We start from the raw sequence: 144,179 nt of genomic DNA, 5'->3' as shown, positions 1-144,179 counted from the left end.
TGGCATTAATGCATGTGCATTGAAATGTAGATATAGACATAAATAATATAATTGACCAGTTTGCAAAAAAAAAAACGAAAAATAGATTTTATTGTATAACTGTATAACTTTATTCTTTATTATTATTAATATGTATAATATAATATTTCATTGTATAATTGTATTTATTTATATATTATTATTATTACTATTATTAATACGTATAATATATAGATTTTAAAAATAGGTTCCCCCCCCCCCCCCTTGAAAACGGTCTAGGGACGCCCCTGCATGAAATACGCACAGATAGTAGATACTGGATAGGTACATTTAGCTGCCTGATTATCTGTCTGATTATCAGTTTATAATTTGTTCAAGCAAAGCTTTGAAACGGATGATCTGATTTTGACGGTGTTTTTGCAGTTAATAATTATTTTATTACCTGGTAAATAAAATAGTTATTAATTATTATGATTGGATATCATTTTACACCTTTATTTTGCATTTGATAAAACAACCTAAATAAGTAACTGAGAAAACCCTTTCATTTAGCAGAGTTTAAAAGTAGTAAATCCTCAGGTATGTAATTATTTAATCGCGGGCAATGCCATGCCGTGCGGAATAGTTATTACTGTTATTTCAATAAAAGAATAAATGAAAACAAAAACGTAAAAGTGAAAATTATAACAGTTTACAATATAACAAAAATTATCATCGGGAAAAAAAAGTTATATTATGTTATTATAACTATAGTTATAAATTTATTACTTATTATAAACAAGTTTATCGGAACAAAATATTGCCTATACATATAATTTAGAAAATACCTATCAAAAATTTGTTTAAATAGACGCGGTCTGCGATAGTAACAAGTACCATGTAGTGGTCTATAATTTATTATACTACAATGGCCCCGTGCAAGACGCTGCCAAACCTGCTACGGCACTTTACCTATGGTGAACAAACGGCAGGACACTGTTTACCCTCCCGCTGTGCCAGATTACGGTGTAAGGAGTGGTCGAGGGAAGGATTCGCCTCGCCGCGTCGGTCGCAGGGTTGACGGTAAGGTTGGTCTCGCATTTACCTGTCTTGTCCTTTGTATCGCATTATGGCTGAACGCATATACGTAGGTACGTTCCCGTCAACATACGGATAACATTACACTACAGCGTTAAGAAAATGTCAGAGCACCATACCAAATTTATGTTTAGCTTTTAAAGACTGTTTCAATTTATAAACAATTTATAAGCATTTTTAATTTGGAATAATTTGCACGCATATTACTCACTTAAAAATTAAAATAGCATAAAATAGCCAACGTATTGGGACACAGGTAACGTTCTTAACTTAAAGTTAGATGAAAGGTGAATTCTCTCTAATAGTTTAAGGTCTAACATTAAAATTAATACTACTGGTTCATTTAAACGTGAATTTGCTATGTTGCGAGTGGTCGGACAGAGAAAACAAACAGTGCGCTCTTAAGTGGACGCTAATCCCGCATGTGTCGTCTGCGTTATACAAACGTACAACACCTCGAGAACTTTTTTGCGCAAAATAGAACCACTCAAGCTGTAGTCCAAGCTAAGCAACCAGATTTTTACACTATAAGCAAGAGAACATTTACTGTGCAACAACGTTTTTATTTTTTCGATATCACAAATATAAGAAAAATTATTCAAATTTGAAATAATAAATTTATAAGCAATAAGAACTTTTCTTGTATTTGTGCAGATATACTGATATCGAAAAAATAAAAACGTTGTTGCTCAGTAAATGTTCTCTTGTTTCTGTGTGAAAATGTGGTTGCTTAGCTTGGACTACAGCTTGAGTGGTTTTATTTCGTGCAAAACAGTTTTTGATATTTTTTACGTTTGTAAGACGAAGACAACACATGCGGGTGTAGCATTCTCTTAATTTGTTTACATAGTTTTTTACTCTTTTACTTTTATTATGTTTTAAAAGTATAACACTGTTTTATCGCATAATAATACTCAATGTCAATGCATAAAAATTATGTAGAGAAATTATTACAAAGAAGCCAAATAAGTTAAATTATATACCTAAGTATTGTGCTTTTTGAGTCACCTTAAAAATGACTTTTGACCGTCAACAAGCTTAATAACTGTAGACTGAGGCTACATACCGACGAATGAAGTTTTTGTTTATTATTATTCAATACATTCGATATTATAAATGTCTTTATAGGTACTGTATGCTTTCTTTTTTTAAAGGTAGTTATATATATAAAAAAATAACATTCTATGCAATTTAATTAATATATATATCAGGTTGTATATTTTACTATTTGAGCTAAGATTTCATTCCACACTTCATTTTTTATGGGAGGCGCAATGCGTATACAGCAACAAATTTTCCAAAAATAAAATGCAGGCAACTACCTGTATATAGTAGGTATGCTTAGGCAGATGGGCAATGAACCTTTAGACAATTTGGATAAAAAAGACAAAATCCAATACGTTTGGTACAAATAGAATGTTGTATTTACTTTTGGTGTCTTAAAAACGTGTGTGCCAAATAATTCCAATTCCTGGTAAAAATATTATTATGATCCCTGGCGATCCACAGCCAAACAACAATGAACAAGTAAACTTGGCTAGATATTTTAGCAGGTAACAAAAAGGGGTCGATTTAGTATTGTATGGGATTATCATACTGCATTCCTTACGTACCTATCCAATACCTATATACCTTATTGAATTTCACTTTTGTTAACACAGGTATGTATATAATGTTTGAATTGAACTCAATCCGATCTATGACGTTTTAACTTATAACATGATATAACGGAGTTAGAAATAAAGCTAAATTTATATTTGTATTATTTTATTTTGAAATAGTAACTAGCATAGGTATTTGTTTGTAAATAATTAATTCATTTTGAAAAAGGTAATAATTTTTAAATTATTTTTTATTCATGTTTGAAAACAAACATATTGTTATATTACTATACCGTTATTTTTAAACTGCAGCTTTATGTAATTATGATATTAAAAACAATATAAGAACACTTTAGATGATATAAATATAAATTATTCTTCAGACCGTCAACTGACATTTGTTAATAAATAAGTTTTACATAATGATCGGACTAAGTGCATTTCAAACATTAACTTTTTTAAGCACGAGTTTAATTTTAACATTTTTAACAATTTTTTGTGTCTCAAGTACAGTTTGATAAAAATAAGTATTGATAGCGACAGATATAAATATGTGAAGGAAGTCAAATCGCTGGACGTATATGAAACACAAATATGTACGTATAATACGTCATTATTTCGTTGCAATACCAGCTATCACTATATGTTATTTATTATAATTTTATACTTACTCGGTATATTAATAATTGAATTCAAATTTATTTGATCATATATTCATATGTTTGAATTATTTAATTTTATAAGTCCCTACAAATTACAATTTAAATCGATCAAATAATAACGTGTTGCCCAACCTAATTTAATATGCAGGTATAATTATAATACATAATATAACACATAGATAAAGGTTAGGATATAGGTTTTTACGACCGTTTGAAGTTAGATATTGGATATTCACCCATAATTTAACAAATTATCACACGAAAACTTTCTTATTTTTTAGTCATTCGAAAAAAAATAACCGTATGTAGGTACTTGACATTTTAATCAAATGCTTAATTTTTCATTTTCTTTACATGATTACATTTAGAAAATATTTGTACTCATTTTAAGTTATTTTATACAATTGAAATTTGAAATTTGTTTAGTTTTTTATTCGTTGGCGTATAAATGTCTGAAACTTTTAGTGTATTATAAATAAATATTATAAAATTCTATACACGCAATGGCATTTCAAATTTTTTTTTTTGTGATACTAAATACTTAAATAAATTACTTTAATCACAAAAATATCATAAAATATACCTGCTTAGTGGCTAGTAATATTATAGGTACACTGACAGACCTTTTTCGCTCAAATTATGAAAAACGAATAAATGCAATGTTTTCGATTTCAACAAAAATTAAATCAATTTAGTCCCAACCGTAATATTCTAGTAGTAAACTAAATTAATTAAGCAATATCAAAAAAGTAAAACATTTCATTCAATAATATATTCTCAGTTAGGCTTTAAGCGTTAAGATCTATATTCTATAATATAGGAAGACAGACCGTCTTGCTCAGAATCTTTTTTCATAAGCAATGATATACATATTACTCAATGGTGAAGACACCTGCTGTACAGGTTATCTACTTTCCCTCTTTTCAACATTTGAAAATTAAATGCTTTTAAAAAAAAAAAATCGTGATTTTGTATTTTTAATATTTTTCAACTGATAATGAAACAATAGGTATACGGGAGCCTTGTATTTAATTTCCATTCCTTTTGACCCATCAAATAAAATTTTATTGAAACATAAAATATAAATATAAAAAAAAACTAAAAAAATTGAAAATTACCGTCAATAGCCGAAAACAAGCTTATTCGTTTTTGAATTACAACAAAATGAGGAAATCGTTTCATGAGAAATCGAGTGAATATCCAATGTTGTCAAAATTTCAACTTCAAAAGCTCAAAAAAAATAATTTGACCTTCCTGTAGATATATCATTCTGAGCGGAGACGGTATGTCAGTTTATGATATTTTGTATTGTTATTCCTTATTATTAATACGGTAGCCGAAAAGTTGAATTAATATTCTTCTGAAATTATCAATGATGCTAGAAATATATTAAATTGACAATGTCAAATTGTGTTGTTTTTAAACCGAATTACAACAAAATGGCAAAAATCGTTATTCTTTGTGTTAATTTATTATAATGTCTGTAAAAAATAACTGTATTAAAATATTTTTAAAATATTTATTTTTTATAAAAAACGGATTAAGGGAAAATTGTCTTCAATATTTAATACTTGGATATAAAAATTGAACATTTTATAAATTTTTTTTAATTTGATAAATGTTGTCGAAATTTGAACTTTAAATACTTATAAAAAAAATCATGAGTATATATTTTTCAATTGCTATTTTCATGCTTTTTTAGAAATTTTTTTTGATAAAGATAGACAAACTTATAAGAAATCTTGTATTCCATTTTTAAATCTTAGATGTAAAAAGAAACATTTTTATGCATTTGTAACTCAAAATAATTTGCTAATTTTCGTGATTTATACGAATTTTGTTAAAACGCTAAATTCAAACCCTCATAAAAATATTATGAATTTACTTTCAACTTTTTTTTTAAATTTCCACTTATAACTATACTTACATGGAATGTCGTATTACATTTTCTAGTTTTTTGACATAGTGTAAACATTTTTATTGAATTTAGTATAAAAAAAAACAAACAATAATCAAAAATTGCATATGCCTATAAATAGTTCAATACGAGTCATACTATTTTTAAAAATTGTATTGTGTATTGAAAATAGTAACACAAACAGTCCATGAAAATTTTATTCATCTACGGTGATTTTTTTTTTTAGATTTATACTAAAAACCAAAATTGATATGGCCGGTTTTGCGTATAAATTCCCGTTTTTCCTTAATTTTTCATTTGTTTTTCCTGTCGCTTTTTAAAACTATTGGTAAATTTAAATTTTGACCTACTGAATGCACCAACTAGATTCACTTTCCTATCAGAAAAGTTGCTGATGAAGAAAATAGAAGAACTGTTAGTACTCCAAACCGACACATAAAATAAAACTAAATAAAAAAACACTCATTATTGTAAAATCAATATCGCACCGCTCAGAATCTAAAATAATGAGTCGTTCTGCGTTTCTCATAACAGCATCTTTTGTATAATTACAGAGTTACACCATAAACATAAAATCTTAAATCAATTTCGTCTAACTATTGTTTAGTGAAACCACCCTCAAATTCGATTACCGAAGATTTTTTTCTACTTATTATCAGTTATAGTATACACAGACATACACACAAAAAAAATATACACCTACCCACATTATTTAAAAATCAATATACCTAGGTAAATTTATCCCTTCGTTCAAAATCTGAAAAAGCAGTGTATTTTTTTTTTAAATATTAAAATTGAAAAACATAATAAGTTAAACTATTAAATACTATACAAACATCTTTAGCTATAAAATTGTTTTATCTTCAGTTATACAATGTTTGTTCCATATTGTAATTAATTTGGTTAAATGTCTAATTTTGACAATTACGTGTTTTTCAATTTTAAAGATAATAAACATTTGACTTGTTTAATTTGTATTAGATTTATCTATCTATTTTGTATACATATGTATTGGCTAATATCTATTCCTTTTTTCATTTATTTTTTTTACTGTAACTATTTTCAATTGCCTTCTTTTTTCCTAGATCCATTGATCTTAATGAAACCACTGTATAATTATCTATTATAACTTATAAAGTATATAAATAGTACACATAGGCGGAAATCCATTCAAATTTTATGGGGACTAACATTTTTATTATCGATGTGAGGAGGGCTCTTCGAGCCCACAGAACTCAAAAACTGTTGATTTAGGAGGGAGCTTATTCGAAATTTAGCGGCTAAGCCCGCTTACGCCCCCCCCTCCTGTGATTTTCGGGCATGATACTACATGTATAGTAAATAAAATCACCTACACTAGTATAACAGTGCTATCCCGGATATTTTGATTTTGGGCACGCCTCTGGTGGTCCCTCTCTTTATTTGTTTGCTACAAAATTCATGATAGTGCGGTAGGTACTGCGGCGTGCGCATCCCGCTGAGGCGCCAACGGACCACGTCCTTGTGAACCGCAAACCGCAGTTATTCCAGCCACCACCACCGCGCGACCGGGTAGTGGGTTTCTACCTGTCTCATAAACGGCAACGAATTTTTTGCTTAGAATTTTTGAACTTTTTATTTTTTTTTCAGTGTGGTTTTTCAATTTTTCGGTTTTTGTGACACACAACAGTATAACGTACAGTATAATATAATGTGTGTGAATTAGTTGGAAGTGTTGTTTCGCGATTGTCGTTATTGTTAAAAATTGGTTAAAAATTCGCCTTTATTTTTGTTTGATAAAAAAAATATAACTGTCTATTCACGACTGATTGTCCCGTCCATGCTATCACGGCTGTAACATCGTTGCCGAGAGCTGCTGCCATCATTAAACTCGTGTTTTGTGTATTGTCACCACAGCGGCTCAACGTATCCAACTGCAGTTGCAACACATAATCATACATTAAGCGGACTTGGTTCCTACATATGTAGTTTGAAATGGTGAGTACCCAACTTCTAATTTTTTATTTACTTTATATTTTTTGTACTAAATTATCAGTAACTATTATGTAACATGACTTATGACATTATTTTGTTTACTTTTGCTTTTGCTTTTAAATTAAAATATTATTGATAAATATGGAATTAATCAGCAAAGGTACATTGTCTGATTTTAAATTTGAGTAGCCAGTACAATTTATAGATAGTGAAGTTGTAGCTAGAAACTAGGCTTACGATGTATTGTTTGCATTTTAACGAGTGACAGAGATATGTATTTAAAAAAATTTGATTGTGTCCAAATTGACTCCAACAACGTAATTTTTATTCTCAATATACTAACGGGTTATTCATTGCCGGACTCTCGTATAAAATATTAATCATTAGTAATATTCAACAATGGAATTCTTTCCAACCTTTTTTTTATGAATTAAAAATTTGAAAAGTTATGGAAAGAAAAAAAAACTAAAAATATTTCCCGCCAAAAATACGTTATTTTTCGGGCAAAGCATATACATATATTGCATATGTAAGTTGTGTTCATATAAAACGTTTTTAAATGGAAACTTTTTCTGCTGAGGAATTTATATTCATTTATTACATTAATATTATTTTGGTTCGTATACAGTAGTCTTTTTTTTATCGGTCTAACCATCCTTAATCGTTAGGTATGTGTTTAATCTGATGACAAAAAGATTGTTGTAAGGGACATTCTTAGAGGCTCGCATATAATAGTAGGTAGCGACAGTCAACAAAATGCGCACGCTGCGCGCCGTACGTGATGTATGCCCACTGAGCAGGTCATTTCAAAGTATGTGTGATTGTAAAATCTCCCAGAATACCGGTTAGATAAAAAGGTACAAATGAAAAGGTCTAATGTAAACTCCACCAGTTTTATTTTCTTACCTGTAATGGACACATGGAAACTCCACCAGTGTTAAGGCCTTGCTTATATAAAATCCAATAATATATCACAATGAAATAAACTTGAGAATTCAAAATGAAAAAAAAAGATAGTGTCGGAGAATGCTATGAATAGTTTTATAAAAATGGATTTATATTAAACTTAGAAGTTAGAATATCTACAATCGATCTTAAATTGTATCACATAATTTTAGTTCACAGTTCAAAATATTAAACATAAAGTACAATTGTACTTACATACATATTGTACCTAGGTACATATTTTATGAATTTATGGTTATTGCAATTATTTATTTTTTTTATGATTTATGATTTCTTGACATAATGCGTGTACAATTTGTATGATATGTTAGGAAAATTATTATTTTAATTTTATAGTTTCATATATTTTTTGATATAACTAACAATTATTTTATGCCGATGATTTGTATTTAAAAAAAATTATAATTTTGTTCTAATATATTACATTAATAATGTACTGTCCCTTGATTGTTTTTCACTGACGAAGTTTACATGAACTCAATTTTACCTTATTTTTTTGTGTCGGATTTTTCACTTAAAAAGGTACTTGTAGTTTACTTGTGGGAGTTTACATGTACTCCCGAGTCCCGAAATATATGGACCAAAAGGTTATCATATGTACCTATAGGATATAATGACATGTTTTCCTTCGCTTTCAAGTTTTCAACACTCGTGTACAAGTAAACCGTTTTCATTGAGTTATGGATTTACCATTTCCACATGAATAAGGCACTGTATAATGGTTGACATGGTATAATATTATTTATTGTCTATTATATTTTGGTAGGATGTTAATTTTTTTTTTTGTCATCTGCTTACTACCATCACTATACGACACTAGTTTATATTATATACTATTGAATAAGTATAGCCACAAGTAGAATCAGTAAATGGCCGTGAAGTCGATCGACTATAACAATACATTCTATAGAGATCTTCCCGTACATAACACAAGATAATAGCACTACAAAAACCCACCCGATATTTACTTGTTCACTGCAAAGGTCAACCTAACCTATCATATATATGTAGCACTTGTAGCAGGTACGTAGGTACCACCTATATATATTTCGACATATTTTCTTTTTATACTCTACACTCCTAAATGTACGGTATATACGAAACTGTTAAATTCAAAATACAAAATCTGTTCATTCGGCCGGTGATCCGGTGATTTATATATTTCGATATCGGACGTGAACCATCTACCTACAACATAATATATGTGTAGTATGTGCATTGTATGGTTTTTTCAGTATCGTGCAGAGTCCATATATTGGACGAGGGTTCGATATTTGACAATAAACAAGTGAGCCTCGAGCGCCCGCCTGAACTCACGCACTACATTTTTAATGTAGAACCTATGAATATTTGTATTTTCAAACTTTAACGTAGGTACATGAATTGTACCATAAAATAACATATATACAGTGGTCGCCGCTTATTGGACTCACGGTTAATTGACTCATTTGCATATTAGACTCAAAACGGTTGGTCCCGATTCGCACGGTTAGGTTAGGTTAGGTTTTTGAGTCATTCGCCTTATTGACTCATTCGGTTAATTGACTCAAATTGTCGGGTCCCAAAGTGAGTCCAATAAGCGGCGACTACTGTATAATTAAAACTCTAAACACCTGACATTCTCGGCTGCTGAAATCTTGTTCGTGTTATTATTCAAGAGATCAATTTTTAGTGGAGTAAATGAAGTGTATTTCGTAGGTAAATTAATAACTACATAATTAATATGTAATGTAATAATGTTTATTTATGTTTAATATTAATATTTTATTGTATACGTAATTATTTATCAAAATGTATTTATTATTTAATTATAATTGGTAAAAAGATCAATTTCATAAACTAGCCGGGAGTCCCTCATTATTTCAATTGTCCAACAGTGGTAAACATTTTTTTATGTGAGGCCCAGAAATTTGCTATACCTACCACCTAACCTTTGAATTATGATCAAATCAGTAATTATTTTAGTTTTTCTTCTTATTCCTTCTAAAATTATCATTCAATTATATTAAACAATTAATCTCATATTTTTGAATAGTTTGATTCCCGTTTTTTAAATTTTTTGTTTTTCACGAAGCTTGAAAATGACTGGGCATTTTTAATTTTGACCTCTCAAAAGTATTACCAACTAGATCTAATTTTCCACCAGAAACTACTCCCAAAATTAAAAATCAAAGCACTAGTTTCCTGTAAATACACATTACACATCATTGTAAAATTAATACATTAAATTATGTAAAATAATGCCACCTGCCGAAGCGATAGCCCCGAACCACCCCTTCAATACTTAAATATGTCTCTGCTTTAGTGGCGAAATTTTGTCATGTTTTTTTTTTGTAGGGGGGAGGGGATACAAACATTTATACTTACAAAAAAAAAATGTATTTTATACATAAGCACTCCTCGGTACAATCATCAACCATTGTGATCTGTATAGTGTAAGTACTTGTATAAATGCATCAAACATAATTACGTTATTTTAATTAAGTTATGTCGTAGATTCGTAAAATAATCCGTAGGTGTAAAACTTCAAAAAGTTATAAATTTGAAACTATAAGTCCGACTGACAAATTCTGATTACATCATTATTCTCTGTGAAATACATAGGCTTCCAAAAAAAACAATTCTAATATTCACTTGGGAGCTAAACTGCATTGTTATGCACTTATGCCGTATTTCAATATATTTGTGCAATGGTAATTTACTAATAAATTAATGTTTATTATGAAGTAGCAAACTAGCATAGGGGACTCTAGTTCGTGGTTTCTCTATCTATCGACGATTGAAAATTGCGCTGTGTCGCCTCGCAATATAGGTAGATACGCAGATGGATATCGGCCTTATTAGTTGATCCTATGCCCGGGCTGGTGTTGCACTCATCCGTTAGCCTGTGTTCGCGTTCTGCCGTTTGCCCGGGAGTGCTGAGTCGTTTGGGAGGGGGGGGGGCTACCCATAGATTTCCCCTTGTTTCAACCTCGGCTAGCTTCTCATCAAGCTCCTTATTGCAGATAAGTATATAATCAACCATATCGTAGAAGAACTGAGTGAGGCTCCGATATAATCATAATGTGTATTAATTTAATAATATAGAGTCAATATTTACTATTTTGTATTTTGTTTTACTCTTTTCAAAATTTTAAATAAATATTCAGGATAGGTTATATTTTGTTAGGTTTTGGTTAACTGATAAACCACTAAGGAGTAAGGGAAAATTAAGAACCGTTATATACTTATATATAGATAAACGATAAACTAAATAGTTAGGTACATATTCTATGATAATTTTGTAATTATCTATAAGTTGTATCTGTATACTATAATACTGTATATTTACCAAAAGTCTAAGACACATAAATTATTTTTTTTTTTACACAAAATGCACAACACATACATACTTTATGAGTAGTCATAATATACTTAATTAAAAATAATAATATCAATACAATTCTTCGTGATGCCCTAGATAATATTCTTACCTTTAATTTTGATTAGAGGTAAATTCACTGTAATTTTATAAATTACAGAGTAAAATGTAATACCTATTGTGAAAGTAAAATTTCCCATGTTGTAAATTTGTAAGACAGAGATGCTAAATTGCTAAATGCCAATTTGGCTTCCACTTAAAAATTCAATACCTATTACTAAATTAATATTCCCAGATTTAATAGTGTAGTTGACACAAACGTATAATAATAAAAACCTCCATAAAACAGCTAGTGTGAAGAAAAAATAAATAATAGAATTTCATTTTTAACATATGTTTAGACTAATAAAGTAATTTGAACTATTTTTGGTCGAAAATATTGCATACCTAGTATATTGACATATTGTAAGTCAATTCTAACATCTCGTGTCAATAAATTCGTCGTTAGCTCATTCGTGGTATAAATAGCTTACAATTAGACTAAATATTTTGAAAATTGTATTGATGAGTACCTATAGAAAAAGATTATAAAAGTAACAGAATATTGGAATGTTTCAAGTATCTACGATTAATATTTTCTGAAACGAGGAAAAATAACTAATTTTTTCATATTATTATTACGGTTGTCGCCGTTGTTCCGATTCAGTTACCTACAGTCTTTTGTCAATATTTTAGTCACTAACCTGGGCATCAATTGTTACACCATTCTTAAATTTTTGGGAACATCCTTTCGTTCGATTTTGATCAACAATGTAAATATCAAAATGACCCCAAAATCGACACACGATTTTTATGATTATCTGTCGCAACTCGCAATGTTGCCATTTATTATTTTCATTAACACTTATATAGACATTTTATGTTAAAAAATCGGTTTGTCTAACCTTTGTGTAATATAATATTGTCATTGATAATTAATCGTCCAAACACAGCATAATGCTGCACCATCGAGAAATTTCACCCTCGTCATAGGCTATGCAAATTGGTTTAATATTTATATATTTATATATTTACCCACACAATAACGAATATAATATGTAAAGTAAGATAAACCATAAGCACATACACAGATAAGTGTTGTATGGAGTGGTTATAGAGATTAAGTAATACCAGTGGTTTTTCATTTTCTGAAGTAGGTAATAAATTTCACTTCGTTAAATATTGACTATTTCAAAATTTGATTTCTATAATGCGCCGCCATAATTTATGCACAAAATAACGGTGGGCGACCTGCAGGCGACTAGGTAAAATTACTACGTAGGTACCAAAAATGGCAATAATTAAGCTATGATATTTTAATTTATCATAAAGAATTTAGATATCGTATCTTATGAGTTATGACACAACAAAAACGTATATCATATAAGTAGAACGATTGTATCGCTGTTGTAGTGTTGTACGCAGGGCCCCCCGTTAGCCCTGGAATACATTGGCCCAGCTATTTTAGGGACCCACGTTTGAAATGAATTTGCAATGTTTGAAATTTTGAAACTTTGATAGGAATACTTGTTTTGTATTAAATAATATTTTATGCTGCCCTCAAAAACATTTAGTACAGCGGCCCTAAATTTGATGTAGGGGCCCTGGTTTACGTTATATAAATGTTTCTAAAATATAGATATAGGTATTTGAAATGTTGGACAAGTAAATATAGTGCAAATAAAATACACTAAAAACAAAACTCAATACATTTTAATCATTTTGATATGGTCGCTGAACAAAAATCTAACGAAAAAAATCTCACGCAAATAAATCTCACTGAAAAAAAAACATTTAAATATAAATATGAACACAATGTGTACATAATAATGTATATATAATACCTATATTGTGTTATAACTTATAAATAAAATAATACAAAATTACTTAATGATTTTTTTAAATTATAAATTGTTTTATATTGAGTCATTAGGTTATTATAATGATATAAAATAGAACCTACAGTCAAAAAACCCCAATTTTGGGTATATACTACATTTGTACAAAAATTACATGGGTAAAATAATAATAATATAAGGCAATATAAAGCAGACGGTATAGTACCTTTAATATTAGTTCGTTGCTCAAGTTTAATACAAGGAGAATAGATACACATCAATGGATCTACTATTTTTTTTTTTATTATTCATCTTAGTAACATCGGCTACAGTACTAGGCCATTAGTTTTTATTATAATCTATGATTATTATCTGTTACCTACCGGCTATCTGTATTATGTGCTGTTAAGTATTATTGTATTATGCTTTTAATCAACGAAACATTTAAAATATATAAAATACTACGAACGTACGACACTCGCGTGGCCTTTTTTTCCGTTCGATTTTTTTTCTGTACTTTTCCCCTTCTACCGGTCGTGATATGTTTGGTAAAACAGTATATCTAAGTTTTGTCAACTTAGATATACTCAATAATGTATACCTACAATATATAATGATATAAGTATGTCAAATATCTAGGGATACTAGTTACGTACTTAACCTTATGGAATCTAGCAACTCTGCACTGACTGCACTAAAATCTTAGGTACAAAACGTACCTAACGTTAAAAGTGGCACAATCCGTTCTCTGATAAGGGCCGTACGAAATCGTGTTCTATCTTCTACCCTTATTCACTGGTGAAACTAGGATTTAATAGTTTGAGTCCTAAAAAACTAATGTTCAAAATAACTTTGGGGGCCCCAGACCCACACCACAGTAAGCATAACTGTCCTCTAAAATCAAAATTAAAAATAAACATTAAAATGAAAGTTTAAACTCACCATCAAAAACAAAATGTAAATAATAAAATAAGTACAATATATATTATATGGGTTTAAATACACATATAGAGGCGCTAAGCCCCTCTAGCCCCCCTAGTTACGCCGATGGCCTTATTATTTATTATTAGAATGCACTGGCTAGATGTATAGTCATATGTTAATCATTGAATGATTGTTATTATTATAATATATGGTAGATAACAGAAATTTACAAAATTACCATAACTCGTGCATTTTTCAATTCAATACTAGTATACTATCAACCATTTCTTTCATACTGTGTTTTCCTTATCCATTAGTTTAAAAAAAAACATTGATACAGTTCATTTAAGTCCAAAACAAATATCGATGCCTAGAGGAAAAAATTACTTTTATTTAAATTGGTAACAAATTTTGTCAACATTAAAATATGTTGTTTACATTTTTAACATAATTATAAAATAATTAATAATTGATACTAAATATTTTTTATATCATTTAGCTGCCATATTATATAGAATACAAATCCATGATTCCCTGAAACAAATATAAATTGAAAAATAACTAAGAAACCATCAGAAAATGTCAAGTATTGTCGGTTATTTCTTTACGAATATTAGGTGCAATAAAAAAGGGGTAAGTGGATGTCGCTCTGCTGTACAGTAGATCACAAGTGGGTCACTACTCACTGTAATGGAGCTAGGGTATTAAATTTGATATGAAATCCATTGTACCTATACGAAAAACGATTCTGAGCGGAAACGGTTTTTGACTCAAGAATATTTTATATGTTGATTGACGATTGTTATTACTTATATTAATACGGTAGCCAGTAAGTTGAAATTTGAATAAATAATACCCAAAAATTATTAGTGATACCGGAAATATTGAGTTTTGGAACCAGTGCGCACGGAGCCACTGGGCATGGTAAATTAGATTTTTTAGATTTTAGACAAAAATTAGATATTTAGACACCTACTAGACCTCCCATAATCATTAAAAAGCTAGTTAAGCCATTATACCTATGTTTATTTCATTAATTTATATACTAGATAACATTTTCAAAATATTTTGACTTGTTTTAAGCTGATGACGGACATTTTCAATTTCTTAAGTTTTTTTTTTATAAATGTCAATAAAATTGTATTTGTCGGGTCAAAAAGCAAAAAAATTTAATACAAGGCTCCTGTATATTGTTTCAAAATTAGTTGAAAAATATTTAAAAAACGTAGGCTCAATTTTTTTTATAAGAATTTAAAGTTTAAATTTTTACAACATTTATCATGTTTTAAATTGAAAAATGATTTTGTAGTTAAAAATGTATACAATTTTCAATTTGTACAGCTAAGGATTTAAAATTTAAAACAAGGTTCCAAGTAAGCAGTATTTTCGGTAACTTAAAAGACTAAAATTTATAAATACAGTTATTTCTTACAGATATTTTAAGTTCAAATTTGGACAAAATACACTCCTTAAAAAGTTACAAGTTGAAAGAGTTCCTGGGGGTGTCCTTATGCCGCTTATGTTACCACATATCAAAAATATCAACATTTTACTTCTCTAAAATAAACGTAGGTATATGGTGTAAATTGTAAGTGTTTATGTAGTTATTTGTTTTCGACAACGAAATAAGAAAATCGCTATATACGAAATCGAGTCAATATCCAATGTTGTAAAAATGTCCATCTTAAACGCTCGTAAAAATTTAATTTGACTTTCCGATAAAAAAATTTTTTTAATCAAGGTAAGCAAGCTTATAAGGAATCTTGTATTCTTGTGTTCAATTTTTAAATCTTACATATTAAAAGAAACATTTTTATGAATTTCTAACTCAAAATATTTTACTAATTTTTGTGATTTCTAGGAATTTTGTCATAATTCTAAGTTTAAACGTTCCAAAAAATGTATTGTGGATTTAAGCTCAACTTTTTTTTTTAATTTCCATTAACAACAACTTACAAAGAACTTTGTACTACATTTTTAAGTTTTTTGAAAGATAAAAAAATTTTTGACTTGAGTTTCAAAAACACAAATAATAATCGAAAATTACATACGACTATAAATAGTTTAACACAAATCAAAATATTTTGAATATTTTATTTGTATATGGAAAATGTTAACATAAACATCTATCTACTGTCATTTTTGTTAAAAGCACATTAAAGACCAAAATCGATTTTTTCGTAAACTTGTTTTGCGTAAAAATTCCCGTTTTTCCTGAATTTTTTGTTTGTTATTCCTGTTGCTTCTGGAAATTATTGGGAATTTTTAATTTTGACTTCCCGAATGCACCAACTAGATTCACTTTCCTACCAGAAAAGTTGTTATTGAAAAAAATCGAAGCACTTTTACTGCCCCAAACCATGATGACAGAGACAAAAATAACAAAATAAAAAACACACATCATTATAAAATCAATACATTCATCGCTCTGCTCAAAATCCAAAATAAAAATCGATTTGGTCGAAAACTAGTGATGTTTACCTATACTTTTGTGGGTAGGTACCTGGTTCCCCACAGTTACTATCAACAGAGTAGGTACTTCCTGTGAAATACTCCGCAGTTTACTACAGTTTTTTGTTATTTTATATCAATAATTAAGAAAATGAATGGCATTTTTATTCATAAGAGTTGAGTTATAGCCTTCCATAGTACAAATCTTAGACACTAGATCCATTTAGCTACAGAACCCTCGAATCTCAATATTTAATGATGTAATATATTAATTGTTTACCTTTTTTTTTATTAAAACATAAAATTCTGTAGCATAGTATGTACAATATGCAAATATAATAAATTATGGAGAATATTTACATAACACTATATTTATGAGGAGGTATACTGTCCAGCGACAGAACCCTCAAACGACATTATGATTATGGATTTAGTAAATATCCACACCAGCGTCTTTTTAGCAGCCGGGTAGGATTATTTGGTGGGTTGGCTTCTTCTTGAATAGCTATAAGGGGGTTGATGTGGGTAGCTTGTTTAGAGTGAAATTTTTTGTTATAGTTGGATGCAATTGCGGTAATAGTTTCAATTTTAAGGCAATTGTGGAGTGAATTGTTAGTTACATAGGGACCAGGGTGCCAACATTAAGTTAGTAAACGAAGAGTAATTGATTGGAATGCTTGAATTGTTTTTGTTTGAGATGGTTTGGCACAGTCCCATATCCTTATTCTGTAAACCCAAATGGGCTGAAGCATTGACTTATAAATAACTATTTTATTGTTGAAGGAATAAATTAATACTATAAAAATATTGGAAAATAATCACTCATCGCTCATCAGTCATCACACATAGCTCATCAGGCCCTATCAGTTTTCCAACATTTAACAAAAACGATGTTTACCAAAAAGTAAAATCAATTTTTCATGAACGTTTTAAGTTAGACATTGAATCTTCACCCTTAAATTAACAAATTCTCAGACAACGATTTTCTTACTTTGTTGTTATTCAAAAAAAAGTTGCTTGAAATTTTCATCAAATGTTTATTTTATGATTTTCTATACATGAATATTTGAAAGTTAAAATGTATTTGTTTTTTATTCTATAATTCTATAAATGTCAACATAAGTAGTTATAATAGCAGTTGGGAAATATTAAAGATCAATAAGCACAATTTTTTTTTTATAAGCACTTAAAGTTCAAATTTTGACAAAATATATTAAAATCTCAAAAATTTTCAAATCATTTTGTAGTCAAAAAATTATAAAATTTTCAACTATCAGCTAAGGATTGACAATTTAAAACAAGGTCCCAAATATGTAGTAAATTCTGTAACTAAAAAATCTAAATTATATATAAACAGTTATATTTTACAGACATTTTATTTAAGTTCGTATTTGGACAAAATTAAATATTAAAGCCAAGATAAAAAATAAATATAACTAAAAAATATTATTTGTGGGTATATTATTATATTTTATACTCACATTGACATTTTAAAATGCAATAATTTTTTCAGCAAAAATGAATTTACCTTACTGTAGTAATAGTAAAATAAATTACTTTAATCACAGTGATATCATAAAACATACCTACCTACATTCTGTTCAAAATAAGATGATTACCTGAAGGTGACCAGTTTTAGTTAGGCGGCGATCAGACACTTTGTAAGACATATCCCCTACCACGTTGCTGCGCCAGACCAGTGTTTTGGAGCAAAGCCACATGCGCACAACTTGGCCGCAGGGTAATATCTTATTTTGAACAGAGCATAGTGGCTAGTGGTTTTTTAAACACTGATAGACCCTCCTCGCTCAAAATCGTTTTACATATATACTGATTTTATATCATTGAATTCAAATTTAACACATCTTTTCAAGTGACTCCCTACACACCTAATGTACAGCAGGGTGTTATCCACATACCCGCTTTTTTAAAAATGAAATTTTATGTAAATAATATAATTATATAAATATAATATTTAAAAGGTGTAAATTGGTTTATGAAAATACAGGATACACAAGTGCCTCTTATACTAATAATATTATACATATTATTAAACTTTTATTCTCAATCAAATGTTACAAAAATTAACATATAAATAATATAGCCTATATATACAGTTAACCACGACATAAATATTATGGATGACAATCTTTCATTGTTGTTGTGGTGATGTTAAAAGTGATGTTCATTTTTTAAAGTTAAACGTAAAATAAAACAAAATTAATTTTAATTAATATACTAAAGAATGACAAATATAAATTAATGATAGTAATAATAATCATAATAATAATAATAATAATAATTATAGAAAAAAAAATATTGTATAATCATTTTTTGAGTTTCAATAAGAAAAGAATACAAATTATGGCATCATAACATATACATTTATACCTAACAAATAGTTTACTAAAATCATAATACATAAATATGATGTATACACATATAAATATGTATGTATGTGTATATATTTATATCAGTATATGTATATTTCAGCATGTTTATTATTACAAGTCTAATTAAAAAAAAAAAATCAATAATAATGTAATAACAATTATGGGAAATTTTAATATAGGTATAAATTATGTAGATTAAAATAATGATACAGAACAACTCCAGTCATTTTCCTTATAAATTAAAAGTTATTATAATCTACATTATAATACCAAACATTTTCGACTTCCAAAGTCTCAAAAATATTAATTCTATAAAAAAAACATTCAATTATTTTAGAAGGAAAAATGTCTGGTTTTATTAAAACTATATTAAAAAATAAGTTTATATATAGAATTAATAATATAATACAAGAATTAAAAATGAATACAAATTAAAACAAAAAATGAATTTCACAGTTAAAAATTATTTTAAATATATCCACGGCTGGAAAGTAATAATACATACTATATAACACTGCACTCGGTAAAAGTCTGTACAATTTGAATTAAAAGGTATTGGATGAAATCTCGTTGATAGTAAGTGAATAATTGAGATAAAATTGAATTTAAGAATATTGATAGACTTAGCAACAGATATGACTAATGTATTTAAAATTCCAAAATTCCATGAAAAATTGTCTGACTGCAAGCTTCTGTTAGGTATTATCTTTGATTTTAAAATATTGCACTAAATACTAAAGTATACTATATAGCTTTGTACCATGACTTATCTGTTTTAAAATCAATAATAATTCTTATGTAAATATTGGTTAAGTATGAATACACTTGTATATATTTTGACTAGTTGTTTTACTTTGAGTGCAGCATTATATTTTGTACAACATGTACTACTAAAACATGTCTTACATGAGCCTAATTTATGTGGGATTTATATAATACAATAATTAAAATATTTATTAAGTACACATATTTATATTTTACCACAGCAGTATACATGGGACAGGATTAGTTATAGTACATGATATACTAGTATGTAATTGATATTTAATAATTTTAAATATAATTATTTAAATGTCAATGTAAATACATTTTTTCATACATGTTGAAATTTATTATTATAAATAAACGTTCATACACATATAAAAATTGTATTTTCAACATAAATACACTATTTATTTTAAAACAATTATGAGGTATATGATTGATAGATACAGACAATAGGTATAGATGGTCTAAATTACATGTCACTTTGGTAGCTGACAGTAGTAGTGTGGAGAAGAAGGTAATTATTGAATTTTAAGGAGTGGGAGGTGGCCAAAGGTGACAATTTAGTAATAACTATGCCAAGTAGTTATAATTAATATGATAGTGGTGAGTCTTTACTGGGGTTATTTGTGCTGCTAAGTGGGTCATATATTGGACTAACCTCTGAAAAATATCAATTTCCTCATACAATGACTACTGAGAAACAATTGTTAAGAATGCAAAGTATAGAAACTTGGTAACTAAGAGTTTTTATGAAGATTAAATCTTTACCAATGTAAATAAGTTCATAAATTTCAAATAAATCAGGATCAACTTTTGAGGCATAGTTTGAAATTGTTGGAAAATAACTCGTTATAACTATAGTAGGCACCATATATTTAATTGTAAAGAAAACCATATTATAATTATCTTTTGTCTGTAACTAAAACCATGAAACATAAATTTTTAATAGTATAAAATAATTACAAGTGGTCAAAGTAGAGGGAAGCGAGAAGAACTTATTTTAAAACTTTTTATCTTTCTCAAATGCCATAATTTGTCTGCTTAAGACAATCTACCATTAATTGAATATTTATAGTCGCCTAATCTTGTTCGAATTCATATTATTAATTCTTCTTGCGAAAACATGTTTTGTTTTTGTATAACTGAGTGCTAGTACTAGGTATTAAAACTTTTCACTTAAATGGGTTTTATTCATGACAATTGAATAATTCATCTTGTTATTTCAATATTGTTTTAATCAACTTTGACCACTAATAATTGTTCATATCATATGTTTAATTACACTCATAATATGTTCAAAACTTGAATAATTAACTGTAAACTGAATTTGATTGATAATTGATATTTTAATATTTTCATAATATATATAGATACCATTATTGTTATATTCTGAACAAATGTTAAAATTGCAGCAAGTAACGAATGAATAATCTAAAGGTACATTTTAGCACTTAAAAAAAATAAAGTTAAGTTCTTTTAAATGTAAAAATTAAAATAACCTACAATTAAAATTAAAAATATTATTACTATGGAGATTTTTCTTATTAGGAAACGGTTTTTACAATAAATTTACAAAATATATTTGTAGAAATATGTTTCAAAATGTAATAATACTTTTGATTGTAAAATTAATACTGGCGCAAACGTAATGAAATTAATTGTTTTTCTCTAGGAAATGCAAATTGATATATATATATATATATATATATATATAGTTATATTTAAAAAAAAAATATTAATCTGTCAAGAAAAAAAATATATTTAATAAACAATGATCAGAAAAAAAAAAATTAAAGCTTCAGCACATACATTTTTCTTCTAAAAAGTATAATTTGGTATTTATCACATGAATAAAAATCATGAATATTAAAAAAAACTTTTCATTCAATACTTAATAAATGCATAAATCAACTTTCAATAAATCATACATAATCATACTATTAATGACAGTGAAAACGGAGTGGGTCTAAGAGAAGATGTTAATGTTATAAGATTAATGCTATCAACTTTTTAAGAATACATTTGTAACCCTCGAACTTAAGAAGTAACCGGTAACTTGAATATTATTTTATAAAAATCATTAGCACAACTTGATAGGGTGATTTTTTAATGTTCAACATTGTGTAATATTCACTACTTATGTAGCTCTTTAATATAATGGTCAACTAGCATAATATATTATACAAGCAATCTAATTTATTTTGGATAGTGAAGAATAAATATGTTTTTAATTTATCAAGTATTTATGTTCAATATGGGCCCCCTCCCATTACTATTTTTACCATGTATTTTTGATTTAAGCCAAACACACATGGTCAAAATATAATGTATTATATATTATTTACATAAACAAGTCATTTTTAAACAGATAAGAACAGTTAATTGTTTTAAAAATAATATACATATATGTATATAATTATTTGGTAAAGAATATTTAAGGAATGTAAAAAAGGCTTTAACCTAGAATAAGAGCTTATTATGTTAATTTTATTGAATAAGTTGCGCCAATGATAACGATTGTAAAAAACAATAGTAAAATGTAATTATACTACATACAGATAAGATGCAAAAGAAAATTGGGAACTTGTTTTGAGTTCAAATTTGTACTTACTGCAATTTTTTATTGGGTATGATTGTGATTTATTTACTGATTTTAAATTGACATATCTAATATCGGAAAGGGGCTTAGGAAATTTAAGACATTTCAGTGTATAAATTAAGTATGAATTTTAGACTGAATTCAGGATGAAAATGAAAATTTATGTACGATAATATATATATTTTTTTTTAACAAGAGCAAAAATATTTGAATATTGTACGTTTATACTCTGATAAATACTCTGAATTCAGTCTTACATTTAAAATATATAATCTAAATGTCTATTAAAACTTCGGGCTTAGCTTGTATTATTTACAAAGGGCAAAAAAATCGTTTATGTTGCAAGTATATAAAAAAAAACAATGTCATATGAATAAAAAATATCACTAATATAATATACTTGGCAATATTTCAACGGAGATTTAATGTAAAGGCAAACTAATGCCATCACCTCCAGCTTACTTAAGAGCATAACATTTGAGGTGAAGTTGTACTCCATCGCTACTGGGGTCCATTATGAGGCAAGCCTGCTTGATTATTTGGCTATAAATAAATGATTTTGGATTAAATTTGAAATTGCTATTTTTCATCAATAGAATCTTATTAGAAATAAACTTACCAAAGTCATGGGTGGAAAATGTGGTGCTTGGACAACCATGTGTTGTGCTACCGATAAATGATGTCCCAATTTTGGTCCAACATTGTCTTCGGCCTTTTCTTCTTCCCTCCTCTTTAGACAAGCAGCTTTAGGATTAAGATTTCTTTCTGGAAAAATTAGAAAAGTAACAGTATAAAACATGATTTCAAAATAATTACAATTATTATAAGAATCAATCATTTACCTCGAACTTGTTGTTCCAATGACATGATTACTTCAACAGCCATGTTGAGAATACCCAGTTTAGTTTGAGGTTTATCGGTTTTTAGGTGTGTCATACACATCCTGCCAAGTTCTTTTAATGCTTCATTAATGTCACGAATTCGAATTCTGAAAATATAAAATAAATTATCACTGTGATATAACATGAATTATTAAAAAAAATTTTTAGTTGCACAATATTTTAATAATTTTGATAATCATAATTTACCAATGACTAATTGTTTCAAATTAAAATTAAAATACAGTACATAACTAATTATAAAAATAATAACTATTTTTGTCAATATAAACACATAATGGAGGAATATAATATTATTTTTATAACGACTATTAAAAAATACATTTTGAACAAATTATTGATAAAAAAAAAAATAATTTTGCATTTGTTAGGTGATCATAGCTGTGTACAAGGGGTACGAACTGAGTTCAAATGAAGGATTGATTACTGATTTATGAGAAAAATATTTTATATTTATTTAATTTCACTATTCAATATAAATGTAAATAACCATAAATCGTTGTTAATACATTTTAAATTAAACCATGATATTAATATAATATAAAAAAAGGAGCCAAGAGCCGCACATAAGTTGCAGGCAAAAAAGCTCACCTTTCTCGAGCGTTATTTGCTTGGCGGCGCTCCTTTTCTCGTTGAACTTTTAATTCAGGATCTTCACTCTCGTCATCCACACTTGTACAACAGCAATACGAAACATCATATTTAACATTAGATTCAAACTTAAAGTTACTAATTCATTTTTTAATGTTCTAAGAATTGTAATTTAAAATAGTCTAATCTAAAAAAAAAATGTATGTATTCCAACATTATACAAACATAATTATAATACATTTCAAAATTAACAATAACAGTAGATATTGAATCAAAACATTTAAGCAAATGTGATGGGTTACATTCAATTTTACTTTATCAAAAACTATTTAATGATATTTTACAAAATTAAATTATTTAGGAACTTACCTTTCACGGACATTATTGGCTTGTCTGCGTTCTTTTTCTCTGTGTGCTTTAGTCGATGGATCTTCATTATCTTCATCAGCACTAGAACAACTAAAATAACAGTCAGAATTTAAGTCAATATCTTATTTAATAATCTTTATGAATGAAGCGTGTAGGTGAGGTCCAATAGAGGTATGTCAATATTTAATGTCAACTTAACACAAAAATTAGAACACACACATATATATATATGGTTTTATTTTCATTTGAATCAGTACACAAGTTATGTAACATTCATACTCGCAATTACACAAAATGTATTACCATAGTAAAATAAGTTAATGTGCCATATTGTAGAAGTGATACTTTTATTGATTAGGTAAAGCATTACAGTTTTTCTTTATCAGTACTAAATGTATTTATGAATATTAATGGTTTTATATTATTTTTAGTAACTAAGCCTAATGTTCTATGGAACAGTTTATTAATTATATTGTATTCACACAATACTAATTTACTGTTATACTAAATGATAATACCATGCAGATGACACAAAACTATACTTTGAAATTAAGGCTGTTGAAAGTGAACCATTTTTAAGGGCAATATAGATTTAGGCAATATCCTAGATCCATCGTGAGTGATGTGTCACTGTGTGTGTAGTGACTGATCATTAGTGAGAGTGAGTTCCCCAAAAACTTTATGTTATTAAAGATAAACTACGTCTAAGATTCTCGGAAATCCATAAATTACATATGTGCAGTCACACGTCGCTATATTTTGTTGTTTGTTACTTTACAAAAAAGTTTCAACGAAGTCTCAAAAAACGGAAAACAAATTCACCCAGTACCTACAGAAAGCTAGATTTTAATTTTGAAAACATATTTGAATTCCTCATTCTCTTTTCTAGGTTATGTAGTAAATGGATTTTTGATTTTTTATATTGATTAATAAGTATAATACCAAATATATTTTCTTTTTTATTGAAATTCACTTTTACTTAAGTGTTACTAAAAAAAAATTATTTCATACAAAACACAAACAATAATTTTTCAAAATAATAAAGGACTTCTGGAATTATATTTATTTGTCTTTCGTTTGATGGTCTAAATGCACGGAAAAACAACTTGCTTTCAACAGCCTGAAAAACTATTTATGATGCAAATATCTTACAATCTGGTATTAATAAGTTTTTTTAATGGTGTGAAGAAAATCTTCTTTCTCTAAATATTAATAAATTCTGAGTAATTTATTTTACACATAGCAAAAATCCAATAATGTATCAGTATCAAATTAATAACTATTCTTTCAATTGAGTTAAAGTCAAAGAAAGACTTGGATGTCTACTTTGAAAATTTTTATCTAATATTTTCTAATTATAGAATGATTAAAAACAAATCATATAATATGTTAGTTTTTATGAATAGAAATACAAGAGTTTAAAAGCACTATATATGTCATTAGTAAAATCTAACTTAGAATTTAGTTCACTCATTTAGTCTTGTGATAACACAAAATATATAAATGATCTTGATAATATCCAATATAAGTTTTTGAAAAGAATTGCTTATGTTTCTAAATTTGTCAATACATCATTCTAATGATTTGATTCACTAACTAGGCTGTAAGGATTACCAAATAAAACAGTCTTTACACAATTTAAATAGAAATGTTTGGTTTTCAGTATACAGACATGGTTGTGTCGTGTTGTTACATTTTTTTTTTACGTTGCTTTGTGACACTGTTGTGTCGCTAAATAATTTAAATTAAATTTACATTTTAGTTATAACGGAGAAATAGTAAAAGAGTCTTGTGCAAATTTACCTAAACTAACAAATTTATAAAAATTAACTCGCAAAATGTTAAATATTTAGTAGAGAATTTACATGTATTAGATTTATTTTAGATGGATATTTGTTCGTTTGAGGCTCTTATAATTACACGGCTAAGACACCTCAACGAAGCAAAATCTGAAGTTAAGTTAAGTTAATGTGTCTTTAAAAATAAAAGGGGCAAAAATTGCACATTAAACTTACTATTGACGGGGTCGTTTTGAATTTTTATTTATAGGCGAATTGTTTGGGGGTGAATTGGCATTAACGATGTTATTTACTAACAAGTGATCACTGCTAGTAGGCTTGGTATCTGAACTGTCTGGAGGTTCTTTCCGTTTTTCTACAATAAAAAGAAAACAACATTAAGATTAAAATTATGTTTGAAAAATTAAAAATATAGGAATTAGTTAAAAAAAATATTTTGATGAGTACATACTGATATTGCTTAGTCTTTCAATTTTGATTGGCCCATCACTGTCTTGACATGTTGAAAGTGTTTGGTAAGTATTTGGAACACCTCCAACTGTAGCAGTCGCTGAATGGGGACTTCCCTAAAAGCAAAACAATAAATTATAAATATAAAGTACTACGAGTAAAAGATTAAGAAAAAAAAAACTTAAAAACATTGTAACTTACTAAATGTTGATGATACAATGGTACAATGCCTGAAGCGGAATGTTGAACACCAGCTAAACTTAAAGCCTGACTTTCGGCATGATTTCGTAAAACATTTATGGCATCGTCCAGTCTTTCTTCCATACGACTACCCTATAATACAAACAAAAAATTTACTTGTAAAAACAAATTACAGAAACAGAAATAATACAAGAATTTACACCAACCCACATTCAAGCAATTTATGTTAGTACTAATTGTAGCTATTATACTTAAAAGTTAGAAATGTTAGAATATTACATACCAAATGAATAGTGCGATGGTCAGTAGGAAAATGAGGAGATCCAGGATGAGGTGGTACTACGCCAGGGGTCCAAGATCCGGCACTGTTTGCAGGCGCTAAAGGTGCCAAAGGTGGTGGTGAACTTACAGGTGTAGATGGATTTGAACTGTAACTGCTGACACTCTGGTCAGTGGGATATATCTACAACACATTGTTGTATTTTAAGAAATCGAATTTTTTTTTTATTTAACAAATTAATTTTGAAATAATTCTTAACCACTGACGTAGGTCCAGAATACTGTAATCGTACCGCTAGGGTTGTATAAAATGACAAGGATAGGATTCAGGTATTTTTCACAACAAAGAAAAACATACTTCTAAACCTAACAGTTATAAGAAATGTTTAGTGAATCGCTATGATTCTTGTTAGTGTTATTTGTTAATAAAAGCAACAAAAATCCTTCAATGGTAACTATTTAAGCATACCTTAATAATATCCCAGCGTATATATATTATATAAATGTAGGTTAATTATGTATATTCAAATAAAGCAAATAAATAAATAAATTTATCGTACTGATGCTAAAGTTTTGACAAGTGTATCCCCGGGAGTTTGAATAGTGGGACTGTTATGTCCTGGGTACATCATTGAGCTAGGGGTTACTGCAATTGGACTTGGAGCAGAAGGAGGAGCTCCACGCAAACTTGACATAGGTGGTAGAGGGGAAGTGCCTAGGCCATCTGTAGCAGGTGAAACACCACTAGGAGGTATACTAGCATTTGGACCAATAGTATTAAAGCCCTGTGAAAAATAAACATTTATTATCACCAAACTTATGACTCAGATGTATAAAAAAAATAAAAATAAAAATAGAAAATTTTAACAATTAAAGAAAAAATAAATATAGCTCATTTACATTATTTAATACAAAACAATTATTGAACTGTTATTATAATATTTATTTAAAAATTATAAGATATTGTGATAAATAGTAAAATTGAAATATAATTTATTCTCTTAAACTAATGAGGTCAAGTAAATTAAATATAACTATAAGTTATTAAAAATTATAAGTATATTCAAATAAAAGATGACAATTGTTTAAGATCAAATTTAATTTTAGCTTAAAAAAGTGTAAAAAAATTATAAGATAAAAAAAAGGTAATATATTTTTAATGAGTCCCATTAAAAATACCAATATCAAAGTTATTTTAAAAATAATTAAATTAAATTGTCTCTCAATTTTATGTAAAAGTACTGGAATAGAATAAAAATATCATGGTAATATAAAGTATTTTCTTAGATTATGTACCCATCCTTACAAATAAATACATACTTGTCATGTATTATATTATGTGACTATTAAAAATATTGTATTAAATTTAAGAATACATTTTGGAAAAACTGAGATTTTTTTAATAAATACAAAAATAATTATGTTTCATTTAAAATCTTAAATAATATTCTATATTCAAATCTAAGTAGTAAAATATTAATTTTTTTAAAATAAAATAGGAAGAGTGAGAGAGCTTTTGATGGATATGTGGAGAGGTTTATTTTTAATAAATATAAACTAGTATACAAAAATTGTTTACAACAAAATTGTATAATTTAATTTAGAATTGAGGATTTCACATAGATACTTTAATTGCCAGTTTGAAATTACAACAATTTCATTAGTTTTCAAAACCAACTATTTTAGTCATGCATTATTATAAACTAAATTGTCTTTTTTTTTGTTTCATAAAGCTACAGTTTAAAACCTTGTAATATTCTATGCTAATGCTAATTTAAAGTTGGTATTTAAACATTGAAATCTGCATAATATGCTTTTGTGTAGTATAAACACAAAAATAAATTATTATAGGTAACCTTAAGAACTAAAATATGAAGTTGATAAATAAATGTTAACATTTTAAAGTACAAATGAGAAAATATATTTTTATTATAAGAATATAGTTCAATAATTTATGTAATAAAAAAATGTTACCTATTTATGAATTATTAATGTTTTTGTCAGGCTATAATTATATTATATAATTATCTAAAATAATATTAAATTTAACATTTTAATAAAGTGTTCCCAGCTTTTTAATTATTAACAATATGATCAAAATAAAATTGTTCAAGTCAAATGCGAAAAAAAATACACAAATATAATAAATTATTATTATTATATTCCGTTAAATAATTAAGTTTTTATTTTGACCGTAAAATATTAAGAAATAACAAAATTGTTACGTCCCTATGAGTATTAGGTTTTTAAAATGTAAATTAATTTTAAATTAGAATACATTAAAGTGATTTAACTAAGAATATTTATCAGAAAATCTCTAAATTTAAAAATTAATAAACTATTAAAAAATAAACTAAAATAAACTATTATTCAATTTTTCTTTATTGAAGATAAATTTACTAAAAATTGGAATTTAGTTAAAAGAAAATTTTTAAAAACAAAAGTTAACAATTTGAATACGATTTTACCACATACAACATAATATTAAATAAGAAGGGCTACATATAACAAGATCTGAATATTGTACCTACATATTTTATGAATGTTGATTTTTTTATGTATTAACTCGATGTTACCATTGAAGGGGAATTTGTTTGTACAGTGTAGTTTGCCGCAATATACACATTAATAAAGCTCAAATGACCTCCCGTTAAATTAGAATTATTCCAAATTTAATTTAAAATGTTAGCTTCAGCCCTTATAAGTGACTAAAAATAAATTATATATTCTCACCAAATTTTCTGGTGTTAGCATAGTATTTGTTGGCGGAAAATTGTTTGGCGTCATGTTTGGAGACGTGGTCAGCAACGAATTGGGTGGGTTGGTATATGTTGTATACGTTGTAGGAGACTGAAGTTGAGCAGTAGCACTAGTTGTCCAAACATCGCTATTATTTCCTGTGCCGTCTAAAGATCATAGATGTTTGTACAAAAAAAAAATTATTAAACAATGAAATTAGAATTTTTAAAAAATATTTTTCATTTATTTAAATTACACTAATTACCCAAGTAATAAGAATCAGCATTGTACACAGATGAACCTGGTTTTTGAGCAGCAAATCTAGCTGGGTCTGGTGTAAATTCATCACCACCATACTGAAACATAAATATTCAAGTCGAGATTTAGTAAGAAATAATGATAAGTACAAAAAACTAATAACATTTTACTAGGAAAATTATTAATAAAGAAGAATAGTCTATTTTCACAAACAATATTTAGTGTGATTATAGTGTTAAGTATGGACTATAGATAACCTACACTTATTATTAAAAATATTACAGGGATGATTTTGAAACCAACCATAAACATAATATATTTGCAAAGGGTCAAGATGAATCGATATGGTAGTCGACAATAGCAAATAGAGATTGAAAAATTTACATTTTAATATTTTATGTACCATACACTAATACTGTAATACCAATAATGTGTAATATAAATTTATACCTAACACTATTATCAACAATTATATTGGTGTAGTTACACCGAGTGGACAATTATCCGCGGGTCTGTCTCTGACTTGGTCACTTACGGTTCGGACGGAGGCCAGAAACATATTATTCTATTTTCAAGGCTGTGGTTTTAAAGTTTCGATTATTACCTGCTCAATTATAATACATCGACTACTTATAGACTGATCGAGAAAAATATAGGCACAGCGAACGTTATATGGTATACACGGGAAAACGGAACGAATACCGCCGAACACAACCTTGAAAAATACACAAGGCTAAAATCCAAAAATGTCAGCAGCAAGTCACCATAAAACGTATGCGCAATTTCGGAAATAATTATTATTATGTTGATAAAAGTGCGGACGGCGGCGTAAGATCGAGCGATTCAATTAAACGACCGTATTAGCCGTGGGTAGTTATCGGTAAAAAGACCTGTATGGTTAGCATTCGCTTAATGTGTCGGATGGAAAATCAGCGAAGCGTTTTGGAAGAAAAAAAATTTATTACACTCAGTCAAATTTGAACTTTCCAATTGTAAAAATACGATTAAAAAACTGCGTTTTACGATTTAACCATTATCGAGGTGCCACGAAAAAAAATACATAATCCCCGGCAGTCCGATTTCCTGTACGCATACACAATAATAATAATACCTAAGGGGAAAAAATACTGCTTGCATAATACGAATACTATACGGCAGTATTTATACAATATGTATGTTGACGGTGATATACTGGTAAACTTTTAATGAGACTTGTCTCGCGAGTACACACCACTGCCCACACGACGAGGGGTACGTTTTCCTCGCCACCGCAGCACCAGTCCACCATCCAGCAGACATAAATTTGTTTTGTTGAAGTGAAATTGCAGTGCACTCGTAATAGGTACGAGACACGTAAGTACGTACCTATATACATACAGTCGAGACTCGAGAGCATTATCGTTATCGGCATTTTATCACATGACTATTTATAGGATTATTCTCCGTGGCCTCGAGAAAAACTACACTTATATAAAATATGATATTATACAAACGAAACAACTAAATAATTACATTAAAAGTTTTGTTTTTTAATTGCCTTTTAATAAGGATACGAAATCATTAATTCTATAAAAAATACCCAACAAAACCGCATGACAATACTTTTGAATCGTGACCAGGCGGACTCTGACTACGGTTATCTTTTTTGTTAAACCACCCAATCGTTCTATGCAGCACGGTAAAAACAGTGTATAGGTACACATAACATATTATTATACTTAGTATAAAGGTATTTAGTATACAGTGATATCGAAGTTGTTTCGTTCTGTCTTCTGTGCCGTTCTTGCTATAAGGGACTCAATACTCCATAGAGGGCTTAAAAATATTATAGTCGACACGAGCCAGAATGCTTTTAATTGCGGTTAGGTAGTTCATTCAAAAATTCAAAACTACCATGTTCTAATGTCATAGCTACGGGGAGAAGGCAATAAGGGCAAATCCTCCTCATATTAGATTGATTAGTATTGTATACAGAAATAAGTACCAAATATTATTGATTTAATAGGTATACAAAGTGAAGCTATGATAATTAATTTGAATTTATAAAAGGTTTATTTTGTGTATAAACCTAACCTTACAATTGACTGAAGATTATGATAATAGATAATATGTGAATTTATATTTATTCTTATATTATTTATGCTAGCACCGGTGTTAAATAAGAAAACCGTGTATTATAATTTTTAAATTTCGTATGGTGTTATACTAATATCGTGGGTAATTATATTGCAGAATCTACTATTATATACAACAGAATATTTTTACTGTGGATCACACGGCTATATGTTTAACATATAATCTCAGTGTTCTGTATGACTATAATAGCAAATAGCTGTATTACCAATAACCTTTTCATAAAAAAATCTAATATCCGATAAGTAATAAGCGTATTATGGCATATGCTAACATTTCTAAATGCAGTGCCCCCTTCCCCCAAAAAAATATTCTTGCTACAACACTGTCTTGTAATATAATTTGATAAACTTTGTTTTTACCATAGGAATTTCTATTTTCTATCGCCTAACTTACAAATTAAAATCATTAGAATTGGTTCTCGTGGGTGTGATTACCCGTCCCTATTTTTGTATGCGCTATGTATTTAAAGTGTGCGGTCATAAATGCGTTAAAATTGTTTGTAACTTCACTTCCCACGAGTTCGGCTGACACAAAAAAATAGAACTGCCGAACAGTTTTTATCTTTAAATTATAGGGGATAAACTCATGACTTAATCTAACTGGATTAAATCGCCCAGTTTGATTGCTTATAAGACTATGCAGTGCGCGACAACATTTTATTTTGAATTACTTTTATAAACACTTTAAATGTTACTTATTCGACGTTATAACAATGTTCTACTTTAAAATTTATAACACATGTCCACTGTCCATAATATTATGTCCTAATCAATTATAACTTAAGACTTGCACGTTACATTGAAAGTTTGTGAAAACCGATTTTGCCATACTACACTTGTTTAGGCCAATACAAATATACATTTATTGCATCTTCTTAAAACTAAATTCGAAACGTATGAGTAATGAGTATGTGTATAATATATTTAAACATGATTAATTTGAGGCCACTGTGTAACATACATTATAAATATTTGAATTTTGAAGACTCTTACGTAAATTGTACAGGATTAGGGATATCCTTTATTAAAGTTTTTACTATAATATCCCCACTGCAGAATTGTCACGCAGTTTATTCGAAATAAAAAGTGCGGAGCGTATAATATAGCTATAGCTAATATACGCGAAACAGATAAATGTAAATCATGTGACATATGAGCTTTGGCTTTATGGCTCTATCTATAATATTGTGTTTGTCTTCATTCCCTCTTGTCCGATCCCAGTATCTAATATTACGTGTTAAATATTGTATAAAAAAGTGTTGTAATGTTATAATTTCGTCACGATAGTGTTTAAATAGAGATCAGGAAGATTAAAAGTTTAACGCACCCATGGGAGGTCGTAAATCTTCCAGGTAAAAAAAACATTTCATTTTTATTTGTGAATGCACTTGCACACATATTAAGAATAGTATAACACTAATAAAACTTTAAATGATTTCAATGTACTGGCCTATCGCTATAAATTTAACAAACAAATGCTGACAACAGCATTGCAACTTAGATAATAACGATATAATTTATTTGTCTTGATGTATTCATATTTGGATAATAATTATTTGTATTAAATGAAACGAAACATATTATACTGACGTATTGTAAATAGTAATAATAAAATAGAATATCTCAGATATTAAAAAATATAGAATTTTATAAAAAAAAATAATTAAAAACATCTATTGTTAGGAAAAAACAAATAAAACCTTTTAATATTTTAATTATGGTACAGAAATTAAAATTAATGTTTATAGTCTATTTAATTTATTATTGCTATATGATAAAAACTATGATTATTAAATAATATTCATGTTTATATGACCGACAGAAATAAGTTCTAATATACCTATTGTTCATAATTAATCCACATAATCTAAGTAGAATAAAGTACCTAATAAAGTTTGTTATTAAATTTTAAATAGTAGGTACTAATTTGAGATAAAAAAATGTATAGCATTTTATGCCATGAAAAAAATTATACCCGACTTCCTCCTCTTCTTAAATCAACAATGGAACTTAAAAAAAAAAACGTTGAAACTAGATGTAAAAGCCTTCGCTTTCTTTTCATAATATTTATCAATATTTATCTAATTCACACCGAAATAAAACCATCACGGAACATTATACAATTTTTAGTTTATTTAAAAAAATTATATTTAAATATAGTAATGGTAGCAAGTAACACAAAATATTAGTTCGATTATTTAGGTATTGGTTATATGATACAATGAGGTTTCTAATTTTAACACCCATTAACTTTAAAACTAGTTACATATTAGTTCTAAGCATAAAAAAAACAAGAAGTTATTAAATAATTATCTAAAAAAGGAACAGCAGTGTTGTAGATTAGGAGGGTAGGGAAGTGCTTAAAACAAATTTGTATCTAGGAACAATTTATACGGGTTCCATCTGAATTAATTTTTGAATTAAAACATAAATGAATAAATGCAGTTAAACAGCGTGTTCAACTATTACTAAGATAAAATTTAAAAAGTTGATTGATAACTTTCTTGAAGTAATTAACCATTAGGCTGTAGAATTAAATTATATAGTATATACATTGAACGATAGCACAATATTATGTTAACGCAATTATAATGTCTAAAAAATAGTACCATCATAATTTAAGATACAATATTATTGTACATATGTATTTTTCAAACACCGAAAATAATATTAATTATTACACGATTTAAATTATCGACTATGGTAAGATAATCTATAATTTAAGACTCTGAATTGATATTTCATTTTTTGAAACACGCACACACAACATAAGATACTAATATGATAATAATTTTGCTAACGCCGCAAAAACATCTATACAATAAATAAGTAACAACACAATAAAATATACAAGGTTGATGGTGACGAGAAAAAATTTAAAAAATTTTCATTCGGACAATGGAAAATTATTTCGCAATGCAATTCTTTGCATTGATTGACCTTATAACATACTTAAGAGTATATATTATTATATACAATACACAGAAACGGAATCCCTGAATGCGTTAAAAATAACCACAATGGCAGATGCATCTTCAAGGAGACTTACGTGAATGGATTATTTCTTTTTCTAATGAATGATGAAAACAAGAACATAAAGAACTAGTATAATAAAGACATATTGAACGATATAATATATTATATTGTCGTACGTATGTACACACTACACAGCTCTTTTATGGAAACTTGTTTTCTACTCGTTTAATTCCTTCTTTTTTTCACTGTCACAATACCAAAATATTAACAGATTGCATTCAAATGGTAACAAACAATGAATATTGTGTCACGCAACAAATTAATGAACTTAATTACATTGAGTATTATATATATTTTGTTTAAACTTGTAAAAAAAAAAACTCTACGTTTCAATTTTTTTTCCAATAACAATGAAAGGCTTTTAGAAACGAACATAATACGTTATATACAACGTTTTGGTTCATTACCCTACGCGATTATATGTATATACGATTAAAAATGGTAAATAAGAATAACATTAGGAACAAATATAAACTTGTAAGAGTCATTATTTAAGGCTAACATAATATGTGATCTATATGGACTACGATAATCAAAACTTGTTCCGGTCAATTAAATGAACAAAATCGAAATAAAATTCGATGGTATAACGAAGTATTAATTAGTGTACATATTATTTTAATAAATAAAAAAATGGACGTGTTTTATGATTTAAAAACAACGATTCACATGTACGCTGCTTGCTAATGTGCCATAAACTGTTTTAGATATAAATGTTATTGATTTTTTAATTCCCGCAATTCGGAATACAATTTATTAAAATTGTCAACGGAATGCGATTTATTGATAAATAAGTAGCCAATTAATCTTAATTTGACATTCAGTTTTTAGTTAGGTACCTATTTAATAAAACAATTATAGAAAGGTATGTGGAAAAATAAAAATAATAGGTTCACTACAATAACGCAAAATTAAACCTAACTGAACTAATCAGGGCGATAGAGCATACTGCATACCTACGTATACTTCATTACCCAAGACCGGTACTTGGTCAACAGCAATTGCAGTTGTGTACAGATTTTAAGAAAATTAAATAAATAATACACTGTTTTAAAATAAAAAATATTATTTAGTTAATGGTAAATTATCGACCTACTATACTTTTAATTTTACAATACAATTTATTTCATATTTTTTTATAATATTCGATTATAATATTGTAAAACATTTTAATACCTAATCTTAATAAATATTAAATAGTTAAATTGTTTTTATATAATATTAAAATAGTATATAATAACATAAATCATATGCCGTATATGCATAGTGGAATCCACAAAGTTGATTCGGAATAGTTCTTATTATAGAAAGTGTTAAGGGGAAGATATGTAAGCCCATTCATTTTAAGTCTAAATAAAATTCTATATGGATTCAACTATATATGCTTATATTTTATTCTATTATTTCTTTACTATATTGTATATTCTGATCAAATTTTATATCTGTGTAAGTATTAAGTAGGTATATAAAATATATTTTTTAATATCATTTAAACTTTTTAAGATATTGCTAAATAATTAAATTATAATTATGAGTATTCAAATTTTAAGCTCCATATCAAAGCAATAGTACATAAGTACCATTTTGTTTGAACATGAAAAGTTCTTTTTTACAGAGGATTACCTTTAGTTTTACTAAACTATTTAAATTTATAGTTAAGGCATAACATGATATTATAGTGACTATAGTAGGGACTCAAATCGATCATTAGTCTATATGACCATACATAAGACCATATATACATAATACATTCAAATTTAATTTTCCAATTTATAAAATATTTAGTTATATTGTGTGATTAAGCTCGTATTTGTGTTGTACTCTTTAAAAATATAAATATAAATATTTAAAACCCTTCAAAATAATTTCAAAAATATTTAGATTAGTAAAAAATAAGGATATTCACAGAGTGATCCATTTAATATAATTTACTTCAAGTCATTGAGAGTATATAATTAATAAATTATGTTAATATACACAATATATTCCAGAGCCAAGAACCCTCCAACACCATTAGTCCATAAATATTTTTGCACAAAATTAATAGCTATGAATTTAATAATTTCGACATGTTCATTGCCAAAACAAAAAAAAACTAGATAGAATTGATTAAGATAGATTGTATATATATAGATTGTATATACGGCTATCGTGAATCGTGGTACAAGCATACAACTGCAAAAGAAAATATTTAATGTGACGTTGAGATGATATTATGATGAGTATTGCGAAATTGTTACAACACGTATTTATTGCAGTATGCATTTATTAATATAAAATAAGTATATTAATACTAAGTTAAAATTAAATAAACAAAATATATCATATCTGAAGTCGTTATTATAGATATATTTTTGAACTAAATACACATTTAAAAATACAACACATCAATATTATCTTTGTCTTTCACTTGCGAAACAGATAAGTGTTTTTTAATGTATTGGCTATATGATTCCCTTCACTGCTTTCAATACACAAACAAATTATTATACTACGGATTTACACTACAAACATTATTTCCATGAGCAATTATAGGGGTTCCGAAGACATTGACTTACAATAAGGGCTTCGACCGAAGGTTCGTGGCCTAGAGGCTGAAACCAAACACAGACACGCGACACTGTGCGAAACACGACAAAATTAAAAATAAAATCAATCATACTATCAATAACAACAACTTTTTGTAATTTCAAGGAATTAATTTTATTTAATTAAGTTTTAAAATTCAATTATTTTGGTTTAATGAAATTGAATTTATTAAATGCGCACATTAAAAGTAAATTCAATAATCCCGAAATACGTCAAAATTGATTTTATGTTTTTGTTATAATATATTGTTATTTTTTTTATGCATTTATTCGGAAATATCGATTATTTTGTTTTTAGTTATTAGGTACTATTAGGTACTATTAGGTATTATTATTTTTTACATCAAGATTTTCCTAGCCTGGTTCTACATCTACCTATAGATAAAAACAGAGTTTAAGTTTTAACTATTTTAATATGATGGTAATAATATTAAATGGCGGTGGTCAATTAATTGTTTTGGGTTAAATTACTTAAAAATTTAATAAAAGGTTCGTCGTAAATTGTTGTTACAACTTTTAAAAATATCAAAAATATAGCCAAATAGCTTTTTTTACAAGTATTTGCAATTTGAATTTTGATGATATTGCAGTAGGTACATCTACTTATTTATGCAAAACGTACAGGCAATAACGATTTACCTTCAAACGATTTTAGTTATTATGTTATTCCTTATTTTTCAAAATATATTAGTCGCAAGAACATTAAACATTCCTCTATATTTCTTAAATAATCAAATATTTAGACTAATTTTAACCTATTTATAAGCATTTTAAATGTTAGTATTTTTTAGGTTTTATTTTTCTATAAATGTTGAAAAATTATTCTACATATTCAAAATCCTAGAAAATTTATGACACGATTTCTCATAAGTTGTAATTACTAATTAAAAATATTAAAAATACACAGGTAGGCACAATTTTTTGGTATAAACATCTGAAGTTTTGATTTTGACAAAATTGGATATATTTTATCCGAACAATAACGATTAACAACACAACACATATTAAGCTTGGAGACTTAAAAATGTTCAGTATTACATATATTATTATTATTTTAAGCAACTTATACTACAAACCTAATCATATACCGTTCTACGCGTTCTGTATTGACTTATGTCTTATACATTATAATAACAATAATATATGATACCTACCTATAACAATATTATAATAATTGATAGTAAAATATATCCTTAGAAATAAGGACCACCCTCTACTCAGAATCGTTTTTTGTACCTATGTAATAATTTATTGTAGAATTAAAATTTATCACATTGTTTACAACAACTCACCCAATGATGAGGTACACTCAAAATCTACTATACAGCAAAGCAAATTCTCCAGTTTTTGTTAGTTGATTATGATCAATAATGATAGAGATAGTCAAAATTTAATCATGTCCGACATTAATAACTTCGTTTTGGCAATTTAACAAAGTGATCACTTTTATACGCAGACGTATAGATTCAGCATTTCAATTCGTTGGAAGGCATTCAGGAGTGCATATGACGTATATAATATATATAATAATATAATATAATTAACTAACATAGAAAAATAAACAGTGTCAAAATAATATAATTAATAATTATTATGGATTCAGAGGGGGGGTTATGCTCCCCATGCGTATACTCGCTCCTGATTATTCGAACAATAAATACATCGTGAGTATTAAAAGTAGAATTAAATTTTTACTATGAAATACAATCATTAGAACAGTGATTAATAGTCTAAAAATCAAATCGTCTATAGAATAACTGAATTTCAACTAGGTATATATTATTCAGATAGGTAACTATTCAAACAAGTTTTTAATTTAAGCTCGTAATACATTGAAAATTGCAATAGGTAATAATCTAATCAAATTTGTTTAACAAACTAATGGAATATATTGTGTACATACTACGTATTATACATAATAATCATGACATGAGCGTAAAACGAAAATGTGAAATTTATTAATTTTAAGTTGGCTTAGACAGACAAAACGGGAGAAAAAAAGAATCAAGCTATACTTTAGAGGTGCGGTGAGTAGGAGACCATTGTTGTGAGGATGCAGGCAGGTGTGTTTTATAACATCTGCCAACTGGTTTGGTTCACCTTACAAAATAATATAATCAACAATAAAGACCTACTTATAGCTACTTCATACAGTGTAACTGCTGCTGCCTAGTGTAAATTCGATAAAACGTTACAAAACTTTTCTAACCAGGCCAAGCATTTTTAATTTCATTCCATTTCAATAAATTATATTCTACATAGGTACAAAAAATATTTGAACGTAATCGAATAAACCTTTATTACGTGCATTTTCCGTATGTAAGGACTAAAAATGGTTGTTTTGTTCGAATTTACAAAATTTAGTTATTTTATTAACATAATATAGATATAGAATATCACGGACACCCAGTCATTCCAAGACGTTCCAAATCCTTTACCAGTTACATCGGATGATAGGGGTCATACACCTCAGTACATGGAAATTATAACATGCCATTATAATAAATTGGTGTTTATAATATTTAAATAAATGGCAAAACAAGTTCAAATCGCCATCAACATAATTTAAATTAAATATATACATAGTAGATATTTATAATATATACGTATGTATATATATATATATATGTATTATAGTGGAGCAGTGATAAAAAAGAATGATAGGTTAAGTTCACCCGGGCCTATAAAATTAGTGAAATAGAAAATTGATTAGAGCATACGTATTTTTTTAAAGTGTAATTTTATCTTAATGATTTGTAATTTAAACTAAATACAACGATGCAATGAACTTTATTTATATTTACATTGTATTATTCTGGAGATAATCTCTAAAGTGTACAACTTTAGCTAAATATACAAATATACAATAACCAAAGAACAATGTAAACTTATATTATTTTATTAAATCAAAAACATTTTAAAACGTCGAATAATAAAACATAATTCGAATCAAAGACTTTTATTCAGACGAAAACAACGCAAACGGCAGTCGACATATTATTATAAAGTCAAGATAATTATAGTCGTGATGTTATAAGCTCTATTTTTACAAACACGCTTAAAATTGTTCGAACTCGGCTATTATACCACAAAGGAATCATTATATAAGGAACCTCTATTGTTGTGTCTCGTGTGCAGTACGAAAATGCAAATGTAGTGAAATAATAGTGAAGCTTATTGAAATGAGTGGAATTTTCCAAGAACTGATTATAAAACTTCTCACATCCAGAAACTATAAGCTTGACTGTAGAAAAAGCTAAAAAGCTGCCGAGTATGCAGAAAAAGAGTGAGGTTCTCTTCTAAATAGGAGCTGATGTATTATATTATAAAGTTGATATTTTGAACCACAGATAATATGACATTCGAAAAGCATAATAAACTTATTACATATATACTATACAGGTACAATAAATTATGCGCAGAAAGCTCGAATATTATGATGCAGCTAGTGCATAAAGCAGACAGCGGTCGATACAAGAATATAATAATGTAATTGTTATAATATTATTCACGACGGCATCATTCCGTGTACCTCCTCCACATTATAAATATATAAATATAGAGAAGTGAAGATAATTTCGAATATACCTGATGTTTTATAATACTATCATCATCGGGCGATGAGTATATCAGTCGACCGTACGAATATTTGCAGTGCTCTTTGTCGACGTCGTCGTCGCCGACGCGGTCATGCTGCAGCTGCAAGTCGACCGCGCCGCCGTCGGCGTGACAGTACGACTTATTGTTGTAGCCGCCGTAACCGTCGAGCTGCGTGAGAGCCAGCAGACCGATTCCGGTTGCGCCCCCTTCGTCTTTGCAACGGACACCGATACCGCCGCCCACGATAACGCCGCCGCCACAATCACCGATGTCTGCCACGGCGGTGGCGTTACCGCAACCGCCGGCGGTATCCATCACCGTGGAACCTGAGTCAACCGGTGGGGAACCGTGTTGCAAGCAGTCCACGGGCGTCATGTGGGGTTCTGGTTTCACGTCCACTTCGAGTTTGATGGGGCTGTAGGGGGCCGCGCCGGCCGAAAGCCTGAGATAAAAATACGGGTCGCCCCCGCAGGGCGTCTCGTCTTCTCTGGTACGGTAGTGGTGCATGCCGGCGGCTGGCGATGATCTTCACTCCGGCGGTCGAGGTGGTGATCGTACTATATAATATTATAATATGGTACTACGAAAATCGTACACGACGGTCACCCTACTCCTCCTACGCCGCCTGCCTATTCAACACCACCCTCTTGGGCCGAATTTTTTTCTGTTCCCCCGTCACAAGCGAAATACGCTACACGACGATGATGTCGACGACGGGGCGCGCACAGATGGTCGCTGTGCGGTACACACGCGCACGCACACGTCAGATACACTCACACACACACACACACGCGCGCGCGCGCGCGAAACGACACACGGACACAGCGGCGGCACGACGACGACGGAAACAACGCACGCAGCACGTGACGACGACGTACGAGAGGTCTCCCCGTCTGCGTCTCTATTGAATGTCTCTCACTCGCTCTCACTCACCGCGCGAAGCCACGCACTGCTGGGCGGGGACTAGGAGGACGGCTCCGGCATCGTGTCCATTGTCACGGAAAGCCGCCGTTACACTGAAACGCGGGCCGCGCTGTTACGGCGAAGGAGCAACAGGCTCTACGTACGAACACACGATGCGATACGAGCGCGCGCGCAAACGTGTGCGTGTGCGTATGCTTCGTATATTATATATATATATATATGTATGTATACGCCACCACCTCTAAGCCGCCGCCGCCGCACTACCACCTGCCTATGCCATCGCCGCCGCATAAACTATACCACTATGTATGTATATATAAGTGTGTGTGTGTATATATATATATTATATACATCGGGCATATGGCGAGTGTATATAATATATATAAATATATATATTCCATGCGACGTGCGTTTATATAGTAATACGCAGAGGATATGCACTAAAGTAATACGACGATCGTGTGTACAGACCCCTCGCGCAACACTGCTGCCAACCATCTCCTCTTAGCTCTGCGCTTGCCGCCGCCGCCGCTGCTGCTGCTGCAGCAGAACTGCCGCGGGATAAAAAAAAATACACCATAGATATAATAATACTAATACATAATGTATTTTATGTAGTATGTACGCGCGGGTCTCATCGTAACAATATACACGACACGACACAATCATCGTCGTACCTAACTATTTTTTTTTCTCCCGAACAATAACGCGTTTAATGAATACGTTTTTTTTATATTTCAAACACCGTGTAAACGTTTCGATTAATATCACACACACACACACACACACACACACGCACGGCGCCGTAAGTCACAAGTAAAAACGAATACATACAGATAACCGTCGTCCTATCCTATGAATTATAAAAGACAATATTTCTGCGGCACCGTTCGTCGTTTTGCCGGACAGCGTTATACGAACACAATTTATTGTTTCATATATGAAATACTGAACGTCTATCTCGGAATTGAATTCATCTACTTTATGTCATTAGGATCTATTGTTAATCAACCGTTCAACCGTATTGAGATGAATTAATATTTGTTAAAATATTATAACTTAATTTCAACCAATACCACCATACTCGGCAGTAAATTATAAAATTGCAAGTTTAAAATACTAAACAGACCAAAGAATATTATAACTACTATAAAAGCTAGGTTCACTTAATACTATTAAATTTCGATCTTTTGTAATTACATAGTTATATAGTAACAAGTATACACTTGCGTCTTACATAAAATACATTTTTTTTTTCAATGGTATGACTTCAATTGTGTATTTCGATCTTACACTGACACGATGCTAATTTGCAATGAAAATTAAGCTAGGTATATACTTAAAATAACCTAATCAGCATGATGAACTATTTGAAGATGATACAAATCTGCATTACGCTATTCGTATATAAAATATGGTATGCATTTTAAAGCCGTATACGTATTTTCTAAGCAGACAACGGGGATGAAATTTAATAGCAGACATTGGCAACCAAGTATAGGCATTATAACACTATCCCCCTCGATGGTATGGTTAATGTAGAAATCAGATATTCAAGATCCTCATATCCTGCATCATAATATGAAGGTTCGTCTTACATAATTTTACAAGGGTTCCTTACCCTATTAAACAAAAACTAGATTTCAAAGATAAAAGCTTTTTACGTCTATTTTATGTAACGTTCAACTGAATAATATCATACTGTTAGTAAATTGTTTAAACATTTTTTAATAATTATAGACAAAACCAAACGCTTTTACAAATAAATAAATACCAAGTTACTACAAACTACAAATATATAACCCTTTCAATAGGTAATAGCCTAGAATCGACAAATTAATATTTATTGTGTTTAATGATAATTATTGTTATTTTATTCATATTCTATAATAAAAATATGTCAATATACATATATATAGTATATTAAACCTCACCTAGTATACCTATATATGTATGATTACGTACGTATACATGCGTAATGTCTGTTTTATCACAACGGATTCAATGTTTTTAAAAAACAATGATTTTTCTATTAAAACAGTATCTTTAATACAAATTACTTTTAATTCGTAAAACAAAAGACTCTTTTCATTAATTTCCTACTTATAGTAACCATACTTTTCTTCCAAGATTAACGAAATTATTATACAAAAACTTATTTCATCAAGTCATCGTGAAATGGGTGTGCCGTTAAAAATTAAGATTTCATTCATTAAAACTAAAGAGCCCTTGTCGTTCAAGGCATTGGTCATGGGCCAGCATGAGCAGGAGGAAAGTGGTAGACGCACCATGACGGCGGTGTTGTCTGAATAGTTACAACCGAACACTGTATGCTGCCACGGTGTATCCTACCTACATCGGATGCCACTTTGCCAGATGTTTCTAACTATTGAACTACTGGTCCTTTCTTGCTGCGCTACAAAAATTATATTACTGCTACACACGTATATAATAATAATATTGCACTACCCCATCGCCGCGGAGGCCGAAAAGCGAACATACGTGAGAGCACGCTTCAAAGACCGACAAAAAAATGGAACGTTTTGGTAAACCCGTGCACAAAAAGAATAAGGGGACCAAATTCTATACAATATTTATGAAAAAAAAGGTTACTAAATAACATTAAAAATCAACATTTGTTACGCAGCATCATACAAATTCCATAAATAATATTCAGTCCGGCGTTGGTTTTTATGAACCTGGATCTCACTCAACCAACGTACTTAAAAATCATCATATACGTACTATATGTACTAATAGTAACCAACGTATAATGCAAATAATTATTGGTTATAAATTAAATAATGTATACTGTATTAATTATAGAATTGTAAATAATTTTGCTATGGATATACTGGACATCTAAATACTTATTCAAAATAAATAATTACTAAGGTATCTTAAATCTGAACACATTCAAATTAAAGTTGAATTAATTTTCTATCTCAATGAAAATCTTATTCACAAGTAATAAATATCGAATAGAGCATTATTATTTATATAATATTATGTATAATAACTAGGCACTCCAAATTAATAACGTTTTATCAAATTTTAACAAAAAATTATTCACATACAACAAATAATATGTATAGGCTTCGTTTATAATTCTCGTATACCAAATCTTGCACCAATTTTAATCAATAAATTATATATTACGTTATTAGGTAATGATCATTGATAACATACAATTTTAATATTGAGTTTTAAATATATAGGGATTTAAATAGGTAATTAGATAAAGCAATAATGAATGTACAGAATACATTATAAATAAAAATATAATGGATAAATCCGAGATTCGGCCAAAATATTTTTCGATTCTCGAACTTAGTAAATATTATTTTGTATTCGTACAATTTATTTATAGCTATAGCTTATGATTTATAAACACATACATAAATGTAATTGTTTCTAATTCTAATTTAAGACTAATTTTACGTACATGTAATATCTTAGACAAATTGTAATGAAACATATTTTATTTAATGAGAGGTATAAAAAATTTACCAAAATTTTCTACAAAAATTAAAGAACGATTAAATTGTTTTTACCAAAAACGTTGGTATTGGAAGCTTTATTTTCTAAGTTGTACCTATTGAACCAATATACATTTAAATTACACATTATTGCGGATATTTAATTTATTGACATGTTAAAAACTAGAACAAAGGAATTGCTAAGAGTACGTGCTTGTTAAGCTGTATAAATAAAAACAAGTGTTTTTAGTTTTCTTTGTTGGAGTTAAATATGAAGAACCATACACGGTAAACATTACTTACCAATGGGCAATGGATCAAATAAGTATAACTTAAAGCAAAAAATATGTCTTTGTATATTTTTTATTTATTAGAAATGTATAATACTGTTCAATTTCTAAAATTAATTGTTAATAATTTCAAAAAATAAAATATAAGTTAATTTTTAATTTTTAATTTTTAAAAAATATTTTTTTTAATATTGAAAAATAAAAAATAAAATATAGCTTATAAATTAATTTCTAACTTCTACTAATTAAAAATATATATAAATGTATACCTACATAATATAAGTTATTACTATAATTATAATTAATAACTAATCCGATAACTTCGCAAGATTTAAAAGAATAACACTAGAAAAAACTGTGATCAATTCTACAATAACACACAATAGCACACTACATGCATGCGTGCATACATGTGCAGAGTATAATTCTTTAAGCCACTAAAAAATAATAATAAACCTCAAAAGTTATCTTAAATTAAAGTTGCAAGACCAGGTATATCAAAAATGTGTATTGAAAGTTGGGACTCTAAGAAACAAATTATATTATACTATATTATATAGATTATAGGTACCATATACCAAAAGTATTATCCTACATTTTCAATTTTTTTAGTTTTTGTATCAAAACACAGACTAAAAATAATAAAACAATGAACTAATAGTAAAATATTACCCAATGATGGGGGACTTCAACTTCTGATGGCTCTGCTGGTGGCGAGTCTATACTCTGTAAATAATAAAAGTATATATTAAACTGAGTGATACGAAACAATATTTTCAATTTTACACTTATTATCTATTTTTCTATAAGATTGTAGATCAATACCAAAATATTTTTGTAAGCCTATTAAATTAATTTAAAAGACGCCAAAAAAATAATATTGCCAAGTTTTTAGACATGGCGTATTTTCATATTGTATCCTATAGAACCCAATTTATAAGGGTAGATGGTCGATATTATCAGAGTAGCACTAGCTTTAGATATACGCAGATGGATGCGGTAAAATGATACTATTCAATGGTAAAGTTAATATTTTAAATTAGATTCTGAGCAAAACAACCGAGATGAATGTACTGGTCTTACAATGAAGTTTTATAATAGAAAAATTGCTGTGATCTTCAATATCGAGAGAGGTTTCTACCGTTTCTGGTAGAAAATTGAAGTTAATTTGGATCAAACGTAGAAAAGTCTCAGTATTGTTCAAAATAAACATGAAAAACAAAAAAAAATTTAAATGGAAATATTATGGCAAAATCTGTTTTTGTTGTAGTTCTAATAAAAAATAACAGTACACTTAAAGTGTTCAAAAAATGTTGTATATAGGTACCTATGCGCTTTCAAAATATTTTGTTTCGAATTAAACATTTATAGACAATTCAAATCTTAGACTTTTTTTAGTTTACATTCGACTTAGATATGATCAAATTTTTGTTAGTGAGTTAAAGTTCTTGAATATTTAAGACAAGGTTCCTTGTGCATTTTTTTACAGCAATTGATAATATGAAAAAAGTCACAATTTTTTTTTAAGAATTCGAATTTAAAATATCAAAATTCCGAATCATTTTGTAAACATAATTTTAGTCTAAATTACCGTTTCCAATCGAAATCGTTATTAATCATATACAATTATTTCATATTTGTCATTGAATTCACCCAATATTAATACATCCATTACAGTGATCTACTCAATGACAATGTATATACTCGACGCCTGCTATACAACAGATGAGTGACTCTGAGTTTTTAGAAAAATTGCAAACAATTTAATTGAAAAATTCAAGAAGAAATAGCATAATACAATTAGTCATAATCGTTTGGATATACCTTTATGTTATAAAATAAAGAGTTTAAGATTATGTCAGTACAACGTTTTCTCTCGCTGACCAACGCGCCATATAGCACGTTTACGTTTAGCTGAACTGAGCTTGTGTTAATGTAGCATTAGTATTAAAAGTGGATTTACCTATTATCAAACTTAAAGTTTAGAACATTAACTATGTTGAAAAGTTAGATTTTTTCTCTTTTTTACAAGTTAAATGAGTATGTAAAATATTACGATTTAAAAACCTCGCTTTAAATCGTAATATCATAAAAAAGCCAACATACACAGATAATGGTTTGAACTTGAAGTTTTATATTAAGACTCTAATACTTAATATAACAACAAGAATCTGGTTCTACTGAAGTCAAATTGTATATGGTGCGTATGACTCAAATAGAGGAAACAAATAGTGCGTTACCAATTCTTAAATTTGTACTCAGTGATGATCTGTACTTAATTTATGATTTTATCGACGTGTAATGACTGAAAAATACATCGGAAGTAGGTACACACATTTTTTAAATTATTATTCTTGGTACATCAATTACTAAGGTTATTAGTTTAAAAAAAATTACGAAATAAGATTATTATGTTTCTAAATTGAACAAACAATGTAAATGCGTAAATTCACTTTGGAACAGAGATTTGATTCTTTATACAATCAGGATTTAAATACTGACAATTCAAATTTTTAAGACATTTTATAGAGATTGTTAAGATTATTAAACTTTGATAATTTCGTTATGGAATAGAATTTTAATAATAATAATAATTTTTTTTTTTTTTGACACAAATTGAACTGTTGAATTAAATTTGAATTATATCTCAAAAAAGGTAAATCGACATTTATTTATACTAAGAACTTCAAATCTCAAATATTATAGTACTCCAGATTGCTTAAGAGCATGTGACACCCGCATTTGATGTTACCGTCTTGCAAACAAACAAACAATATACCAAATTTGCTTTCAGCAGAACCAATTTTGGATTAATAGCTTTAATATTAAGAGTAAATTGACCTATACTATCATACTTAAAATGAAAGATAAGAACATTATCTATGTTTTTTACGAGTGAACACTTCAATTTCAAGTTATAAACTATAATTATGTAATATATTGAAAATTTAAATGCTCATAAATCGCTTAAAAGTTTAAATATGGTAAAAAAATGTGTTAACACATTTAATCTTATCTTAAAGTTGGTTCAATTCGCTCTAATATTAAAACTAACAACAGAAAATGGAATCTGATTAGTAAAATCTCTACATAAATTTCCTGTTATAGGTAAGTTAGACAGAGACAACATATCCCCCAAATTTAAGAACCTACTCATATCGTTTTAATGAGAATACTGTTCAAAACCAATTTATTAATTCGATGAATAATTTATAAAGAATATAATATCATCCACTCGAATAAACTACCTAGTAAAAGTGCGATGAATGTTTTAATGCTTCAATTACATTTTATTAATACGATATTAATAGTTTCACAATTCCTATAACCAGTATAAGTATTTTAATTTTTAAGAAAACTCCATATTCCGTAAGTTATAATATGGTAAATTCAATTTAAACTTTATATTATCGCAAAGTGTATCAAAATGTTAATTACAAATACGTATGTTTTATTTTTAACAATTATTTAAAATTACAAATTATATATTTATTAACAAAGGAAACAAAGTTTTGAACGTTCAAGTATTTTTCTCTAATTAATGTTTACTGTTCAAATTCTTCAAGGGAGTTGCAAATTTCACAAATTTCGTAAATCGGTAAAAAAAGCATGCAAACTTGTTGATTTTTTTTAACATTATCTGTATAACTAATTCTTATTAATACCGTGTGAGTAAAAAGTACTATACTAGCATCTAAACCTGAGATTCCAAGGAGTGGGGAAGGGCGATTAAATGTATACACTTTTAGCAATTTGAAATATTCAGTTTTATCTCAAATTAACATTTTAAGTATTTTTAACTTGTTATTTATTGTTTCCAATTTACAGAATAACAGTGTTCTTCAGCTTTTGGCTCACAATATACTATTAGGTGGAAATTGGTTAATATCTCATAGTTAACCTCGTAACATAGGAGGATCGAACGATATGAACAAATTATTTTAAAAAAACAAATCTACTATAAAGCGCTATAAAGTGACCTGAATCTATTTTTTATCCGATTAATCGATATTTGGATCCGATCTTTTTGGTGAAAGATTTATTTCGGGAATAGTCAAATAGATGATACCACCCGATTTTATTTTAGACTCAGTAATCAGTAATTAAGTCTTAAGTGTTCACCTTCAAACGTATTAATCATGTTTACATTTATAGAAGAAATATACTATTCACAACCCGACAACCGATAATCGCCCGACGTCTAATAATATCACGGCATCATAATTTTATTTGTTTTCGTTATATACCTACCCACTTCTGAGTAGATTCATTGAATCGATTTTTTTACATCAATTTTAATATTATTGATAGTTTTTTTGTTTCGATTCAAAAAATGTATTCACTACTGTGAATTGTTCATTACTAGGAAGCCACTTAATAAAATTAACTAATTATTATTAACTATTATGTATATAAACTAATAAAAAAATAAACCAGCAAAACAATCACTGAACCCAAACAACAAGTTCAATATGAATACTCATATCTTAACTATTCTTAAATACAATGAATTAGGTTTTTGTTTGACTATCAACAAAAATAATTTTAGAAATTTTACAATTAGGTACTACTATTACTATGTATATTGTGTAGTTTGATTAAAAAAAAAACAAAATATGAGCACATATCTAACAATACTATTGACTAAAAATAAAAGGTTGCATAAAATGAAAATAAAAATGCATTCTTATTTTACACAAATGTTGAAACTATTAGACTAAACAAAGTAAATGGACATAGAAAATTAAAACCTATAAATAAAAGTTATGCCGATAAATGAGATAAACAAAATATATCATATATTCATGCAAAAAAATATAAAATTTAAATAGTATATGAGCAGATTAATAGCTTCTATTAATAGTTAGGAATGATAGTAAGATGTAGAAATAAAAATGTATATGGAATAATGGTATATTCAATATACCTATAATTAAAAATACCTAGTGTGTAAAAAAAATATTAACATTTTATGTAACAATTTATTACCTCTCTTTTTCTTTTAACTGCAGTACCAGCAGTAGTTGTTGGAAGAGGCTTACGTGGAGTATTACCAAATGGAAAATATGGAGAATCTGGGCTGAAAGTTTCGGGGCCAGATGCAAAATTATTACCATATGCCTAAAACAATATTTAGTAAAAAAAATTGTTATATCTTCAGATATTTTTGTATCTTATTTATTTGTCATTTTAAATTAAGTATTGAAGTACCCCAAACAAAAGATTAAAGAAAATATTATTTAGTATCTAAGATTTGAAATAAATTAGAGGTAACTCACAAATCATATCAATTTGTAATTATAACTAATGGAAAAACTTAAGATTTATTACTTAAATATGAAAATTATGATATACAAGGTAACACAGATCAACATACCATTCCATTTTCTATATTATATGGAGGCTGAAATCCAGATTTTTCTGAAACAGAAATAAAAACACAAGGTATTATTAATAAGCAATTATAATTAACTACATTCTAATGAAAAAACATACAATTAAATCATTAAAATAATGTTTTTCATATTTAAACTTGATAATAGGTCAATCAACCAATAATTCAGTTTAAAATTGATTATGATAATAAATAGTAAGATATTAAAGATTGTGTAGTAACAACTGCATTGGGATTTAAACATTGGTCAATCTATATAATCCAACCCATTACATTGGATGTATATTTATCTAAAGAATTAATAATTTAATAAGGTACCTAATTAGATACTGTTCTCTTTAAACCGGGTATCATAAGTTCCATTCAAAATATTTAAGGCTAAGTTTACTCAACCAAACTTCATAGGTTTTTTGATTACAGATAAACAAATTTCAATAAATTAAATAAATCTCAAATTAAAATTGAATTTAAGTGATTTTTGTAAAATGTATGAAATATTTTTAAAAAACAATTTTGGAAAAAAATGTTTAAAAAATAACCATACCAATAGGTATTGTACAGTGCATAAAATTAAAATAACACTGCAGTAAAATAAAGTTTATTTTGAAACACAAAACCTAAAGGCTGATGTGTATTTTGTAACCTCTATAACAATACAACATAATTTAAAATAAATAGGTACAGTTAAACAATAAAAATAGTAGGTACATAACAAAAATTTTAAACACCTAATGATGTTGTTAATCAATTATTTTCTAAACATTTTAATAATATTATGTACTTAACTACTTACAGGGCAATTAAATATAAATAACTCAAATTGATTAATATTAGGAAGTTGTATAGACAAGTAACACAAATGTAGCTACAAGTCACAACCAATAATAAATATGGTTAGGTAGATACAAACAAAATATTATTTAGCAATGGGTATGAATATAAATGATATGGTAGGCAAAGGTTTGTGAACAGATTTCATAGTTGAAAAATATGGCCTTCAAGCACAAAAAGTATTTGCTCGATACTGGAAATGAAGATTGTTTAATCACAGTATTGTGTTGAGCATAAGTAATATAGAGGTAGGAAACCTAGATGTGCTAAACAACTTAATATTGGCAATTCGTTTTCGCCATCAAAATCGTTCAAAGAGATAATCACGGGAATAAAAAATAATGACAATACGAGTGGGTACAATATTAAATAGGAGCAATCAAACGTGTTGTAATGAAAACCAACATGTGAATACGCATTTTAACAGATCGCATCACAACATTTGTCGCTTAATCCGCGTTCACGGGCCTAGTAAATTACATATGAACGGGTTAAAGTATTTCGGGGCTGGACGTGCCGCGGAGCGAGCTTGGTCGTGATGCCGCAAAATGCGTTGCGTACGCGAATAATTTCTGGACCCATCGAGAGGACGATGACGCGGGGACGTGCAAAAACGCGTCGGTGGACGGACAGTCGGGGGGCGATGTAATGGTGATAAAAAAAAAAATAAATAATTAAATATAAAAAATGGCCCGGGACACGTCCAGCGGGTCCGTGCATCTGTACACCTCCGGCCCTGCGGCAACAAAGTGACGACACCAACCTGGTTGTTTATTCGCGATCTTGTTGAAGCAGTTCTGGAACACCTCGTATAAGTGCATTGGTTCGTCGTCGCTTGTCGCCATTTTGTGATTTCTTCGATTTTATAAGCCCATCGGATTGAAAACATAACACGACGAACTTTCACGGATCATGAACATGCGAACGGCACTGCGAGAACAACATTGCCGTACGACATGGTGCCCGTGTACGCGGAAAGCGTCAGATGTCAGATCGTATCATACTATCCGTAACCACGGTGCAAAAAACACAAAACCGAAAAACCCTCGGCGGCGGCGGCGGCGGCGGCGGCGCTGTCCCTACTCCCCACTCCCCGTTACCAGCTGCCGTTGGCCAACACGGCGCGACCGGTGGTGGCCGATCGCCGGGAAGCGGTCGCGGGGTGAAGTGGAGGGGGCAGTTTCCCCCTCTCGCGTCGACAGCCCCCTCTGCGACGACAAAATGACGCAGTGCAGACACCGGCGAAACACGGCTACACTTTGGGCCAACCATACACAGTCTCCCGTGCGTCCATCGCTAACGCCTTATTAGACTGCGTTATTGAAGGGACAAGTGGCCATCGGCCACAAAAAAAGATGTTAACCAACTGGCCAGTGTCGAATTTAAAGATTTGTGGGGCAAGGAATATTTATGTTTTCCCATCATCACATTTCTCGTTCATTAAAGTACATTTCTTATCAAAATAACACGTCTAATAAGTAATAATAATGAGTTTCTATTCTCCTAAGTCCGAAACAATAATCGTATAATACAGAGACGCCGGCGTTTTTGACAGTATAAGAGTACATGACATTTCTAATTATTCTCAAGGCTAAAACACCTACAAATACTGAAAAAATTCTTTAAATATTAATTTACCTTCCTATTGTATTTGTCATAAGAAAAATCAACTTTCGGCTGAACTTTCTACAACGGTGACTTTGGTCTTATCAAATTATTCGAGTGCTATGTAGGGTGGACTGGAGGCAAATTATTCGAAAATATGATTAGCAAATAAACCAATAATAAATAATAATAAGAAAAACACTGCGTCGGCCGATCTCGATCAAAATTCTAGAAAAGTATCAATTGAAGAACGAACATACAATTATTAAGTACTTCGATTTCGATGTATTAAAATCAAATTTTGAATGACGTATTTATAAGTTATATGTAGAGCTCAGATTTAAAATTTAAATGCCCTCAAAACTATTAAAAAAAAATGTTTAACAATTCTTGAGTAAAAAAAATACAAACTGTAGGAAACAAATGGGATTACTGATTACTGCAGATTACCATGAAACACCAACTGACCAATTAGTTGTTACTGGTTTGAGTACCGGAAGCATAAAATCTTACGACGTATTGAAATCCTAAATAGTACCTACGATCGACAAGACGACATAATATGGTGAATGGTCGGAACAAATTTGTTTGAATCACCAATTAAGTTTAATCTACAAATGTATATAATGTATTATATGCACTAAAAGTTAACGAAATTAACTAAGAATTATAATAAACTCTCAAAAAACGAAATGGAAATTGAAAAAAAATGTGAAATAAAAAGTTTTACAATTCTCTGATGCATGAAACGGCTTTTTTATTTGAAAAGCATTGCCAGGGGCTTCCTAAAATATAATGTATTTTGAATTAAAGTCCGGGCCCTAGACATATAAGTATTTAAGACTGAGTTTAACGGAATAGATAATTTGGTCCACTAGACACTAGCAAGATGTTCTCAATAGAAAATGCCCTTAAAAAGTCAACAAAAATAATATTATATACGATACACCAGGTGGATTACTTTGTATTAACTCGGGGACATAATAATATAATATGACACCGGCGACTGGCTCACCGTGCAATTGCACAGTATAGTAAAATTGGCCTAGTCCACCAATGATCATATCTATAATATCAATTTATTTTCTAAAAACTTGCATAATAGTATAGTACAAATACATAATACATTTTATTGTATTTTCCTGAAACATCACGATTTTGTTTAAGATTTAAAAATAATTTTCAATTACGCGTGTACCAATACTCAACACTATAATCTATATTTTGCAATTTATTTTTTTAGACAGCAAAGTGTGGCCGAAGAAAATAATGTTAATGTTAAAAACCGTACCCAGTTCTATAGTACCTATACCTACCTATAATATGTCTGTCGTAAGATTTTGTAACTCATAATTGTATTGTAAACTACTAAACAAAATTAAAAGGGCCTTAAAAGTGTAATGAAGTTGGAAGGTGTCGGTGTATATGAGCTTGTAATAATATTTTATTAGTGACTGTGATTTACAGAATATCACACAAATTACTATAATTAATGTAAGCTATATGAAACTTTTGGAATACAAAAATCAAACGATGAACGAACAAAAAAATCATTGTTAATTCATTATTGCATCATTTAAAAAATTAATTTAGATCTCAAAGAAGACGGCAAAGATCCTTTAAAAGATTTAAAGAAAACGAGACAAATGAGAATATAAACGGAAAATGTATGTATATAGTTGTGAATTATACATAATTTAAACAATTAAGAAAGAAATTAATTTAGAAATTGTTAGTAAAACTAATTAGTATTATAGTTTATTTTATCATATTATAGATATATTAAGGTTTATTATTAAATTGTTTTTAAACCTCGTATTATAATATTACATAATAACAATAACATGAATATTCTGCGATGGTACAGAGAGTAGGTAAAGGAATGATCGGATATTAAAATTGTCCTTTAGAAAACAGAATCAAATTACCACCAAAACGTGATAATTGAATAATAGAAATATTAATCAGAATATTCCTCAAACCTAATAAGAAAAGTATAAAGTATTAAAAATCTTTATAGTTCTGGAATAATCTAACTAATCAGTAACCTAAGGCCGCAGTCACTACAACTAATTCACTACAATATAACTATATATATATGCGTTAGGACAACTCGAGTACAATAATAATGCCCTGGTGTGCCGAACAACACTGTAAAGTCGTATGTTAGAAGCGAGATCAGCCCGGATCGTAACGATTCGAAAACACATTTTTATTTTTTGTTTTCATTTGAGATACCACGACATGCTATCAAATATCAATGTGAAAATGTACGATGGATGATACATCCTTGTGTGCGGTTCTATGAATAATTTGTACATTTCTGAATTAATTATCTTTATATTAATTGCTACTATCGAATATTCGAGTGCACCTAGCCGCCTCTAGGTAACTCGACAACTGATATCACAATTCGGTGTGTCGATTAAGCGATTTACGAACTCCTGTTTAACAAGTACCACTTCTACAGTCATTTCTCGACATTTGATTTCATTATTAATATTGTTCGATAGTAAGTTTTTGTCATTGGGAATTATCAGCTGCCTACCGCCTACGGTATGCGTTTTATTACGGTTCTAATGCACAGAGTTCATGAATATCGGAAGAAGATGGCGAGTGTAAGTATTTTCACAAACAATGATTCACATGAATCATGAATCCATGAGGATTTATCAATTTAAACTGGTGTATAGGGTAATGTATATTCCAATACTCCACCGTTTTAAATTAGTAAGTCTTCATGAAGTACAGTGTATATTCGTCAACTCTTAATATGATAAGTTTTAATTAAGATTAGGTATTATATTATACTATATACTATACCTAGATTCAAAAAAATGTTAATTTTGATTAAAATTTGTACGACATAGATTTGGACCATATTTAATCTGTATGAAATATCTATACATTTTATTGATACATTTATTTCTAGAGTTATATACTATTTATGTTTAATCTGATCTGAACTAATAAAAAATTCATAAAACTCATCATTCTAAAACAATTTTAATTTTGTTATGATTGTAATTAGTAGTGGTTAAGCAGCCACTCCTCCAAATTGTGGGTGGGTATTAATATTTAGCACATGCATACTTACTATAAGTAATCAATCACTAAAATTAATACATTAATAATAAGCAACAAGGTAATCTGAATATCCAAAAGACAATATAAATGAATATGTGTTTACTCCAAACATTTAAAAAATTCATTGTTATTAAATAAATGATTAGTAAATAAAAAATATAATTAAATTTAACGTTAAAGTGTTTAATGTTTTTGTCATTTAATATAATATGTAGACCTACATTTTTTCATATGTTTGATAAAGTACTGGGTGGGTGGGTTAACTAAAATCTTTGCTCCTTGTGTTAAAATAGCTTGTGTTGCCACTAAATTTGTGGTTCAGGTCTTGAATACAATATATATTTTAAAAAAATGGTTATTCGGTCCATTGTGGAAATGTTAAAATGTAATTTGTTTGAAATTATTTTACAAGTAATTTTGATCAAACAAGAAATTCTATAATTTGTTTGTAATTATTTGGAATATTTACAGTTGGTATGAAGTACTTCATATTTTTATCAAGATTTAATTAATATGTTTGGCATTGTCATAGATCTTTTAAATGTACATTATTATAAGTATACATTAATTATCAATGCCTATTATTTTTCCAACCAACTAGAATACATGTAATAGTAAAAATAATCAAACTATAATATTAATTTTGTACCTAGATTATTATTTAGGGAAAAATAAAGATGACTTTTGATTAACTTTAATATCATCATTTCTAGAAACATTATTGTCAATATCAAATTAATTAAAAAATCTCAATTTACCTTATCAATTATTATAATAATACATTTTATTACAAATAAAAATACTTAAATTTAATAAATTTAACTTTCTTTTAAATCAAATTGTTGTAACTCTGCTTATTCATTTATCACAAAATAAGATGAATGGATCAGAAATAAAATAATTCTATTATTTTAAAAACAGTTTAATTGGATTTTGTTTATATTTGGTAAACATTTTTGCATGTTTTCTCATACACTTAATTGGATAAATAGGAACAATTTCTAATACATTTTATACTTTACAATGTGTCCAAAATGTGTTAAATTTATTTCATTTTTATTTTTTTATTAATTTTATTAATTTATAACTTAGTATATACCTAATATATTTAATAGTTTTTTGATAAGTCACTACTTAGCAATAATAGTTTTCTGCTTATGCTCTAACTAATTTTAACAGTTATTTTAAAATTAGCTTAAGTTTTTAAGAAAAAAACTTAGTTATAATGTGTATAAGTTTTTTTTATAATTTTTATTATATAAGTAAAAATTAAACGCAATTGAAAATTGTAAGAAAATCTTAAAATAATTTAATTTGTTCAATTGGAAAAAAAATTGAGTACCTAACTGTTCAAAAATAACATTAAAAATTAATTATTTGCAAACATGTTTTATATTTTATAATTTTATAAAATATATACTTCTCAAACAAAATTTTAATAGTGTAATCATATTTTCTAAAAACACTTCTATATTCAATTAAATTTATATGTTATTTGCTATAACCTTATTTCTATGCATCCGATATTATTTACTTCTAAATATATAGTATATAATTTTTTTAAATTCTCTATTGTACAATTTTATTTATTCTACTTTTTATTCATTGTAATTAGTTAATGTGTTATATAATTGTTATACATTTTAAATGATACTTATGGTTTTTTGTTCTATTTTGTTGAGTACAGTATCCAAAACTATAAAATGTCTGTGGCAATGTGAACCATCGAACAATTAATAATCAAAATATGTTATAATTTTCAATACTGTCAGCTTCATATTATCTCATTACAATATCTGCCTTAGTCACTTAGCACTGATCAGAGCTAACAATTTTTAATTAGATCTATTACTTCAGTATAGTGACATTTTGTAACATATTATTTGCAAGTCATTTATAACAATTTTGTGTGAAGTTAAGTTAAGTACTGAAATATATATTATGATGAATATTTAATTTTTAAATACAGGCAAAATTGTGGAAATGATTTACAAATATTATATTATTCAATTACTTAATAAATGAAACTATATGCAGTCGGTACTATCTATAATGACGCCGGTCATAACTACAAATGGGGTATAATGACATTAATTTCAAGGACCTGACAAAATTCCATTTATTTATATTTACAAAATACCTGGCTATAACGAAATTGGACGTAACAACAATATCGACTTATAAGACTTGAAAATCGGGCCGCATCACAAATTTTAATCTTACGTAACGGCTGTATATTATCATTTTCACAAATTATCGTCAAATATTATCGGTGTAATTACCTACATAAATAGGGTACTTTCCCACAGCCATTGTGTAATATGCTTTCATGTGTTTTTAAAATAGCATCCAAGCTATCAACAATTTTAATTCATATAGTATACATATTATGAGACATTACCACAAATCTACAAATATCAGTTTTGATATTTTAGTTATGTTAGTGCCGTTGCACATGTTCCATTAAAATGTTAAAATTAATAAGAGAAATCATTTTTCTGTCAAAGAAAAAGCGCATATAATTTTTTGTTTGGAAAATAATGAAAAAAACATTAATATTGGGACTGAATTTGGAATTCTAAGTTATAATAAAATAATATGTATAATATGCTGTTATTAAATATACATGTATTTGAAAAATCAAATTAAAATTATAATAATATACTTGTGTAGTTCAAAAATCCATTGTACAAATAGAATACAAATGTATAATGTATTACATAATAAATAAAAAATCAAATTTGGTTATGATGACATATATTTTAAATTCACTGACTGTCGTTATAGCTGATACGGACTGTAATATTAATGTACTATATATTAATGAACATTTAAGTATTAAAAAAAGTCATACTAGAATTAAATAGTTGTTTATAATTATTAGTTAGGTAGTTCAATATTATTTATTTACTCAGATGAATGTTAGTGAACATATTATGTTGTGTTATCACTGTTATCATCATCTAAAGTTTATGTTATCTAATCCTTTGACTACTGCATTAAAATATAATTACACTATACCTTGCTTTATTTCATTAGCAATTAACTTTATTGAAAATACATTTTTTTTTGTAAAATATTCCATCTGCATATAAGAAAAAAACATTCAAAGTGTTTAATGCATTATTTAATTAGAAATACTGTTTTTTTGTAAAAAGTTTATATATTTGATAGTAGGATGATGTCAGAAGGTTGAATACTAATAAACATTTTTATTTTTATTTATTTATGGCTCATATTACCCACATTGATTACGCTCATACTATCTTTATAGGCTGTAGTATAAAAATTTTTCTATGTCACTTGAATTATGTTTACATAGTATAAAAAGTTACCTTCTCTACCCATTATTTAATTTTGTTAGTTACACATTTTCTGTGTTCAAAACAATTTTAAATAACATTATTATGAGACGGGTTTGATTTTAAATTAAATCGTTTTTGTTTTTAGGTATAGTTAAAAAAAAAAAACAATGATCACTCAATTAATTTTTTGATAACAGTTATAGAATTTTATATGAATCCAATTAACATTTTAAAGGCTACAATTTTCTATTCTTCAATAGTTTTCTATTATTTTAATTTTAAATTATGGTTGATGACGGTAGTCTTACTTTAATGTTTTAAACAGTTGGTTCTTTTAACCAAAGGATCACTTTGATTTGATCAATTAGAAATCGGGCACATTTGATGTTTATGATATGTTTTAGAAAGAGTTGCAAAGTCATTTTACAGTCGAGTGGCAATAACTCAAAAAAATTAACAACTCAAATATATTTTATTCTTCTAGTAACTCCAATACATACTCAATAAGTTAAGTATCTTGAATAACATATATCTTTATGTACATTTTTATTCCTCTTCAACATTGAGTTATCTCGACTTGACTGTATAATGATTTCAAGTAAATTTAAAATTCAAAATGAAGGTTTCCACTTGAAAATTAGAAGTTTATAATAGTATCACACTTTTATAGTGAATAGAAAAACTATTTAGAATAATTTTTAGAATTTTTGGTAACTAAAATATGTCTAAGTCTTTAATTTAAAATTTTAAATAAATAAATAGACATAAATAGATGACCACGTTATATAGGTTCCATATGTCATGAAATGAGTGTATTATTTCACTAATTTTTATCTCATATTTATGAATAAAATTAACTATAATTTATTTTGTTAATTTTTGTTAAAAATTATGAACTACCAAGTACCTACCTAAATTTTAAAAATTTGACATAAATTATCAAAAATATTTTTTTTATAATTGCAATAATTAATAATGATAAGTCATAAGTTATGGAATATTTAATGTGAAATAAATAAATATCAGAATTGAATGAAAAATTTCAAAACTAATTTGAATACCTATACCTATACCTATACAAATAATTTTAATTTATTATTATGAAACTTTTTTTCAGGCTCAATTATTATGAAGGACTACGGTAAATTATTAGTATACTTTACATAGGAATACACCATCATCATATAATCATTTTATAACAATGGAGGGTTCTTATCAGCATTCATTTAATTACCAGCCAAATCAATCAATGACTTATACTCAAAGTCTCTATAATAATAATGGATATGATATGCAACAAGTAAAGAACATTAATACAACCAATTACTATAATACCTCACATGTAACTACTTCATTTGCTTATAACAATATTAATGAACATTATAATATGGGATACAATGTGATGCCTACAAATTTGCCGATGCCTACAAATGTCCCAATGCCTACAATTGTGCCAATGCCTACAATTGTACAGATGCCTACAAATGTTCCGATGTCCACAAATGTGTCGTATATCAATGAATCTTTGGTTCCATCAACAAGCTCCTTAACTACAAGTTATAGCAATGTTAATTATGTCCCTGCAACATTGTATTCATATAATAATATGCCTCAACCTCAACAACCACAGATATCTGGATATTTTGTTAATGAATCATTACCTGGCGTGACAAAAAAAACATTTACTAATGAATATATACAATCTTCATCAAATAGTTTACCATATACACCTAATATGCCTTTACATGTCAACCAATCAGATTCCTATAAACCACCAGTAAATAATGAACAATATCCATCTAATCAAACATGTAATGATGAAAAAGAATCAAAAAAAAAGGATGAATGGTTTGATTTAACATCTAAATTTTTGAATAATGGTGCAAAAAGTACTAGTAGAAAACATTCATCAACATCAAGCCATACCCAAAGTGTATCAAAACATTCTCACCGTTCTTCATCTCCGAAATCTCGTAATATTTGTAAGGATAGACATTTTAAAAATATGAAAACAAATGAAGAAATGTCTAGTGAAATGTCTGAAATAAAAAAATTATCAAATATGTCTATTCAACAAATAATTGACTATGAAAAAAAAAAGTGGAGCAGATCAGCACCAACAGATGTGTATTATAAGAAACCTGATGGCGATTCAGAAGTTACATTTGGAAATAAGATTGCACTAGATATATGTGATGAATTTGAAAACACTTTAGGAAAACGTGTTATTAATATGAATGAAAAGAAACCAGTAGTTTGTAAACCTCGTAAAGTTAATGTTAATGTTCGTAAACATGTATGTTCAGGTAATTGTTCTAGCTCATCTGATGAGGATGAAGATAACGAAAAAGAAAATTCTACGCTTATTGAGCTGAATAGAAAATGTTCTCATCCAGATAGACTGCACTCGGAATTATGGTATAATGAGGTTGGAGAAATGAATGATGGTCCTATGTGTAAATGTAGTGTTAAATCGCAGAGATCTGGTATACGACATAATATTTATGTTGGAGAAGGTCCCTTTGAACCTTGTTTACCAAATTCAAATAATAGCGACAAATTATTTCATTATCGAATTACTATTACTCCTCCAACAAATTTTTTACTTAAGTGTCCTACAATTATTGAACATAACGAAAGTAAATATATTTTTGAAGGATTCTCATTACTATCACACTATCCAATTCCAATTTTACCTACTTGTAAAGTTATTCGTTTCAACACTAATTATGCAATATTATACGTTGAAGAAAAGGTTCCAGATAACTTTATAGTGAAGGAGTTGCAATTATTTTATGATTATTTGTTTAAAGACATTTTGGAATTGGTTGATTTAGACTTGCACGGTGTAGGCAATAAAAATGGATGTCCTCAATTTCATTTCATGCCTCGATTTGTAAAAGATTTGTCTGGTAATGGCAAAGAAGTGCTTGCTATGAATGAAGTTCTTAAGTATCTTTTAAAGAGCAACAAATTACTTTTTGAACCAAGCTCTTTGCCTGCTTTAAAAAATATGCCTATGAATGAATGGCAAAATATAGTAGATGAATATAAAGGTATGATAGTTACAAACCCTGGAACTAAACCATATTCAATACGTGTTGATCAGCTAGATAGAGATACTGTAAATGAAACTTCTGATAAAAATGTAAACAATGGCTATCCAGTTTTAGTACATTTCGGTATTAGACCACCTCAACTTAGTTATGCTGGTAATCCAGAATATCAAAAGGGCTGGCGTGATTATGTGAAATTCAGACATCTTCTAGCAAATATGCCTAAACCATCATTTGAAGATAAAAGAAAACTGGAAATCAAAGAAAGAGCTTTACAAGAAATGAGATCCCATAATAAAATGAAACGTGGAGTGACTGCAGCAGTTTCTAGTAAAGGATTTTATAAAACTGGACTCATGTGTGATATTGTTCAGCACGCCATGCTTTTACCTGTACTTGTGTGCCATTTTAGATTCCATAAATCTTTAGAATACCTAGAAGATACTATAGAATATAAATTTAAGAACAAATATTTACTTCAGCTTGCATTAACTCATCCTTCCTATAGAGAAAATTTCGGTACTAATCCTGATCATGCAAGAAATACTCTCACCAACTGTGGTATAAGACAACCTGAGTATGGTGATAGGCGTATTCATTACATGAACACAAGAAAAAGAGGTATAAATACATTAATTAATATAATGTCACGTTTTGGTAAGAAATCAGAAATGGAATCAAATATTATGCATAATGAGCGTCTAGAATTTTTGGGGGATGCTGTCGTTGAATTTGTGTCTTCTATTCATTTGTTTAATATGTTTCCAGACATTGAAGAAGGAGGATTAGCCACATTTCGAGCAGCTATTGTTCAAAATCAACATCTTGCTGTTTTAGCAAAGACTTTAAAGCTAGATGATTATATGCTATATGCTCATGGTTCAGACTTGTGTCATGATTCTGAGCTGAAACATGCAATGGCTAATTGTTTTGAAGCTTTGATGGGTGCACTATTTTTAGATGGAGGTATTGATGTAGCTGACCGTGTGTTTGGTAAAACATTTTATAGGAATTCACCAGAATATCTCGATATTTGGGTAAACTACCCCAGACATCCTTTGCAGCAACAAGAACCTGAAGGTGATCGTAAATGGATTAAAAAATTACCATTACTTCAAAAACTAACAAGCTTTGAAGACTCTATAGGTATAAAATTTACCCATATAAGATTATTAGCCAGAGCGTTCACTGACAGAAGTGTTGGTTTCACAAATTTAACACTTGGTTCAAATCAACGACTTGAGTTTTTGGGGGATACTGTTCTACAATTAATAGCTTCAGACTATTTGTACAAATATTTTCCAGAACATCACGAAGGTCACCTATCACTCCTTCGTAGTTCTTTGGTAAACAATCGCACTCAATCTGTAGTATGTGATGATTTAGGTATGGTCAGTTATGCACTTTATGCAAATCCAAAAGCCGAATTAAAAACAAAAGATAGAGCTGATTTGTTAGAAGCATTTCTAGGAGCTTTATATATTGACAAAGGACTTACATTCTGTCAAGCATTTTGTAATGTATGTTTCTTCCCTCGTCTACATGATTTCATTCTGAAACAAGACTGGAATGACCCAAAGTCTAAACTACAGCAATGTTGTTTAACATTACGATCAGTTGACGGTGGTGAACCAGATATACCAGTATATAAAGTTATAGAATGTATGGGACCAACTAATGGTCGAAAATATACAGTAGCTGTCTACTTTAAAAGTGTGAGGTTGTCACAGGCGACTGGTCATAGTATACAACGAGCTGAAATGAATGCTGCTAATAGTGCGTTAGAAGTATCTAAAGATCTTTTTCCACAATTGGATCATCAAAGACGTGCTATATCAAGAAGTTTGCGTCATCAGTGTTCCGATGGTCAAGCCAACATTGATGACATAATTAAATTATTAGAATCCAATTCAACTAAAAATGAATCAAACCTGAGTGATTTAGATTTAGCAAAAAGAAAACTCCATAGAAAACTATTAGCTGTATTGTGTGCTAATAAAAATTCTATAGAAAATTATTCAGAACCAGACAAAAAAAGGAGAAAGAAATAAAGACAATTAGATGTTATTTTTATCAAATATTCTGTATGGCTAAACCTGAAGGGATGATTATATCTCGAATTAATTTTTATAAATAATGCAACTTAATTGTATTAGTAAGTGAATTATTAAAGGCTGTACAATTATTTTACATTAATATGGTTTACTTTATTTTAGTACTATTTGGTGTAACAGAATTATCTTTTTTACATTTTATTTTATTGTTGCATAAGTTTAGTTTTACTATAGTCCAACCGGATTATTTTTATCTCAATGAATTTCATCTATTTGATTAGGTATTTTATCATTACATTTTGAATAATTTATCATCAAATTAATGAACTAGATATTAGGAAAATATGTGAACGTTTTTTAATGTGCCTTCTAATATAGTGTATACTGTACCGATAATAGACTGAATTAAAATTATTACCACAGTCTAATAGTGAAAATAATTTAATTAATGTATTTAATACAATTTACACAATTTTAAAAAAAAATTATTAAGCTCTGCATTGTTAAATAAATATAATGTTCAATATTTATGATTTTATTCATTAAGTGAGTCAAGGGTAAATAATAGTTTTCTTTTTATATTTAAAACTTAAATTAAGAAATTTTGTAGTATTAACTAATTAAAAACTTTCATTATTCAACATAATACTGTTATAGTAATATCATTCAAATTAATACAAGTTGGACTTTAATATTTTTATGTATTATCTATATGGCTATTAAAAAATAATACTGTAGTAATTTTTACTTTGTTTCCTGCATACCAATGTTACAATTTTTTTTTCTAACCTTAGTTTTATTATACATTTTATATGATTGACTGAAATAATATTTGGATATTTTTGTGTTGATACTTTTTTATGTATTTAATATAATAATTATTTATTTTATTAATATTAATATTTAACTGATTACATTTTTCTTTATTATTCGCTGTAAGTATATAAAAAATAAATTGAAAACATACCTATGTATTTTTTTTTTTTGTTACCTACTTTTAATAACAATACAACATTTTTATACATAAGTAAGTGTTATTTTGTAAAAATTAAACTTATGACTGTGTAATTTAAAATAACTATTATTCCACTAGACTTATAAATAAAACAATTTACTTTTATGCCATAATGTTCACCAAATTTATTTTGTATTTTTTCATAATCGTGAAATAAATTGTAATGCCTTATACCATGTGTTTTCAAACACCAGTACTATGTAATATTTATTATATAATATATTTTATTTTAAAAGTAAACTAATAAAGTATTGTATTTGTACAACTCAAAATATACAATAACAATTTTATTTGAGTGTTTTTTTTTTTAGAACTGCTGGATACAAAGTTGCCTGCTTTCACATGAGTAATTCCCTTTTATATGAGTTAAGTCTTTGCATTTGGCTCTTCTGAGTGACTGAAGAGTTCAAATATATACCAGTGACTTGTATTTAGTTGCTCTGATTTATCATTAATTTTTATAATGGCATAAAAACTGTTTACAAATTACTAAAATAAAATCATAGTTTTGGGATTATGATATTTTTAAAATTAATGATCATCTTAAAATAATATATTTATATCACAGGTTCATAATAATGCACAACATAAGATTTACTGATTTACTGCTTTAGTTAGTTTGTCAGTTTTGTTATTATTTTAGGCTATAGGTATTGTTAAAATGTTAAGAATGTTTTTCCATGTGTTATTTGCTTTCAAATCCTACTCAAAATTGTTGTGTTGACAAAATGTGAGCTTTATTATTTTTTTTCAAAAAAAAAGTGAATGTATTTTTTCTTATGAATGGAACACTGGTAGATACTTTTTAAAAAAATATGTATAAATAGATATACAATAATAGATTTATTTTTTTCTATTAAAATAATGAATTAATTTTATTACTTAGGTTAGCAATTTTAATTGCAACAAAGTTTTTATAAACTGTTTGAAATGCATAATAACGGACAAACATGTATTTAAAATCAATATAAATTATGATACTAGCTGGGTGAAGGATTTATGTTATATGATAAAGTATTAAGTTAAAAGCATTGCTTAAAAGAGATAGATAATTAAAAATGTTATCTTTGATTATAAATTATGTATATATTCTTCTTTGATCAATAAAAAAAAGTATTCATAAATAATACATAGCATTTTTTAATACTAGAAGGAGATAGACTCATATTGTCAGTTTTTCCTTAAAGTGACTTGTACGTTATGTAAGTATTCATTATTTTCATTATTTCTCCTTTTAAAGGCAGAAATTAATTGTCTTCATTGTGTTTTGAATACAATTATTGAGCAAAAGCCGTAATTGCCGGACCATTATCTTCTAATGCTCTTTCAATACTAGTAATAAACACAATTTTTCTTAAATAGAATCTGAATTCCTGCCTTTAAATGGTATGTTGTAATTTGATCAGTAATTACTTGATACTAGAAGAAGTTTGTGTTTTTTTTTTTAAATAGTTTGGCTTACTTTTTCTTGATTCAATGTATCAATAACTTTTATCTTTTCATCAAATTTAGTAGTTTGTTTCAAAGACTCATTTAAACCATCTCAATTCCAAATATTTTTTTAAATCAAAATTAAAAAACAAATATTTTCTGTTTTTTAGATACAGAAGTTTTAGTAAGTGTATAAAAAAACTCAGTATAAACATTGAGGCAATAATTAGGTGGGGGGGAATAGCCGAAATAGGGATCGTTAGATTTAATTAAATATAAATCGTTTTATAAATTATACAACCATAATAAATCATCTAAATTGAATATAAATATACTATAGTTAAAATTAATTGTATGTTAAAAATTGCGGTACCTATAGGCTAAAAGGGTAGGTTATATGTAATGATATAATTATTGTAGTCATTACAGCACTTTCTAATGTTATGATCAATTAATTTTAGGAAGTCTTCAGCCCAAATTGTATTGTTTTGCATTTTATTTTTTTAAGTGTTGGTAGTTCTTGGTAAAATAAATGTCTTATGAGTAATTTTATATAAATCACCCAATATATTGCGTGCAAAAGTTTGAATATTGTAAACTTACAAATATGTTGAATACAAATTAAATTAACTATTACATACAAAAAATTACAATTAATGTCTATATATAGTAATAATATGGTTTAACATATTCAACTTAGCAGGATCATCATAGGCGTACCTAGGGAGGGGGCTAGGATCACCCTTTTAAAAAAAATTTTCCCATTAAAAAACCAGCAACAGTTGGGAACTGTTTATCACAATACTGTCACCCGTTCCCGTATTGTTTATTCAGCAACATAATATAAGTCTGGCCTTGGGCTAGGCCCCCCTATCATAATGTCTATACTTCTACCAACGGCAGCTAAATTTATAAGTTTGAATTTAAAAATTGGTTTTATTTCTTTTTATTAACATCCAGTAAGTTTTTTTTTGTCATGGTCAAACTATATACTAGGTATCATTTATCACTATACTTAATGACTCTGTGTATAACGTATCATGTATTCATGTCATGTAGTTTTTACTACACACGTACTTAAATTGTACACAGAAGTTAAAGAGGACGCCTCACCCGCATGTGTTGTCTCCGTCTTATAAACGCGTAACATACGCATACCAAATTTACGCTCAGCAGTTCACGTTTTATGCCGTTAGCTTAAAAATTAGATTGAATCGACCCATTATGAAACTTGATGGTAAGAACTTTATCTGTGTTTTGTTGGAAGTTATTTTACAATAATTCGGTTTCCAAGTGAGTTATGAGCATTGTTAATTTACATTTATTGTACAAGCATACCTCACTTAAAAACTGAATTATCGTAAAAAAACTTTCAACAAAATACAGATTAAGTTCTGACCATCAAGTTTCATAATAGGTTGATTCACTTTAATTTTTAAGCTACCGGCATAAAACGTGAATTGTTGGGCTTAAATTTGGTGTGCTGCGTGTTAGTAAGACGGAGGCAATACATGCGGGAGTGGAGTCCTCTTAAGTAAGTAAACAAAACAAAAATTCAGAAGAACTCACGATATTATTTTTATACTTAACGTCTTAACATTAATGTATAAATGGTGATAACGACTAACGAGTAAGGTAAGGTAGGTAATTACGATTATCGGACGACGATCTCTGTGCCAGTCTACCACTTAAGGTGTCTTGCTAAAAACAGAATTAGATTTAATTTTACCTATTTTATTATATTATCATCGTCCTTCGATCTTCATAAGTACAATAATATTGTTGTCTTGTGTGTTTGTGTCGAATAGTTTGTAATCTGGACATTCTGGACAACGTCGTTACTATTATTAATACATTAGAACAATTTTGTTTTCTTATGTTTTCATGACTTAATAAATATAAAATGAATGAAGCTGAATCAAAATCAGAAATGTGGGTTAGATACTTATATAACAGTCAACAGTGGCGTAGCCTGCGGGTAGACCTGATATGTCCGGGCTTACCCTATTATATTTTATCCAAAAGTAAATGTTACATAGGTATCGTATTATTCGCATAGAATGTGTGAAAGTGTCGTTTTTATGAATGTATGTATTGAATATAATTAAATTAATAAATTGTAAATACGATAGACATACCTATTATATACCATGGGCACAAGTAAGGGAGAGCTACGGGGGCTAAGTCGCTCCATAAATCTCAATAACCCCTTAAAAAATGTTCGAATTTTTTTGAAGCTTATTCAATATTATTATATCGTAGGGCTTCGGTCCCTCTCAAATCTCAAGCACTTTTTGCACCTATTGTTAATACAAATCGCAGTTTATCACACTGTGTGCCGTTAGTCGTGATTAATTTTCGATCTTATTTTTGTTTAGCCCGTCATTCATTTTGAAATATACAACTTTTTAGTCACGCCACCACGCCAGTACACCAGGCTATTTAACACCAACTGCTGAAATGATTTCTGAGCCTGATTCCACGGGTGGCTCAAGTGCGCACACACGCAGATACTCATCTAGTGACTTACTACCTATCTACTGTAACTGACAAGTCTACATCAAGCAAAAAAAATTTAGAATTTTTACTCTAAAATTATCTTGTTCAGTATATTGGTAAAGCTATCTTTTTTATTTCTAAAATGTTTAGAACCTTAAAAGAAAAGAAATATTACTTTTACTGGTATTTTAAAATTAACTTTAAATCATTGTATATTGTGTATAATTAGGTATATATTATAGCGATAATTATTAGGTAGGTACTTATTTACCATAATATAAAATATTAATAAAACAACTGTAGATAATCAACTGCAAAAAATCAATATTAGTAAATAAAATAATATAATTTATTATACATTATACAAAACGTTATGACGTGTATACCTCCCTAGTATGAATCATACTGTCCATACCTACTTGATAAGCATTAGCAAATATCCAAAATAGCAATCAATGAATTAATACACTTACTATTAAAAAACTATTGGGAAACATCCTGGGCTATATATCATATGGCTCTATCTGTCTAACTGTCTATAATACTAATACAAATTGGTCTTATTGATACATTTTATTGGTTTAGCCATTTCGAAGATTAACTGGACAAAAGAGTAAACACCGATTCTTTAATTTTATTTATTTGTATAGATTGCATATTAATATTTCAATTATCAGTATTCAGTGGTCAGATCATATGAGGTATAATTACGTAACATAATTTGTTAATATTAAGAACTGAGAAGATGTTAGATTGTCAGCGCACTGTTAGTTTTCTCTCTCTGGCCCAAGCGCAACACAGATAATATGTAGCTACGCAGTACGCAGACATTTTTTTTTATGTTTTTAAGTAATCTTAAGAGTAAAATCACACATTACAAAACCTAAAGAAAATATAATTTATGATGGTATGAGTGTATGATGTATCAATTTGTCTCAAATCAATTAAAATATTATTTAAATTTACAAAAATAAAAAAATTATTTTGTATGTATGTCGAATACGAAGTCCAATAATAATAATAAAATATAAAACTGATATTATGTCAAACCCTCAAAAATATTATTCTCTATAATTTTTTGAAAAGATGATTTTACTTAAAAATAACTAAAACATCATACAAAACGATTTTAGGTGAAAGCGTTTTATCTATGTTACTCCTAGGCCTGACAGAGAAAATAAATATTACGGCTGCAATCCTCTTAAGAATTACGTATTTGACTTTTATGATTTACCTCTATAGCTCCGTGATGTTTCATTTTTATAGAAAGTCAATATCTGATAAAAAATTACCTTAATTATAATTTAGTACTAAAATCAAAGTAGGTACCTAGTATAAAAAAAAATAATAAATATAGGTATTTATAATAATAATTTATTATAGCCTATAAGTTTTATATTTATTTACTGTTTTTTTTTTTTAATATAGTAGTTTGAATTTAGTAATTAACAGTAAACCTACTTATTTTCTTTCTAGAAAAATAAAATAGTCTAAAAAAACCGAATCGCGGAAAAAAAAGTCCCGGTAAAAAAAGTCCCGGAAAAAAGTCCCGGTAAAAAAGTCCCGGTAAAAAAAGTCCCACACTAGGAAAAAAAGTCCCGATGAATATATAAATACATACAAAGTCATATAATATCATAAAAGATGTTAATTACTTACAATTTATTACAATAATAAATAGTCAATAATAAGTAAGTCAAATAAAAGTAAATAATAATAATACAATTAAAGTACCAATATAATTATAATAATAATGCTATAAAAATGTAATATTATAATTAGGTACACCTCTTTCTTATATTATGACTTACGGCTGTTAAAAAATCTAAAACACCGATATTGCCCGCTTGTATTTGTATACATAAATTTTGCAGCCGTTTTTCTACTGTCCGAGTTTGCCCTAGTTTTTTAACAGTTTTTGAATCTCCTACAGCATCTAAAGCTAATTTCGCTTCATCTGCGGAAATTTCCATTTTTATTTTCCTAATTAGTTTCCAAATAGTTGGATGTTTATGTCCACATAACTTTGAAAATCGGTTATTCCATCCTTCAGTCATATTGTTTGTTCGATGCCCCCCTACTAAAGTGGCATTATGTACATTCCACGAGGCAGGTGAAAATATAGGTGGAATTTTTCTAAAATGCAAGGTAGAAGCTGAACCTACACGCCTATAGGTACCATTTACATAATAAGAATCAAAATAAGTTAAAAGGTCTTCTGCATCTGGAGGCATATATATGTACAAGCATTTTATTCATTACACTTACACAGTTACACATTAAAATACAAAGCACAACTTACTATAGAACTGTACAAGTACCTACAAGAATAATATTTTTTTTTCGGGACTTTTTTTTCCTAGTGTGGGACTTTTTTTACCGGGACTTTTTTACCGGGACTTTTTTTTCTGGGACTTTTTTTACCGGGACTTTTTTTTCCGATTACCAAAAAAACCACACGGTACAGAACCTCAATGTATTTTACATAAAAAACGCAAATATAAAATTTAAGTCAATCATTAAATTATCAAATCAGAATATCAAAAATATAAATATCTATAGCTTTAGTCAAGTAATAGGTAAATAATAATAACAATAATAATAAATTACAAATATCGTATACCTTGCACCTTATGTTATAGCTGTTAAAAAAATGTATATCAATGTGTGTGTCCCCATTTTGTTTTTACTTAAAAAATCAAGAACATAAGTTTTTTTTTCAAAATAATAATTTTTAAATCTTATGTTACTGCCAAAAAAGCCGATTTCAAAAAACTTAAAATGATATTTGGCAATTTGATATGATAGGTATTTTGCTAAAATGAATTATAAGTCAACACTGTTATTCTCGTGTACCTTTAAAATGATAATTATGTCATATTTATAATTGTCGTTGTTTAGTGATTACCATTGAAACAGACGCAAGCATAGATAAATAATTATTTTCAATATTTTCCCGACAATCAGGAATGGGTACTTATCTCATATCTAGTTGAGCATATGATGCCGATGTGTAGCGGTTGTATTGCGATGTGTGTATGTGAATATGTTGTTATCAAAAATAAAAGGCTTTGATATTTGATAACAATGTTGATATTGTATTCTGTGATACTGGTTTGATTTTGATTTTGAATTCCACGTTTTCACGTGTTATTTTAATTGTCAAATTGTCAATTCTTTTATTCGTATAGTTTGCATTCATAAATTAAGGGTCAGAACAAATTTCCTTATTTTATAATACAATGGGTAACAGAAGACACGGTGGTTCAAATGCGAGCTTTGCGAAAAGGAGACGAAAAATGAAAGAAGGAGTAAATTTTTAATTTTTACTATAAATTGTATATTTCATATTTTTATCTGATCAAGATAATCTTATATAAAAATGCATTTTTTCAATAAATTATACTCACATTTTTTATTACCAAATCTTAGATTTAGTTTTGTGTTAATATATTTGATTTCAGTTAGATTCTAAAAATCCTAATGAAGATAATTGTAGTTCTTACGAAACAACAATACGAGAAAATGAAAAATTTGTACAGTATTATAAGGTAATAATTTTTAATATTTTTAAGAGAACTAGTACATATATATTTTTTATTGTATTATATTTATATTGTTATAAATGTTATTAAATTAATTTAAGATGCAAAATATTTGTTCAGAAGATGAATGGAACACATTTTTAGAAGTATTAAAAACTGACTTGCCTACTTCATTTCGCATTACTGCTAGCTGTGACGTAGAAGCTAAAATACTGTTGAAATTGGTTGAAGGTGTTTTTTTTACAGATTTGCTCAAAGGAGAGCTAAATGATGAACAAAAAAACAGCAAACCTTTTTGTTTACCATGGTCTGTTTAATTTAAATTTCTCAAAAATATAATTGTGTAACATTTATTTTTATTTATTACCAATAATTGTTAATACTAAATAGTTCTATACCAATAATACACTGAATATAATATTATGTCTAATAAAATGTATTTAGGTACCCACAACGATTAGGATGGCAATTAAAAATCACTCGTAAAGATATCCGTGGTTCAGAAGCATACTACCGTTTACATAATTTTCTAATTTCTGAAACAGGAAATGGCAATATTTCTAGACAAGAAACAGTCAGCATGATTCCACCTTTACTATTGGATATACAACCAAGTGATAAGGTTATAATTATTTTATCTATAATCAGTACATTTGAATATTTATATATTTAGAATTAAAAAGATTGAAATTTATTTTAGGTATTAGATATGTGTGCAGCTCCTGGTTCTAAAACTGCACAACTTATTGAAGCTCTGTATTCAGGCTCAACTTCTTCAGTTCCAGGTAAGTATTAATTTAAAAAATGAATATATCAACTTCATTATGCTTTAAATTATTTTAACTATTTACTAACCAACATTTTTTTTTTATGTAGATGGATTAATTATGGCCAATGATGTTCATAATGCAAGGTGTTATATGCTAGTTCATCAAGCTAAAAGATTAAATAGTGCAAATGTTGTTATTACAAATCATGATGCTACAGTTTTGCCTGTTATGAACTTGGATGAAAATGGTTGGTTTGTTTTTTATAATTTAATAGTTTGAAAAATTAAAACAATATAAATAATATTTGTTTAGTATCAGTGGTATTCTATCTATTCAAAGTTTGGTAGAGATTTAATTTCAATCTATTTTGATTATTATTCTTTATTAATTATTACTTATGAAATATAATTTGCAAATCATGAAAACAATCAAATGTTAATAACCATAAAAAATAAACAAAATTGAATTATAATTATATATTTGGTGTTATAAAATACAGATATTTTTTTTTCTAGGGGATTCCATGCTAAAGTTTGATAAAATATTATGTGATGCACCATGTTCTGGTGATGGTACATTAAGAAAGAATGCAGATATTTGGACTAAGTGGAGTCCAGGAAATGCAAACAACTTGCATGGGTTGGTTTTATTTGTTTGAAATTGCAAAAAAAGAATTTATTTGATCAATATGTATTTAATTTTTTTAGAATACAGTTTCGTATACTTAAGCGTGGATTAGAATTGTTAAATGTCGGTGGGCGCTTAGTTTATTCAACTTGTTCATTTAATCCAGTCGAAAATGAAGCAGTAGTTCAGCGTATGATGACTGAAGCTCAAGGTATTTTTACTTAATATATGAATGCCAACAAAAAATTGCCAAGTAAAAAAAAAATATATATTCTAGTCATTTATAAAACTTGAGCATTATAAAGATGTGATATCATTAATAAATGTTAATTAAATTAAATGTAAAATACATTTATTATATCTCAATAATTTATTTACTTTTGCAGAAATTTATTTTTTTTTATAAATTATTAATTATGACCTTTTTACAAACCAAACTTAGTAAAATTTATAATGGAAATTTCTTTAATAGTCCAGTTATGAACAGACATGATTATTTGTGGAAATGAATTCTAGCAAAGTAAATTAATTATTGAGATAGAATAAATTTAATTTCAATTTAATTTACTTAGGATTTATTAACAATATCATATATTTATAATGCTAAAGTTTATAAATTACTTTTTTTTACATGGCAATTTTTTACACGGAGTTTGACAATGTGTTTTTGTTGGGATATCACTAGTTTTTTATATGTGCTGATGTAATATGATTTTCAGGTTTTATATGTTTTTCTTTATTTATTATATTATGTTTGCTCATCCAATATGTTCGGTTTCTTTTTTATTATCATATTCTATTTTTTTTTTGCATTATTATAATGTACACATCTTTATACCCTCGAACCCATCATTCAATTGAAGTGTATTGAAGTATCATTACATCGTAGCCATTTATTTTGATGTAAAATTATATAAGTATAATGGGCTTCATCCATAGAAAAACCATGGTAATTTATATTGATACACTCAAGAATCCATTTTAAAAAAATGGAAACAAATTATAAAACATCTATTTAATATTAATTGTAGTTACAATTACTAAAAATAACACGTGTTTATTAAATAATATGGTGCGGCATGTAAACATGTTTACATGTATACATGTAAACACTGAATGTAGCAGAACGAATACAATATTGGTATTTTCTATTAAGTATATTATGATAAGCAAAGGCACAGGCAACTATTAGAACCGCTACCCAATGTACAATGTGTACGTAGAGGGAGTAATACAGTCCGTATGTGGTATTAATAAATCGGACGTCGAAAAAAATGGTGGAGCACAATATCTTTTTGCTCAAAAATAACTCATTTTTTTGCTTATACATTCGGTACTATTCAACTAAGTTTCTTAAAACCAACCAAGAAATAATCTGCAAATCATGCCCAATCTATTGATACCATATATGGACCAATCCATCCATATATTAGGTCTGTAGCCCTGGCTAAAGAAATAGAGTAAATTTACACAGATTCAATGGGCAAACTCTGGCCCATGTAATGTACTATGGTCATGACCGCCCCGCTTTTATTTTTTTACTTAGCCTTACGTCACTATCGTTGCTCTGGATTATTTAGTATAAATTCGATTTTATATTATAATTAAATTTTTTGTTGCATTAAATTTAAACTAATAATATTTAAATTTAAATTGTTCATTACTTTTTAATAAATATTAAAAAACTGCTTATAATCATAAAGGGTTTTAATATTATTAATTACTTTTGTACTTATGTGATGATATATATGTTTTAAACACATACCAGTAGTTACACCAAACTAAAATGATCTGCATATTTATTATTCAATTATTTGTTGTGGTTTTAAATAAGTATCTAATTATTTAATATTACGTCTTTGTAAAAGCGTTAAAAATGACACTGTTAATAATTTATTAATTATCAACAATAAATAGAACATACTTAATTATTATTAACAAAACATTGCAAAAGCAGTTTGACAAAATTTAGTTTAAAATGATTTTGTGTTATTATTTTTATATAGGTAGTGTTGTTATTATTGATGCTCGTGATAAACTACCAGGTCTTAAAACAGTTAATGGTCTTTCTCAGTGGATAGTTGTATCAAAGGATTTGGATGTGTATAAAACTTTTGAAGAAGTTCCAGAAAAATGGAATACTCAAATTAGGCCTCAAATGTTTCCTCCCAAGGAAGATGTATTTAATCTGGATAGATGGTAAAATAAATAGATAAAATTGATTTCTGTTTTTATAATATATTAAAAATAGTTATTAATTGTATGCCTATTATGTATTTTTAGTATTCGTATACTACCTCATCATCAAGATACTGGAGGGTTTTTTGTAACTGTTATGGAAAAAATTAAGCCATTACCATGGGAAACGAGCATAAAACAAACTGATGCACTTGTTGATGAAGTAAAAGTCAATAATTATAAAAGAAAACCTAAAAAAAGGAGATACCAAGGATATAAAGAAGATCCATTTATATTTTTAACAGTTGATGATCCTGTTTGGCCAGAAATTAGGTAATTGTATTTTGTCTTTTATATTCATTCACTTAAATCAAATGGCACTAAAAACAAAACTGTTTTCAAAATCTTATTAAAAAAATCAAAATTCTTTTTATAAAAATATATTTATTAGCACTTAATATTTGTAAGCATTGTGTTAATAGTTCTTTTGTAGATTTTTAGCTTTTTTAAAATATTATTCATACTGAATTTATCTATTCTCTTTTAATTTAAAATGCAATAAAAACAATTTTAACTTTTCTGAAATGTTGTGTACAATTATTTATTCTCAAGATAGTATTTTAGTTGTTAAGTGGCTAATGAGTATATTGTATACTTTTTAGGAAACCTTTTCTTAATTACCCTTATTTCATTTTATATTTATTTAATTATGATTTTTTTTAACAGAGACTTTTATGAACTCAATAATTTCCCTATTCAATGCTTACTTACAAGATGTTCTGTGGGTAAAAAAAAAAATATATACTATACGTCCACATCTGTAAAAGATATTGTAAAGAATAATCAAGACCGTGTGAAGGTAAACTCTTTAATTATTTTTTTAATTGCTTAATTGAAATAAAATATATATATCTGATATTAAAAAAAAAAACTTAATTCATGTTACATACATAATAAAGTAGAATTCGATATAATAAATCATTGAATTTATGTCAGTGTTTTCTATTCTCTTACTCAAATTACCAGAGTGCAATATGATAGATATTCTATGATAATATGTATAGATTTGCGAGCAAAATATTTTCGTAGAGCTTTTTTTTCTTATCTCTATACATTATAATTAAAACAAAACAAAATTTATTTTTATTAGTTATTACTGCAGTTATTATATTTCTTACAGAGTATTACAAAAACAATATATTACAGTATATATAGCATTTACATTAATTCACGATTGAAGATGAATCAGGAATTGAATGATGGATACCAGTAGAGTTTTCATCATTGTTATCATAGCGCTCCAGTTTTGGGTCAATATCTAGTAGTTTGATAATAATCAATGCTCGGAACTTAATGTATTTTCATATTTCTTAGAAAGCTGCATATTCAAAATATGTTTGGATACAAATTTGTTTGATGAAACATGCAATTTAAGTTTAAAATTTTACACACATTACTACATAGTTTATAATTTGATTTTACGTATTTACAAATTTTAAGCATACTAATGCATATTTTGATAATAAATCACCATCAAATAAATTTTCAATAGTTGAAATAATTGAATATTATGCACAGTCGCCTTGTCTATGTTTTGAATTATACTATGGACCAAGTATTAATTGTAAATATTTGATTTGATGGCCTTGTCATATTTAAAATATGCTCAATAATATGACATTTAATTTTTAAATATATAATTGCCTGATTTAATATTTGCTGTATTTGATACATTTAACTTTTTTAATTTAGAACTTTAAAGAAATAATGCTTAAAGATCTATATCTATCTATATGTTCATTTAAATACCAATAATATAAAAAAATTGCATTTTTGAGCTTTTTTAAATGTATATCTACACGTATATTTCATTGTTTTTAGCTCATAAAGTTCCAAGTCTTGATAATAATACACTAATATTGTTATATCTAAACCCTAACAATTTTTTTTGCTGCAATGTTAATATATTTTTGTATATAAATATTTTTTAATATATATGATAATTTACTATGTTTGTAAGTACACTTATATTTTTATTTTGTAGATTATCAATACTGGTGTTAAAACGTTTGTCCGTTGCGATAATAAATCAATGGAATGTAACTTTAGGCTTGCTCAAGAGGTAATTATTCAAATTTGATCATTTTTTGTATCACTTAACTTAGTTATTTTATTTATAGCCCGCACTTTGTGTTAAATTATGTTCCATGTACACTGGGTACATAAAAACTGGGTACACTCTATAACTCCGTTACCAACATGGCGACATTACTCAGTACCATATTTATATTTTATTTTTAAATTTAAATTTAAATCTATGAGATTACTGGGCCTCACTGAGACATACTCGTGTGGAGGCCATAATTATAATTCTGTCTGTGGGAGATTAATGATCTAGTTTCATGTCTTGCAATCAGAATTAAAATATTTGTATAGGGTACTGAGTAATATGGGTAATTTAATTGTACAGTGTACCACGGGGTTCATGAACACTAGATATATGTAGATTTTATTATTCAATTAATATAATTTTTTAAGGGCTTAGCTGGAATATCTTCTTTTATCGGACAAAAAAGACGATTACAGTTAACACGTACTGAATTGATAACTGTTCTGAAAAATCCAACAATTCAAGTTACTTCTTTAGATCAGGCCACAAAAGATATACTAGACAATTTTGGTAAAAAATTATTTTACAATTATTCTATTATTAGTTGCATAACTTTATTTAATGGTATATCTATTTGAAATAGGTGTTGGTAGTTGTATTCTGAACATGATGGACAAAGATTTTCCAATTGAGCTTGTTGGTTGGAAAGGGTTTTCAACTCTCAAAGCATATGTAAATGGTGAATGTAGATTACACTATTTGAGATTACTTGGAGTTGATGTCTCCGAATTCGGTAATACTTTTACTTAGTAAATTATCCTTGTACACTTTTGAATGACTTAAAATTCAATTAGAAACTAATAATATTTCTTATTTGCATGGATGTTGATTATCATTATAATAACTAAGGCTCCAATTATAGAATTGGTATTAATATAAAATTGGGTATAATAAAGGTTCCTCATATAACCCTAGTTATTAATAATATTAAGGTAGGTCTAAGTATAGTAGTCTTATTAAAAGAATAATATTATGAATTGAGATGGATGAAATGGCATTATTGTTGTGTTATAGTAAACAAAATTGTATTCATTTTTAATAAGTAATATTATACTTTCATTTTGGACATTGTTGAGTCAGAAAGTAACAATGTTCCTATATTAGTTTAGCTCTAATTTATTTTGAGTAAATAATTATCAGTACAATTACTGAAGTCCTAAAGGCCATTTCACTTGAGGAAAAATATTGTCCTAAAAAAATCGTAATTATGATAAAATTTAAAATAAAAATACTACTGACATATTAAAAATCTCTATGTAACTATTTAACCACATATTCCTTCAAAGTTATTTCTGTGACCTTTAAAAGCTATTACTGAAAAAGTGTTCCTCTACATTATCTTTTTTTATTTTTATATATGAGATTTTAAATATTAAGATTTTGTTTGTTTTATGGTTAGTGATTTAGTGTATCTGTTAAACAGAGTAAAATCGGTATACCTCACAGTTAACTATTAGCAGTGGTTGAAATGGCTCAAGATAAGTGGAGGGATACCTTACAATTCCTCACATAATGAATATTGTCAGAAATGATGTTTAGATATTTTAGCATATTGCTAGTTGCTACGTCCCTACTTATTATCATCAATATTGTTATTATTTTGTGATATTAAAATATTATGTTATTAGCTCTAAACACGACTAAGGTTTGTGTTAATTCTTAATCCGTGGCTCTAAATACGGGTATAGATAATATGATTGCGAAACAGCCTATACAAAAAATAAAAAGTTTTCTTATACATAGGTATGAATATAAAAATCATAATAATTATTTCATTTTAAAACACAAGACTTAGGAGGAATGCGTTATTCTAGACAAAATAAGTAGAGGTATGAAAAATGTAAATACAAAAAAGAAGTGGTATGTCATCCCTCCTTATCCCCCCCAACTTTGACCACTGACTATTAGTGGTGTAGTACGCATACTTTTTATCTTTTTGGTTGGAAAAAACATTACACGATTGCTCATCAAAAAGAGTTGTATAAAAAAAAAAATAGCTGATTGAAACAAAAATAGTTTGCTAGCTCTAACAACAAAATGAAGTTAAAAGTTATCAGACTTAAGTTTGTTTACTTGTAATAAATATTATAATGATCTTTTTTGATTATCTTTTGTAAACATTAATTTTTAATTTAATTTAATTTAATTTAATTTTTTTATATTATAATATATTTAAAATAACAAATGTAGGACAAATATATTTAGTATTGGTATTTATTATGTTTTATATTAATATTTTGAAATAGTGTATTGAGTGTATTAATGTCTTAGTATGAGCGTATACAAATTGTTGTTTAATATACCATGTACTTATAAAAGAAAAATAATTTTACTATTTTTACTATTTTGTTTTTGGACATAAACTTTTTTTGATGTGCAATCATGTTGCACCCTTATTAAGTTTCTATAAATATGTTATATAGAATTTCTTGTATCAAAATCTAATGGATTCAACAACATCTTGTGATATTCAAATGACAAACGTATATTTTTATGAAAGCAAACTATTAATTAATATAAGAAATTATTTAACTAAATGATTATCCTATTTTAGACGTAAATAAATTTAAGAAAGAAAATAATGAGGATGGACCAGAAGACAAAAATGGAATTTGCACAGGTAAATTTAATTTTGTTATGCATTTAAAATGTTTTACACATCATTGAATAAAAGCGATGAGTGATTAACGATTATTATAGTTCTTAAATCAATATTATCTGTTTGACTACTTTGACTTAAGGCTGTTGAGGGTGGAACATTTTTAAGGGGTTAGATTTAAGCAATATTCTATATCCATCAGGGGTGCTGTGTGTGTAGTGACCGATTATTAGAGTGTGTGAATAATTTTATTACCACAGCTAAGATTCTAGGAAATCCATAGTGCACACCAGGCGTGTCAAACATGCGGCTCATTTTTTTTTGGCCCGCGACTACCAATATTATGGACAAAAAAAAAAAAGTATTAATGTCGTGTAACGACTATTTTAGATTCTTAGAGAATGGTTTGTTTGGCATACATTATTATACTGTCTTCTGATAAACTATAATCAAATGAGGATTATTGATATTTTTATATATATTTATATCTATATACATTATAGATTTTAGAACATAGATTAATAATTTATATCTTCAGTTTGCGACACGCTTGTTAGTCGTTCGATAACCACCGTGTGTTTGAGTTTAAATTTTGTCATGTGTATTCCTCTGTAAATTTAATAGTTAAAAATGTCTCTATCAAAATCAAGTGGTAGTAATAAATGAAAAATTATTTTTTAGTATAAATGTTTGAAGATTCAGCCCTCTTTCAACAGCCTTTAACAATAAATACAAAACATAATTGAAATATTATCAGTATTGGATTGCATTTAATTATTTAATGTTTCAGATGAAATTCCAGAACTTCAGGTTAAAGAAGAATTAATACAAAGTGAAAAATTAGAATAAACAATAACATGAATTTGTAGATATTGCTTTACACAAATATTTGATTACAAATTATAATTCAAGCAATAACTATTATTTTAATAAACATTTTATAAAAATATATAAGAAATGTTTAATTTTATTTCTTTATACACATACAAAAAACTTATCTTATCATGCCATTAAAATAAAAAGTCTTGTTAGCATTTTAAATACATAATAAAAACATTAATTGTCAATCACTTTACCTCATAGGTTCATCGAAATTTTTTTTGTTTCAACCTACACAAATTGAAATAATGAGTGGACTCAATGCGCCAGTACAATGACAGTAAATGAGTTCTATATAATATTGTAGTTGGACTCCACCACCCGTCGCTCTCAGGACACCTGTGCTTTTTGAACGGCTAAATGAATACACATATAAACTCAAAAAATTAGGTTTTTACTGTTAGCATAAACTATGTGTTGAAAACTGAAATGATACTTTTCATTTGCATTTTTTATAAACATATTGTTAAAGATTTGTTGGTTTGCCTGCTTTATAGGTACAATGAATGAACAATATTATTGTAGATTTGTAATATAGATCATAAAAGCTTGTGTTTATAGAACACGATTTTTGAGGAGATTAAATTTAAATTTTATGTAGGTAGGGAATATATTTTAAGAATACACTTTAAACTTATAAAGTATAATAAAAATGAAGATCAATTTGCAGGTAATTATTTTTTTACATAAATAACAAATTATATATGGTAATACTCCTTGAACTTAAATTGTCGTAATTACTTGTGAAAATACTTATATCAGTAATATATAACTAATATGTTCCAAAAGGTTTGGAACAGAGATTCATCTTTTTGTTGGTTATTTCATTACTTATATTTCCAATCATAAATCTTTACAAATTACAATATAATAACATGCATATGGAGTTATAATCAGTGCTGGGAGAAAACTATGATTAACCAATAATTAATCGTACATATTGTAAGACTTACGAATTTCACTAAACAATTTAATTTGTCAATAAATAATATAATAACAATACAAAATGTGTTGAAAATATAATAGGAATAAAGTTTAACAAAATAAATTATTGATCGCAAAGTATGATTCATTATTACCAAGTATTTTTTTCATAGTCAAATTGTATTTATTTAAACATCATACTAATCCAATTTTATTAACAAAGTCAATGAATGTTTATTTTTAAAATTTATACAACATTTTAGTTTATAAAATATGTTATCTTTATAACTGAATATCGTAATGCTCTGAATTTTAGTTTTTTGACAGTCTTAAAAATTAAAACTCTCCTTCAAATTAAAAAATTTACACAGAATTCTTCCCATATTATAACAAATTCTCGTCCACACTAGCATAACAATTCAATGCACATGACAAATAACCTTCTTAAAATAATACAAAAATAAGCTTACAACATCTAATGTATTTCATTAACTTAATATTTCTAGAATAGAATATAATATAAAGAAAATGGCAACTTAAGAAATAACATATTTTTAACTTATTCATACAAAAAATAATTAATATATAAACACTGTGATCAGAAATAATGTAATAAAAATAAAAACAAAAATTTGTTTTACATAAAAATAATCAGTCTATATAAAATAATCTTTGGATTTATTCAATTTAATTATCTTAATTAGCAATTATATTTCATGAACAGTATCCAATTTTTCACGTTTACTCTTAGGCACCAAGTATTGGTCGATTAAACTTTTAGGGGATACAATACTTTTTTTTCGTTTTTTACTTGAAGTAGGTGTAACTACTTCTGGGATCTGATTAGGAATCACAACCGCAGAATGTGTGGATGTTTTTTCTGACTCGGGTGACATCTGAGTGGACAATGGAGATGTTGTCTTTGAACAAAATAAAACTTCCCATGGTTTTTTAGGAATCACATTTAAATTTTCAGCATTTGGAACAAAGTTTTGATTTTGGAGATCCAAATTTTCTATGGCTTCTTCTAATATTAAGAACAAATTTATATATTAATAGAAAATGCTTTAATTGTCCTATAAATAGTTAATAAAATAAAAATTGAAAACTATGTTTGCAAATTAGAAAAGTCTGCCGAAAAAGAAGTGTTAGAGAGTAACAAACAGCATATACAATTGTTAGAAAAAGGGAATTATTACCTCCTATTACATCCTTAAAGATTTGCAATTATAGTTACAATTGGTAGTTGTTCAATTTGGAAAGAAAAGAAAACAGTCAGGGAATAGGATATAGGGATATAGGATTATATGCTAGTTAGGATGATTTTTAGAGGCTTAAAATTCAGATGATGAAACAATAGTTGTAAGTCACAAATAGGGTCATCATAAGGATATAACAGTACACTTTTTATAAAGTAACTAAATTATACAGGAAATTATTTTTGTTTTAAAATGGTACGAACTTGTTTCTTTTTTATATTTTTCTAAGAGTTCAGCTTCAATTTTGATTGGAACAGTACATATTTTTGTTGAAGATTTTGATTTATACAATGCAGTTCGGCAAATTGAATATTCTTCAGATTTTTTTTGTTCACGAGTAAGTATTGACCATAACTTTGGCATTGAATCACTACTTGTTGCCAACTTGAAAAATAAATACATATCAATATTCAGATAAATATTACTGATATGAGTCTACAACAATAACATTTAATTTAAATTGAAACTATCATAAGGTTATCTTCTTTATTCAATTTAGTATAAGTTTTAAATTGTTTACTTGTATTTAACAGTGTGAATTATTTAATTTTGTTACATGTTTTCTTAATTGTATTTATCAATAAATGAAGACTAAGTCCTAATATATAATGATGATTGATTAGTTCAACAGTATCTGACAACTGTCATAATAACGTGGTAGGTAACATAATAAAAAAGAACTATTTTAAATAATACAATTTTGTTTCAGAATATTGTTATTCATACTTATTCAGTATTTATAAGTAACTTGTAACTGCTAAAAAGTATTCATAAGATATACAGTATACATTATTATCACATAAATAAAATGCAAAACTAAAAAATTCTATGAGAACAGGCCAAATGATAAAAAAAAAAAATTCTAATTACAAAATAATTAAACAGTATGTTCTCCAGTTAGTATTAGATCAGGCCATGACCATACTGGCTTGACCTGCAAATTTTTTTGCGATGAACAAACTAGAATAAACTAGGTAATTTTACATAATATATATGTTCATTATTGTTAAAGTTTATTAGACCACATACCAAAGTAAAAATCATACCGAAATAGATATTATTGTTTTAACCTGAATAATACATTTTTAAGTAACAATGAATAAAATATATCAAAATAAATAAAACAAAGCTCACTTTAAGACTTGTAGGATCTGCACACCAGTCTGAAGTACTTAATTCATTTGGATAATTTATCTGATTATACTTATGTTTTATTTCAAACATTGGATTTTTATTATATGGAAAATCTGTCAACCATATTATGCCCATATTTCGCATACAACCAGTAAACAGATAACGGCCATCATGACTAATACTAATTTTGGAGTACGGAGTTTCATGTGAATGACCAGAGTATTCGCATATTGGCTCTAAAAATATGATGATACAAATATATTATACTATACTGGAATAATATTTCTAACTCAAGAGGATGTCAGCACACTATTTGTTTTCTTTCTTTAACCTATGAGTTTAGCAAAATCAATCCTGTATTATAAATTTTAATATTAGAGTGAATTCAATTATTATCCAACATTAAAATAAGAACAGCACATGTGTCTCTTCATTGGCTATTTTAAGATATTTTATTTTTTACGTAAGTTATGGGCGTGTAAATTATTACAATTTAAAAATACTTATAAACGGTATATAAATTAAAATAGTGTTAAAAAGCGAATATATGGACACTATAATGTTCTTAGTATAAAATTTAATAATAGGTGAATTCATTCTAATATTGAAAGGAACGACACAGGGTTGTTTCTGCTAAGCAAAAATTTGATTTATTGTGGGTGGGTCATTGAGAGAAAACAAAATGGTGAGCTGATGTCCTCTTAATTAAAAGCGATTAACATAAATAAAATATAAAATAATATAGTAAGCTATTAAATATAATTCAGTTTACAGTTTAAAATGGACAAACAATTATACTACAAAATATGCCTTCCAATAAGAGCATACATATGTTTTTAGTGTATAAAAGGATTGTATATCTTATAATGTTAAGCTCAACAATTAATGCTAACTTAGTTTTTATGTATGTCAGACACATAAAACAAATCCACATATAATATTATTAATAACCTATAAGCACTAATATTAAATAAAATAAAGAATAAAAATAAAATACGTGTTTCTGTAGAATCCAGTGAATAACAGTAAATAACGTTATTTATGCAACTCGCATACATTAAGGTAGATTGGGGATTTGTTATTATATCTGTATAACCATTACAGAGTGATGAAACTTTAACTTTATTAAAATACTTCATGACTGGCAGAGGTTCTGTACTACCATTTACTTGGCGGTAACTTCTACGTAAATCCCATAATTTGATATCACTAAAAAAAATAAAAAAAATATTGGGTTGAGTAAATTATACATAACCAATGAGATGGATAAGAATACCATTACTGGAGAGCGTACCCTCTATATCCGCAACATAAAAAAAATGGTCGGTTGGTGATGTCATAATTGACAGTTACTAAGTTTGGTTACTTGATGCTATCACTACCACTCAATAATAAGAACATATTAACCAGGTAACCCTTTTCTAGTATATGCTCTCATATATATATCTATCGTATTTACTTTATATTCATACTTGTTAATTCAATAAAATATAATAAATAATACTAACTGATCCATGGAAGAACAAGATATAACCGTTTGATCATTTTTAAATATCACAGTAGATATTCCAAACATTTTTTTTGATTGCTTTTTTCTTAACATTGATCTATAAATACCTAAAATATAGTAGAGGAAAAAAAATTATTTAATACTTTTGACATTTGGTTAGTATAATAAAATTATAATAAAATTAACTTTTTGACTTTTTATAGTCATTGTATTAGTAAACAATTAAGATAATGTGATAAAAGTAATAGTCATCAGATTTTTGTTAAATAACATTTAATACAATTAACAGTGTAACTATTAACTATATTTACCGTGTGTATTAGGTATATTATGCTCAAACTCCAAAACTCTTTGAGAATTATTTAAACGTGCATCCCAAACTTTTATTGAACCATCTTGACATCCACCACAAAATACATCTACAGATAACATCAATAAATTAAAATTTACAATTTTATTATTAATTTATTACTTTCATTAAGTTGTTTTAAACTCAAGTAGGGTATATTTTCAGGGCCTAGTAGACAATGAATTGGCCTACTGAGTTTTAGGATTTTAATCAGCCCTAAAAAAGTTAACAGACCATTTTTCAATAAGACATAATATTTATTATTTTTCATATTTCATTGTGCAGAGTGTGGGGTCTTCAAATATTTTCGGCCATAATATATTACCAAGTCGGGTCAAATTGTAAGTGACCCACGAGTTTTTACTTAGATTTTTACCTCCGTAACTCGCAGTATTGTTTTTTGGATAGTAAAATATTTAAAAACTCATCACCTTCCATTAATTGAAAAAGGAATAAAAATGGTACCTAAGTACTTTATGAGACAATAAATTTTTGAAATTTCCCATTTTTTTCATTAAACTTGTGGGAAAATATTGAAACATAAACCATTTAGAGACAAATAATAAAACTATTAAAGTAAGAGTTAGTTAGTACCTCTATCTATGCTATAAAACTGACTTAATCTTAACTATTTTTGTATAGAATTAATAGCATTGGTTTAAAAATATTTAAGCTAAATATTTAGTCACTGAACTATATTCTGCAGAGGAGTATCAAAAACTGTATTATATTATATACATTAAAAAAACCCATAACATTAAAAATGTATCTAGGCTAGAGGCTAGTAATGCCAAAACAATTAATTTTTTTCATTATACATACCTGAAGATCCAGGGCAAAACATTACACTTTTAACAGAAGAATTATGAATAAATTCTCTTTCGTCATCGAGTACCCCTGAGGGGCTTAAATTACATAATTTTGAGGATTGATCTCCACAGGCCGTTATTAATTTCATTTGTGGCTCAGCCCATGCAAAGTTAAAAATAGCATTGTCATGTATAGCATCTATTTTTAAAAGAATTATATTAAATACAATTGTATAATTGTAGACATTATAATAATATTATACATATAATAATTAGTAGGTATAACGTTTTTATCGGTACAACTAATATAGACTAAATGGGCATCAATGTGGTTTAGTATCTATGCTTATTTTTAATTTTTTTTTTTTAAATGTATAAATCTGAAAGTGTTCATTCTTATTTCCATTGGATGTTATGACAAAAAATAAGAAACAATTGTGGTAGCCTTATTAAAATGTTTCTATCATTTTTAATTAGTAGCTATATTTCTCAGCTGATTAAAATACATAACAATAATTTTCAGACTTTCAGATCCAATGCTTTAAAATAGTGTAAAAAAAAAATTGAAAAATTAATATAATTTACTTTTATTTGTTCCAAAAAATCACTACAGGATTAAAATTAAAATAATTTTAAATTTAGATTCCAAAACTTACTTCTCTTAAACTGTTTGTTTTGGTCATTGTAATGACCTACAGTATTTTGAACAATTATTTCTCCGTGTTCAGTTGAAACACCAACTATGTGTAAATTGTTTTTATTCCTACTGAACTTACAAGCAAAAGTATTCCCAACATTAGTATCTGTATTGTGTGTGTTATCATTTGTTTCAGGTATATAACCCATTTGTTCAATAAGCATGTCACTCAATTTGCTTTGAAATCCTTTAAGTAAATAAATAATAAAATTAATTGAATTAAAAAGCAACTATATTTATATGTCAGTAAGAGTCCAAGGGAGAAGGGAGTTGTTGATTTTACAATAGGATTTTATCATTGTGTTTTTTAGTATTTGAGGTACTCATTTAAATCTATATTAACTACCTATAAATTTAACAAAGACTGTCCTTGAGAAAGATACCTTTATAAATTGCTTAATAGTCAGAAAAACATGAAGAAATACAAACCAACATATTGAACATTAACAAAACTATGGATACGAGTATCGTTCCTACGGATGTAAAATCCATCGGTAATCATTTTGGAAATGCGTACCTCCCACACTTTGACATGAGTGCACGTCCTGGTGCTACGGTATTTTTGATTATCTACTGCGTAGTGTCATAAGTATTATTATAACTGCAGTATTACATATTATATTCTATAGTTTATTTAATTTAATCATAAACCCAATGACTTGTTATTTTGGAAACGTCACTGTAGCAATATCACATAATCTTAATGCCTGTTATTTTTAATTTTCTTCATATGGTTTAAGCACTATAATCATCAGCCTACCTTATTACTTAGACCTGCTCTACTCAGATACTTATTTATCATTGTACCTGGCTTACCCTTTCAATTGTGTGGTTGTATAGAAATGTACTATCAATTGTATTATGAAAAGGTAAAGCGGGACGCCAGTCCATAGCATAACTATAAAACTTACCGGCATAGCCAAGTTTTCTTTTCTCCAAATAATTGAGCATATCAATCGTGTCCATAGTTCCACTGGTGTAAAATGAATCATGTACTAATTAAAACCACGAACCAATGAACAAAATTAAATACGGTTATTCGATATTTTGGTAGTAATGTTATTGAACATCTACAAGTAGCAACAATCAATAAAGATGTTCTTGAAGTTGCTACATAATCATACTAGTAATTAAAAATAACTAGTTGTAATGAACGATTCTCCACAGACAATAATAATTGGATTTTAAACACTGTTCTCAAAGCCGATAACATTAATGAGTCAAAAACTCGGAATGTCGAATGAACATTAATTTACCATTCTTGAATACATAATATAAATAAAACTAATTGGTTTAATCCGTATCTTTTGTATAGTTATCGGTAAAACTCCCGCTCTTTTATGCGCCATAACCTATTTGTTGTGATGATAATGAAAATGATATTAAAAATGATTATATTATCACAAATCAAATGAAACATGTTGATAAAAATAAATAACATAAGATTAATATAAAATTAACTAATTAACAATAGTTATTACTTATTATCCAATGATTTTTGGTAAGGCACTATATTTTATTCTGTGTTATAGTGCTCTACTTGTGGTCTTGTCTGTCGTTTCCATATGGGTATAAGATTGCAATAGTTCATTAGTCCATTAATTTTATGATCATTTATATAAACCAAAGTCTAAAGATATCTCTTTCTAGTAATTAGTAAAGATACCTATCTGTGCATTCTAGGGATGGCCCTATATCCCCACGATCTGTGTAGGTCCCTATAATGTGAATTGTGAAGCACTAGCGCATAATACCATAAATTAAGATAAATATAATATATATAAGTTCATGATAATACTTAAGTACATGACTTTAGATCATAATATTCTATTATATCAGTGATAAATGTTTGTACAAAGTAACTGTATTCATATATTTTTTAGATTTTTTAGTTACGGAAAAATCTGCTGAAGTGGAAACTTGTTTTAAATTTTCAATCCTTAGCTATAAAAATTAAAAATTGTATACATTTTTAACTACAAAATCATTTACAATTTTCAATTCGATAAATATTGTCAAAATTTGATCTTTAAATGCATATAAAATAAAAAATATAATATGTGTATATGACATATACAAAAATGTATTTTTAATATTTTTCAACTGATATTGTAAGTTGTAACAATGTATCAAGAGTCTTGCACTAAATTATCATGCTTTTTGGCCCAACAAATACAATTTGATTGACAATTATTATAGAAAAAAAAACTAAACAAATTTATGAATTTAAATGTCCATTAACAGCTCAAAAATATTTTGACATTTTTCAAGTACCTGTAGTAATTTGTTTTTGAATTACCTACAACTAAGTAAGAAAATCACTAAATGAGAATATATGAGAAATGGAGTGAATATTCAATGTTATAAACATTTCAACTTCAAACACTCATAACAATTTAATTTGGCTTTCCGGTAGAAAATTATTTTCGATAAAGGTAGACAAACTTGAAAGGAATCTTGTATTAAATTTTTTAATCTTTGATATAAAAAGAAAATATTTTATAAATTTCTGACTAAAAATAATTTTCTAAAATTGTCAAAATTCTAAATTCAAGAGCTCATAAAAAATATTGTGGATTTACGCTCACTTTTTTTTTAATTTCCAATAACAACTACTTACGAGGAACCTTGTATTACATTTTCAAGATTTTTTAATGGGGGGAAATTTTGTTTATAGACATAAGTTTTAAAAAAAAAAACAATAATAGTCAAAAATTTGCGGTGTAAACATTCAGGTAAAATGTTATGTAGGTATCTACAATATTTTTTTTAGAGTTAGATTAAACCAAAACCATTTTCTCTAATACCGGATTTCCGTAAAAATTCCTGTTTTCCTTAAATTTTCGATTATTTTTCCAGCAATCTGGAATTTCACTTCAATTTTACTTTTGACCCCCCAGTACCAACTGAATTCACTTTCCTATGAGAAAAGATGCTATTGCAATTGAAGCACTTTACAGTCCAAAAACGTGACACAAAAAAATATGAGAAAATAAATGAACACACATCATTGTACAATTAATGCATTAATCGCTCCACTCAGAATCTTAAAAACTATGTACCTAAAATCAATAACTTTACTGCATCGCTCAGAATTAGTTGTTATATGTTATCAATTTATCATAAATTATTTGATGTAAGTACGAACCATGAACAAACAATACACAATCTTTCAAATATTTACAGTCCGTTATATCTTATACTATTTCTACTTTCTAGTCTGCAAGAAATTTATAATTGTGGAAAATCCATTGAGCTTAAATCATATTATATTACTAATTTTATAATATGATCCAAGCGTATTACGATTATAAAGAATAAAAATTATTATAAAGTTTGATAGCATTATAATCGAGTACAGTATTACACGATCAATTACCTATATTATTACAACTACAACTAGTACAACTCTATGATTGAATCTCAGATATTACATGAAAATTTAAAGTTAAAAATTAAAAAAATTAACTTTATCTGTGATGTGAATCTGGTATCTAGTGATAAGCAATAACATTGATAAATGATAACTGCTGTGACAGTATTTATCTATGCGTCTTGAGCTGTAATAGTTGCTCATGTCGACACGTCGTATTTTGAAGGCTTTACTTTGAACTCGTTAAATTACATCGTTTCTTGTTATTTTTTACAATAAAAACTTTATTAAAAAATTTATTTGTCGACGGTCTTATGACTGGCAATTGAACTATCCGTGAAATGGCTATACCAAATATTTCTGATGTGCCCAATACACTAACAATATTAGAAGATGGTGAGTTTAAAAAAATTATCACAACAAATTATGAATATTCGGATTTATTTAATAAATTGTTAGGTTTTGAAATTCGTCATATATAATTCAATTTGTTTTTTGTCGTGTGGCGTTCTATTTAAATGGACTATATCACTTATTCAGTAAAACTAAAATAAAGTTTAATTTTACTTGTTTTCTTGGAAATTCGCTACTTGTTTTTTAGTATAATTTGTATTTTTGCAAATATTTAGAAATTGATCCTTTTCAAAAATAAAAATTTTTTTCATTTTAGAAGAATAATCATACAATTTTTTGAAGATTTTTAGGAATTTACAAACAATGGTTTATTACTATATTTTTAGATACCTAATATGTAATTGTGAATAAGCAATCATTTGTTGGTCATAAATTGTTTATTGAGTTTAAAATATTATACATAACTGTTTTATATTATTATAAATTCAAAATTAGATTTATAATTTAATATCTGTAATGAATAAAATATTATTTAATTGACATATTTAATATCAATTTATTTTCTAGATTATCTCTCTCAATTTGTAACAGTTAATACTGAAAATAAATGTAAGAACATTGTTGTACAGCTTACTGCAGAAGAGCAGTTGAAAAAATTGAATAAAGGTAAAAAAAAGTTAACTTGTACACCATATAGATTTTTTATTAGTTTAATCAGGTCTTTAGATAGTCAATTGTGTAATCAACCCTAATAAATAACATTTTAGGATTAGAATATGTAGACCAACTTATATGTGATCAGACTTATGATAATCATGAAGAATTATTTAATCAAGTGACATGGACTGAAAATTTAGAATCTATCATAAATGAAATATCATCACAAATCCAGGTAAATATATGATCACTTATAAATTAAAATGATTAAATTGTAATATATTTTAAAGAGTTTGGTTGAATCTATATAATATTTAATTGAACAAGTCCTGACTGATCTACATAGAGCATAAACTATGATAGCTAGAGACTTGACATTTTGATGGTACGTTTGTACCACAATGTAATGGCGGATTAAAAAAGGCTTTTTCAACATTTGCATTTTAAAGAGTTGCTCACACAGTCACTCAAGTATTAATTGTACATAAACCATGGAAATCAAACATTTTTTTGTTTACAAATGGTTGCCATTGGTTACTCGAAAAGATGATTTGATTAAAGAAATTATATCGTGAAACCAAATGTATGTTTGTAGCTTTTAAACTCAAATTCGACTTGACTAGTTTGAACAAACATTTGTAGACATATCAGAAAATTTTAGAGAATAGTTTGAACTAAATTAAAAAATATACCAAGTGCTAAGTCCAATTTGTGATTGGTTGTTTATTTTAAGTCAAATTTTTTTACAAACCTTTGTACACCTATGACGATACACCCGTTAACGTGAGGTACACTAAAACCACCAAACACCTGTTTAGCTCTGTATTTTAATATATTTATCCATTATTTCTCAGACTAAGTTAGGTTGTACAGTAATATATATATTAACAGGAAAAATTGCACTATTTGTTGTCTCTTTGTCCCACGCTCAACATAAACAAAATGCATTAAATAATCTTAAAATTAACCATTACATTTTACAGAAAATAAAGGCTTAACATAATATCAATTTATAATTAATGATGTTGGTGACCCTCACATGTTCTGCTTTATTCAGTAACCTTCTGTGTCCTTCGTGTGAACATACGCTCTTAATAGTGTAGCATTGGACATTTTTTCCTACTCTTATGTCATAAAATATTTAAGGTATCTACAAAATATATTTTTTAAACACATACAATTCTTAGAGATTAATTTTCTAGATTACCTATGATTGTTTTTCTTAAAATAAAAATTACACCAATAATCGTGTAACTAAAAAACATATTATTAATTTACAAATAGTCTTGATATATTCTACTATAGCTACTATTTCATCCTAAACAAATAATATTTTTTTTGTTAATTAGTATAAAAGTATTATAAAGGAAATAATATGTTTGTTTAATGTATTTTTTTTAGAATTTGCAATCATCAATTGAACTACTAAAATGTAAAATTGTAGATTTATTTGTTAAAGTTCAAACTCAAGTTATCATACTCAATAGGTTACATGCCATTTGTGATTTGTTAAGAAAAATTATGAGAACTCAAAGTCTGACATTGCAAGCACTAGACAAAGAAAATGTTATGTCACCTCATTCAATGTTAGAAATTAGTAAGTATAAATTCAATTTATTTATAATTTATTTCATATATGTGTCAATGTTTTTTTTTTGTTTGCTTAAATTTAAAAATATTGTAAATAATACGTTCAATGATAGTGAAGTATACATAGGTATAAGAACCATATTAAGAAAATATTGAATGCAAGACACTTACTGAATTACTCTGTATACTTATTTCAAACATATTTGTTCTACACACTTTCTGCAAAATCACTGATAATCACCCTTTAAACTTTAAAGTTTAATTGATAAGCAAATAATAATTTTGGTATACCAATTTCTTTTTGTGATAAGTAACTGCTCTGACCCAATACTGTGACTCATAACTCTTAAGGTTATTATTCATTAACATGGTGGGTTTATTTTAGCTCATTAAATATTTTTTGTAATCTTAGATTTTGTATTATTTTTGTTTTTAAATTTTTTTTATTGATACAAACTATTTGTAGCATGTGGTTACTGGTATTTTTCCCGAATCGAAATTACAGATTGAACCTTTTCCCGAATGGCATTTTTTCTGAAAGTCCATAGACCTCAAATCTTTTTTACAGAACACCTTTTACCCGAATCGATTTTAAAATCGTTAAATTATAATGCATATTATAAAAAATAAATTTAATTGATAAAATTTATAATAACGTAATAAATTGTGTAGTATTATCATTAGTTTTTTTAAATCAATAAATTGTAATACACAAAAAAATACATTTAAAAGTAAAAACAGAATTATTATTATAATATTTATGACTTACAAAACAATATTATGCGCGATTGCCCTCAAAAATTCTAACGGCTGGTATGTATTAAAATCAGCAATAATAGCCATAATTTGCTTTTGATAATCCCGCCATTTTCTTTTTGGTAGAGCTCTTACTTTTTGATAAAATACTATATGATTGTACATGTGTCCCTTTATCACACGTAAAAAATGATTATTGATAAACTAGAATGTATAGCAATAGCTAGTATACATACCTAGTTTTCATAGCTCCTAGTTATAACAAAATTTTTAAATTTTTAAACAAATTTTATTTTGGGAAAAACGGCGGGTACCGTAGCATGTAGCTTTAATTTTAGGATACATTTTAAAAACAGATAAAACTTTAAATTAGTTAAATAGTATTTTAAAATGTTAAAATGGACTATGGTACTTTGTAGTTTGAGTGTTTAATCTGATTTACTCATATTTCTTTATTTCTTTGTGTGAGCAAAGAATATAAACATAATATATTATTAGAACATTAATAAATTTATATTTTTCTTTTTTTTTGCAGAAGAATTAATTGAAGATAAAGATTTGAAAGAAATAACATTTTTAAGCAAAGATTTGATTAAATTAAGTAATTTTTGTGAAAAAAAAAGTATTATATTGAAATGACACAAATTTGTTATCATACATTTATATATTTTATGGTTGATCTTAGTTCTTATGGTTAATTTAAATATGTATTATAATTTCTAATATGTTATGTAGAATTATGTAGTTATTTCTTTTACGTTTTCTATTTCCAGAATACATAATGTATATTATATTATATTATAATTATAATATTTATTAAAGTGTAGTTTATCAGTATGTTGAATAATATAATGATTCTGTTAATCAATACAATTTGTACATCCCGTTTATTTTAGGCATTTGGTGCCAACACATTTTATCATTTTTTATTCAATTATAATAAAATATTAATAACAGTTTGTTATAAATAGAATTTATGATAAGTGCTGTTTACGTTTAGTCATCACGAAAAAATTTTAAAAAAATTTAAAAACCATATAACCATGTATAGATTGTTATTATTTCAATACTATTGTTAAGTAAAACAATATTAAGAAAAAGATACAACTTTTTAAAATCATAAGTCTACACACTTAAATGGATCACCTTATATAATGAATGAATTTCAATCATCTATGCATGAAACTCTACATTTATATATTATGAGAATAAAAGTTTAACACTTGTTTTAGGTAATTATAATTATTTTTCTGAATCTATGTATAATTATCTATATTGAACAAAATTTATTATTCAACAATTAAAGTATAACTCCCTTAAGACACTGTTTTCCATAGGTCCCTAAACATTTCCTACACTTGTCGATGTAAAAACCTCCTCTTAAGTTACTTGAGTTTTCTCTATCTAATCGGATAGACACTCTTTTATTCAGCAGATTACGAAAAATTTGAGATGTGAGATGATAAAAAATAAAAATAGGAATGTTACTCGTTGAAGTGGTATAGTCGAGTATTAATCCAGTATCGACTGGTGATTTGCAACACCTATCAAAAATACGAAAAGTACCTACTCTCTCTGTAGAAAATGTTGAAGAAATGTTGGGTTATATTAACAAAATGGAAAACTTTCTTGTCAAAGAAACCCATTATCGGAATCTGTAGCAAACAAAAATATATACATTTATTAATAATAATTAAAATATACAAACATACATACATGTATTTCTTTTTAAATTAAAATCAATAGAAAAAATAATAATAAATTCAATACTTGAATCACTTACCAACATTTTATTATGGGGAGGGGAGCTTGAGTCCCCCCCAAAAAATTTAGTCAATTTGCGCCTATGCTAATTAGGGCATAATGATCATACGATTTACGATGGTAATATTACGTATATAATATATCAACATAAGATTTACGCTATTGCAACAAAAAATATCAAATATCTATAAAAATTAATCGATATATTCTCTAATATTCTTTATTATAAGAAATATTCTAAAATATGCAAAAAAAACTTTTGCCATTAATTAACCGGTTTCATGACTTGTGAAGATTTCAAACTTTTGTTTGACTTTTTGTCTGACTTCATGGGCTCAAAAAAAATAGGTATGCAAAAGAATATATTTCCGGCCCCTTGTTATAACTGTAGGTATCTCGGTTCTTTCCCGCGTGAAACAGTTTTTGCTATATCTTACATTTGTAAGACGGAGACAACACATGCGGGTGTAGCGTCATCCAACGACGCTCTAGAGAGCTGGTCTCTTGATGAGCGTCTTCGGCGAGTTCTACTGAATATATATTTAATTTTAGCAAAATAATCTATTAATTTATGTCTAGTGTTGTAATTCAAATAAAAATTGGTAAAAGTTACGAGATATGATGAATTTGTATCTACCATTTTTGTGTGGGTACTGAGCTATAACCTATAGGTAATAGGTACGTTTTGTGCGGTGTTGGTAGTGTTTGTGCGGAAACACCAAAAAATGTATACCCAATTTTCAATTTAATGACTAAATCAAGAAAATGTAATACATGGTTTCTTATGTTGTTTTTACAGAACCTAAAGTTTTTAAAAATACATATTTATAGCACAATTTTTTTTTGAAACATTTCTTTGTAATTGGTTATTTACACATGTTGAAATAGGTATAATCATTGAGTACAGATATATCTATAATCAATGGCATAATTATATAATAATAGTAATAGAGTGTGACTCCTGACAGGTATTCAGGACCTTAATTCATAATTCATACATACAATGATTTATCAAATTCAAATTTAACACAACCATTCCAGACTACAGTAACCTATTGAATAACGAGTTGATGCATTCGACACGCGTCATCTGATAAACAGCCAATGCCGAATTTACGTTATTTATCACCCAGAGCAAACAAAATTTGAGCATCCCTTAATATACCTCCTCAACCGAAAAAAAATCTTAAATTGTTTTGTTTGCATTTGTATTCATAAAGAAATTATGTTTACAATCAATATAATGTGTGCCGCACAGTAAAAAATGACATGATTTATATTAAAAACTTAAAATATTTTTTTATAATATTAATATTGATGCAACAAACGCATGGGTAACATCCTCTTAAAGATAAAAATATGTTCTTTAAAAACTTCTACCGTAGGTCTATACCTATAGGTTAATAGTTCCTTTAGAATATGTAAAAAGTAGGTAGGTAAATGTACCTATAATACTATTGCGGTTCTCTTTATTTTAGTTCATAATAAATCTTAACCAAAAACTGTAAAACCTATACCTAGGCGACTCTAGGTTATACGCCCATATCAATATTAATGACGTACCATTATTGTACTTACTACCTAATACCTATAGATAACTTGTTAGATACCCTATATATAAATATGATATATTTAGGCATTTAGCTATGTATCAATCAATATGTAAATGTTATACTAACACACATATCGACATAATATACATTAACGTCATTATCTACGACATTATGACAATAATATTACCAACCTATAAATTGCATTCAATCGTACAGTTTCAAGATATATAGTTACTTATCTAATAATATAATATATAAACTATACTAGCTTATCCCGTGCACTTCGTTGCCCATTAAAAATGCCATCTCTATATAAGAGACTTGATGGTGATAATGCGAGCATTATATTATCGCGGGTTTTTATGAGTTTTACTTGATATAGTATATCTTTGACTTGTAGCATTGCGAGTTCCGCGATTTAAGTTTGTGTGTATAATTGCTGGCATTTTTAAAAACAAAAATATTCTATCAAAATGTACCAAAACTCCTAATATTATTTGCAATGCTCTGTTTTTTGTGTCAATTGTATGTATTTTATCGTTTAAAAGTTAAATTGATACTAATATTCGGTAAGATGCAAGATGGTAACCCATAGACCACAGTGTTTCTGTACGCTCGGTGCGTATTATTATTATGCAATAAATACCTATATATTATGCGTATATACATTGATACCATCCCCTATTTCAACCCCTTATAGCTCTTTTTAGTATTAAAAAGTAGACTATGTCCTTTCTCAGTGTCTAAACCATCTATGTACCAAATTTAATTTAAAACGATTCAGTAGTTTCGTGGCCTGTTCAATACAAACAAACAATCAAATCTTTCCTCTTTATAATATTAAATATTAATATAGATGTAAAATTCTTCGGTCACGGCGCGGTGTTTGTTATTGAACTCTTCCGAAACGGCATGACTGATTTTCATGGAATTCTTATAGAGTATATTTGGTAGATCTGAGAATAGGTCATAATCTATTTTTTAAACAAATAGGTGTTAATGGTGGCTCACACAAAATTTTTTTTTTATTACTTAACGTGTAAATTTGTATAGTAATAATAATATTATTAATAATCATAATAATACGCACCGAGCGTACAACACTATGGTTACCGAATATTAGTATCAATATAACTTTTAAACGATGAAATGCATGCAATTGACATAAAAAATCAGAGCATTGTAATAATATTAGGAGTTTTGGTAAGTTTTGATGGAATATTTTTGTTTTTAAAAATGTCACCCATTGGCCATTCGGCACACAAACTTAAGTCGCGGAACTCGCAATGCTGCAGGTCAAATATATATAATATCAAGTAAAACACATAATTTAAATGTACAATGTACACGTTTATTTTAATTAATAAATCATTTTCTTAATTTTTTAGTGGAAATTAGTGTTTTTTTTTTTTTGGTTGCCAATGGTTAATCGGGCAAAAGCATGCATCAAATCGAATCTTCGCACATTGCCTACCAAGGAGGCTGAGTTACACTTAAACCCGCTCATCGGAGTGTCCACAATCAAAATAAAAAATAAAATAAAAATAAAACATATTATTCATATAGGTAATCATATAGATAGCAATATAGTATGCACCTATAGCGGGGTCTGCACTCAGCAATCCATTGCAGGTGGATTGCCCACCTAATAATATACTGCTCGCATTATACCATCATCAAGTCTCTTATATAGAGATGACATTTTTAACGGACAACGAAGTGCACGGGATCAGCTAATCTTATTAATATAAATTAATAGATATGGGGGCACAGTTTTTTTTTATTATTTATGTAATATAAAAAATATACATTTTCAAGTGCCAAAACATTTTTAAAAAAGGAGGAAGTGATGGTAACGCTCTGCAGTACATTAGATGTCTGGCGGGTCACTAAAATGGATGTGTTAAATTTGAATTCAATGATATATCATTGAATACGATCACCTATTTTAAGTGGAGACGGTTTGTCTACCTAAGATATTTTACATTATATTTATATCTATTTTTATTATTATTACTGTAGCTGGTAGGTTGAATTAATATTATTTACATTTTATCATATTTGTACATGATAAATGATAATACCTATTATACGTATTTTATCAAAATTTGAAGTTCAAGCGCACATAAAAACTTATTGTGGATTTAGGTATGCTCCAATTTTTTTTTAATTTCCACTTATAACCTAGGAATATACTAAGAACTTTGTATTAGATTTTCAAGTTTTCATTAATTTTTTGTTTGTTTTTCTCTGCTCATTTGAAAACTACCGAAATTTAAATTGGCAATAAACTTGACTTTTAAAGTTAAACTTTTTACACCATTTATCAAACTTACGAAAATATGTAGATAGATAGGTTCATCGTACAACGTACGTAATTAATGTGGTACAAAAGTCTGAAAATTGTTTTGTAGTTAAAAATACACTTAAGGTTTAAAAATCTAATACAAGATTTCTCATAAGTTTTTATTACCTAGTGGATTTCCGATTTTATAGAAACATTTTATCGTAATACCATGGTATTTTTTTCGAGATGGAAATCTATAGAATGGTATTATATTCAATAAATAGTTAAAATAGGTTTAGAATCATATGATCATTCTAATGTAATGTTTGTTTTTAAATACAATCGAACTTGAAGGGATCGGATAAAAGTTCAAGTTAACCTAAGTCAGAGTAGTTAGTTTCAGTAAATATAATTCGATCCTAAAGAAAAAATTAGGAACATTATAATTAACAGTAATTGTAAAATTTGTTTAAACATTTACCTGGCCCGTAGTGTTCTTTAAATGCGTTTACACTCGTTTGAGTATTGATAACGTTCTCTCGGGGGTCTCTGTCAAAACGGGTAATGTACATACAATTTTTACCGATTCTTGCTAGTAAGCATTATTCTAAAATATGAATCTTTTATATTCTTCTGATAGGTAGCTGGGTATTAGATAGGTCTATAAGCATACTCATGCGAAATTGTAGTGAATAAAATTAAAACTTTTCTCATGTCTTTATTGTATTTTGATTATTCTGAAAATTGTACTGTTATATAAATTATTAAATATAGGTACCTAAAATGTGTTACTAGTTATTTTAAAAGACTTATTTTTAGTTGTATATTATATGTTGATTTTTAATTGAGTTCATCGGGTAAATGTGGTTTCATAATTATTATAATTATTATATGTTTAATATAATGATTATAGATAAAATGTAAGTACACTATAATCAAGACAAGAACGATGCATAAAAGATAAATGATAAATTTCAATGAAAAATGTATAGTTTCTAAGACATGATATAGAAATATGGTTATTATAATTTATATATTATCTAGTACGATATTGTAGTTGTACATAATATGAATATCGGAATAAAATTCAACATAAAGACAGAAAATTAGTTCATTAATTAAACAGTCAAAATAATAAAATGTGGGGCAATCAATAATGATAGAAACGTACAATCAAACGATAACAAAGTGTATGCAAATATAGTTTCTTTCTACTCGTAAATGTTAGATAAAATAACATGATGGAAAAACATTATAATAAAATAATTAAAAGTAATAAAATGTTAATTAAGATATATTAATATAATTACTTTAGTGAAATTAAATCCAGTTTACTGTATATATTTTCGTGTCTTCACAGTACCGTCAGTACCTATATTATTATCGCATAATATTTCGAATTAAAACATTCTCAAAATCTTTCATCAACCATCCATATGAGTTTATAAGTTTGAAAAATTTTCTTTAGCTATATTGTATATTATAATACCCGGTTTTAGTGACTTAGTGTCGTACGATATATATTATTGTACACCTATAGTTGTGTTCTTCGTTTAGTTACATGATTATTTATGTAGATTGTAGGTTGTAGGTATATATAGTTTATTCGATTCATTTTAGAGTCTTGAGCATACAGGAGAGAATGTTGGAGACTTAGAAATATTAAATCATGTTGTCAGACACGTCATATGTTAGTGAGGGGGTGGGGGGTTGGAGCCAGCTATGGAGAGCGCACCTATTTTTCGAAAGAAAGCTTTCTTTGGCCTATCAAAATTTAAACGAAATAGCCGATATGTGTTTTAAAGCTGATATTGAGTGAGTTTCGCATTTTTTTACTGTTCAAAATACATTTTTGCTGTAGGTAGTCCATCAATTAAGATTAACTAACTACCTATAATTACCAATATAAAATTGATAGGTAACAGAACAAATAATAATAAAAAAATGTCATTACAATGTAATTGTTTGTATAAATAATTTGTAAGTATTACAACCATTGAACCTTGACACATGGAATACGAGTTATAGCAGGGCTTGATTGTTAAAGCCGTTTTTTCTCATACTATCGGTCATTCAGATATCCAAGTGAATAGTGTTATTTTATTTTCTACTATTCAGTTACTTTTTGAGTAAATAAAAAAATGGTAAGCTTATACTCCTGAAGCGGGATATTATCACAGAGCCACACACAGAGTTGTAATTGTCATCGTCATAATATTTTATGCGCACATCAAAGTAGTACGAGTACCGTATGTCCGTATGTACTGCGAGGCTCTAGGTACTTCAAAGTCATCAAACATCAGCTCTTCCGTTGACGTCGGTTTAAATGGAAAAGAAAAATACTGGTATAGGTACAAAAGTTACAATATATTGAATTACTGAGAATTCCCTCTCCCCCCCCCCTGTAACCTCAATCTGAATATTTCCAACGATAGGACATTTTCTCCCGATATATTTTTTAATGTACCTAAATTCAAAACCTATATTTTTAAAAATGAAATTTTTATGTCGGAATATCCACATATTTTTTCAGAAAATCTTTTAGTTAATTTTTGTATTTTTTAAATTTATATTTTTTGTTTTAAACATTTCTTAGTATTTCTTATTTATTATTATAATAGTGTGTACTTTTTATTGTGTCAAATAGATATTATGTATTTTGTTAAATGGTAGGTATCTAAATATCTATGTCTTTATTAAAAAAATTATCGGCTGAAAATGTTCTACTACCTACTTTGCAAATTGCAAATCATAGTCGGAAAGGAAATAATTGTCTATTTATCCCATAAGCTAATGTAAGCTGCAACAGTCCGTCGTCATTGCGGGCGATGCGCAGCGTTGCGGTGCGGACCACGATTGCCGAACACGACGTCGTCGACCGTCGGGAATCGGGGCCCGTGTTTTTATTATTATTATTGTTGTTGGTGTTTTTTTTTTTTGTTCGCTCTCGGCGGCCCGCCCCCACCGCCGGACGATAGCACCCATCGACACACGGCGCGCACCGCGGACGCCTCGCGCCCACGGCCTGCCGTGTGTGCGCGCGCCGTACGTGTACCTACACCACCACGGTAGCAGCGGCGGCAGTACCCAATCCATTCCGCGCACACACACGCGCACGCAGACGACGGTCGACGACAGTGTCAGTAACAAAACGCATTCGCTTCGAACGGGTGGCGTTGAGCACGTCCCGAGTGTTTGTGTGTGCGTTTTGTGAGTGTGCGTGTGTGCGTCGCTCGTGTCTATCTATCAATATATACATATTATAATAACACTTAGTAAATTACACACCGTGTGTACCGTGTGTGATGAACATCGGCAGTCGTGGTCGTAGCTCATCGGCAGACGAACCACCGACGTACGGCCGTCAGTCCGGTTAGTGTACTGCGTGTGCGCCCCGTTATTTCGCGTCATCGCCAGCCGTTGCACTCTTTCACGACACACGACGACGACGTCGGTGATGCCGAGCGGTTGCCCGTCCGCCGCCGCCGACGACGACTGTCTCTTCTACTCCTGAACCGCGGCCACGGCCACGACCGCGACCACGACGGCGGCGGAATCTTTGGACGCGACCACCACTGCCGCCGCCTTATCAATCATGAGGTGAGTCTCTGTATAATTGTTATTGCTATAGATACCTACCTGTCAACCGACACTCGGGTGATGTTATAAGATGTTATTGTTATTAAAATTTTACGTCGGTCGCGAAGTCATCCCACCCGCCCCATTTTCGCCGACCGGCGTGTACCGCGTTCAGTAGGCTGCAGGTACCACCTACCTCTATGTATTATTTTAATCGCGGAATGTTTTCCTTTTGATTACATGTTTTTCCCGCCCCGCGCGTGTCCGAACCACGTCTCGCCGCCACCACTGGCGGTTGGCTCGCGCACCCCACCCACCCCCGCGGGTGGATATCAGTGCCGTATTGTGCGGGGACGACGACGTGTTTGTTGCCGTACAATCTCTGGGCAGAGTCGCGGATTCCGTGGCTCCGGTAGTCCGGTACAATTTTCTATTTTTCGTACTGCGCGTCGTCATTGTCGTTCATTCTAACCCCATCGGCGCGACCACCCGAAACCACGGGCGCTTTTTTATTCTGTTTCGAGAAGTGTTCATGTCCAGCCGATATCCAACCGCCTCGTGAGTACTGTCGGTGTTCGACCTGTCCAGGTAGCCGTAGGTGTGTTCCGACAGTTGTTGCGACGACATTTTTGTTCGACGGTCGTCTAACCTCCCGACAACATGTCCGTCGCGCCACCGACTTCGGCCGACATTCGGTAAGCGTCGTTTTCCTTCTTGTCTTTATTTGTCTTATGTTCGAAAAACCAGTCGTTGGTAAACAGCTAAGCGTAGGTATATCTACGACTTTTACTCGGGTTCCACTCGCTCTGCCCCCTTCCCCCTCCCTCCCCCCAATTCCACACATAAAACGGGAACGGTCCTTATAGTCACTTGGCTCAAAAAACTCGTCCCTTTTATCTTATCTGTACGACTGTACACAAGAATGTCAGATATCTTAATGCGAAAATAATGTTAGTTTTTTTTCAAACCTTTTAATGCATTTCATTTCTTTACTTTAGTCTGATTATTTTTAACGAAATATTTGACAATTACGTAGACAGTCTCTAATGACCGTTTGTGTCATTATAGTATTAGACCTTCGCGGAATATCATGACAGTTTTACCATTTCAAACCAATTAATGAAATTACAAATATATCCATGAGTCATTTCGAAAACTTCGAATTCCGATTAGCTGACAAACGTCAGAAGTATTTGTTATCATGGTGATTAACTAATATAATAATAATGACTAATGACAGTAATTATTTTATGTTTTAATATCAAGTAATTTACGAATTTTAATTATTGATTGTAAAATAAGATATTATTATCTTTTATTTGCCAATACAAATTTAATTGTACCAGTTTATCAGTAGTATCCATAATAAAATTATTAAACATTGTTTAGTACACCAATTTACTTCCAAGAATAATTTATGCGCATTGAGTACCTAATTTAATTTGCCTATAAAATATTATCCGAGTATTGTCTACTGTGTCATTTGTTTTTTGTTTATTGTTATTCATGTAGGCTATTTAATTGAACCTACAACATATAACTGTAAACATTTAAGTCAAACCCAACAAATAAAACAGGAAGTTGATAAAAGAATTCACAAATCACAATAAAAAATAATGTCGGCCCATATTATATTTTTATATTTATTATCTTTATATAAATTTACCACCCACATTTAGTATTTAGTAGATAATGTTTCATTCAAAATCTATTTTATGAATGTTTTGTTTTTATACTAAGAAAATTTAAAATTTTTTGGAATAAATTAATATTTTCAGTATGCTTTCATTATCTTTAATACCTAACATAATAATATTTTGAATTAAATGATTTTATTAAATAAGGGGGAAATGTGTAATTTATGTACCTATCTTTAATAAAAAATTGTATTATTTTAAAATAATTCGCTTAGGTATTATGAAAAATATTTTTGTTTTTTTATTAGGTGCGTATCACATATCGTTATTTGTTAGTATAGCTCACTATCTCTTAATATTATTATCCAACAAGACAAATGTTGACATGTTTTTAACACATTTTCCACTGTGTTTATATTATTTTTTTATTTTTTTATTATATTTATTACTCTAATATTCTTGTCTATCTCTAACATATTTATATAATTTTCTGCAAATATAAATGTTTAGGTACTAAAAAATACATTAAATTGTAACTTGGAAGGTATTATATTAAACTTAGTAGTTTAAATTGGTGGGTACATACATATTATTTGTAAGGTAGGCAGAAAACCAAATATTTGGAAATAAAAGTCCATTCGAATGCTATACAATTGTACTCTTTTATATTTTTAAAATATTTTGTTGATCATAATTCGAGAAAGCATAATATAATAATAGTACATAATATAGATAACAGATAATAATCATGCATAGTAATAATAACTAACGGCCTAATAGCCAATGTTACGTACCTATTGATATAAGAAAATTGTTATTTATTTATTGTTATACTTAATGTCTTCGTATAAACATCATCTACAATGTATTATAATATAATATCTAATTAAAATTTCAATATCTCGAGTTATTCTTTTTATGGTGGTTCTGGGGGGGGGGGGGCAATGCCCCTGGACCACCCATAAATACTCCACTACCTTGTATTAAACTTGAGCAACAAACTAATATTATAGGTACTACCACTTGTTTTGTATTGGCATTATTATTTTTATAGTTGTGTAATTTTTGTTTAAATGTAGTATATACCTGGACATTGTTTATAAATTATAAATAATAATATGTATATTTATAATCAATGATAAGACTGATGTTTTTTGACTAGGTTCATTAACTACCAAGAGGTTCAATATAAAGCAAGTTATTATTATAAATTATAACTTACAACAGAATATATTATGTATACATGTATTCATATAAATTTTAAAATTTTTTTCTGCAATTCTATTTTTAATCTTTTGTTATTTGTGTAATGTCATGTATCACCGATTTAAATTCAAGTTAATGTCTCATTATTAAAATTTAACTGTAAAATAACTATAAACTATAATATTGTCAAATCAAAATTTAAATTTTTTGAGTATGTCTTCTTTCTTTATTTATTATATATATATTCTCAAAATCATTCTTTTTAAAAGATTATAACTATTGAACATGCTTAGAGTAATTCTAACAAATATATAAAATTATGATAATATTAAATGAAGTAATCAAGATGTTGCCTGTGTTATCTATTTAAAAGAAAAAAGGAGTGGGTACCTACTTTTATGTTATCACGACTACTAACAATAATAGATACTGTACATAATATGGACCTGGCTGCGTCGCTGCATTTGCTTGGACAATTTAAATTGAATGTCCCTCGATTTCTCGATTTAGATGTGATGTAAATCTATATTAAGTAGGTCTCAGAATAATCTAACTTAACCTAGTCCTATCTCGAAAACTACCCTAAGTGGTCTTACATAACAAGTTGAGGGCCTGTCAATAGATATTTTCAACTTGTCCGAGCGAGTGCAGCAAACAAATTACAATATCAGGTCTATAAGAACTGTGGTTGGTAGACGCTATAACTAAAAAATACCCAGTAGAGAAAAAATAAATATAAATTACAACTAATACTGATTAATAATATCTCAGTTATAAAATTTGATAGGATCAACTTTGGTTATGCTATGTAAGTTATACTACTAACTATTATATAAGTAAAAATTAGTACCTATTATAAATAATTTTTTTTATTGATTATTTTAGTGAAACAAGTATTACATCAGCCAGAGCATCTGTGATGATTTACGATGACAATAGTAAAAAATGGGTTCCAAGTGGAACATCATCAGGCCTTAGTAAAGTACACATTTTTAAGCATGTGATCAATAATACATTCCGTGTAGTTGGAAGAAAACTACAAGACCATGAGGTATTTTTTTAAATTTAAAAAATAAAAATGTTATGCTTAATATTGAAATTATTTAATTATTATATAAGTTAATTTTTTGGCTATCTTTCAATAAGCTGTCTAAAATAAATTTGGTTTATTGTAGTAAAAATTACAGTATAGTATGCGGCTCACCTATATTGTATAGAAAAAAATAGCAATTTAAATAAATCAAAAACCAAGTGATTTTCAGTTAAAAAAAAAAAAAAATAGAATTTATTTTAAAAATAATCTATCAATAAAAAATGTGAAAGAAAATATGAATAAAAAAAGCTGTTATGAATTACCCACAAGACATAATTTCACATCTCTTAGCATGTTGACTGGCATATGACAACTGGTGGTCACTTGATATGTATTATTGATAAACCAGTCATATTTTTTATATTATAGTATTAAAAAATTTATATCTTTATTACATCAAACATTTTTGAGTGATTCCCGCTACTCCGCGGCTCTTTTTTAGTACATTATTGTAGCGCTATGAAAAAGTTAATAGTATAGAACCAAATTAATTTACAGTCGCCAGCGGTCATGTTATGTGGCGTAGTGGTATTGATCAACTATGTGGTTGTCACAAATGTATACAATTTGAGAACTTAAGATCAACACCACCGGTCATATATTGGCTAACATGTTAAGAACGAATCAAAAATATTATCACTTTTATTTGATTAAGTCTTCATTTGTATTATATATTTTCTTACCAATTTTCAATATGAGAGGCCTCCAGAGACTCAATTTTTTGTGTATCGTGGAATACAAAACATTAGTAGACCGCATATTGGGGACAGCAAATTATTTTTCTTTAATACCTATAATATATTAACACCATAGGCTTTAATAACATGGGTCTAAGCCATGCCAAACTTTTGAATTTCCCACTTAAAAAAAACTGATGATTTTATACATACAAAACATTTGTTTAGGGTTAGTATAGTCATAAGAGCTAGTACATATAGAAACAAAATAATATTCCAACTAGTCATAGTACCTGAGCTTCAGTCAACATCTCCAAATTTTAAACACTATTTCCTTCTGTGCCTAACACTAATTTTGGGTTTTGTTTCTCATTTCATTTTGTTTTTGATGTATTTTCTTTATATTAAACATTTTATGTATAAAGAAATAAAAAAATATTCAATTCAATTATTTAATAGAATTCCCCTGTTTTATTATGCATCAAATTAAATTTTCTTAAAAATATGTTTATTCCTTTATTATAATCAATATCCCTGTGATCATACTTTAATTATTATATGCACACAACAATTTTATTATTCTAATATTATTTGTTTGTGTTCTAATGTTTTGTACAGGTTGTTATTAACTGTGTCATTTTAAAGACACTAAAATATAACCAAGCAACAACAACATTCCACCAATGGAGAGATAATAAACATGTTTATGGTTTGAATTTTAGTAGCAAAGAAGATGCTGATTCTTTTGCACGAGCTATGGTGTATGCTCTCGAGGTATTTAATATTAAATTATTGTAATTTATCTATAACTGTGCTTATTTATTGGATTAAAGATAAAGAAAGGTTTATTAAGCATTTTATAAATTTAGGTTTTAGATTCTGTATCCAGGAATAATATTAATAATCCGCATAATCATGTACCACCTCCAGCACCTCCTATATATCAACAAGCAAATGGACAATATGATGAAGATATGGGATACAGGTATTATTATCATAAATGTATTTTATACATCCAATAAATTACTGTTATCTAATTGCTAATTTAACTCAGAGATTGGTGTACAAATAATGTACCTAATCATTTCAGAAGTATGACGAAAGACGATGCTGCAATTATCCAAGAGAGGAGAATGTCTCAGCAAAATCAAAGTAAGTTGCGGTTATGCATATAATATTTACTTGAAACTAGTATTGTTAGTTATATTAATAATCAAAAATGTGTATACAATTTTATGATATAAAAATAATTTTGTATCATTTGATATAAAAATAATTTTGTATCATTTTAGTCGTTAGTACAACAAACGGTTTACCAACCATTCCACCTGCACCTCCTCAGTTGCCTTCTTCAGGCCACCATCGCACATCATCGGCTCCGCCAGCACCAGTTCCTCCCCCTCCTCCACCAGGTATGTCTAGCCCATTGCCTCCCCAGCCACCTCCAATGCCTGGCAGTTTACCAAGACCTAGTAGTAATGGAGAAGCTGATCACAGTGAATCTGTTGCTGACCAGACATCGTCTTTAGCTATACAGTTACAAGCAGCTCGTTTAAAACGTACCAATAAGGTATGTTATTATAATTATAAAACTGTAAGACTGAGATTTAATTTTTATGTCCCTTTTATTTTATTAACATTAAAGCAGCATCCAGCTGAAAATAGTGGTTCGTCTACGAGTAGTGCTAGCAGCGGTGGAAGTGGAAATTACGGGACCCTTGGTAGAAATGCTAATGGTGGCCAAACTGGTATGGCATCAATGATGGATGAAATGGCACGTACATTAGCAAGACGTCGAGCTGCTGTTGAAAAGAAAGAACCAATTGATTGTCCACAAGTAAGTGTTAGATTTGGTACTTTCCTTATAACATTTTGGATAGTATTATGTAACATGGGGCTTTATTTTTAAGAGCTATTCAACGTCCCAAAATTATGTACTTACCTTTGAAATTGTTGTAGTGTGTACAAATATAATGTCCTGTTAAAAGACATCTATGCCTAATTAATTATACAATGAATTGTGCATTCATATAAGAAATCTTTTCCCATATCATAATTAACTAAATTTTTTCCTATAGGATGAAAGTGTATCGCCTGGAGACAAAAAAAATTGGAATCGTAACGATAGTCAAAAAAGCTCATTAAATGGTTGTGAAAGTCCTAAACTTGGCCGAAAACAATTGTCTGCCACTTCCACTGAAGACTTGATAGCATCTAAGTCATTTGGAGACAATTGTATATCAAATATATCATTAGAGTTACAGACATTAAAACAAGATATACTACGTGAAATACGCAAAGAATTGAACAGAATGAAATTGGAAATCATTGAAAGTATGTAAAATTTTATTTATTTATTATTTGTTTGCTCATTATATTTCATGGTTTAAATCAAATGTTGTTTATCTAAGAATTGAATGACACTGTTTTCTTGAATCCTAATGAAATATTTTTACACGAGCAAACATTGACAATCATGATAATATTTCTAATTTTATGTGGTTTTAATGATTTTCAGGCGTAAAAGTAGAAATTAGCAAAAGATAAGTGAACAGCAATCTATGAAACAAGTATCAAATTACTGATATTCATTTACAATTTTATATTGATTCGATGCTTGTTCTTTTTTCTATTAAGTGGACATTTTCGAACTGAATCTCATTTTATTACTGTTATATGATTTAGGTACACTCATAGATATTATTATTGTAAACCTATTTATGACTTAACTCATTAATAGCTACTTAATTTAAACTATTTCTTACATAATCAAGTTATTATGTAGCGCATATTTTTTATATCAAAATTGTTTTTTTTTTATGTGAGTGTAATCACCTTATGATTTAAGTGTGAACAATTTGTATTATATTATTTATGAAAAAATAAAAAGCATGGTAAACGCTTCATTTTATGTATTTAACTACTTATGTTTTAACTTTTTTTTTTGGTAATTAATAATTATTAATTATTACTTTTGAAAATAATAAGATTATTTATTTCATGTGCTAGCATCATACTGAATGCACACTTTGAATATGCTCAAGATAATGTATCTCAAATAAATACACCATTAATAAGTATCATAAATAAACCGTGTCATATCTGCCTCAAGGAAATTCTTCAATAATATATTTAGGTACTTTTTGGTTATCCTCACTATGCAGTGGACTATTGTCGGTTGTCTCAGTTTGGTGACTACATTTGAATACGGTATAATATCATGGAATAGATTAAATTTAATCTATTCTATGGATTGTATGAAAATGTATTAATCGAAACATATTATATAAAAATGATTAGTTGATTAGTTAATAAATATGATCACACTTAATATAATATCAATGATAACCAATATAAAAATTTAAAACAATACACACAACGAAACCTCAAAAATAAACTTCTATAAAAAAAAACTCAAGTATAGAAATTTGATAACTCTGTGGTAGATGCTTTGCCATCCATACTAGAATATTTCATTAAATGGATCATTATGAGTTTGACATTACATGAACTTGACCAAATAACTTAAGATGTAGACGATCTCCTTTACAATTGCGTCGTCCAGCCATCACAACAACCCATTTGAGGATCAATAAAATTATAATATATATAATTGTTTGTGGTTAGATGATTAAAACCAGCAATTTCTAAATTTGTTTTATAACCATGTCAACAATTTGAATTATATATCGGAATAGATAGTTGTACCATAATTTATATTGTTTGTGATCTTAAAGTATAAATGCAGTTTGCAGTCCTATATTTACCTCAATTAAATAACATCCTTTATATTCTCTACAAATGCCTGCAAAAGTAGTAATAAAATTGTACCTTAATAATTAGATAGTAGTGATAATTAAGTATTATGGTAACCAGAAAATCGTAGGTAGTTCCAAAAAGTACATTTTTTATTCTAAAATGCTTAATTGATTTTGCAAATAGGTGACTAAAATATTTATGTAATCTTTGACTGATTGAAAGACAAATATATGTTGGTTAACAAGGATCTACCACGAGGGATGGAGCTTGCTCATACAAGCATGTCACCTGCAATCATTATATATAAAATATACTTACCTATGCCGGCAGTCTTTTGTGTCAATGCCTTCAGCTCTTGACCTAAGATTTACTTGTATTGAAAGTAAAAAGTTCTAGTACTCTGATCTGATGGCTGTATGCCCACTGTTGTTTTATTGAGATGTGTTTTCTCATATTATAGTTAAAATAATCAACTGGTAAATTATTTAATAATTAATAGTATCAATACAATAATCATTGTTGTAATAATGAATAATTAAACATTTTTTTTTTTCAAATTTTCAAATTGCTTATAATTAAAATGTTTTTACTATAATAAGTTTTTAATAAATTTAAATGCTGAGTAATTTTTTTAATTAACTATCAAAATCAATTGAATATGATGGCAATGATTTTATTTAATATTAATGTCGTTAAGGTACAAAAAAATAATTTTAATAACAAGAACAAACATTAGAAAAAGTATTTAGTATAAATGAGCAAAAGCAAGTTTTGGAAGGTATAGAAATGTTTTTAAAACTAATTAAGTGATCAATAAAAACATGAATTATTCCTTCATAGATTCTGCGGTTGGCTGTGCAGATGGTTTTGACTGTCCATCATCTCCAATCTTCTTAGTTCCCGATACAATATCATCAATCCGCACCAATAAGATAGCAGTCTCAATCGCAGTTTTATATATTTGTGATTTAACTACAATTGGTTCCCATACCTTTAGATCCTTCATATTGGACATTTCTCCAGTTTCACCATTAATGCCCCAATACTCATTGCCTCTGATTGCATGTTTTGCTCTTAATGATGTCATTGTCCTTATAGTGCTAACACCACAATTTTGCAAAAGAGTACGTGGTATCACTTCTAATGCTTGTGCAATAGCTTTATATGGCCACTGGACAACACCTGCTATATTTGAGCTTTTTTTCAACAGTGCCTGCGATACAGCCATTTCAATGGAACCACCACCTGTAACCAATCTGGGGTTCAACATTATGTTTTTAGCCACATGCAAAGCGTCTTGTAAATTTCTCTCAACCTCATTCAATATATCTTTGCTTGGTCCTCTAAGTAAAATAGTACAAGCTTTCGGGTTGATGCATTCAGTAATGAATGTGAAATATTCATCACCGATTTTTTTAATTTCAAAACGACCAGCTTCAGTACCAACATGGATTTCACGAAGCTCATCTGTCCGTGTCACTATTGTAGCATTACAAGCTCTTGCAATACGATTGTTATCAGATTTTCTTAAACGTCTAAGCACAGATATATTTGCTTTCATTAAGTAATGTTGTGCTAAATCAGAAACTCCCTTTTCAGTACATACTAAGTCTGGTTTCAATGCAATAATATCATTGCACATTTGTTTTATAAACTCTTCTTCAATCTGTAATAACCTAGTAAAATCAGTTTCTTTAACAATTTCCACATCTGTTTGACTTTCTCCTTTTTTGAACTCCAAGGAACAATCTAAAAGAATGATTCTAGGGTTTTTGATTAATCTTCTCATTTTAGGATGCGTGATGTCTTTGTTTAACATAATACCATTTAATAATTCAGAATCTTCAATTGCACCTCCTGGCAATTTCTCTACCTTAGCATACTTTTTTATATCAATTTCAGTACGGCCATCCTCTTGAATTTTAACTGTCTTAACAGCATTCAAAGCAATGCCGCATGCTAAGTCTGACCAAGTGCCAATAAATTTAGTACCAATACATGATTGAATTACTTCAATAAGTTTATTTTCATCATCCATAGGTAAAGGGATACTGAATTCTTTATCCAAAATATTTAACATGTCTTCAAGAGCTTGGCGGTATGCCTTAATGATGACAGTTGGATGAATTTTTTGTTCCAAAAATTGTTCAGCAACACCCAAAATTTCACCTGCAAGTACTACTACTGAAGTAGTACCATCACCAACTTCTTCATCCTGTGTACGCGCAATCTCAATAAATGACTTGGCTGCTGGATGCTGGACAGTGATTTCTCTTAGAATAGCATTTCCATCATTTGTCATCACAATTCCACCCATTGGATCCATTAACATTTTAAGCATAGCTCTAGGTCCAATACAAGTACGCACCACATCTGCAATTGCTTTACCTGAAATTATGTACAAATATCATATGCTTAATACAAATGTAATTCTTAAAAACATATTAAGATACTTAAGATATTTCTAATAATATAAAATATAAAATATTTAATTACTACTTATAACCTTAAATTTTAAAGTATAATATTGAAATCAACATTGAAATATTTATTTTTTAACATCTTACAAAAAATAATAGGTACTATAAATTTTTTCAAAATAAAATATATTTAAAATAATACAAATTAAAAACCACATCTTAAAAAGATTTTTTGCTAAAATACTCATAAAATAATATATTCCTTAATTTTTGATTTTTTTCCTGCTTTACTTTAATTGGTATTTGCTCATTACAACCTAATATGCATACATATGAAGTGACGCACATCTTAAGGATACTAATGATTTTCGTACTTGATAAGCTGTTAAGAGGACGTGATACCTTAGTTTAAAAATTATAAAAATTAGTGCAAATTGACCTCTTATAAAATCTAAAGGTAAAATTATTATCTAGGCAACTTCATAGGTTTTTTATTATATTTTAATTTTAACGCGTGTTATGAGTATTTTAAAATTGTAATTTTTTTATACATCTTAAAATACTTATAACTTGTGTTAAAATAAAAATATAATAAAAAGCCTATGGGGTTGCCTAGATAATAATCTTACCTTTAAATTTTTTAAGAGGTCAATTCACTTTAATTTTTAAATTAACGGAGCTACACGTGTTCTGCTGAGTGTACAATTTGCTATGTTACGCACTTGTAAGACGGAGACAACACATGCAGGTACACGTCTTCTTAAGAAATAATTATGAGATTTTTTAATTTACAATATTATATCATTAATTATTGGAAACTTGACAAAGTCAATTGATTAATTACCCCAGATGAGTTGAATAATATTTAAAATGACGATTCTCATAAATCAAAATAATAACTAGTTGAGCATCACTCCCTATGCTACCCGTGACGATTAATATTTAATACAATATTATTATAAAAACTTATATTCTTAACAGTTGATTCCTACATAAATATAATTACAAGTAAATACACATATTATGTAACGCTACATAAGTCTACATAATTAATATGTATATTAGACATTAAATTAAGTAATTGTTATTCAATTTAAAAATGAGTTAAAATAAATCGTCGATAAAAGAATGTAAAAGACTAGGCATAAAACAAATTTTACCTGCGGCTATATTTTCTTTTTGAACTTTATGTCCAAATCTTCTTTTGGTGTTGGTGTTTAACACTAAAACTGGTGCACCACTCTGGGACATCATTTTCGTAAAAACGTACTACGAACAAATAATAATTATTGCTAAAGTTAATTTTGAAACTGTAAAATATCTCGAGCACGAGGCAAAATTTAGAAGCCGGCAGCCGCAATTCACAATACACACGGAATTCGTAAATCGTAATCATTATCTGATAAGTGATAAGCTTGTATCAAATAAATGTGATGACGCGATTGGTTGTGATCGAATTTTCGATAGTTATGTAAGTTGATCGTTGATGTTTGTTATTATTTTGTAGAATACAACATGTATTATGTAAAGCTTAGTAGTGTTAGTACAAGTAGAGGCCACATAACTGGTGACTCGTGTCTAACATTACGTACATCATCAACGTTACAGTCATCTAATCTTTAGGCCATGGCTCTATCCATTGTTTAATGTCTATGATCTAAGATGTATTTTTTTCTATGGTAACGACCGTCCACTACACAACTATAGGCAAATACACTATCTTGATAGTTTTTTAATTTTGTGGAACACTATTATGAAACACAATTATATATGTCTATGCATACTACTTCAAAAAAATTAAAATATATAGTTGTATTCAATAATTAGACATTTCTGATGCTACACATAGAATTTCAAATTAATTAGGGAACTAATTATTAATATAGGTACTTATCTTATAGAGGTGTATAAGCGAACTAGCGTAGTATGTATAATAATAATACACTTTTTGACTGATCTCCAATCTTTTAAAATTTTCATAATTGTCCTTATAATTTCCATTTCAGGCCCAAAGCATTATAGATTCATTTTTTTTCAATTCATACAGTAATTTTAAAATAATCAATAAGGGTTTATTATATTATTATTACTTTTCAATAGTTACCAATTCGTCTTAGGCAATAAATTCTAAAACAAATGAGGGTTTTTATCTTCAAAGGTTGTTGAACTTTTGAAGAATGAATAATGATACTTAAATTGATGCAGTTCTGCGAAATATTTAATACATTAACATATTATTCATAGGTGCATCTTTGAAAATTATTATTTTCTAAATGAATAATTCTAAAAACTGATATTTTGGTAGTTTAACAACTCATTTTGTAATTTATTGTAACCATTTTTTATACGGGTTATACAACATAAATGTGATAAATCAATTTTTTGTAATGACGCTTTGTTGAGTTACGAGTACGGTATAAAACTTTTGATGATAAAAATGTTTATATCAAGTAGTTTGTTTTTTACACATTTTTAAAATATCAATATTTATTAGAAACATATTTTTTTGAAAATTAATACCTTTAATACCTTTTTTGGGAATATTCTGGCATAAATAAAACTTAAATAATTTAATATTTGTGTAATTTTCATAATTTTTTCAGAAGAACCAAACTAACTAGCACCAATTTTTGATTTTGGCAAGTATTCCGCCATAGAAAAAACGGTTTAGTAGAATGCAGAAGTTCAAGAATGTTCAGTTGTCGTTTTTAGATGACGACATACTGATAATATGTATTATTCGTTATTCAAACTAACTTGGTGATCGTATGGATTATAGAGGTTTACTGTTTTTTTTTTTTATGATTTATTATACTTAATAGTTCATACTTCTATAGTACCTAGGCATTTTTCGTTAAATATTGATAGGTTTACTATGAGTATGTTTCAGACTGCAATTGTGTAACTATTTGATAACATTACTGCTATTGAGTAGGTAAATGCAAACTAGGTACTGCCACGGACAAAGATATACATAAAAATGTATTTTGATAGCACTAACAAATAATTTTTAATAATTTAATGAAAAGTCCTCCAAAAAACCTTATGTTTTCAAACTAATAACATTAATTCTATTGTTATCCAAATAATAAATTCTTCTCTATGCGTTGTGGAATTCTGGTACTTCTACTATGAATACAGAGGAAGAAAAGATATTCAAAAACAGTTTTTTCTATGTTGCGCTTTAGTGAGACAGAGTCATACATGCAGGTATAACGTCCTCTTAAAGCATAATAGAAAACAAGAATAATTGTATTACTTAATTTATGGTTATGTAGATGCTGAAATAACCCAACGATCAAAAAAATTTAAATGTTACATATGTAATGTAAAAATAGTGAGAGGATTTCTGATATCTTGTAAAAATTTACATTTTTTTAAGGCATAATATAGGCATGAATAATTTCTTATTTGAATAAAAAAATTAAATTAACACTAAAATACCCTGTACTAGAAAATATTATGTTACAACTACATACTGGAAACTAAAATCTATTTATTTAATGATATTAGTACTAAATGTTATGCAAACGCTTTATTTAGCATATTAATATTATATAGTAAAATAAACTTTAGCTAAATTGTTGTGGAAACAAAAATATAAAAGAAATAAATATTTGAAAATTTAATTTAGCCCTAGTATTTTAATATTGTTTCAACAATTTATAGATAACCTTATTTTTTTAAGTAAAATATACAATTTACACCATTTTATTCTATGAAAATGTTGTATTTATTTTTCATATTACAAACATACTATAAATAACATTCATATTAAATTCAATTGTATGTATATTATCAATGTATTGGTATTAAAAAAAATGTACTGCTTTATGCTATAAAAGTATTATTATATAGTTGAAAGTAAACATTTAGCAACAAAATTATGCTGTTTCATTGGTCCCAGAGATAAGTTATAGTTTAATACTTTGACTTAAAAATAAGTCAACAATTTAATTTAATCTTAAATACATAATAATAATTTAAGTCTCAAAGAATTCATTCATGATACTTATATTAAAAATGATTCATTATAGACCTTTAATAATATAAAATAAAATAATTGAGACTATTTTATACAATTTATAGCTGAGACACTTATCATATTTAAAACAAACAATGGAATGTGATTCTTATTATAAAATTCTTCATTTATCAGTGTTTTAACTTTTTTAAATTCACTAATCAGTCGCTATCTATATTTATATCTATTAGGTTTAACTTTAAAACATTTCACTAATAATTTATTCATAATCAACTTTGGTTTTAATAAATTTAAAACCATGTACACATATCTTTATTATTTGTAAAATTACATTCTATGAGGACATACTTGACAATAAAATTATAGTAAAAAAAATATGTAATATAATAGTATCAAATATTAAATTGATAGTTGCTAAATAAATACTTGAGATTGAAATGATAAATTAAAAAAATGTATTGACTTACATACATTAAAAAAAAAAAAAAAATACATAATCATTGATCATAACATGTCATGAGTTTTGTTACTATGATAAAATATTTGGTGTAGTATTCTTAATAAACTATAAATAACATAGAACAAGTAAATATTATTTGGATTAATCGCATTGATATTATATGATAACCTATCTGATTGCTTTTGTGATTTTAGAAAATAAAACAAATTATTGATACATCTTTTAGATGTTATGTACAAATTACTCAGTTCTGTTCTATAAAATAAATATTGAAATAATTATGGCATTTGATTTAGGCACGTGAAAACTGATATTTAAATTTAGCACCAAATATTATAAAGTTTAAAAAATTTTTAATTTTGAATTCATCTCCATGGCATTTTACATCACTACTTGAAAAAAAAGTATTGGTTGAAAAAATGAGATTCAATAATTGAGTTACTAAGTAGTGATGTTGGGTGAAGTATATGAAAATTTAACAAATGGGTGCTAAATAACAAAAAATATTATGAAATGTATTTCAAAGAAAAGTTACCATGCTTAAAAAATTGATAACAACAGATATACGTGTTAATTAAATTTGTTTCCTTAAAATAAGACATTATAGTATCTAAAACATTATGGAATGAAATTAAATAATGACATAGTATTAATTTTACTTTTCAAAAGTATAAAAATAAATAAATAATAATAAAAATAGTTGTTATTTATAATAACTTTTACAATTAAAAATAAAATTATCAATTTGAACAGTTCCTGATAATCAGTTTGAGCACATATACTTTGTATCCCAGTAGGCTCTTGAATTGGACTGTAGTGAGGATATAGAATGAGACATATTCATTTTACTATCTAAATTAATCACAGATTGATTCATATTAGCAGATGTAAACATTTCTTCTATAAAATTTAAATACATCACAGTTGAATTTTATTGCGTCCTAATATTGAATGCGCCATAAAAATTACCTTCAGAAGGCAGTTGTGGCACCCTGGTGCCACGTCGAATTAGTAGACGTACACACGAACCTCCACTGTGGATAATTTCTATGGCTTCAGAGTGTGTCATGTTTTTAGTATTGACTCCATTGATTTCTATAATATGATCTCCTACCTATATAAACATAACACACAAATTGTATAATTTATTTTTGTCTTTTGACAAATATTAACAGAAAAAATAATAGTTTTATATATCTCATGTTAACTAAAAATTGTTTCTGGAACAATGATTGATTTTGAAATTCTTAGCTAAAGCCGAAAAGGAACATAGTTGAGCTGGCCATAGGCAATAAATAATTTGCAACACTCTGACAAGGAACATCAAAAATTCACTGAGTTTATTTATCCCCTAAATACAAGCACTATTGTTTTTCAATAATTAAACACAATTAGTTTACACAGAAATCAGAAGGGTATTCATAATTTAATTTATTTAATTATATAAAAGAATTAAGATAATTTGGAGTTAGCTTTAGCCAGTACAGTAATTAAATATTTGAAAAATTGTCGGTATAATTAGCCAATTATCCAATTGAAAAAACATTACACGTGCAGCAAATTTTGTTTATCAACACAAAAATAATGTAATATGGAGCTTTTTTTATGCCGTTAAAACATTGTACGACTGAAATGGATTTTTATCTATTCGATAAAGCTTTTCATTTATTTAATAAACATAGGTCAAATTAGGATAATAACTGGAAACAATTATGAACCAAAATGGATAGTTTAATGCAGCAGTTCCCAAACTTTTTAGCTGTGCGGACCACCAATTTTATAGGAAAATCTTTGAGGCCCACAAATAGCTCACCTATATATACAAATGCAGGAATATATGTATATATATGTGTGTATATAAACGTCAGTTGTTAGAACTAAAAATAATTACAAAATCAATTGTTTATCGTGAAAAAGACTTTATTTAACTTAATCACAAGTTAAACAATTTAATTTGATTTTTGACATTACTTGTCCAGGACAAGTTGTTCTTCATGAGAGAATCAATATCGGGATGAAAACTGGATAGTTTTAGAATTAAATCATTTTCAACATTCAGTTTATTTCCTTAATTTGACACTACAGAGTGTAGATAATATTGATAAATATTATTATAACCAGAAATATTATTGGGCATGTACTAAAAATATATAATATTAAATATTATATATTCACATGGTTCACAGCCCAATACCACGCTGATCGAGGCCCACAAGTGGGCCGCGACCCATAGGTTGGGAACCGCTGGTTTAGTGTACAGTATACACGATATACGTGCAGTTAAGGGTTAAAAAAGATAATAGTGTAGTTAGTCAAAAATAATCATAAAGAAACTTGGAATGTTATTCGGACTCAAAGAAAGTAAATATTTATCGAGTTAATGGTAAGACCTTCTTACAGGTCACAGGTCTCTACAAAATATCTACATACAACAAATCCCTCTATTATTGAACTGGATACAAAAAATGTGAAATTTTAAACATGATACATATAGTAAGAGAGTGAGGCAGAAACTCAATATCAATTATGAGACTGTTAGGAGTGTTTCGAAATAACAATGTTTAGCACATGGAAATAGAAAGAATCACAGGACAATTTGAATTATCTGATCTTTTTAACCAACTTAACCATAATAGCATTTTTCAGTAATCCAAACTAATGAGAAATATTTTTTATATACCCTTAAACGTCCATCCATAGCTGCAGGTCCATTCTCTGCAATTTGCAACACAAATAGAGACATATTTTGAAATTCACGGCCCCCTCTTATGCTGAAACCAAATCCTTGAGGCCCTCTTGTTAACTCAACTGCATGATACTGCTCTTCTTCTAAATCTTGATCCTACACATTAATTAAATACATTCATTATATCTATATTTAAATTAGAATAAATATTAATACTTTGTTTGACATTGGAAGAGAAACTGTACTAGCAGTGTCATCTGAAAACAAAATATATACATATGCATATTAACTTTAATAAAACATTTTTAAAATAATGTATGTGTACTGAGTTAGTTACCATTAGGCGTTCCAATGGTTAATGTAACTGTTGAACCAGAATCTTTAATCATGTTTACTATATCTCCATGCGACAAGTTAGTTATATTTGTATTGTTGACAGCAAGGACATGATCACCCAAATGAATTTGGCCATCTCTAAAGGCAGGACTGCCTTCAATAATTCGACCTATGACATAGATTATATAGAAATACAAATGTATTACAATGTCTACTATTTACATAATAAGATCTAAAATTGAAAATTTACCAATAGTAGGTCCTTTGTTTAATGATGATATTACAACAAATCCAAATCCTTCTTTATCTTTTTTAGTTAATGTTACATCATAAGGATATTCAATATCAAGATGTTGTTTCGTAGAATTAGATACATCTATAATTTAAAAACAAGCGCATGTAATATATATATTTTTTTAAACTTATAACATTACAATTTAGCGATGAAAATATGATTAGAAACAAAATACGAATTCCATAATGACCCACTGAACTATTGAATAACTGTACAGTGTATAACAAAGATCTAATATATACTAACATAACTTCAATGTATAACTGTCTTATCAACTTAGCATAGATAATACATACAATTATAAAACTATTATAATAGTAATTACTATGAAATATAAAAAAATCAGGAAAAGATAAATTATCTTGTAGCTGAGGGGAAGAAACATAGAAATTCTCATTGGGATTATTTTAACAAGGTAATTAAATCAAGAGGGGGTACATGTGTACTACTTATGTATTGGTACAATGTGTAATTACACTATTTTAAATAAAATAAAATAAATTTCATAATTGTTACATGTTAGAAAGTCAAAATTCTATTTTTTGAGAACTTTCATGTATACATTTTATTTGAGTGAAATTTTCTACAGTAATGTACTGAGTGTGCCTCTTTTCGACATTAACTATTTAGAGAAGTTATAATAATTTTACTTACAATTGGGCTTTAAATTGGATTTATGACGAATACCCAGAGTGACTCGGCCATTACGAGCTGCTTGACCCATCAAATTGATAACATAATCATGAGATGTATTTATAGTAGATTGAGCATCAATACTGATTATTTCATCTCCGGTCATGATTCTTCTATCTAAGTCTGCAGATCCTTCAGGAACAATATGACCAACGGATACCTTAAGGATTTATATGTATGTGTTAATAAATGCAAATGTAATTTTAACATATTTTCAATATGTAATTGTTTAAATTAATTTATACTTTTATACATACTACAAGTACTTATATTTATACTATATTTGTATCACTTATAATCTAAATTTTTGATTAACTACCTGTGAGCCTTCTTCTTTTCCACCAACAATTCGAAATCCAAAACCACATTCTTGTCTTTGAAGTGTAACATAACTGATATTTTGTTTCAAATTTTCATTATTAAGTTGATCAATATCATTAATTTCATTGTTATTATGTAAATACCTAACAAGAGTAAAATAGTCAAAAATTTATATTTAAAAAAAAAAATTATAATCATAAAAATTGATGTTTACCTCACTTCGTTTTTTGATGCATTCATCTCATAATGTTCAAAGCTCATACTTTGAATTGATTTAGATAAATGATTAGAATAATGGTCAGATTGTGAATTAATATAAAGTCCATTAGAATGATCGGGTTGTAGGTTCATATAATGTCCAGTAGAAGGATCAATTACTCCATTATACATAGATGGAGGAAGAAACATTTGTGTTGATGGCGAACTTACATGCATCCATGAATCACCTCTATGACAATATTCATCAAGTGGCATACTATTCATTACATAGGGATCAGATGACCCATTCTCATGTATGTTATTTTGAATATTAGAAACTTGTGTTCTATTATCAATAATAGGGGTTTTGGGTCTGTTGATGTCATGTGTTCGATCACCATATGAATCAATTGTTGGAGTTTTACTTCTATACAAGTTTTTTACATCTCCTTTTTTGTTTTTTACACGGAATTTATCTGGTGAATTTAGAATGCACCGTTGTATAGTAATAGCAGCAGATTCATTCGTTTGACAGTCTTTTAATACTTGGACTACTTTATTATGAGACATGTTACGCACAATTATATTGTTTATATCGATGAGAATATCACCTTCCATTAACTCTTGACATCTTTGTTTATCCAGTATTTTTTTAACCTATAATACAATAAACATTCAAAATATTAGATAAATTAAAAATTCTTAAATAGATTTATCAACCTTTTGTCCATGAGCACTGTCTGCTATAGTAAATCCAAAACCCATTGCACCTTTCACTATTGCCATTGTTAGGTATAATGGGGCAGGCATATGCTCTTCTAAGATAAGATCTGTACTATTTGGTCTGGCAATACTCATAATTTCTTCAGAAGCATACAAATCAGGCATCGATTTGACCGACTGATTACATAATTCATTAGATGTAGATCTATTATCAACTTTCATCATGTATAGTTCTCTATCAACATATGATAGATCATCTAACTGCCGGTCTGTTATTTGAAAAATAAAAAATACAATGGAGGTTAAAGCAAAGCAAATACTTGATAGTTTGTTGCATGTGGAAAATATAGTATCAGAATAATTCAAACCAATATTAATATATTTTATAAGCTCTTCATATCATATTTAATTATTAAAGAATGTCATGAGAAAAAATTGAGAAAAAAAAGAGGTATAAAAATGATATGAGTAATAATTGTTTATATAAACTATTTTTAAGATAGGTAAATATCACAATGAGGTAAGCACAGAGAATGACTTTTAAAGAACCTATCACAGTGTACCAAAAAGTTTAAGTATTTTATACATTGAAGTAAAAATATAACAAATGAATATATAATAATATTCTGACAACTATATAAATTAATGCTAGTATTTTGTTAAAAAATAATTTGTTTTACCAGAATTCCCAACTGCAACAGTTGTAACAACTTCTGTATTTGGATCATTTGGATCAAATGGTAGAGGATAACCTCTACATACATCTAAACATACAGTTTCACCTGGAATAATGCCTTGAAATACGCTAACCATATCATGATGTGTATATCCAAGCACACATTTATCATTGACATAAACCAGAACATCACCTAAAAATACAAATATGTTTTAAATTATGCAGTATAAAGCGTATGGTAATACATATGATAAAAGAGTTGAAATATTTTGGGATATACTAACTTTTTAGTTATTAATATTAATCATGATTAAATATTATAAAATGTTAGGTACGTATATAATTATTATATAATATAATTTTATAACTTAAATAGTTTTAAGTTAAATTATAGTTAAATTCTTTTTAAAAAATGGGTTATTAGTCTAGTCGTCTTAATTAGAATAAAATAAAATAATATCACCATTTATTTATTTAAAAAGGGTTAAATAAAAACAAAGTTAATATTGATTATAATGATAGACAATTACTTTTAGGATCTAATAATTTTTTTACTGATATTTAAAAATAATATTTGTGTTCTAATTAGAACACTTGATAAATGACGAATATGAATTTAAAAAAAAAATATTATAATACTTTTTTCTTTACCTGTCTGTAATTTTCCTTCTAACCATGCTGGTCCATTTGGCACAACAGATTTTATTTGAAGAAATTCTTCTTTAGAATCGTCTCCTCCAACAATAGTAAATCCTAATCCACGGATTGATTTTACAAGAGTTGAACGAATCCGCTCTCCAACGAGTTTGTGTGGATTAGTAGTAAATAAATTACTACTGATACCAGAATCTAATAAAAAAAAAACACCACAATAATTAATAATCAAAACTTCAGGTTATAAAAAAAAAACAAACCTTGTTTTATTAAGTTAATATTTTCAAAACTATTTGAGGTATAATTTGGAATATTATCTTGATCATCGTTAATTTGATCTCCTTAAATAAATACAGAATACTTATTGATTGTTAATGAAACAAATTAGTTAAAAATGTTACCCTGTATAGCATTTTTAGCTTGAAGCACAGGATTTTCATATTGTGTTTGTCTATTCACATGATCAATGTAGTATGTGCCATAAAGTGGATCATCAATTCTTTCCCAACCATAGGGTAGTTCATCATCCGAACAGTCTTCTAATTGTTTCTTTTGAAACTTTGATAACCTCGGATCTAGCCAGTGTGATGTACTAGAATTATGACTATAATAAATATTAAAACCCACTATTAATACAACAAAAACAAAATACTCCATATTTAGAAATATACATTTTTTAATTTATGAAAATCTAGAATCTTTTAGTTATTAACAACGAAAGTATATACACATATTTATAGTTAAGTGAGTATGTAATTTAACTGAAAAGTTATACTTAACAGGTAATCATATATAATTGTTAACTACTATGTTTATATTATTGTATAAATATGTACAAATAATTCAATGATAAAAACAGTTTTAAAAAATATGAAATTTATGAGTTTTTCATTTTTAACAGTAAAAATATACCAAGTAATTAAAATTAAAATAACTTACTCAATACATTTATGAAACAATGAAAATTATTTAAAGGAATCCTAGATTGAAAGATATTTTAAAAAATGTACATAATATCTATCTTTGTTGCACATTAATTTAAGTATATTTATTATATAAATACTTACTCAATAAAATAAACTTCACCATTTTTGGTATAGGCTTTTTCCCATTTTGGTGGGAGTGGTCCTAAATCCAAAGTATCTGACAATGTCGAGTCTCTTGAATGATTATATGCATTATTTTTGGTACTAGGTCCGTTTAAGTATTCTTCTGAAACGAATACAAATTTAAATAAAAACGTAAGCAATAGGTAGGTATGATAAATTATAGTTAAAATTATAATTGAAAAAAAAAACTACAGTACAATTCAGTCAATAGATTAAAACAATAATTTTAATCAACTACATTTATTATGGTGATTTGTGACTCCAAATTTAGCCAAAAAAATAATTAACATGCAGGTACAGCACTTATCCATAAGGAAAAACAAATTGTTTTCTTACCGTTATTCATAGGATGTTGAATCTTATCTTGCATGTTATCCATATTCATGGTATTTAATTGTATATTGTTTCATTTGATCATAAAAACATTCTATTTTTTAAGCTAATAATATGATTCATAATCATAGCATAAATAGAGCAAGTCTTCAAAAAATAATATACAGTTGTATCCCAGAGTTCAGTGGTACATAATAATCATCTAGATAATAAAACATATTTTTGAATAAAGCTCATAGTATAGAAAAAAATATACATGATAAAACAATAGTTGTAGCCTTGTAGGTTATCAAATAATTATACGATGAAACTTCCATTTAAAGAAATGTTCTATTTAATAGATACAATTTTTGTCTGTTATACTGTTAAATGAATCAACAACTTTTTCAAATTGTCTTTATAACAATAAATATATTATGTTTGTCTATCTGAAAATGGTTTGTTAACATCTATTTGTATTTGTATGTACGCCCTTATTTGAGTATGATTACTGTTAGTACGTCTTATATTTTTGATGGGTATTAGGTTTGGTAAGATATATTATTTATTATTTCTAATAAATAGAACATTAAGGGGATTCAATACCATGATTTTTTGTCCTTGACTAACACATCTGGAACATAGGATTTTAGACATGTTTATTACCTAACCTAACCTTGATGTAATGAAGTAATAAGAATTCTAAAAACCAATTTGAATTTGTTGTCGAGATCACTTGAGAACGACTTTCCTACATTTTTGTTATTATCACCCAATTTCTAAAAACGTTACATTAAAAATCGTCTTTTAAATTTTTGGAGAAACTAAGATCAAAAAATTAAAAATGTGGGAAAGTCGATCTCAAGTAGGCTTGACGATAAATTTAAATGTTTTCAGAATTCTTATTGCTTTACTATATCAATCAGTAAGTTTAGCAAAGAACACGTCTATCCGGTCATATGTATATTAGATAAAGACAGAAAATCACGGTATCAAGTCCCATTGATTGCAAATATTATCTTTTATTCGTACATAGGTAATCATTAAAATGTCAACAAGATTTCTTATTTACTGTACCTATATCTAGTGTACAATGGCAAAATAATATATGTTAAAACAGTAAGAATCAAATAAATAATATTAAAACGCTCATCTGCTGTACACGGACTTTGTTGATAAGCAGTACACCCGTCATACCGACGTACAAATAGACTTGAGTTTTTTCTAAGACATAGTAATTAAATCACTGTACCGGAAGTAGATAAATAAAGAAATACGCAGTCTATCACGTGACACGAGTAAAAACCTAAGTACATTATTTGAGAAACGATCGCGATATTTCAACAAGTGCGGTACCTACTTATTCATTTCTTACGACTCCAGCATCTCTCTAAGCAGTCCAAGCCCGTTGACATGTAGACTCTGAAATGAAACGAAGACGATCTCGCACCAACTTGATGTCGAACATGTGAGGGTCGCATCCGACGGGTCGGGTAAACGAAAAACTGGCGGTTTGTGCGAGGGCAGAAAGGCCGTGTATATGTGCGAGTGTGTGTGTGTTTGTGTTTACGTATTTGTGTGTGTTAGTGCGCGCGCGCGGACGCGCGTGTGAGATAAACAAGAAAATCTAATAGAAAAACGTTTGTAAATTGTAATAATCCACACAAACGGGAGAAAAAATAAAATTACACAACAAAATAAAAGTCAGATCTTACAATTCACCGTGAACGGTTTCGAAAATATTTAGGTTTCGATAACACGAGGGGAGTGCCTCCGTCGGGCAACACGGACTACATTAACAGTGGTCACCATGGTGAACGTGCCAGCAGGTGTCAGCAACCGCACAGCGCCAGCAGCTACGTCATGTCGTCATGGCATCCCCTGATCCTAATCAGTAATCAGTGATAAACATTCAACACTCTTATTTATGTTAACAATTTTATCTAAATAAATGTACGTCTAAAATCTGAATAGGTAAATAGTTCACTTTATATCACAAGCAAGGTGGATTGATCCACATTTTTCCTTGATTGTAAGTTATAATAAATTGTAAACCTATAAATTGTTTGATAGTTAATAACAATGGTCAATAGTTAAAGTATATTATTAAATGATAGGTTTCAACTATTTAAATATATTATTTTGTTCAAAGTCAAAAATGTGAATGCGTCCAACTAGTAAAAAATTTATAATACATAAATAAAAGGTAAACTATATAACTTTGTACATTTTTATAGGTACTCAGTGATTACAAATTTAATATTAACTGTGGAAGTGAAAATGTAAAAAATAATACATTTTCGCAAAATCAAATATCAATATTCTACTTTTATTGCTTTGCTCAGAATCTAAGACCTGTAATATTATTATTGACTTAGATCTGATTTTGATAGCTTCATAATTAAGATTTATTGTAAGATTAATGAGTAATGACTATATGTTTTTGTAGTGAAGTATTGAACATATGAACATAATATGGTAATTGTAAAACACTGTTGGATTGTTTGTATTTTATAATATTACTCATAACTAGGGTCTGGGCTCGGATGTTGATGAATCTTTTTTTGGAACATCATTGACAATGTTTTCCTAGCTTAGAACTTGTTTAAAATGATTAAATAACATACAAATCTATACTATCTTGAATTTTGAATGTTTTTTTTTTCAAATTAAGAGAAATATGTATGAGTTAATTGTGTATTACATTTTATATTTTTGTATTTTCAATCAATTGAATAATTTAATTTTACCAACCTAATATGGAAAATACTTAAACCAACATTCTTAATTGTTTTTAATATTAAAACCAGTTTTGTGTAAATTTAATTCAAAATCACATATTTTTATAGTTGTAATTTTTAATTTTAATACATTTTTTAGTCTTATGAGTGTTGTTTAAATGTAATTAACATACATAATTTTTAGTACCTTTTTAGTGTTTATGTCAAATGTATTTTCTTATGGGCATTTGTATAGATGTTTAGGGCAATGATCGGCAACCTTTTTTGGTATCAAGGGCAAAAAAATAAAAATAAATTTTTGACGGGCCATAATTTGAAATACACCTTATTTTATTTAAACAAAATATTACAGTAATTTCAAATTTAATTTATTTAAGTACATCACTGTTTGGTACATTAACTATCGAGGTATCTACAAAGAAAGTTATAATAATAAAAAAATACATAGCAAAATATACTAATTGTATTGGTATAAATTATATGTTGTATACATTTTTGTTTGTTAACAGATCTAAAAAGTATCGATGTGTTTAAACAATTATGTCAATCATGAAAATATTTCAGATTATCAATGTAAAAAACCACTATGTAATACAAAGTTGTTTGGTAATATCTTTAGTTACTGTAACAACTTGGATAACAGCAATTCTAAGAAAAAAAAAAAAAATAAGACTGAATGAAAATGTCAACAATAAAATTATTTCAATTCCATTGATTGTTATAACAGGCTGTGACACAGGTCTTGGATATTCAATTGTTATGAGATATTTAAAAGGTGAACATTTTAGTAAAAACCAAAATAACAGTAAAATATATCATAATTTGTTATTTTTCAATAACAAACCACTGATAATTCCAAATAGGATTGCGATTGTTGCATTTTGTTTGAATCCTAATAGCCCAGGTGCTAAATGCTTACTTCAACTATCAGTTAAATATACTAATATTAAATTGTTCGTTAGACAATTAGATTTAACTGATACTGATTCTATTAAGGCTGGTGTGACTTTTGTTACTGATCTACTTCAACAAAATGTTGATATAAATTGGCCACACGATGAAGCAGTTTTTTTTAAATATGGTATGTACAAAATATAATAGGTTAAATGAACTAATTTAAAAAATAAAATCCATTTTAGAACTACATGCATTGGTCAACAACGCAGCACGAATGGTGATGGCAGAATATGAATGGCAAACTTCAAAAATAATAAAACAGCAATTTGAAGTTAATGTTTTAGGTCCTATTATGTTAACTGCAATGTTACTGCCAACATTTCGCAAAGACAAAAGTAAACATTTCTAAAATAATTAATGACGTTATGCTTTTATTGTATATTTTTTATGCAATACTTGATTTAATTAAATAGCAAAGTTCTAGTATAAACATGAAAAAATAAACTATAGGTCGGGTGATAAATGTAATTAGTCATTGTGCTTATCTTCCACTTCCTGGAGTATCTATTTATGGTGCTACGAAAGCTGCTGTGCGTGCATGGACAATCGGAACAAGAGTTGAACTTGAAACTCACGGCATAAAAATGATCACGTTTTCACCAGGTAAAAACACAATTTTGTATGATACAATAAACGAAAGTTAATGTAATAACTATTTCATTTAAGGATCGTTTTATCTTCATTCCTCCATTATGAATGTCGAACAAAGAATGATTGATTATGAAGACATGTGCAATAATATGAATAAAGAGCAATTAGCTTATTATGGTGCTTTTATGTATACCTATCAAAATTACTTGAGTACTATTGATGCATACATTAATCCTCCAGAAATAACCATTCCCAGCACTAATAAAATATACTGTCAAATGGATAATGCATTATGGGCAGTCCACCCCAAAGCTGAGTATAATGTGCCTGAACCTTGGCGATATAGAATCTATTTTGCTGTAGCTTGGACTCTATCATCATTAGGTTTACATTATTTAAAAGATAAGGTTGTACGTCGATTTGTGGCTACACCACAATTTCATGATAATATTGCAAGTTCAGTTGAAAATATCTAATAAACAGAGATTGGAACTTATCTAATTTACATATCTATGCTAAATGTAACAAAACATAACAAAGTGTCATACTGTTGTATGAATGTAAAATATTTCAAAATAATATAGTGAGATCAAATATGAAATTTTATGTTGCTTATTTTTACCTATTTTCGCATTTTATATTATAACGTATTGTACATAGGATATATCAGTTTAAAACCAAATAAGAAATTAATAGGGCCCAGATTTATATGGTCTAAAAATCTCGGAAATATGCACTATTAAATACGCATTTATGCTCTTGTTTTGTAGGAATGTACCCTATAAAATAAAAAAGTCTAATGCTCATTATTTTTTATATGTTTAGGTACATAAAGCAACAAATGAATCGTATAAAAAAAAATGAAAATAAAATATATATTATAATATAACTTGTTATATAAATGTTATATTATATTATTTATTTTATTTTTATTTTATTTTTATACGATTCATTTATTGTAGTTATTTCAACATATTATAATTTTAATCTGAAAAGTTAATATTTAAATATAAATCAAATAAATCAAATGAAAATAAATTATCGGCACTCGGATTACAAACAAACACAACAAATGTATGTTTACAAATACCTCCTCAATAGCAGATAACTACTTATTCCAATAGGTCTCAGACAAGATGAGAAAACGACTTTGCCAAATTACATGGACAATAAATATAACTTTAAATACGTTATTTTAATTAAAATAAACAAAATATTACATATTATGCATTTAAAAACCGTATATATGCAATACAAAATTGTAAAATACAGAAATATGTAGAACATGTCAAAAAATTAAAAAATACACAAAATAAAACTATAGTTGAATCTTGAAGCTTACTAGCAATTTTTTGGACCATTTAGAAAAAACATGCAAATGCATATAAATCTGGGCTCTAGTAATTAATAATTATCAAAAATTAAATAATTTAAATTTAAGAAAAAAATTAATGTTGAATCGAATTTATGTAACTAGTATATATTCAATTTAATAAAGTTATTGATAATTATACCTATTATGCACCATAGATATAAGTACTGTACATATTTAGTGCTTAGTTTTGGGGGTTACTTTATTGAATAGTCACAATTGTGCTAACACAATCATATGGATAAAATTAGCCTGTGAATACTAGGGAATAAAATAAAAAAAGAAAAGTATTTTCATTTTAGATTTTGAGAATTTTAGCAGTTCTACGTTCCATATTTTAAATAAAATACAAACACGATGCACATTCATAATATTTAAAATATATATCTTAATAAAGAATTAATACAATATTAAATCACGTGTTCATTTCAACAATGACAGCCAATTTCAAATAATTACATAATATACATATAATACATAAACAAATAATGTTATTAATAAATAGCAATTACTTGTATTACTTTCATTGAGAAAGTTACAATAATGAAAAAACTCGTAGTCAGGATTTTTTTTGAAGGGTGGGGTGTGTGTTTTAATTTAATATTTGAGTACAACTTGTGGGGGGAGCTTTTCACACATCTAGTTTTTTTTTTCAATTACTCTGGTGAGAGGGGCGGTGTAACATCCATAATACGCACCTACTCCCTTAAATACTTAGTAATGACTAATGAATGTGTTAAATATGAATTCAATGATGAATCATTGCATAGAAAAAATAATTTTGGACGAAGTCAGTCTGTCCTAAAATGCACTATATTACTAAGTATGTTTAATGAAATATTTATATTGCTAAATTACCTAGTAATTTATTTTACTCTTAAGTAAAAGTAATATTTGAGGTTGAGTACCTACTACCCATAACTTTTGCCAAAAAATGGCAAAAACAATGATTTTATTATATTACTTTATTAATATTTAATTGATATAATAGTAAATACTATATATTTATGTATTATACTGTACATGTAATTATTGTTTTTAACTTTTGAGTCAATACAGACTTACTGTAGAATGACGTGAATAGATTTATGATAATATACCTATTAATATAAATAGGCAATAATTAAAGTATATTTTGAAAATATTATTGATAGTTCTGTATACTGTATACCTATACAGTATACAGTAATGATAATGATATTAGTAAAAGTTTCAAGCTACACAAATAATATTTTTGAATTACCCTCAACAAAATAACTAAAATTGTTATTTTTTGTTTGTATAGGTTAGGTCTTAGGTCATTTTAACAAAGGCTAAATAAATTTTTAAAAATGTCATACATATCTGTTTAAAATGACAAAACCAATAGTCAATACCTATATTAAACTTTCAATAACATTATCATCTATATAATTTTGTAGTTGCCCGAGTAGAAATTCTTCACAGTGATGTTGTGTTTGGATTTTTTCCTATTAATATAACTGTACCAATGGTGGTAAAATAGTGTTAAAGTGTCGAATGTTTGAATAGTGTTAAATCTGTGTTTAACTAATTTGGAACAGGGCGTTAGGTTTTGCGAGGCCCTGGGCGGAATACATTCCTTGAGGCCCTACATTTATGCAAATTGAACACTCCACTCACCTCCAAATATTAAGATATGCAAAAGACTAAAATACATTATATTTGCATACCTAATACAAATAATTATTCTTCATATAATATACCTAATAATATTAATATACATTTTAATATCCTATATTTACCTATATTTAATATCTCAATATCCTTATAATTTATTAATAAAAGTATTTATTGTTTTTTATAAAATTGAGATTTACTTTTAACCTGAGTTTTACCTACATAATAATTATTTAGATATTTACAAAAGAAAAAATATTTTAATTGTACAAAATCAGATAAACTAAAGGTCAAAATTAATAAGTCAATACTTGTTAAAAGTCGTAGTTAGTTTCTAATTATTGCTTTAACAAAATAAAATAAAATACATATTACATATAGTTCTATGCTTAAAAATATACTTAAACTTAATTTTTTTAGACTTTTTAGCCGCAAAATCTTTAATGAATTTTTTTACAATTTAGATTTTCTGACTTCTTTTTCCATAGCTTATATATTCAAGTCAGAAAGAAGCTCTTGGGACATTTTACTTCTAAATTACATTTTTATAAGCTTTAACTTTGAAAAGCTGTGTTCTGCGCTAGCTGAAGTTATTGGAATAGTTAACATTATATCTTAATAGTCACGGCTAAGTTTGTAAAACCTTCATTGCTTTTTTTTTATAAAATTGAGTATCTACTTTAATAGAAATTACCGATTTATCGATCATGTTTTGGCAATACAAAAGTTCTTCAATCAAATCGTAAGCGCAATGCACAAATACTACTAAAATAATAAATAACTATGATAATAATAATATGCTTTAGAGTCTTCGGCCTTCAATAAAAATAAATAAAGAGAACACCTGACGAGCGACGATCCGTTTCTGAAGAATGAAATAACCCGTTACAAAGTTAATATTCATAAAAATCAACTAATTAAAATAAAGAGGGTAAGAAAGTAATTTTCATTGTGTTATAAGAATATATTAAAATATAGCATACATAATGAATATATTGAATAGGCATGATAATTACTCAAATATTATGCTAACGTAGGTAAATAAAATTAATAATTATAAAAAACCAACGCGTAGGTATGTAAAATAAAAAAAACAAAATTGACATCACTGACATTGCCTTGTGTCGACGTGTCGTTCATGAGTAAACTCGCTTAATCGAGTATCGACAAGACGACAACCATTCACCCAGTTGTGTATAAAATAAAATTATGGTCAAAAATGAAAATGAAGTGTTAAAATCAAATTAATTTTACCAAATTATAAATAACTAATAAGTTATAAATAATAACTAAATACACTCAATGTTGCGCTATACTGGTATTCCACGATTTTGAACGCACAGCATTAATTTATAGTTATAAAATATTTGTAAATAACTATTCATATTTGTATCTAACTATTCCATAATCGGTTGCCATATTTTTGTGCAGCAGTAAATATATGTGTATTATAAAATCAAGGACGCATTGACTCAGCATAGAATACAAACATCCAAAATTGTTATTCACATGAACAAGTAATGCAGAGGCCCCGGGCGTGGGCCATACTCGCCCGGCCCTAAATACGGGCCTGTTTTGGAACCAATAAAAATATATTACAGTGAAACATCTGAATAGCAAACCCTCTCAGTACCCGAAATGTTGTCCGTTATTTGGAGCTGCCAGTTATAGGTATTCAGAATGAGGGTAATAAAATGAGAACGTACCTAGATGTCTTCGACTCTTCGTCCCCAAAATATCGTCTGTTATTGGGAGGTTTTACTGTATTTCTGTAAGGACTATTTATGTTAACATTGCGTAAACAATTGATTTTATCTAGTTGCGTCAAGCAATTACATGCAGTCAGCAGCATGCTGCACTTAAAAGAGGATTGGGGGGGGGGGAGTGGGCTGAGCTTCGCCAAAATCTCCAGAAAGCCTTTTTTAAAAAACAGGAGTATATTTTAAGCAAGGTATGAAAAATGAAAATGAGAATACGTTCAAACGAATACCATAGTAATTAGTAATAGTAAGTTGTAATTTCGATATTTTTTTAATTGAACAACTTATGATCAACCATGTATTCAATTTTCCAACTCTAGATCAAGTAAAAATATAGAAACATAAAGTAAAAAAACTGCATAAAATTAAAAACGGTATTGTATGTCTAAAATAATTCAAAAATCATAAACAAATGTAGTGATAATTTAAAGTATGTATTCGGTAGGTGTCTTATTTTTAGTTACCTACTCCAAAAAAAAAAATACCAATTTAATCAAAAAGGTATTGCTTAAAAATGCCCGAACTTCCTTATTTATTTTTATTTTTCCAGTATATGGAAACTGGTGGAAAATTTCAATTTTTACCTTTATCAAAAGTATTAACTTGCTTTTTGGAATCAGCAAAACCTAGTTGGTACATTTGGGAGGTCAAAATTTAAAATTCAAAGTCTCTTCCAAAAGCCCCAGGGGGAAAAAATTAAGAAATGTTTACTCAAAATTGACTTTTAGTGTAACTTAAAAAAATTACCGTAGATTCATGACATGTTTTGTGAATGTTTATATATTATGTATTAGCATTTTTTATACACCATGAGATTTTCGACGATTATTATTTGTTCGTTTTTTTAAATTAATGTCAAAAAAAATTTATTTGAATGGTCAAAAAACTTGAAGATGTAATGCAAAGTTCCACGTAAGCAGTTGTTAGAGGAAATTTAAAAAAAAACTGATCAACAATAATTTTTTATGAGCGTCTGAAGTTCAAATGTTGACAAAATTCGTATAAATCACGAACATTTGCAAATTATTTTAGTTAGAAATTCATAAAAAATGTCTTATAAGTTTGTCTACCTTTATTAAGAAAACATTCTACCGGAAATTCAATTTTTATGAGAGCTTGAAGTTGATATTTTTACAACATTGGATATCAATACATTTTTTATGTAATGATTTTTCTTATTTTGCTGTAATTCAAAAACGAATAACTTTAGATACTTGAAATTTACACCATATGTTTATTATCAATTCATATACTTGATACAATTTTCAGAATATTTTAACTCGTAGTGAGCTGTTGACGTACATTTTCAAATTTCATTTTTTTTTTCTATAAATGTCATTAAAATTCTATTTGTTGGGTCAAAAAGAGTGAAATATATTGATATGCTGATATATTGTTACAATATCAGTTGAAAATTATTAAAAATACATTGGCATGTTTTGTTTTATAATCATTTAAAGTTCAAATGTTGACACAATTTCTCAAATTGAAAAGTGATTTTTTAGTTAAAAATGTATTAAATGTTCAAATTGTGTGGGTAAAGATTTAAAATTTAAAACATTGCTCTACGTAAGTAATTAATTCTGCAACCAGAAAATCTAAAAATAAATATAAACACAGCTTTTTTTAGTTCAAATTTAGACGAAATTATATATTAGCACAAAGAATAATAATTTTAGTCATTTTGTTGTAATTTGGTTCCAAAACATCCCATCTTTACATAAATATACATTGTACTTTTTCAATACACTGATAATTTAAGACTAATATTAATTCAACTTTCCGGCTACCGCATTGATAATAAGTAATAAGTAATATTGTAATAACAATATACAATTTCCTAGACTGACATACCATCTCTGGTTTCCTATAATTGTTTTTCGTATTCTTTTATATTATTGAATTCAAATTTAATACCATCCATAACAGCGACCTTCTAGACACCTAATGTACAGCAGAGTGACATCCACTTACTTTTTAAGTAAATTTAGACGAAATAACATATTATCTAAAACCTAGAATAACGATTTCAGTTAGGCTGGGGCTATACACGGCGGATTCCGCCGTGTATTCCACGGCGTTTTCCGTCAAATTCCAAATGTATTAATTTATATCGGAGTAGCTATACACGACGGATGTAATACGCCGCGTTTTTATCCGCGGCGGAAAACGGCGGTCGGCTTGCGTTTTGGCGGACGAACGCCGAAGTAATAAAAACGCTCGACGGATACGTTCTGTATAGCTCGTCCGTTAGTTTGTTGTACCTAATTCAAAAAACATTATACTTGCCTCTTGGGTGCTTGAAACTTTTGAAATATATTAATATATTTTTCACAAAATGTGTAGTAACATACTGTTTAGATTCAATAAATTATATTAATGTTAATATTAATTTTGTTTATGTTAATATATTCTTACAATTATTGACTGATTACTGAAACAAGTACCAAAATTGACTCTCAAACAAACCTTTGAAAAAATAAAGTTCGTTTTGCTATTGGGATATCTGCGTGTTTAAAAATTTTGAAATTGTTATAAAAAAATGTCTTGTCAAAAATGAAGAAACACGTCTCTTTTGTTTTTTTTTTGAAATCATATATCATCGATCTATAATCGTTAAAAATCCCCGTGTACAATGAATAAATTGTCCTTATTTTATATACTGACATCCTGTGCTAGTATTTATAAATTCCAATATCAATCAATATTGATAACTGCGTATTTTTATGAAGCTTGGAAATTATATTAGTAGTTAAAAATGTTTTAATTTTATTTGAAAATATTTTATTTATTTGTAGTTATATTTTTCGCTATTTTTATGTTTATTGCTTGTCATTATATCATATACATATTTTAATGAATAACAATATTCAAATTTGAGCGCTATTCTACAAATATTTAGACGAAATAGTTGATTTCATTTTTATAAACATATTTTGAAGTTCAAATTTGGACAAATTTTGATATTCAAATAAGTAATTATGAATTGAGTTGACATTTTCAAAACATATAGATTATTTCAATGCTATTGACAATTTACCTATATGTTATACCATGATATTACTAATAGTAATACGAATAATTACTCGTAGACATATTAATAGCTCAATAGAATTACTTTGCTACCATAGAAATGACTAGCGATATATATATTTTATTTGATCATAAGCTGATAGATCATCTCTACTCAGAATAGTTTTTCGTATAGGTGCGATGATTAATTATCATTAAATCCTAATTTAACAGATTCATTACGGTAACTTACTGAATGACGAGGTACTTCGACTCCTACTGTACAGCACTGTAGTTGCCTACTTCTTCCTCTCCCCATATTTTTAGTTTAAATAACATTTTGAAGTCATCTGACTTTTTATACTGTTAAATATTAATAATTCCGTTTTAAGTTCTAGTTGTAATGTGTCAATGTTAAGGTATTGTGTAAATCTATAAATGTTTAGTAGAAATATGTAATACGTTTATGATATGCAACTATGCAGGCAAAGAACTTATCATTATTCTCAAATCTAAAATATTTGCTTACAATTCATGTCATAGTTACTTCAGTAGGTACTACTTGTAGTTAGGTAGTCTTATGCTTAGCTCCCTAAGGTTAGACAACTCAACATACACGGTTTAATGTCGTAACAATAATATATATATTTTTTTATTATCAGTAAATAGGTATCTATATCTATTATAAATTATAATCTATTCAGTGAAATGTGAATCTTCCGTTGTCTATCTTTGTCGTTTTATTTGTTTTATTCTATGGTTTCACGGTACTGACTTTATACCGAGCAGCTATAACAAATTACAATAAGCACAATATATGATAATAGGATATATTTAAATAAATAATAATAATAAAATATAAATATAATATTATCTACACGGACAATCATACTGTATTAATTGTAGTGTTGCGCACATTTTGTGCGTCATAGTTCATACTACCCACATTACAAATATACGCAAAATTGGTAGGTAGGTACCTATGTATAGTTATAGTTACCTTATAGTTATTATTCAGTCGTTATATACGTTCATAATAATATATTTATATATTTATATTAGTCGTCAATGTTATGCTAATGTACATTGTTCAAATTTTAGAATCGGAGAAGCCACTGAAATCCGACAATGTGTACATAGTTTTGAATGCAAATTAAATTATAATAACTTTGCATTGAACAACACAATCGATAAGTGCATATATGAATAACAACGAATTATAATTATTTGACTCGTCTTGCACCTTGTTTAAATGAGAACATAAACGCCACACGGTCATTATTGTGTTTGTAGAGTATGTATTAATCTATATTACTGTTTTACCTTGGTATTCCATTAAACAATTATTATATTTTAGTGATTAAAAAAAAAATATGATCTGTTTTTTCAGATTGTTTACTGAATATTCCTGTGCTTCACCTAAAATGTTGAAGATTTTCAGCTTCATATCCTATTGGTACATGCGTTACTTACTGGTCTCCGAATTGTATTTAGTAGAAAAATGGGAAAGGTGTTTGATACGTATCCTTTTTTAAAAAGTTAATATTACTTATATTTAATAGGGAAGATCTTATAAAATCAGTTTTGTTAGAGCATTTTTAAAACTTGTAAACACTTTATTTTAACAGACATTGTAAAATAGGTACATTAATATTATAACATGTACCAAATACAATTATCATTATTATAAATTTTTGGATTTTTGTAATGATTAAAATGAACACCATAACTCATATGTTTGTCATAGATGTATATTGTATAGTCACAATCAGGGCTCGGATTCTACAGCATTTTTTACCAATTATTTTATACACAGATGAAAACATAAAATTAACTGTAAGTTTTGCATTTGTCATGGATTACAAATAAAAAAAGGTTATTTTGTTAATTTCCCAGTTTCGGTGCAATTTATGCTAATTTGTGTTTAGAATAGAATTTATTTTAAATGAAGTAGTATAAAAAAAATGTAAACACAAAAAACATTTATCAGTGTTCGTTTTTTTAGATTATTTTGAATAGTGTTGCTTTAAATATCATTTCAATTCAAGATCATTCATTCATTTATTTTTTTTGCCAATTTAAATCTAAAATGTTATATTCCTACCTACAGTACTTATGAAATAAGCAATAAATGATAATTTGTATATAAATAACTTTATTTTTTATTTTTAATTCATATTAATGGGCATTGGGGATGTTTTATTATTTCCATATTTTCATGTATTATACTTTATTTTAATAGTTTTACTAGTGATTTAAAGTTAGACCCCAGGTCATAATTAATGTCAAATAGGTATGCACTCTATTAATTTAAAAGATAGTAATAATAAACAAGGTAAAAATTATTTGTAACTTGATTTTTTAAAATTGATGAATTGTGCGTTGTATATTATAACATTCAAGTTTTAAAATATATTAACTAAAGCCAAGAATTTAAAGTCACAAAAATTCTTGTTAATTTTACATGTGTCTTAACAGTATACAACTTTGAGAGGGGGCAGTTATTATCTTCCTAGATATTTTATTCTATATATATCTAGTTACACAACTAATAATCATTTTATACTAGATTATAGATTATTTATATTAAAAAATAGTAACAATTGATATTTTTTTTTGTATACAATCTATTTTACAACAATTTAGACTGTAGGTTCATAATACTATTTATCAAAATATAAATGCAAATCCCTTGCACAATATTTATGATTTTATTTTTGCCTAATTTCTTGTTTTTGAACTAGTCTTAAATCCAAGTTAGGAACAGAATTGATAAACGAGTATATAATAATTATTTGATGACAAATCTATAATATAACCACTGACTGTAACTTTATTTTAATTACAACACTATTTGATTGCAATTTAAGTTAATTTTTGAAATACCAATTCAATATATCTGATGCAAACTGGATTAAATAATTTATGGGATCTTAAAAGATACTACTGGAAAAATTCAGTTGGTCTAGAATATAGACCATATAGTTATTAATTACAAATACACTAAACCTAGAACTTCTAGGTCGTATAAATAAATCAA

At 27.8% G+C, this 144,179-nt stretch overlaps 9 protein-coding genes and 1 long non-coding RNA gene across 25 annotated transcripts in view; 6 read left to right on the top strand and 4 right to left on the bottom strand.

The window, feature by feature from the left end:
• Positions 1 to 22,922: 22,922 nt before the first annotated feature.
• Positions 22,923 to 53,468, bottom strand: LOC111039264 (transcription factor 12). Of its 9 annotated transcripts, XM_022322731.1 has the most exons (16): positions 53,177 to 53,468; positions 51,565 to 51,608; positions 51,177 to 51,308; positions 46,860 to 46,913; positions 30,143 to 30,233; positions 29,872 to 30,044; positions 27,699 to 27,923; positions 27,143 to 27,322; positions 26,860 to 26,991; positions 26,660 to 26,774; positions 26,425 to 26,563; positions 24,410 to 24,499; positions 24,041 to 24,121; positions 23,393 to 23,538; positions 23,170 to 23,315; positions 22,923 to 23,093 (listed from the first exon to the last, which is right to left on the bottom strand). In XM_022322731.1, exons 1-16 carry the CDS (start codon positions 53,256 to 53,258, stop codon positions 23,052 to 23,054), a joined length of 1,872 nt encoding a protein of 623 aa, XP_022178423.1. In that variant the 5' UTR covers positions 53,259 to 53,468; the 3' UTR covers positions 22,923 to 23,051. The 9 variants fall into 9 exon arrangements, with proteins under 9 accessions (XP_022178423.1, XP_022178439.1, XP_022178399.1 ...); XM_022322747.1 differs by lacking the exon at positions 51,177 to 51,308; XM_022322707.1 differs by lacking the exons at positions 46,860 to 46,913; positions 51,177 to 51,308; positions 51,565 to 51,608; positions 53,177 to 53,468 and adding an exon at positions 41,483 to 42,518 and having other exon boundaries at positions 26,506 to 26,563.
• A 2,772-nt stretch (positions 53,469 to 56,240) lies between these two features.
• On the top strand, positions 56,241 to 65,551 carry LOC111039405 (ribonuclease 3). The gene is made up of 2 exons (XM_022322926.1): positions 56,241 to 56,636; positions 61,528 to 65,551. The coding sequence occupies exon 2, from the start codon at positions 61,612 to 61,614 to the stop codon at positions 65,515 to 65,517; it is 3,906 nt and encodes a 1,301-aa protein (XP_022178618.1). The 5' UTR covers positions 56,241 to 56,636; positions 61,528 to 61,611; the 3' UTR covers positions 65,518 to 65,551.
• Positions 65,552 to 73,556: 8,005 nt separating this feature from the next.
• On the top strand, positions 73,557 to 83,204 carry LOC111039510 (tRNA (cytosine(34)-C(5))-methyltransferase). Its single transcript, XM_022323050.1, has 16 exons — positions 73,557 to 73,776; positions 73,930 to 74,016; positions 74,112 to 74,317; positions 74,455 to 74,632; positions 74,711 to 74,795; positions 74,887 to 75,027; positions 75,296 to 75,419; positions 75,488 to 75,618; positions 77,414 to 77,606; positions 77,691 to 77,918; positions 78,312 to 78,444; positions 79,630 to 79,707; positions 80,124 to 80,265; positions 80,339 to 80,488; positions 82,310 to 82,375; positions 83,145 to 83,204. Exons 1-16 carry the CDS (start codon positions 73,708 to 73,710, stop codon positions 83,201 to 83,203), a joined length of 2,070 nt encoding a protein of 689 aa, XP_022178742.1. The 5' UTR covers positions 73,557 to 73,707; the 3' UTR covers position 83,204.
• Positions 83,205 to 84,763: 1,559 nt separating this feature from the next.
• Positions 84,764 to 91,746, bottom strand: LOC111039524 (denticleless protein homolog B). The gene is made up of 10 exons (XM_022323076.1): positions 91,397 to 91,746; positions 90,827 to 91,267; positions 89,875 to 90,102; positions 89,232 to 89,417; positions 88,372 to 88,479; positions 88,059 to 88,167; positions 87,548 to 87,759; positions 86,551 to 86,786; positions 85,620 to 85,800; positions 84,764 to 85,184 (listed from the first exon to the last, which is right to left on the bottom strand). Exons 2-10 carry the CDS (start codon positions 90,879 to 90,881, stop codon positions 84,865 to 84,867), a joined length of 1,635 nt encoding a protein of 544 aa, XP_022178768.1. The 5' UTR covers positions 90,882 to 91,267; positions 91,397 to 91,746; the 3' UTR covers positions 84,764 to 84,864.
• Positions 91,747 to 93,436: 1,690 nt separating this feature from the next.
• On the top strand, positions 93,437 to 97,493 carry LOC111039533. Its single transcript, XM_022323088.1, has 5 exons — positions 93,437 to 93,684; positions 94,210 to 94,308; positions 94,410 to 94,534; positions 95,701 to 95,896; positions 97,181 to 97,493. Exons 1-5 carry the CDS (start codon positions 93,630 to 93,632, stop codon positions 97,282 to 97,284), a joined length of 579 nt encoding a protein of 192 aa, XP_022178780.1. The 5' UTR covers positions 93,437 to 93,629; the 3' UTR covers positions 97,285 to 97,493.
• Positions 97,494 to 105,367: 7,874 nt separating this feature from the next.
• LOC111039343 (protein enabled) lies at positions 105,368 to 113,347 on the top strand. Of its 4 annotated transcripts, none has more exons than XM_022322841.1 (9): positions 105,368 to 105,849; positions 109,557 to 109,722; positions 111,060 to 111,215; positions 111,311 to 111,426; positions 111,496 to 111,593; positions 111,734 to 112,011; positions 112,087 to 112,278; positions 112,520 to 112,775; positions 112,960 to 113,347. In XM_022322841.1, exons 1-9 carry the CDS (start codon positions 105,845 to 105,847, stop codon positions 112,986 to 112,988), a joined length of 1,296 nt encoding a protein of 431 aa, XP_022178533.1. In that variant the 5' UTR covers positions 105,368 to 105,844; the 3' UTR covers positions 112,989 to 113,347. The 4 variants fall into 4 exon arrangements, with proteins under 4 accessions (XP_022178533.1, XP_022178539.1, XP_022178516.1 ...); XM_022322847.1 differs by lacking the exon at positions 105,368 to 105,849 and adding an exon at positions 106,200 to 106,523 and having other exon boundaries at positions 111,532 to 111,593; XM_022322824.1 differs by lacking the exon at positions 105,368 to 105,849 and adding an exon at positions 106,202 to 106,523.
• A 1,424-nt stretch (positions 113,348 to 114,771) lies between these two features.
• On the bottom strand, positions 114,772 to 118,012 carry LOC111039335 (T-complex protein 1 subunit gamma-like). Its single transcript, XM_022322811.1, has 2 exons — positions 117,781 to 118,012; positions 114,772 to 116,588 (listed from the first exon to the last, which is right to left on the bottom strand). Exons 1-2 carry the CDS (start codon positions 117,872 to 117,874, stop codon positions 115,027 to 115,029), a joined length of 1,656 nt encoding a protein of 551 aa, XP_022178503.1. The 5' UTR covers positions 117,875 to 118,012; the 3' UTR covers positions 114,772 to 115,026.
• Positions 118,013 to 121,052: 3,040 nt separating this feature from the next.
• Positions 121,053 to 130,858, bottom strand: LOC111039303 (membrane-associated guanylate kinase, WW and PDZ domain-containing protein 1). Of its 3 annotated transcripts, none has more exons than XM_022322776.1 (17): positions 130,429 to 130,837; positions 129,093 to 129,291; positions 128,715 to 128,859; positions 128,049 to 128,239; positions 127,908 to 127,988; positions 127,645 to 127,842; positions 126,998 to 127,186; positions 126,315 to 126,586; positions 125,611 to 126,251; positions 125,395 to 125,539; positions 125,037 to 125,235; positions 124,338 to 124,463; positions 124,089 to 124,256; positions 123,968 to 124,008; positions 123,746 to 123,907; positions 122,035 to 122,179; positions 121,053 to 121,965 (listed from the first exon to the last, which is right to left on the bottom strand). In XM_022322776.1, exons 2-17 carry the CDS (start codon positions 129,139 to 129,141, stop codon positions 121,829 to 121,831), a joined length of 2,889 nt encoding a protein of 962 aa, XP_022178468.1. In that variant the 5' UTR covers positions 129,142 to 129,291; positions 130,429 to 130,837; the 3' UTR covers positions 121,053 to 121,828. The 3 variants fall into 3 exon arrangements, with proteins under 3 accessions (XP_022178468.1, XP_022178472.1, XP_022178460.1); XM_022322780.1 differs by having other exon boundaries at positions 121,829 to 121,917; positions 128,049 to 128,251; positions 130,429 to 130,858; XM_022322768.1 differs by lacking the exon at positions 130,429 to 130,837 and having other exon boundaries at positions 121,829 to 121,965; positions 128,049 to 128,251; positions 129,093 to 129,141.
• Positions 130,859 to 130,994: 136 nt separating this feature from the next.
• On the top strand, positions 130,995 to 133,958 carry LOC111039324 (retinol dehydrogenase 7). Of its 2 annotated transcripts, XM_022322792.1 has the most exons (6): positions 130,998 to 131,100; positions 131,186 to 131,274; positions 132,319 to 132,890; positions 132,949 to 133,101; positions 133,217 to 133,369; positions 133,433 to 133,958. In XM_022322792.1, exons 3-6 carry the CDS (start codon positions 132,350 to 132,352, stop codon positions 133,831 to 133,833), a joined length of 1,248 nt encoding a protein of 415 aa, XP_022178484.1. In that variant the 5' UTR covers positions 130,998 to 131,100; positions 131,186 to 131,274; positions 132,319 to 132,349; the 3' UTR covers positions 133,834 to 133,958. The 2 variants fall into 2 exon arrangements, with proteins under 2 accessions (XP_022178492.1, XP_022178484.1); XM_022322800.1 differs by lacking the exon at positions 131,186 to 131,274 and having other exon boundaries at positions 130,995 to 131,100.
• A 7,869-nt stretch (positions 133,959 to 141,827) lies between these two features.
• LOC111039425 overlaps positions 141,828 to 144,179 on the top strand; it is a 2,990-nt gene continuing 638 nt past the window's right edge. The window contains exons 1-3 of one of the 2 annotated variants that reach the window (XR_002605094.1): positions 141,828 to 142,111; positions 142,241 to 142,433; positions 142,530 to 142,660. This is a non-coding gene — a long non-coding RNA (uncharacterized LOC111039425). The remainder of the gene's footprint in view (positions 142,112 to 142,240; positions 142,434 to 142,529; positions 142,661 to 144,179) is intronic. The other variant, XR_002605095.1, reaches the window with a different exon arrangement.

The sequence above is a fragment of the Myzus persicae genome, unplaced genomic scaffold (assembly GCF_001856785.1).
Source record: "Myzus persicae strain clone G006 unplaced genomic scaffold, MPER_G0061.0, whole genome shotgun sequence".
Taxonomy (NCBI): domain Eukaryota; kingdom Metazoa; phylum Arthropoda; class Insecta; order Hemiptera; family Aphididae; genus Myzus; species Myzus persicae.
The sequence above is the reverse complement of the archived record's forward strand: the minus strand, read 5'-3'. Positions and strand labels throughout refer to the sequence as shown.

What these genes read in the sequence shown, in the direction of transcription:
- LOC111039264 (XM_022322688.1), bottom strand. Translation starts at nt 42,001, where the DNA reads ATGCACCACTACCGTACCAGAGAAGACGAGACGCCCTGCGGGGGCGAC. An exon ending in TGCTGATTCTTATTACTTGG is followed by an intron (nt 30,045 to 30,142) that starts GTAATTAGTGTA and finishes TATGATCTTTAG; the next exon opens with ACGGCACAGGAAATAATAGC. An exon ending in GCAAATAACGCTCGAGAAAG is followed by an intron (nt 23,539 to 24,040) that starts GTGAGCTTTTTT and finishes TTATATTTTCAG; the next exon opens with AATTCGAATTCGTGACATTA.
- LOC111039405 (XM_022322926.1), top strand. Translation starts at nt 61,612, where the DNA reads ATGGAGGGTTCTTATCAGCATTCATTTAATTACCAGCCAAATCAATCA.
- LOC111039510 (XM_022323050.1), top strand. Translation starts at nt 73,708, where the DNA reads ATGGGTAACAGAAGACACGGTGGTTCAAATGCGAGCTTTGCGAAAAGG. An exon ending in AAACCTTTTTGTTTACCATG is followed by an intron (nt 74,318 to 74,454) that starts GTCTGTTTAATT and finishes AAATGTATTTAG; the next exon opens with GTACCCACAACGATTAGGAT. An exon ending in ATAATCAAGACCGTGTGAAG is followed by an intron (nt 78,445 to 79,629) that starts GTAAACTCTTTA and finishes TTTATTTTGTAG; the next exon opens with ATTATCAATACTGGTGTTAA.
- LOC111039524 (XM_022323076.1), bottom strand. Translation starts at nt 90,881, where the DNA reads ATGGACACGATTGATATGCTCAATTATTTGGAGAAAAGAAAACTTGGC. An exon ending in GTTTTGCCCTGGATCTTCAG is followed by an intron (nt 88,480 to 89,231) that starts GTATGTATAATG and finishes TGTTATCTGTAG; the next exon opens with ATGTATTTTGTGGTGGATGT. An exon ending in AAAATATAAAAAAGAAACAA is followed by an intron (nt 85,185 to 85,619) that starts GTTCGTACCATT and finishes TCTTAATATTAG; the next exon opens with AAGAAGCCATAGAAAATTTG.
- LOC111039533 (XM_022323088.1), top strand. Translation starts at nt 93,630, where the DNA reads ATGGCTATACCAAATATTTCTGATGTGCCCAATACACTAACAATATTA. An exon ending in GTTGAAAAAATTGAATAAAG is followed by an intron (nt 94,309 to 94,409) that starts GTAAAAAAAAGT and finishes ATAACATTTTAG; the next exon opens with GATTAGAATATGTAGACCAA. An exon ending in TCATTCAATGTTAGAAATTA is followed by an intron (nt 95,897 to 97,180) that starts GTAAGTATAAAT and finishes TTTTTTTTGCAG; the next exon opens with AAGAATTAATTGAAGATAAA.
- LOC111039343 (XM_022322824.1), top strand. Translation starts at nt 106,489, where the DNA reads ATGTCCGTCGCGCCACCGACTTCGGCCGACATTCG. An exon ending in GATGAAGATATGGGATACAG is followed by an intron (nt 111,427 to 111,495) that starts GTATTATTATCA and finishes AATTTAACTCAG; the next exon opens with AGATTGGTGTACAAATAATG. An exon ending in GTTTAAAACGTACCAATAAG is followed by an intron (nt 112,012 to 112,086) that starts GTATGTTATTAT and finishes TTAACATTAAAG; the next exon opens with CAGCATCCAGCTGAAAATAG.
- LOC111039335 (XM_022322811.1), bottom strand. Translation starts at nt 117,874, where the DNA reads ATGATGTCCCAGAGTGGTGCACCAGTTTTAGTGTTAAACACCAACACC. An exon ending in AAAAGAAAATATAGCCGCAG is followed by an intron (nt 116,589 to 117,780) that starts GTAAAATTTGTT and finishes ACATAATTTCAG; the next exon opens with GTAAAGCAATTGCAGATGTG.
- LOC111039303 (XM_022322768.1), bottom strand. Translation starts at nt 129,141, where the DNA reads ATGAATATGGATAACATGCAAGATAAGATTCAACATCCTATGAATAAC. An exon ending in AGCTAAAAATGCTATACAGG is followed by an intron (nt 127,989 to 128,048) that starts GTAACATTTTTA and finishes TATTTATTTAAG; the next exon opens with GAGATCAAATTAACGATGAT. An exon ending in CTCTTCCAATGTCAAACAAA is followed by an intron (nt 123,908 to 123,967) that starts GTATTAATATTT and finishes ATTAATGTGTAG; the next exon opens with GATCAAGATTTAGAAGAAGA.
- LOC111039324 (XM_022322800.1), top strand. Translation starts at nt 132,350, where the DNA reads ATGTCAATCATGAAAATATTTCAGATTATCAATGTAAAAAACCACTAT. An exon ending in AGCAGTTTTTTTTAAATATG is followed by an intron (nt 132,891 to 132,948) that starts GTATGTACAAAA and finishes AATCCATTTTAG; the next exon opens with AACTACATGCATTGGTCAAC. An exon ending in AATGATCACGTTTTCACCAG is followed by an intron (nt 133,370 to 133,432) that starts GTAAAAACACAA and finishes ATTTCATTTAAG; the next exon opens with GATCGTTTTATCTTCATTCC.